The 144,179-nt window shown below is 37.3% G+C and overlaps 2 protein-coding genes and 1 pseudogene across 2 annotated transcripts; 2 read left to right on the top strand and 1 right to left on the bottom strand.

Annotated features, from left to right (window-relative positions):
* Positions 1-12,408: 12,408 nt before the first annotated feature.
* ZSWIM2 (zinc finger SWIM-type containing 2) lies at positions 12,409-42,716 on the top strand. The gene is made up of 9 exons (XM_045806116.1): positions 12,409-12,573; positions 13,774-13,850; positions 15,675-15,715; positions 20,885-21,092; positions 28,260-28,511; positions 31,227-31,311; positions 32,003-32,115; positions 40,831-40,984; positions 41,904-42,716. Exons 1-9 carry the CDS (start codon positions 12,409-12,411, stop codon positions 42,714-42,716), a joined length of 1,908 nt encoding a protein of 635 aa, XP_045662072.1.
* A 32,054-nt stretch (positions 42,717-74,770) lies between these two features.
* Positions 74,771-136,513, bottom strand: FAM171B (family with sequence similarity 171 member B). Its single transcript, XM_045806277.2, has 8 exons — positions 136,134-136,513; positions 99,927-100,160; positions 94,540-94,632; positions 91,518-91,676; positions 87,651-87,821; positions 84,217-84,333; positions 79,543-79,666; positions 74,771-79,290 (listed from the first exon to the last, which is right to left on the bottom strand). The coding sequence occupies exons 1-8, from the start codon at positions 136,351-136,353 to the stop codon at positions 77,946-77,948; spliced, it is 2,463 nt and encodes an 820-aa protein (XP_045662233.1). The 5' UTR covers positions 136,354-136,513; the 3' UTR covers positions 74,771-77,945.
* LOC123798308 (tRNA selenocysteine 1-associated protein 1 pseudogene) lies at positions 136,352-143,648 on the top strand (annotated as a pseudogene).
* Positions 143,649-144,179: the final 531 nt, after the last annotated feature.

Here is a 144,179-nt window from a genome sequence, read left to right as displayed (position 1 = left end):
ATCAGACTGTCTATGAACCCAGTGTCCAATCCTGTCCAAATAGCTGTAAACAGGGATTCAGTGGTGCATGCTGGCCTCCATTCATTGGATACTCTGGACAGGAGAATCACTGTGGGGTAGACATGGATGAGCAGTGAAGTCTTCCCTTTTTTTTTCTTTTTGCCTTACTTATGCTAATATTGCCTAGAGATATCTAGAACTACACAGTGGAGTTCAGGAAACAACTTTTGGGAATCAAAAGATGGGATAGTATTCACATGACTATTCACTCCAGGGCATCATCTCACATTGAGATTTTCCACATGGGTTAGGTCAAAGTACTTTTTTTTTTTTTGGCTGACTATGAAAACATACACATACACACACACACACAACACATTTTCATTCATTTTTCTTAGAAATGTAACATTTTTCTATTTATGATATTCTTACGGCTTTACCCTGAGAATGTTGGGTGTTGTCATTTGTTACAATGGCAATTTCCAATAATATAGTCAAACTATAAATCAGCTGAGTTCAGTTCCTGTTATGCAGTTAAGAATAGTGCCAAAATGACATCAGAAAAATTACCATCTGGAGGGTAAAGAGAAGAGACAGACTGAATGTATTTTCAAGTCAACAATGAAACAATTAAGACAAAAAAGACACTTTTAAAATGTTAATTTAATTTTTTTATTTACATAGACCCTAATGTCAAATATTTAGGCTGGTGATATTACAACCCATGCGGTCCACAAGAAATAGTCTTCAATGAATAAGATACTTCAAACATCGTAAAAGATCCATTACATTTTTGGACAGCTGTAATTGTCCAATATTCCTTCTTATAAGGAACCAGTCTGCCTCTCTAATACATCAAGCCCTCTAGAATGACATAGATCAAAGTGATACCTTTTTACATGTGTGCCTTTAAAAAGTATTCCTTCTTAGTGTTCTAAGAACCTCTCCTTAGATGTAGTGCCTAAAGACTTCCAGATGCAGTTAGTAACTAAAACAAAGGCATGTGACACTTTTTGACTCCTTTATAGCATAAAGATTAAATAAATGCAAAACAGTAAAAGAAAATCTGGAACACTGATCTGCACTATTTACTGAGAACTATACCAGAGGAACCAGGGAGATACACCATGTAGACTATATTGCTAACAGAGGAACTAGTCTGTAGAAATCAATGACTCTAACCCCAACTACATGAGCTGCCCCAACAGTAGGGAGAACAAAATGATTTCAAGAACAGCTGTTTCGGGAGACCAGAAATGAAACAAGCCACAAAATAAATTATTAGTGGCATTAACATGGAATTTCTCCCTTTAACATCAAGGTTCTTTGATGCCATGGCGAACAAACTTAGAAAGGAGCTTGGACCATACTGAGTAAAGCCTCTACAAATTGTTTCACAAAACATGAGGGAAAACCTCAGAGAGAAGTGCCCAAGTGGTTTTGACCACAGTCTTCGCTTCTTCCTTAGCTATTCCTGGATCAATGAACCACGAACCACCCCACTAGCCTAAAATGTTAACAGGAGGATTCTAACAAATCCAAATAGATATTGAGGCAAAACAAAAAGACTCCATTTGTCCCCTGCTAGAGGCAAATACTAAGACTATAAGAAATTACCTCTATCAAAGATGACTAGAAAGAAGAGGGCAACTTAGAAAAGATTCCGTAAGAACAATAAAAAAGGCACACCTTTCAAGAGGCAGACAAAAGACATGCGTTTAAAAAGGAAAGTGTAAATAGCAGCATCTGTTTTAATGCTTGGTAAAATTCACTAAAACATGTTCTCAAGGTTTTATAAAAGAAATTTTTTTAAAAAATTTTTATTTATTTATTTGACAGAGAGCCAGCCAGCGAGAGAGGAAACACAAACAGGGGGATTGGAAGAGGAAGAAGCAGGCTCCCAGTGGAACAGGGAGCCCGACATGGGGCTTGGGATCACGCCCTGAGCCGAAGGCAGACGCTTAGTGACTGAGCTATCCAGGATTTTCTTTAAAAAATCCAAGAAATTTTTTTAAGAGGGTGATAAGATGTCTGCAATCAAAGGAGAACTGGCTGAGACAAAAGGAGAACTGTATGAAAAATTGGCAGAAATAACAAATGAACTAGAATTTTCTAAACCATTGTGAAATAAACATTCAATGGCTTAATTTTTTTAAGCATTAGGATTAAGAGGGAAAATATGAAAAGTTCTCATAGACCAAGATGGCCACATAAGTTGTTCCTGACATCACTCCCCCTCACAAGAAATAAAGCTCACAACTCTTCAAGAACAAGACACCACTGAGAGAATCCTGGAACATGGGGATAAAGCTGAAGCACCCCCCTGCACCACAGGGACCGAGACAGATTGCATTAGAGGGATTAGAAAAGCAGCTACAGGTTGATCACATTACTTCTCCCTCAGGCCCGCACAGCACCACATGGAGAGGTCTCCACTAAGCCTCCATTCCCCTGGTGGGAAAAGAGAACCCAGCAACCCCCAGCATTGTGGGAGCTTCTACTCTGATTTCACACCATGGGGATTGCAGGAGAATCTGCTCAACCAATGGGAATCTGACTGTGACAGAGAAAGGGGGAAGGGCTTTGCAACCACCAGTCTGCAATCTTGGCAGACTGAGTTCATATCTGCATTGCCCAAGTACTGATCCCAACCAGAGGTATTGCTCATCTGCAGAACCAAGCTAGGCACACTGATCTGCCTGATTCAGAGGCAGTTTTGCTAGCCCTAGAGCCCAGTTTGCCCACACCCAGGCAAGAAGCAGAATCACAGCCCCACCCTCCATGGAGAGTGTCTTCCAGCCCCACCTGCCCAGAAAAGCTGTTGACAACTCCTGGAAGCAGTGCAGTGCAGCAATGCTTGAGCCAAGGGGCAGGCAGGCAAGCAGGCAAGCAGAGCTGATCACCCCTACAAGTAAAGCCAGTGCTGGGTGTGGAGCATTTCCATGCTATGCATAGGCAGGGGGATTAACTCATGGCCAAGGCTGAGGGTAGTTCTTGCCCCCCCCCCCCATCCCCCGTGCCTGGATAGCCTGTTTGAGAAATTAAGCAGCCTGGAGCAGTCTGTCCCCCTCCCACTCCCACCCAAACAAAGGAACTGAGACATAGCCCTACCTGCAGTGGAAAGTGTCTTCTGGCCCCATCTGACTAGAAAGGCTGGAGACAGCTCCTGGAGCTGAGAGGCATATAGGTAGAGCCAATAGTTTGGAAAATAAAGTCAGTGGCTCTGTTCAGTCAGGGAAGTTGTGGTGTAAGTTAGCTTGAGTTAAGACAACAAACAAAGAACCCTACTAGCTCTAGAGTTGCTTCTCCCATGGCACCTGGGCAGGGAATCTAATTTATAGCCCCAGTCATTACTGAACACAGCCTTCAGCCTGTTTGACCAGAGAACCTAGATCACAGGAAGCTGCAATGTCCATCCAACAGCACTAGATACAGTGGCACTTGAATGGACTGTACAGCCCCTGGTTTCTCCTGTCTGCAGAGCAGAACTAGTGGCCTCACCTGACCAGGGAATTCAGTGCACACTCCGGCCTAATTCAGACCCACAAACAATGATCTATATAGGCTTTGGGCCTTGTCCTGCTGCCCTGCCAGGCAGGGAAGATAATTCATAGCCAATCTACCACTGAATATAGTACCTAGTCCTGATCATGTAGTAAGCCTGATCAGAGAATCCAGGCAACCACAAAGCCCATCCTTCAGCCTCACTTAGGAAGGGAATCAAGCCAGCAGTCCTTCCCAACTGTTTTGAACCAGCGGCACACCTATCCCATTCCATGTTCTCAGAACTCAAATGGTTGCCTCACCCAAAACCAGACCATAATAGCGGCCCCACTTGCTCAAGGATGTTGTCAAGAAACATACCAAGAAACTCAAACTGAGATGACTGGTGAAGAAGTATCTCTGTCAAAACCTGTAAAGTTTGGAAGAAGAGCCTGATTACTCAAATGCAGATACTAACATAAGGAATCAAGGGTCACAAATAAATCAGGTAAATGTGGTACCACCAAAGGAAACTAATAAAGCTCCCACAACTGACCCTAAAGAAATGGAGACCTATGAACTGTCAGATGAAAAATTCGGAATAATGTTCCTAAAGAAGTTTACTGTACAAAAAAAAATATAGACAATTAAATGAATTTAAGAAAACAATGCATGAACAAAAAGAGAAATACAAGGAAATAGAAACCATTAAAAAAAATCAAACAAATCCTATAGTTGAAAAATAGTTGAAAAAAGAACTGAATTGAAGAATTCAATAGAGAGTTTAAAAAATAGATTTGATCATAAAGAAGAAAGAATCAACTATCTGGAGGACAGGACATTGGAAATTACATAGTCAGAGAAGCAAAAAAGGAATAAAAACAGTGAAGAAAGCTTGTGGAAATTATGGGACACAATAAAAGAAATAATATCTGCATTATTGGAATTCCAGAAGGAGAAGTGGGAAAGGGACAGAAACTATATTTAAAGTAATAATGGCTAAAAACTTTTTGAACCTAGAGAGAGAAATGGACATCCACATCCTTGAGGCCCAAAAGACCTCAAATAGATTGAATCAGATAGGGCTAACCTGAGACACATTATAATTAAATTGTCAAAAGTCAAAGAAAGAATTTTAAGAGCAGCAAGAAAAAAGAGAAAAGCTATATGCAAGAAGAATCCTCATAAGACTAGTGGATCTGAACAAGAAAATTTTCAGGGCAGGAGAGAATGGGATGACATATTAAAAATACTGGAAGAACATAACTGTCAACCAAGAATTCTAAACCTAGTAGAGCTATCCTTCAGAAACTGAGAGATAAATACTTGCTTGAACAAACAAAAACTGAGGGGGTTCATTACAACCAGACTGCCTTATAAGAAATGTTAAAGAGGTTCTCCCTTACAAGAAATCCTGAAGACAGTTCTTCAAGTGGTAAGTAAAAGAATTCTAATTAATATCATAAAAACTCAAAAACGTAGCATAAATTTATAATCTAATAGTAAATATATAATCATAGTTAGATTTTGCAATATGGTAATAGTGATGCATAATTCATTTACAACTCTAGTTTAAAAAGAAAACAAACCATAAATACAATAATCTGTTATTAGTTACACAATAAAAACATGTAAATTGTAACAGCAATAACCTAAAATGTGAGGAGGAGAAAAAGTAAAAGTTTACAAATTCTATTGAAGTTGTTATCAGTTTAAAAATAGGATGTTATAAGTTTAAGATATGTTCTGTAGGGCTTATCAACCACAAGCAAAAAATCCTATAGTAAGTACACAAAAGAACACAATAAAGAAGGCAAAGCATACTATAACAAAAGAAATCAAAACACACACAAAAAGAAAGCAGGATAAGAAACAGGAAAAAACAGATCTACAAAACAACCAGAAAACAATTAACAAAATGACAATAGTAAGTTCTTACCTATCAATAATTACTTTAAAGACAAATTAAATTCTTCAGTTAGAAGATATAGAATGGTTGAATGGATAAAAAGAAAATCCAACAATATGCTGCCTTTACAAGACTCATTTTAGGGGTGGGTGACTCATTCAGTTAAGCATCTGACTCTTGATCTCAGCTCAGGTCTTGATCTCAGAGTCATGACCTCAAGCCCCACATTTACTAATAAAAATAAAAGTAAAAATAAACATATAAATATAAAAGAAACTCGCTTTAACCTTAAAGACATATAAACTTGAGAGTGAAGGTTGGAAAAAGACACTTCAGGCAAATGGCAATTAAAAAAAAAAAAGCAGGGGTAGCTATGTTTATATCAGATAAAATAGACTTCAATCTAAAAATGATTAAAAAAAAGTCATTATATAATGATAAATGGGTGAATACATCCAAAAGGTATAACAATTGTAAATATTTATGCACCCAACATCAGAATACCTAAATATAGAAATCAAAAATCAACAGAGCTAAAAGGAGAAATAAATAATAATACAATAATAGTTGGGGACTCTAATACCCCACTCTCAGCGATGGATAGCTCATCCAGAGAATCAATAAGGAGATAATGGATTTGAACAACACCATAAACCAAATGGACCTAACTGACATATACAGAACATTCTATCCAACAGCATAATACATATTCTTCTCAAGCACACATGAAAGATATTCTAGGTTGTTAGTTAGGCCTGTTTTCTAGGATAGTAAGCCGTGTTTCTAGGATATGTTAGGCCACAAAACAATTCTCAGAAAATTCAAGAAGATTGAATCATACCAAGTATCTTCTCTGAACACAATGGTATGAAACTAGAAATCAATAAGAAGAGGATAACTAGAAAATTAATGAACAGATGGAAATGGAAAACTCATGAAATGATCCTGGTTGAAATCTTAAATTTGTTTTAAATATTACCAATACATAAAGAATAAAAAATTAGGCTGGTCTCAGAGTTATACCCTCTATATCACAGATCACCTGCAAAATATATAGCAATATTTTTAGGGTTAAAGGAGAAAGATTTTTATCCAAGTGTTTTATAGCCAGCCAAATTGTCATTCCCCTGTGAAAGCAGTTTTAAGACAATTTAGGTTACTCAAGATTACAAAGTATATAACACATTCTCTTCTTGCAAAAAGAATACAAGAGATTATTCAAACCAATCAAGGAATGAATCAACTAAATAAAGAAAACAGAGAAGCTATGTCATAAAAGGACAGGTGTTGATTAATAGGAACCATTTAAACATAAAATTAAACAAAAAATAATAATAAGCATAAAATCAAAATGACCCCGATTTTTCTGGTATATATACTCTAGTTCCGCACACATTAATCATGCATGGGAAATAAGCTTTCTGAGTCCTACTTAGATAAATATAAACACAAATTTAAAAGTTGATGTTTATCTAATTTTTGCTTCTTTGTACCTATTTTTTTTATTCTGTAAATGGGTTTTCTCATTCTCTTTAATGTTCTGAAATTGATTAATCACATATCTAAGTATGGTAGTAATTATAATTCATTCATCCTACGTAACACTTGAAAAGCTGTTTCCACTTGAAAGTAAATTCCCTCAGTGGTGGGATTTTTTTTTTTTTTTGACAATCATTTTTAAAACCAAAAAGCTCTTTCTGATTCCCTTATTTTTCCTTTTGGCTGGCCAAACTATTTTAACTTCCATCTCTTAGCCATTTTGTTACCTGTCCAGTTTTTTTAAAACCAACTTTCCATATTTCCCAGATTTTTTTTCTTTTGGCCTCTAGATTGTAACACATTGCTAGCTTCTGCCCAGACCTGAAAGGCAGCAGTAAAGCTCTTGAGACCATGAAGCCCAACTAGCAATTAGAGTTAAGAAGTTCTTTGGTTTTCTGCAACAATGGTGGAGGTACTGATGTCTGGTCCCTAGCTTCTTGAGTGACTCAGAGGTATTGCCATTGCAAAAAATCTCAGGGTATGAATGAACAATTTTCCTGAGTGCCTCACCTTAGTATATAATCAAAGTTAGATTTCTGTGGCCTTAGTAAACATTCTGCAAGCTAACTTATATCCTATAATAAATTTCTTTATACTTAGAACCAGCCAGAGTGATTCTCTTGTCCAACCCAATGCGGCAGATAACAAGGAGCAAACTGTTTTATGTTCACACCATCACTTAGTTCCCCCTGAGACAGTCAGTCAGCACTTCTCATTCATATTTGTCCCTCTAGCAGTTTGTTGAAATTTGCCAACGACCCCATATCCATTTGCCAATGGCCCCATATATTCATTTTCTATTGATATTTTAAAAATTACCACAAACAATGACTTAAAACAACACCCATTATTAGGTCAGTTCAGTAGGTCAGAAGCTGAGGCAGACCCAGCTGCATTTTCTGGTCAGAGACTGAAATCAAGGTGTCAGACCTGATTTCAACTGGCAATATCCAGAGACTAAAGTCAAGGTGTCAGACCTGATTTCATCTGGCAATATCCAGCTTCTTACTGCTATAGGTCTAAGTCCCCCATTTTGTTTCTGGCTCTCAGCCAGAGGCTACTTTTTTCTTCCAGAGGTCCCCAGCATTCTTTTCAGGTGGCCTCCTCCATCTTCAATGCCAGCAAGAAAACTATGCTTCCTTTCAGACCTCTCCTGCCACCAGCCAGAGAAAACTCTGTGCTATTAAAGGAGCTGTATGTTTAGATCAGGATGACCCAAATTATCTCCCATTTATCTCAACAGAGTCAACTGAGACCAACCTTTATTATATCAGCAAAATCTTTTGCCATGTAACATGACATATTCACAGGAGAGGGAACTATACAAGGGCAAAGGTCATTGGGGTCATTCTTAGAAGTCTACCTACCTCAGTCCTCTCTAGTTCTTTTCAGTACCAGAGGTTGCAACCTTTTTACTTTTTATTATTTTCATAGGCTCTTCAGATGGAAGAGAACTGACATTATCTACTCAGTCTGACATCTTAAACTAAAAGTCCCAATCATACTCACAGTAGGTTACAAATTTGTTACACTTGGATGTGCAAAAAATTGAACTATGTTTTCTCTATAAATGGTCCAATCATCTTTGCTAGCTACTACTCCCCTTGATAACAAGAAGAAAAAGAAACTTCAGTAAACTATAAGTTTAGTCTGATTTGATAGTATTTTTTAGATGAATGGTATCATTGCCAAAAAAAAATTGCACCGGACAGGGTTAAACACTCAAGGAAGACTTTATTCAAGATGATTGCAGTAGGAAAGAGAGAGATTGACTTCAAGTTCATTGAAACAAAAGGAACGTTTTGAAGCCTGCAGCAAGCTAGTGGAAAAGTACTGGAGGACATTAGGAAGAAGGTTGGTCAAAGTGATTAGGCCATTGGCAACTGCTTATTGGTTATCACCAAAGTTAGGTTCCACACTGCCACAAAGACTAGGAGATAGGGGCACTATTTTTCTTGATGATTCTATTTCAAAAAGAGTTGGTTTCCAGGTACTTCAGAAATACACTACTGTGTTTATAAAATTAGCAAGAGGCTGGGAGAAAATTTACATCTCAAAGGGACAGAAAACAATACAATTTAAAGTTTTTTGAAATTTTAAGATTTTTTTTTAAGATTTTATTTATTTGGCAGAGAGAGAGTGAGATGGCGAGAGAGGGAACGCAAACAAGTGGAGTGGGAGAGGGAGAAGCAGACATCCCACTGAGCAGGGAGCCCCATGCGGGGCTTGATCCCAGGACCCCAGGATCATGACCTGAGCCAAAGGCAGATGCCTAACGACTGAGCAACCCAGTCACGCTTAAAGTTTTCTAGAATAAATGCTCTAAGAAAATGGAGGTCAGGAAGAAACCTATCTAAGGTTTAGTCAAGATGAGGGGAATGTTAAGTCTGCCTTAGTCACTAGTAAAGATAAAATGCTTAGCATTTCAGATTTCCACCCATCCCCTATTTCTCTTCAAAAAGGTATGTGAGCTTATATAACCATATTTTTTTTTAAGATTTTTCATTTATTTATTAGACAGAGATAGAGACAGCCAGCGAGAGAGGGAACACAAGCAGGGGGAGTGGGAGAGGAAGAAGCAGGCTCATAGCAGAGGAGCCTGATGTGGGGCTCGATCCCATAACACCAGGATCACGCCCTGAGCCGAAGGCAGATGCTTAACCGCTGTGCCACCCAGGAGCCCCTATATAACCATATTTCTGATGACAACAGATGATGATCTTGAATCTGCACAATGTCCACTGGATTCTAGCTGGTCACTTCTGCAGGGGTCAGCCTGAGCTATTCCCTGTTGGTGATCACTGAGTTGTGACTCACTCTATTTGACTATATTTTTTTTTTTTTACAAAGGAGGTGTCATGTTGAAACCCCGCACTGGAGTCCTTGGTTCTATTTGCTTCTATTGTCTTGAAATTGTTGACTTCTGCATCACCTTAGTCAGACACTAGTATTCTGCCTTTTGTGCCCATTCTTTAGATGTAAGCACAAATTCCTATATTCATTGTATGTCTTTAATTCTTGAGAACAAGGACATTACAAGCAGTTGATTTACCTATATGTCTTCAACAGGCACCTCTGCATATTGCTCACTTCATGTTAGGGGACACTAAGCCAAAAGCTGAAGATTCCCAGCAATCAGCTCCTGTCTGACACTATTCCAGAAGTACACGTCCTGATGCCACACACCTACCCTAGATGTGTTCTCAGTCTCCCCAAGCCCATGTCAATGTTTCAATCCATCCCTCCACACACTCCCACTCTCACCCCAACACAAATGCACCCATGTGAGATTAGCAGCTGACTTCTTCCACTGACTTCTGTTAGTCTTCTTCCCACCCCCCAGGGGCATTCTCTTCCACAATCCCAAGGTCTAATACTATAGGCCCAATTTTTTCTATCTTAACCTGTATAGGTAAGATTGACTGATTGATAAAATTTATTAATTCCTGTCTTTTATGGCTAAATTGTATTGCTAAAACTTAATTCATGAAACTCAAAGCTTATCAATGAGTCATTTCTAGTACTAACCACTTCCTTCATCTCTGGGACAATATGCTCCAAAATGTAACTTGGAAGGGAACACAACAAACTTGAGAGAAATTTAATTCCTTTATTTAATATTTGCAAATATTACTCATGTCATACACTCTTAAGAGATGAAGCAAACATATGGGATAGTCACCTGGCTATAAAAATGTTTTAAAGTCTTAACTGACAGATATAAAAACAAATGTCTTACATCTAGACTGAAGTTCTGTCTAACAATCTGTGCTTTCTCTTTTTAACTTCCATGAAAGCATGAATATTCCTACTTTTATCAGCCCCCCAAAGTGGAATTTATGAACCTACATTTAGTTTACATAAAGATTATTGTGTCTTAAACACGTAACCTTTCTGAAAATGATGTTTATCACTTATGTATGGAGCAGCCATCATCTAATCACAATAAGTAAAACATAACATTTTTAACAATTATTTTTCTATTGTTCATTTCTTAAAGTTCTCTTCAAGGTAATTCTTAAATAACTGTATTACTTTATATTCACATAATATAGAGATATATATTATATGGAGACATATATTTTATGTATATTATACATGTACATATATATGGGGAGAGAGAGAGAGGGAATGACAGTGGAATAAAATGCCTTCACTCTGAACCCAACTCATCTTGTGCAGATTGTTAGTAATTTATTTTGAATTTTTTAATGATACGTATTAAAAAATAAACTGAGTGAATTCAATTTATAATTTCTTTTGGTTTCAATATGAAGTTTTTCCTTGATGTATAATGTTTTACTTTAACATCTAGTACCGTTAAGTTGACAGCAAAGTTGGGATTGTGGTTGTATGTATGTTAGCTGTTATTAGTCAGAATAGGAAAGTAGTAATAAAATTTAGTAAGTTAAAACCTTAGACCTAGGATTCAATGATGTTTATGTGCCTGTCTCACATGTGCAAGGTGCCATTTCCATCATCTTCTCTAATCGTGGCCTTTGCTATTTTCTGCTTTCTGCTCTTGACATAATCTAGTTGTGGCTTCCACCAACGATAAAATGGGACAAGTATCCTCCATCTTTGCTTATGGTACTGGGGCCCAAGTATCCATTTCCTGATTTCATTTTCTCAGAAACATTCTAGTAACATGCTTCTTTACTTGACTCAACTTTATTGCAGCTCTCCCACTAGCGTGTGGTAACAAAGCTCACAGACAATTTGAATTACTGAATCAATGTTGCATACTTCAAAAATCTTATTCCTTTGAACAGAGGTTGTAGATTTAGAGGACAGAATCAATGGATTCTGCACTACGCCCAACACCCATCCCTAACCAAATACGCAATTTAGAGATGGCTCCTCTTGCTTTGAAACCACACCCCTCCACACACACATCCCGATTTAAGGATCTAGCTTTTTAGGGATTAGATTCCTGTCTTCTGCATCTTAGATCTTCCCCCAGCAACTCACTCAGATTATGCACATAGTGAGCACTCGGGAAGTGTTGGTGGAATATTGTTGAACAAAAACAATCACTCTGGGCTTTCCGATAAAGACGATGAATCGTAACAGAATAATTTTAGCATGCAGAGCCCAAACAGTAACCAGGTTGTGCGATGTCCTAACACACGATTTCACCAGCCCCGCCTGCGAGGAACCAGCAAAAGGAACGCGAGAGATTTGACAGCTATGCCTTTGGCCGCCAGCTTTTAAATCAGCCAGTTGGGCATTAGAAACACTTCTCAGCCAGGAAGGTCGCTTCAGGAGGGTGTGGAGGCGGCTGAGAGCAGCGAAATCGACACCCTCCTCCCCTCGCACTTCTGTTGCCAGCTCTAGCTTGGCTCAAGGCACGCCGGGACACCAGGGAGCTCAACCACCATCACCAAGGCAACCGGCCGGCACGCGGTTGTCATGGAGACCGGCGGGCACCTCGAAGAGTCTCCCAGAGGGGCTGCCTTCGCCCGCATCCACGCAGGATGCTTCGCCGAGGCTATAAAGCCTCTGAAAGGCGGAGACACTTGAGCGACCACCTCAGCTGGCAACAAGACCAGGCGATGAGCAGCAGCATCTACCTCCTACGAGAGATGGGTCCCACTGGCTTCCTGCTGAGGGAGGAGGAGCCGGAAAACAGGGATTTCCGAGTAATTACCGCCCCCAACTTGCCTCTGCTCCAGCCTGGCCCACCCGCCTGGCCCACCCGCTTGGTCCTCCTGGGCCTGCCTGGTATCTAGCCACCCTCACACTCCCTGCGGATTCCCGCTGCCACACCCACCCCACCCGCGCGAGTTCCAGACCCTAAAGATGTGCAGATTGCAGAGGGAAATAGTGTTTGTGAGAAAAGTTTCGTTTTTGGAAGTCGGTACTCCAAATGCATCCAACTCTTGTAAGATAATGGCCTTGCTTGATCTTAAAATGTGAGACGTTTTGTTTAAATATAGGGTTTGCATTGCGTGCATTCTTGCATCCGTTGTTAGCACTGACTAGCCCTGCAACTCAGACGAAATGAAAATCCTATGACCTATTTACATACTGTAAATATTTACTAAATAAATAAAATTGGTTTTTCTTTACTCTTTAGTTACTTTAAAACTCCAAGAAGATCCTTTTAAAGTACTGTTTAGATGACGATGCCTTGAAATGGTCTTAATAAAAATTATAATTTTGCTGAAAGACAACAGATATTTTATACTTGCATATCCCACTCTTGCCACTCAAAGGTCAGCCACCATCCATCTCACTTCCCAGGTGTTGATTTGGAAAATTTTAATTTAGTGTCCAGCATTTTAAGTACTGAATACAAATTACTAGCCTGTGCTTATTTAAGACAGCCTTTTCTTTTTTCTTTTTTCTTTTTTTTTTTTACTTTGTCCCTTATATCACTTACTGTAGTATCCAATATAGGCTTGGTGAATAAAATCAGTCTTCTCAAGTAAAATTATATGTCAATTTAAATTTACAAAACAAACAAAAATCCAAGGTAAGCTAGTTTACAAAAGATCTTTAGCTCACTGCAAGGCAGAATGAATTTTCAGTAAGAAATGTATAGAATTTTTTTATAAAAAGCTTTTAAAATTTGATTTCTTTTCAACTGCTTGAGTGTAGGTCATCTAAAAACAGTCTTAACTGATAATGCAAGTTGTTGACCAGACAAAGAATATGAAGAGACTGGTGTCAAGAGTTAACATATCTCAATAGACTATATTCAACCTTTGTAGTCACCTAAACTAAATTACTTCTTGAAATGTCTTTTAATCCTATTATCTATTAAGTTAATTTTATCCTAACACTAAAAATTACCTGGAGTGTTTTTTTTTTTTTAAGTATGCATTTTTCTTTTAAAGGTTTTTTTAGGAAATCCTCATGTTTGTAACTGTTCCACATTTCTGAAAGGAGGGGAACTTTGTAAGCATATATGCTGGTAAGTAACTCTGTGATAAAGATCTGCCACAAAGGAACATCTTTGTATATTGCCTTTTTCATGATTTAAGTACTGCAAGATTAAAGAAATTTGGTGTTGGGAGAATATAAAGGTAAAATGGCTGTAGTTTTTCAGTATATTTTGGGGTATTTTATCTCATTCTGAAAATTAAGTAAGGTTTAACTTGAGAAACATATTACCACCTCTACAAGTTTTGAACGTTAATGTTTTTAATAAGAAAAAAATCACTTCCTAGGGTCTCATGATGTACAAATGTGAAATCTAGCTATAAAGAAAAAGAAAAACCTACCTGATTCGCATCACTAATGATAATTATGTTCTCACTACAGAATTTCTATTTGCTGTCAGTTAAAAATAAATCTCTGAATACATTTTTATTTTTATTCTTTCTAACAGATGCATTGTTTGTTTTCTCTGTAAATTCAGTACAACAAATTATTTAATAGCAAAAATTTCATTAGAATTTTTTCTCATTATGATATATTTTGTGTTATTTTTGTTTTCAATAAGCATTTTACTATGAATCTTTCAAGACAGTAGTAGGACTCCACTGAAGATTACTTCCAACAAATCTGAAATTTTTCCTCTAATGTCAGAACCTATTTGTAGGGGAAATCCCAGAAATGGAAATTTAAAAAGCGCTTTCCATTTAATGTTTGGAAGTAGTTTGGAATTCTTTCCATTTTTTCCATTTTTTTCATTCTTTCAACTCATTTTGTTTTATTCATCGATATTTATACAAACAAATCATGAATTATACTATTAGAGAAAGTTTGATATTTGAGAGTAAAATAAATGGAACAAAAAAATTGAGAGAAGAGTTTGTATCTCATATTTTGAATGCTTTTCTTCATAGGTTAAAAAAAAAAAAACAAAACAATATATATCTGTCATTTCCAAAGCTTTTATTTACCAAGTTTTTGTTGTTTTGTTTTGATCAGTTTTTATTCAGCATTGCTAACACAATTTGCTGTAGTTAGCATAGAAGATATAAAATATGTTCCTTTCAAAACTTACAGTTTGGTTTTATTATTAAAAATAATAAATTACATTTATTAAAATAGGTTTTTTCATTTTTTTTAGTGCTAGCTTCCTCAGGGCAAGGCTTTCTGTTCTCATTTTTATATAATATAACTCGTTTTTAAAAATACATATACCAAACTAAATGGGAATAAGACTCAAATATTTAATATACTAAAGTATATTTAATATATTTATGTAAGAATTTCATATGTATTTCTCACTTTTAAAGAACAATATTCCATTTTAATTGGTGCTTTTTCAAGTATTTTTATTGTCATGTATTAAAGTGGTATATGGAGGAAAACAGTCATTTGGTACTCTCCAGAAAATTACTCCATTTTCAGGAATAAGAAACTTCTAGGGAAGTTTAAAGAAAGTACTATGAATACCTCAATTCCCTCACTAACCTGTCTCTGTGAACAACTATATGTCCTAAAGAAATGCATGGACTCTCTCTGGCAAATTTCTTTATTATAAATGTCTTTTATTTTCATTTATCACACTTTTTTCACTTGCTTACTTTAAAACATATATTTTTCACTTGCTTACTTTAAAACATATATTTAACTATTTTTGTATGAGTTTTTTTATTTTAATTTCAGTATAGTTAACATATTTAACTAATATAACAGAAAACTGATGAGTGTTGTTTATTTATAACATTGTCAGCAGTATAAATTCTATAATGCTATTCCTACCTTAAAATTAAAACAAAATATATCTTTTTAAGTTATGTCAGAAATAAATGTTTTATTTTGGTTTTCTGTCTATGAATATTAGGGTCTTGTTGAAAAAATTCAAGCTTCCAAGAAATCATGAATGTAAGTTGTATTTTTTCTTTTATTATTTTGAAGTTAACAATTTTAGTAATTTTTTGTTTGGACATATTCTAAATTTAAAAAATTATTTTCCTAGACAATCTATTAACTAGCTATAGCTCAGTTTGTTACATTTAAGACAGTTGGAAAGTTTTTCTTCCTTAATAAAAAAAATGTAACTTTATATGTCGTTTCAAATTCAACGGCATTTAATTTAAAAAGGGGTGAAACAATGGCCAGTTATTCTGAAGGCAAAATTTCCCTCATGTGTCCTAAGCAAAGATTCACAGTGGTTTCTATATTTAAAATTATTTTAATTACAGGAAAAATAAGAAATGTAATTTTTTAGATCCCATCAATAGACAGTTGACATGGCACGTAATTTCATTCAAAAATGTCTACTAACTGAAATTCGCATGCAAATATGTATAAATATATTTAAATATGTATAAACATATTTTTAAGAATAAACTAGTTTTTATGTCAGTACTTAAATTGAGTTTAGAGTCAAGCATATAGTTGTGTAACTTTAAGTTCTGGAGTCCTCAAAATCCAGAGAAAGAAAAATAATTTTGTTATAGCTCATTTGGATTTGTAGATTTTATAAAAAAGATACTGTCATTATGGAATTGTTCCTGTAGTCATGTGGTTATTTGGCCTACAATAGACCCATCTAAGAATTGCAATGATATCTTAAAATTTATTAGTGTTTATTATGTTCATAAAGAAAGTAACAATCGGTTTTCAATTTTTTTTTTAGATCTAAGAGTATTGGTTTTACTAGCCAAGTTCAATTCCCCCCAACTATCATATAAGTACAATTATAATAAACATTTAAAAGTTGTACTTGTTAATAAATTAATTACTGTTTCACAGGCATTTTTCTTCTGTACTCTCTTCTCACTTTACACATTCTTTTAGAAATGTCTCCCATTTTCTATGTCAGCTGTTACCTCTATACCAGTGATTTCAACATCTTATCAACAGAGCAGTATTTCCAGCTGCCTTCAGGGCAGCTCAGTTTTGGAGGACCCAGAGGCATTTTAAATAAAAATTTCTCCCCATTAGTGCTCCCATCTAGTATTCCCTACCTCATATATTGGCTTTCCTTCTTTAGTTTCCAAAACTAGAAACCATGGGATTCTCCTTGATTTTTCCTCTCCTAATTTCTTCCCTCATATCTCTAGTCCTTCTACAAATCCTCTTTACGTTACATCCTATGTTCTTCTCAACAGTGTTCTCATCTCTCCATCCTCATTCTCACCTTCGTCCACCTTCACAAGCCCTAGTATTCTTTGTAGCCTCCTTCTTTTCAGTGCCTGCACTTTGTTGCTTTCTCCTTCACATTGTAGACAAAAGGTTCTTTCTGAAATGTCCTTAATTCTCTACTTCATCTTCTCTCCCAATCCCTTCATACACAATGATTAGGTTCTATGATATTATACATATTGTTTTCTTCTCTATTTCTTCATTTTATCCACCCAAAGTTAAATGTTCACATTTTCTCCAAGTCTTATTTGATCTCCCCACTGTTTTACATATCATTTTCACAATCCTCTATACTAGTGCTGTCCAATAGAAATATAATGTAAGCCACATATGTAATTGTCTAGTAGCTGTATTATAAAAAGCAAAAAGAGACAGGGGAAAAGATTTCTAATAATATGTTAATTTAATCCAATGCATCAAAATATTATCACATCAACATGTTATCAATATAAAAATTATGCAATTTTTAATACTGTCCTCAAAGTCTAGTGTGTATTTTATACTTACAGAGCATCTCATCTCAGATACTATGTTTTCACTGGAAATATTTTATCTGAATTTAGATTTCAAAAAGTAATCAGTTGGGAAAAAGATTCATGTAATACCTGAATTGTTACAAACATATTTATAAACTTTTCGGTAGCTATCAATTATCAGTTTTCAATTTAAATTTAAGTGAAACAAAATTAAAAATTCAGTTTTTCAGTCACATGAGCCACATTTCAAGTGCTCGGTAGCCACATGTGGCTAACGGCTGGCTACTCTATTAGATAGTACAGCTCCACACAACTGAACTCAGCAAATATTTATTGTACTGCGTATTAGCCAGGAGCCTCTGCTAGGTACTTTCTATAAATAAAAACATATGAATACTAACATTTGTGGATTTTTTCATTTACAAAAATAGCAATTTCATATGGGCCAATGTAATACTTAATATTGTGTTATTCTTTGTACTTCTTGAAGACAGAAACCATGTTTTTTCTTTTTATAAGTCTACAATAGGGAATTTTTAAAATGTTTAATCCTATACATTAATTTTGAAAAATGTATACTTCCTACTGAAATAAAAAATCTTGCATATCTCCTATATTTAAAAGAAGTTTTTGCCAACATTGAGAAAATCCTATTTGCACATCTTAAGATTTATCGTTTAAATGAAAGCTAAAACAAACATACATGAAAATTAAAGTAATTTAAAGAAAGCTATAAACAGTTATTCATTAAGATTATGCAAAGTATATACAAAATGAAGGAGATGGTTACTAGTAATGAGGGAAGAGTGTTTTGAATATCATTCCTGAATTCTTCTAAAACACATCAGGAAACAAATATTTGCACTCTAGTGCTGCATATCAAAAGCATGAGACTTATTTTTGAAGAGTTACAAAGATAATTACACAGGAATTTTATAATAAAGATACCAGTTTCTGAACACCGAACATTCTTTTTCTTATCACCCAACAAATGTTTTACGGCGAAACCTGCATTTATCACCTAATAGTTCCTTCTAAATACAATGTCTATTTTTTTTTGATAGTTTACTTTTTAATAGAGAGCTGAGGGACAAATAACTAAGAGTTGAAACTTATCCTTCTCTTCATTTTATAAATGTTGGCATTTGAGAAACTTTTAGTTTATCTGAGCCCCCTCTCTTCTTTTATAGGGGAGATTCTAAAAGGTCCAATGCTAACAGCAGACAGAATGCAAAGTATAAACTAGACTTTTTGAGCTCTTCTCTTCTTCTCCCTTCATTCTTCTATTGTTAGTCATTTAATTTATTTCTAACTACTTGTTACATTCTTTGTACATGAAACTTTCTCTTCTTTCAATTATTACTTTAGCCTGAAGTCTCAGTAACTGGATTTTAGAGTAAAAGTAATAATATTTTTATGTCTGCCACCCATATGTATTACCAAATTGGTCTTTAAAATACTTTTGCTGATTGCAATTTCAACAATGTATCAACTTTCTTTTAGTTTTGCTTTGGGATTCATGTTAGGTTATATTATTACTTAACCAAAATACTTAAGTCCGCAAAGAAAATAATTAAAAAATACATAGAAATACTTTGAAATGTTAATAATATTTCTATAGTTTTAGAAAAAAAGGCTATCATACAAAACATGAAACAACACCAGATACAAGGTTCATTATAATCTATTCATTCCTAGTAAACTTAAATAAGAAAAGTGTCCATTCTCACATGTGTCTAACATACCCCTAGAAGATCTAAAACGCCTTCATATAACTTTTCTTTTTTTTTTTTTTAAGATTTTATTTATTTATTTGACAGAGAGAGAGACAGTCAGCGAGAGAGGGAACACAAGCAGGGGGAGTGGGAGAGGAGGAAGCAGGCTCCCAGTGGAGGAGCCCAATATAGCGCTCGATCCCAGGACTCTGGGATCATGCCCTGAGCCGAAGGCAGACGCTTAACGACTGAGCCACCCAGGCGCCCCCTTCATATAACTTTTCTAAATGCAAAAAGAAATAGCATAAGGGAAACAACATTTCATTTATTTATCACTGCTTATTCAATAGCAATATTTATTCTGTGTCTGTGCCTCATTCCTATTTCAACACACTTTTCTTTGATGTTAATGAAATTGAACATCTTCCATTCCATATTCTTTCATAGTCTCATACATTAATTATTCCAAGTTATCTCAGAAGTTTGTTTCTCCCTTGCATTTTCCAATTCATATTACACCACATAGGACAGTTTATGACCAGATCCTCTTATGAAATTTTATGTTTCAGTAATTCTGCTGCCCTAGAAAATCTTTATTCCCAAAAGCACAATTTTTGTTCTTCATTTTCCTCCCCATTATTTTAGAGAGCAGATGTTTCTCTCTCTGTGACAAATAGCCCTCATCCTCCAAAGTAATAGTTAATTAAAGTATGTTAGCCTCTTACATTCCACCTGACACCCCACCTTATACAAGGAACAGAGATTTCTGTACTGAAATGTATCTATGATGTTTTCAGTATTTTTAGTGTTTAATTGCAAGACTTTCCAGAAAAATAAAGCTTTTTATTGTCTTGCAAATATTTTAAAAATTTATTTTAAAAATTACTAAATGTATTAAAGGATGTATAAAATGAATAGAATTCAGGGGTACCAATAACAGATGGCATTTAAATTATGGCATGTTAAGGAGAGAGAAAAGGAAAAGAGCCTGGGATGGGCCAGGGAATAAAAAATCTAGGATGCCCTGATCAAAACTATATGTATTAGAAAATAATTTCTTATAAAGACAGCAGGATGGAGAAAATTCATAATTCAAAAAATGTGTATACCAAGGTTGTAAGCAACATGGTTCATAATAGGTTGTCCTGAGGAATACTAACCAAATCTATGAAAGATGTGGCTACCAAGACACTCTTATACAAACATAAAACCAAGACAGGAGAGTAGGCACAATTAATTGAGTCTTGCTCTCCTCTTATCCATTCATTCACTATTCATTTAACAAATAATAATTTTACTAACGACTCAAATATCCCTGTTTCTCCTTTATGTTTTTGTCCATTTCTTCTGATTCTATGTTGATAAAATATTTGTTTATGGACAAGTTGAACAGTCAAAATGGAAGACATGATAATAACACCAATCCAAGGATGAGTGCTATCATATAATTAATGTAAAACCTTTATAAAATGCAATACTTGCACTGACTCTTTTCAGTTACAAGAAAAAAAGATAACTTCCATTCTTTTTCTAAATGACTCTTTCCTCACCTTTTAGCTGAAAAAAATACTAATAGTGGTAAATGTAGATGTAATAATTCAATCAAAACTATCTGATATTTGAAAGAAAATTCTAACTTTCAGCATAAGTTATTACATTTCTGTATCTCCAGTTTTGCCACTGAATTTTAATACTTTGGGATGTTTCACTAGCTGCTTTGCAGTTAGGTCTCGTGGAAGGAGAAATCAGTGACTTGCTCCGAGGGATACATCGAGTTCAAACTCCCCAACAAGGAACAAATGATGAAACTGTGCATATTGAAGATGGGTACATTCAACAGAAGGAAATTGGTTCAGATGATATCTGCTCAATTTGTCAAGAAGTACTTTTAGAGAAAAAACTTCCTGTCACATTTTGCAGGTGACATGCCTTTTCTTTCTCTTTTTTATTGAAGTATTATTAAAATATAGCATTATATTAGTTTCAGGTATACAATATAATGATTCAACAATTCTATAAATAACTTAGTACTCATCAAGGTAAGTGTACTCTTAATCCCCTTTATCTATTTCACCCATTCCCCCACTCACCTCCCCTCTGACAACATCCAGTTTCTTCTCTGTATTTAAGAGTCTGAAATTTTGGGTACCTGGTTGACTCAGTTGGTTGAGCATCTGCCTTCGGCTCAGGTCATGATCCCAGGGTCCTGGGTTTGAGTCCCATGTTGGGGTCCCTGCTCAGCAGGAAGTCTGCTTCTCCCTCTCCCTCTGCCCCTCCTCCCCACTTGTTCTCTCTCTCTCTCAAAAAAAAAATTAATAAAAATCTTTAAAAGAAAAAGAAAAAAAAGAGTGGTATTTTGCTGCTCTTTTTTTTTTCTTTGTTCATTTATTTTGTTTCTTAAATTCCACATATGAATGAGATCATATGGTATTTGTCTTTCTCTGACTGCTTTATTTCACTTAGGAATATACCCTCTACGTTAATCTATGGTGTTGTAAATGGCAAGGACTCATTCTTTTCTATGGTTGAGTAATATTCCATTCTGTGTGTGTTTGTGTGTACCATACCTTCTTTATCCATTCATCTATCGATGGACACTTGGGTTGCTTTCATAACTTGGCTATTGTAAATACGCTGCAATAAGCATAGAGGTACATTATCTTTTTGAATTCATGTGTTTGTTTTCCTTCAGTGATTTACCTTTAGTGAATTACTAAATCATGGTAATTCTATTTTTAATTTTTTGAAGAACCTCCATACTGCTTTCCACAGTGGATACACAAATTTGCATTTCCAATGGGGCATGAAGGATCCTTTTTCTCCACATCCTCACCAACACTTGTTATTTCTTGTGTTTTTCGTTTCAGCCATTCTGACAGGTATCAGGTAATATCTCATTGTGGTTTTGATATGCATTTCCCTGATGATTTGTGATCTTGAGCATCTTTTCGTGTGTCTGTCAACCATCTGTATTACTGCTTTAGAAAAATGTCTGTTCAGATCCTCTGCCCATTTTTAATCAGATTGTTTGGGGGTTTTTTGGTGTTGAGTTGTATAAGTTTTTTTATGTATTTTGGATAGTAACCCTTATCAAATATACCACTTGCAAATATCATCCCCCATTTGGTAGGTTGTCTTTTGATTTTGTTGATGGTTTCCTTTGCTGTGCAGAAAGCATTTAATTTTTATGTAGTCCCAATAGTTTAATTTTGCTTTTGCTTCCCTTGCCTGAGAAGACATCTCTAGGAAAATGACTCTATGGCTGATGTCAAAGAAGTTACTATCTATGTTTTCTTTGGGGATTTTTATGGTTTCAGATTTCACATTTAGGTCTTTAATCCATTTTGAGTTGATTTTTGCATATGGTGTAAGAACGGGGTCCAGTTTCATTCTTTTGCCTATAGCTGACTAGTTTTCCCAGCATCATTTGTTGAAGAAACTGTCTTTTCCTCATCGCATATTCTTGCCTCCTTTGTTGTAGATTAATTAACCATATATGTTTGGGTTTATTTTTGGGCTCTCTCTTCCGTTCTGTTGATCTGTGTGTCTATTTTTATGCCAGTATTATACTGTTTTGATTACTACAGCTTTGTTTATATCTTCAAATTTGGAGTTGTAATACCTCCAGCTTTGTTTTAGTTTCTCAAGTTTGTTTTGGCAATTTGGGGTCTTCTGTGGTTCCATACAAATTTCAGGATTATTTGTTCCAGTTCTGTGAAAAATGTTGTTTGTATTCTGATAGAAATTACATTGACTCTGTAGATTGCTTTGAGTAGTGTGGACATTTTAATAGTATTAATTCTTTCCGTCCTAGAATGTGGACTATCTTTCCATTTGTTGTGTCATCTTCAATTTCTTTTTTTTTTTTTAAAGATTTATTTATTTATTTATTTGACATAGAGACAGCCAGCGAGAGAGGGAACACAAGCAGTGGGAGTGGGAGAGGAAGAAGCAGGCTCCCAGCGGAAGAGCCTGATGTGGGGCTCGATCCCAGTGCTGGGATCACGCCCTGAGCCGAAGGCAGAAGCTTAACGACTGCGCTACCCAGGCGCCCTCCATTTTCAATTTCTTTCATCAGTGTTTTATAGTTTTCAGAGTACAGGTCTTTCACTTCCTTGGTTAAATTTATTCCTAAGTATTTTGTTCCTTTTGATGCAATTATAAATGGGATTGTTTTCTTAATTTCTCTTTCTGCTACTTCATTATTGGTGTAGAGAAATGCAACAGATTTCTATATATTGATTTTGTATCCTGTGACCTTACTGAATTTATTTATTAGTTCTAGTATTTTTTTGGTGGAGTCTATAAGGTTCTGTCTATATAGATTATGTCATCTGCAAATACTGAAAGTCTTACTTCTTCCTTACCAATTTGGATGTCATTTATTTATTTTTAGCCTGATTGCTATGACTAGGACTCTCAGTACTATGTTGAATAAAATGGTGAGAGTGGATATCCTTGTCTTTTTCTTGAGCTTAGAGGAAAAGCTCTTAGTTTTTCACTATTAAGTATGATTTTAGTGTGAGTTTTTCATATATGGCCTTTATTATGTTGAAAAATGTTCCCTCTAAACCTATTTTGTTGAGAGTTTTTATCATGAGTGGGTGTTGTACTTTGTCAAATCTTTTTCTGCATCTATTGAGATGATTTTTTTGTCCTAACTCTTGTTAATTGTAATATATCATGTTGATTGATTTATGAATATTGAACCACACTTATATCCCTGGAATAAACCCCATTTGATCGTGATGAATCATTTTTTAATGTATTGTATGATTTGGTTTTCTAATATTTTGATGAGATTTTTGCATCTATGTTCATCAGAGAGATTGGCCTATACTTCTCTTTTCTTTATAGTTTCTTTATCTGGTTTTGGTATCACGGTAATGCTGGCCTTGTTGAATGAATTTGGAAGCTTTCTTTCCTCTTCTATTTTCTGGAAAAGTTTGAGAATAGGTATTAACTCTTCTTTAAATGTTTGGTAGAATTCACCTGTGAAGCTATCTGGTCCTGGACTTTTTTGGGAGTTTTTTGATTACCAATTCATTTCCTTGCTAGTAGTTGGTCTGTTCAAATTTTCTATTTCTTATTGGAAACAGATTCAGTTTTGGAAGGTGTTATGTTTCTAGGAATTTATCCATTTCTTCTACATTGCCCAATTTGTTGGCATACAATTTTTCATAATATTCTCTTATAATTTTTTGTATTTCTGTGGCATTGGTTTTTTTTCCCTTCATTTCTGATTTTATTTACTTGAGTCCTCTCTCACTTTTTCTTGATAAGCCGATGAAAAGTTTATCAATTTTATTGATCTTTTCAGAGAACAAGCTCCTGGTTTCATCGATCTATTCTATCATTTAAGGAGTTTTTGTTTGTTTTGGGGGGGGGGGATTTGGTCTCTATCTCATTTATTTCTACTTTAATCTTTGCTATTTTCTTCGTTCTACTGGCTTTGGGATTTGTTCTTTTTCTAGCTCTTTTAGCAATAAGGTTAGGTTGTTTGTTAATGATCTTTCTTGCTTCTTGAGGTATGTCTGTATTGTTATAAATGTCCCTCTTTGATCAGCTTTTGCTGCATCCCAAAGATTTTGGACCACTGTGTTTTCATTTCCATTTGTCTCCATGCATTTTTATTTCCTCTTTTATATTTTGATTAGCCCACTCATTGTTTAGTAGCATGTTATTTAGCCTCCATTTATTTGTGTTCTTTCCAGATTTTTTCTTCTGTTTGATTTCTAATTTCATACTATTATGGTCAGAAAATATGCATGATATGATTTCAATCTTTTTGAATTTATTGAGGCTTGTTTGTGGCCTAACATGCAACCTATTCTGGAGATTGTTCCATGTGCACTTGAAAAGACTGTTTTCTATTGTTTTTGGATGGAATGTTCTGAATATCTGTTAGGTCCATCTGGCCCAATGTGTCATTGAAAGCCACTATTTCCTTGTCGATTTTCCATCTGGCTGATTTATCCATTGATGTAAGTGGGGTGTTACTATTATTGTATCACTGTCAATTTCTTTCTTTATGTCTGTTACTAGTTCCTTTATGTATTTAGGTGCTCCCATGTTGAGTGCATGAATATTTACAGTTGCTATCCTCTTGTTGGATTGTTCCCTTTATCATTATGTAATATCCTTTTATTTTTCACTGGTTACAGTCTTTGTTTTAAAGTCTATTTTGTCCGATATAAGTATTGCTACCCTGCCTTTCTTTTCACTTTCATTTGCATGGTAAGTGGTTTTTCATCTCTTCATTTTCAGTCTGCATATGTCTTTAAGTCTGAAGTCAGTCTCTTGAAGGTGTCATATAGATGAGTCTTTTTTTAAACCATTTACTCACCATCTTTTGATTGGAACATTTATTTCATTTACATTTAAAGTAATTATTGGTATGTATGTACTTATTACCATTTTGTTACTTGTTTTATGGTTGTTTTTGTAGTTCTTCTCTGTTCCTTTCTTCTTCTGTTGTTCTCTTCCGTTGTGGTTTGATGGCTTCCTTTTGTGTTATGCTTGGATTCCTTTCTCTTTATTTTTTCTATATCATTTATAGGTTTTTTTAATGTGTGGTTGCCATTATGTCCATATAGAATATCTTGTACATATAAAAGTCTATATAAAAGTATATATAAGTTGGTCACTTAAGTTTGAACCCATCTAAAAGCACTAGGCTTTTAGTTGGGCAGTATTAATAGTCACACTGGGTGCTTGCCTTCATCCTGTCTGTAGGGGCTGCAGGCACACTGAACTACAGGGCACTGTCTTGTGTTATCATCTGAGAGGCTTTCATTGGTAGATGGAGCCAGAAGCCAGACCACATGCTTACCTCCAGTCTCTGTTGGGGCCGTCATCACACTGATCTCTACATAGCCTACTCTTCCTGCCTTGTCTCCTGACAGGCTTCCATGGGTGGATCGGGCCAGAAGTCAGACCTCATGCGCCTCCAGTCTGTGTGCCAGTGCTATAGTTACACTGATTGGCAGGGCAGTCTCTGAGCAGCCAGCTCTAAGGTTTGGCTGCAGGGACTGTGGGTGCACTGGTGTATGTAGTTGTCTTCTCCTCTCCCCAGGGTAGGAATCATTTTGGAGTGGTGCCGGTCCCTGCCAGGACTGCTTGCAGAATGTGTTAGGACGGCAGCTACTTTCTAGGGACACCTCCTAAGTGGAGCAAGTTGGTTGACATGGCTCCACAGGATAATGTGGAGGCAGGAAGCACTGTGATAGCAAAATAGTGAAGAGTGTTTGTGCTGGTTCCTGCAAGCATCCAGCTATCTAGCCTATGGGATGGGGGAAAATAAAAATGGCACCCATTAGCTCTTTAGTTCTTGGAGAAGTTTCCTAATGATCCTTGCCCCTCTGGGGCACATGCTGAAATTAGTAAGTAAACCTCCTTCATGATACCCCAGGTGCTTTTCAAACTACTGCTTTTTTGCTGTATCTCAGCTCAGTTATATGTTATGCTGGCTCTTTAAGGGTAGGAACTCAGTTTCCTTTCACCTGGAGCTAAGCCCCACTGATTCTAAAAACTGGCAATGTTAAGCCCTACTGGTTTTCAAAGCCAAATGTTATGGGGACTTGTCTTCCCAATGCAGGTTCCCTGAGCCTTGGGTGCCTGGTGTGGGGCCTGATCCTTCCTCTTCTCCATGCTTGTGGTGTCCCTCCCATTTGTGGCTAGTCTCCCCATGGATTTAGTTCCTGACCATATCTCTGTTCCTCTTACACTTTTCAATGTTGCACTCACTCTATGATTAACTGTGAAAGGTCTGTTCTGCCAGTCTTCAGGTTGTTTCTGAGTTAATTGCACTGACGTGGCTATTATGTCAGGGTGTACGTCAGTATTGTGTCAGAACAAGATGAGCTCAGGATTCTCCTATTTTGCCATCTTCCCAGCCTTCTACATGTTTTTTTCTTTGGATATTTAAAGCTTATGAAAAAATTGTAATTTAATATGTTTGTAATTGATTGTTAAGAGACATATTCATAGAAAAACAACAAAAAGCTTTACCTATTGCTTAATTTGTATTTCATTGGCCTTTTGTTTCCTAACTTATCTGTGGTAAGAGGTCCTGTTCTTACTCTAAATACTTCTAGGCTACATTATAAAGGGTGAAAATTAAAACTTAATTGCAGTTTATTCCCCTCTCCACTTTAAGTTTTAAAGTAGAATAGTTTTCACGTTTTTGTTTTATACACATGAATAAATACTATCTCTTAGACCAGTTACAAAGAATTTTCTGAGAGTAAAGATAGTAATTTAATATTATAAAAATTCTTTTCAGTGTCTCAAAATTCTATCTTTAAACCTAAATAATTGAAATGCTTACCTATACACAAATATTTGTTGAAGAGTGTCATATTCATACTATTCTTTGAGGCCCTGCAAAGTTAGGCTTGAATATTTGGGCAACAATTTGTTATTGAATTTTTCATTTTCTTACTCCTGATTATTGGCCAAAATTTTCATCCATGTAGTTTTCCATATGGCTGCTTCTATTGCATATTTTTAAATTATTAACTATTTCCCAAAATATTTCTTTCCATAATATTTGTCAGGTACAATCACATATTGTGTGATTTCTAGAAAATGAGGTGATAGTCCTGCTCTCAGTGATGCTTTTTATTTAAGAACAATAATTCTTGTTATAATTTTCCTTTTGTTAAGGTTATATTTATTCTCACTTTTAAAATGAAAAATATTGGGGCACCTGGCTGGCTCAGTCAATGGAGCATGTAACTCTTGATCTCAGGGTTGTGGTTTCAAGCCCCACACTGGGTGTAGAGATTACTTAAAAATAAAATCTAAAAAAAAATGAAAAATATTTTAATGATGCAAAATTGTTTAAACCACCATTTCATTGGAATGAGGGAGAATTTGTTAGGAATTCTAATGTATTAAATTAAAGATGATAGATTAAGTAGGTGGATAAAATAGTGTTTATGTGTATAATCAAGCTATATCTGGAAAATCAGTTCAGAATCTATTTTTATGGGAAATAAAATGGTAGCACAGAAAGTTTTATTTATATAAATTTATATAACTTTGATATATATAAATGGTAAACTCAAATTTTATTTCTAACAGGTTTGGCTGTGGCAATAGCATTCATATAAAATGCATGAAGATCCTAGCTAATTATCAGGATATGATTTCAAACACTTCCATGTTGAAATGTCCTCTGTGTAGGAAAGAGTTTGCCCCATTAAAACTTATTTTAGAAGAATTCAAAAACTCTAGCAAACTTGTAACTGCAGCTGAAAAAGAGCGACTGGACAAACACCTTGGAATTCCCTGTAATAACTGCAAACAATTTCCAATTGAGGGGAAATGTTATAAGTAAGTGTCAACAGTAAAATTATAAACATGTATTCTAACTTTTTTTTTTTTTTTTTTTTTACTTTAGGAAACTTGGAGCATTAGGGTACTGGTCATTACTGCCTTCTTTCTTCTATATATAGTGTGTTTGCCTTAAGTGGTGTTTGCTTATTTAGGATTTCCAGACTGATGATTTATGTCTGCCCAGTACCTCAAAAATTCTGGTTGTTTTATTTTCTTCACTTACACAAACATATTGGCTTTGTACTAGATTGAGAGTCTGAAGTAGCATCTTGTCCTGGAAGCTCTGGACACAGGCTTAAATGAGTTTCCAAATTCAGAACTCTCAACTTCTAGACCTCTCAACTTCTATAACTTTCTTTGAACCATCAGTGAAATCATTGCCAAACACTCCTAGGATTGAGCTAGAGGGATATTTACTAGATTGACTGAATATTTAATTAGGTTTCCCAAACTTGAAATTACAATGAGTACATATTTTTTTCTTTAATCCTATACTTTAAAAACAAGATAAATGCTAGAGAAAACAATTTTTGTTACTTCTGTAAGTAATCCCTAAACTTTCCCACAATTGCCACACTAACACATCAGTTAATTGCTATGTTCGGGAAATTTGTGTTTTAACTAAAATTTTAGCTTAACTGTATGTTAAGAAAATATACTCTTTTTTCAGTCTTCCTAGAAATACATTATGATGAACCCAATTAATATATATTTTTAGAACCCTCTTATAAAACCATAAAACTTTTTTTTATCACTCCCATCAACAAATGATAACTTTTCTGCTTTGAAGTGTTTTAGTTCTTTGTTTTCTCTATGTGTCACATAGAATAAAATCAACTGGATCACTATAAGAGTCTTTACTGGAAAATAATTGGCCTGAGAAGGCTCCAAAGGAGCATTTTAAATTGAGGAAGAAGGGGAGACTTTTTGTAGAGTTTTAGCAGGTGTTCAGCTAGTGTTACGAATGTTGGTTAAATAGAATTAGAAAAAGGAAGGACTTGATCTTTGGTTTTAGTAGCCATTGTTTTCAAGAGGTATGGATCCAAACAGTAAGGAGCTAGGATAATGTGCGAAAGAGAGGATTGGGAGGAACAGCTGTGGGGAATGAGGACATGAAGCAGCCATGGTGTAAAATTCTCAGTCCTCGTTTTTGCCTATTCCTCAAATGATTAGTGTGTGGCTTTAGCAGACTACTTCAAATCTTTCTTTTAAGTATTTTGTTAATGGTAGTGCACGCCTCTATTATTCTGAGCTTTCTGACTGCTCTTTCTTTGTGGATGATTCTTCTTACTATCTTCTGCACAGGAGGAAAAAATTTTTTATACCTTTCTAGTTTCTTTTAGTTGGTCTATTAATTTAACTGACATAAGACAGATTAATAGCAGAAAAAGATTTAAATTTTTTCATGTGGGAGTCTCAAATTGACATGAGAGGTTCAAAGACAAGCAGTTGAGGCTTATAAGCCACGCTGAGCTACGAAGGGGATAGGGGTCTGGGGCTTCAAAGGGAAAGAAGACAATCTATGGGAAGATGGGAAGAGCAAATGTTTGTCATGCCATGCAGAAAAAATGGAACACAAAGAGGAATTTGAACAAACAGGCCCTGCTGAGCTCCCTCCAGCTTAGCAGACCTAGCCCATATTCTTTGTAGTTGTCTGTGGTGATAGCTCTCTTTCTGGACAAGGCCTCTACCTAAATTCCTTTTAGGCAGTTGAGGGGGAGATAAAAAGCTCTTCCTGAATCCTTTAGGGCTTGATTGACTTCAGCTCAAAATAATCTGCATGCCAAAGTGGCACTGGGGAGAATTTTTCCAAATATAGGCATTCTCCACTGTTTTGCTCCCTGCCCACTGCTCTACACTCTCCTTTGAGAATAATTTATGTTGCGAGGAAAGAGAGGGAATATAATTCCTATTTTCAAGAAGTATTCTGCTAAGTACAATTCTTTATGAAATAATTGGAAAACATTGTATAATCAAATGATAGAATATCTAATAGGCTATAAATCCTCTAGGAATTTAGAGAAAGAAATAAATGAAAGCTAAGGTACTGTGGGAACAAATCATGAAAGGGTTACATGGTAGACAAAATAATGCCCTCCCAGATATGTCTGCATTCTTTTGCTCAGAACCTATATATTAGGTTACACATCATAGAGAAATGAAGGTTGCAGATGTAATTAAGACTGCTAAATGCCTGACCTTGAAATAAGGAGATTATTTTTTATTGTCTGGACCCAGTGTGATCACGAAGGTTCTTAAAAGTGGACGGGGAGGCAAAAAGAGAGTCAGAGGGAAATGTGACTATGGAAGATAGGCCTAGCGAGACAAAGCACTGCCTGCTTTGAAGATGGACAGAAGGCCAAAAACTAAGCTAAGGAAGGTAGAGAGCCTCTAGAAAATGGAAAAGGCAAGGGAACAGATCCCCTCTAGGACCTCCAGAAACAAATACAATCCTGCCAACCCCTGGATTTTAGTTGAGACCCATATCAGACTTCTATCCTACAAAACTATAAAATAATAAAGTTGTGTTCTTTAAGCTGCTAAATTTGCTGTAATTTGTTACAGTAGCAGTAGGAAGCTAATATGGGTGAGATAATATGGGCCTTTGTCCTATTTGCCTAGTTCCCAGGAAATTTTGACAGGAATTATTCATCAAAACCATCAAAATAATTGAATTTTTTTCTTGTATGTCTTGGTCTTTTGTTTTTTTAGGTGTACCAAATGTATAGAATATCATTTATGCCAAGAATGTTTCGATAGCTGCTGCCATCATTCTCACCCATTCACATTTCGTGAGGTACCGTATCCATCTTGAATTTTATATGGAGTTTGTATTTGTCCTGTTATAAATCTAAGTAAAGTAAATCTAAGAATAATAAGAATAGATAACCCTTTGTAATAGAGCTGATTGTTTTTTAATAAAAACCTAAGAGCAAATTTTTATGAGAACTTATTTTCATAGGAATGTACAAGGCAACCAGTTATCACATTGGTAGTTTATAAAACTAACACAATAACAAATATCTGATGATATTATGCATAAATCTTAAGTATAGGAATTACAGTCACTAAACTTGAATATTCATTTTTTAAAAAAATTTCAGTGTTTCAAATTGATATAACTTATTGACAACCACTTATGGTTTTAAAATTTCTTACATCAGCAATAATAAAATGTTTTTGCAATCATTTGAACTGTACACTTAGAAGTGTCTCCTGTTGCTGAATAATAATGCTACCTTCTACTTAATACACAAGATAAAACATCCACAATTACATTATTGATTAATATTTTTACCTTAAAAAGTAATGTTATTATAGTAGCTGTGCAATAGTATGTTAGACTCACCAATAATTTGTAAATTTTTAATGTTAAAAAAGGTGTATTTTAAATGAGTCTTTGTCATTCACATTATGTTGTTGATACAAAACTAATTTTAATCCACGAAATTAAAATTTCCGTGATTTTCTTTTTTTACCTATTACAGATGAGAAATCAAAGATGGAGATCACTAGAAAAAGGATCAGATGAAATTGTAAAGTACATAGACATTAAAAATGAGATAAAAGAAAAAATGCCACATTTTCAAGGAAAGCAAGGGTGAGATTCTCAGTGACGCTTACATTTCTTTTATGACTTGGGACGTTTAAATAATATTTCAGTTCGAGTAAGTTTTCTTCATTCCTTTATTCAGTAAATATGAATCATATGTTAACATTATTATGCAAGTAAAGAGGAAGGCTCTAGAGTCAGACCGCCTGAATCCAATCCTTGTACAACTACAAGTTGGCTATGTGACTTTTGAGCTTTTTACTTTACTTCCCTTTGCCACATTTTTTTCATCTTTAAAATATGAATAATCATAAAACCAACCTCCTAGGAATTTTGTGAATATAAAATGAGTTAATACACACAGCAAATATTCAAATAATCTTGTCTATTATTATTAATTCCACCAGAGAGTCTACTTGTTGTTAGGGATATAGTAGTTCCCTCAGTAAATAAATGATATAAACTGATATAAGTTATAAAAAAAATGCAGGGGGATTTGATATTTGCTTTGAAGTGATTGACCTCTAGGGGAAGGAAATCTTTTCTTCTTCATTGCCCCACTATTTCACCCTCGTGGAGGAAGAATGATGAGTGGATTGGTTGTGTTTTATAACACTGTTTGGGCTTCTTTATTAGTGGCTAGGCTTCCAGATTTTTTGTCATATTCTTCATTAAAGAAAATTAAACATGCTGTGTATTATTAACATTTGAGGTACACTATAAAAGGTATACAAAAGAGGTCATTTTGAAAGGATGAGATAAAATTATTTTTTTTTAAAGATTTTATTTATTTATGTGACAGAGAGACAGCCAGCGAGAGAGGGAACACAAGCAGGGGGAGTGGGAGAGGAAGAAGCAGGCTCCCAGCGGAGGAGCCTGATGTGGGACTCGATCCGGGAACGCCAGGATCATGCCCTGAGCCGAAGGCAGCCACCTAACGACTGCGCTACCCAGGCGCCCCCAGAGATAAAATTAATTTTTAAAAAATAATTTCAGGGGAGCCTGGGTGGCTCAGTCATTAAGCGTCTGCCTTCGGCTCAGGTCATGATGCCAGCGTTCTGGGATAGAGCCCTGCATCGGGCTCCCTGCTCAGTGGGAAGCCTGCTTCTCCCTCTCCCACTCCCCCTGCTGGTGTTCCCTCTCCCACTGCCTCTCTCTCTGTCAAATAAATAAATAAAATCTTTAAAAAAATTATAATAATTTCAGTGAATTATCCAAATAAAAATTGTACTTGTTCTCAATAACACAAAAACACATTTCTGTCCAGCCCAATGGAAGTTTACCCATGTCCTATGGGCACTTCACACACTTTGTAGACCACAGCTCTTGCAGAGCATAAAATACCTTGTGGGTGTATAATAAGCCTATGCAAAGGCTCTCCATCTCCATTTCCTCTGGCTCTGGCTGGGTATCACACCAACCCATTAGAGTGACAAATTGTGTAACTAAAGGTTTTGAAGATATTGTAGGTAGAAGCAAAAGAGCATTAGGTAGAAAAGCATTCTAGGTAGAGAAAGCAGAATAAATAAAAGGAGATAATTTCAAGATAAAGTATGGTTACCTCCTTAAATAATAAAAATACACAGTTGTTTTTCTAATTGACAATTAGATGACCTTGGTAAAAGCAATTGTTGTAGTATGATGGAAGTATATCTGTAAAGCGATATGAAATATAAACTTTTCTGAAAAATATAGGCATGCCTTGTTTTATTGCACTTGACTTTATTATACTTTGCAGATATTGAATTTTTTACAACTGGAGGTTTGTGATAACCCATATCAAGCAAGTATACCAGTGCTATTTCCAACAGCATTTGCTCACTTCATGTCTTGTATCATATTTTGGTAATTCTTGCAATATTTCAAACTTTTTCAGATTGTTATTATATTTGTTACGGTGATCTGTGATCTTTGACGTTACTATTTAATATTGTTTTCATGCCTGCTAACACAATATCCATTCTGCAACCCATGAATTAATGAATAATTTTGACTTTCAAGTCTTATTAAGAAATAATTTTTTTAATTTTAATTCCAGGAGTTAAACACAGTTTAACTGTTAATACAGTGTTGTGTTAGTGTCAGATATACAATATAGTGATTCAACAATTCTATACATTACTCAGTGCTCATCATAAGTGTCCTCTTAATCCCCTTCACCTACTTCACCCATCCCACCACCTACCTCCCCTCTGATAACCACCATTTTGTTCTCTAGAGTTAAGAGTTTTTTGGTTTGTCTCTTTTTCTCTTTGTTCTTTGCTTTTCTTTGTTTTGTTTCTTAAATTCCACAAATGAGTGAAATCATATGGTATTTGTTTTTCTCTGACTTATTTCATTAACATTATAACCTCTACATCCCATGTTGTTGCAAATGACAAAGATTTCATTCTTTCTTATGGCTGAGTAATATTCCAGTGTGTCTGTGTGTGTGTGTGTGTGTGTGTGTGTGTGTGTGTGTGTCCTTTTTCTTTGTCCACTCATCTATCAATGGACATTTGAGTTGTTTCCATAATTTGGCTATTGTAAATAATGCTGCAGTAAACATGGGGATGCACATATGCTCTCAAATTAGTGTTCTCATATTCTTTGGGTCTATACCCAGTAGTGTGATTATTGGATCATAGGGTATTTCTATTTTTAATTTTTTGAGGAACATCCATACTGTCTTCCATAGTTGAGGCTGCACCAGTTTGCATTCCCACAAAAATACAAGATGGCTCCTTTTTCTCCACATCCTTTCCAACAGTTGTTGTTTCTTGTGTTTTTCATTTGGCCATTCTGACTGGTGTGAGGTTATATCCCATTGTGATTTTGATTTGCATTTCCCTGATGACAAGTGATGTTGAGCAACTTTTCATGTGCCTGTTGACCATCTGTAAGTCTTCTTTGGAGAAATGTCTGCTCATGTCTTCTTCTGCACATTGTTAATTTATTTTATTTTGTTTTTAAAAAGATTTTATTTATTTATTTAGGGAGCGGGGGGAGGGGCAGAAGGAGACAGAGAGACTCCCAAGCAAACTCCACACTGAGCATGGAGCCTGATGCAGGCCTGGATCTCAAGACCCTGAGATCATGACCTGAGTGGAAAACCAAGAGCCAGAGGCTTAACCAACTGAGCTACCCAGGTGCCCCCTTCCCATTTTTTAGTTAGATTATTTGATTCGTGTTGTGTTGTATAAGTTCTTTACATATTTTGGATACTAACCATTTATCAGATATGTTATTTGCAAATTTCTTCTTCCATTCAGTAGGTTATCTTTAGTTTTGTTAGTTGTTTACTTTGCTGTGCAGAAGCTTTTTATATTGATGTAATCCTAATAGTTTATTTTTGCTTTTGTTTCTCTTGCCTCAAAGAGACATATCTAGGGCACCTGGGTGGCTTAGTTGGTTAAGCATCAGATTCTTGATTTCAGCTCTGGTCATGATCTCAGGGTCATGAAATTGAGCCACACATCGGGCTCCATGCTCAACACATAGTACACTGCAGATTCTCTCTCTCCCTCTGCTCCTTCCCCCCACTGGTGTGTGCTCTCTCTCTCTCTCTTTAAAATAAATAAATATTTTTTTAAAAAGAGAAGAGACGTATCTAGAAAGATGTTGTTACAGCCAATGTCTGAGAAATTACTGCCTGTGCTCTCTTCTAGGATTTTTGTGGTTTCAGGTCTTACATTTAGGCCTTAAACCCACTTTGAGTTCACTTTTGTGTATGGTGTAAGAGTTTGGTCCAGTTTCATTCTTCTGCATGTAGCTGTCCAGTTATCCAGACACCATTTATCAAAGAGACTTTTTTCCAGTGCATATTCTTGCCTTCTTTGTTGAAGATTAGTTGGCCATATCACTGTGGGTTTATTTCCAGATTTTCTGTTCCTTTCCATTGTCTGTTTTTCTGCCAGAATCATACTGGTTCATTGATCTGTTCTGTTGTTTCTTTAGCTTCTATTTTGCTTATGCCTGTTCTGATCTTTATTATTACTTTTGTCTACAAGTTTGGGATTTTGTCTGTTCTTCTTTTTCTAGCTTCTTTAGATATAATGTTAGGTTGTTTACTTGAGGTGTTTCTTGTTTCTTGAGGTAGGACTGTATTGCTATAACTTTCCCTCTTGGAACAGCTTTTGCTGCATCCCAAAGATTTTGGACCATTGTGTTTTCATTTTTCTCCATGTATTTTTTTTTAATTTCCTCTTAGATTTCTTGGGTAACCCATTCCTTGTTTAATAGCATATTATGTAACCTCCATGTATTTGTGTTCTTTCCAGATTTTTTTTCTGTGGTTGATTTTTAGTTTCATAGTGTTGTGGTCAGAAAAGATGCATGGTAGACTTCAATCTTTTTTAATTTGTTGAGACCTGTTTTGTGGCCTAATATGTGATCTGTTCTGAAGAATTCCAGATGCACTTGGAAAACGTGTATTCTGCTGTTTAGATGAAATGTTCTGAATATACCTGTTAGATCCATCTGGCCCAATGTGTTATTCAAAGCTACTGTTTCCTTGTTGCTTTTCTGTTTGGATGATCTATCCATTGATGTAAGTGAGGTGTTAAAGTCCCCTAATATTATTGTATTACTACCAATTATTTCCTTTATGTTTGTTATTAGCTGCTCTATATATTTGGTTGCTCCCATGTTGGGTGTATAAATATTTATAATTGTTATATTTTCTTGTTGGATTGTTCCCTTTGTGATTATATAGTATCCTTTGTCTCTTATTACAGTCTTTGTTTTAAAGTCTATTTTGTCTGATATAATTGCTACTCTGGCTTTATTTTCACTTAGATTTGCATGGTAAATGCTTTTCTATCCCTTCACTTTCAATCTGCATGAGTCTTCAGGTCTGAAATGAATCTCTTGTAGGCAGCGTATAGTTCTTGCTTTATTATCCATTCCATCACCCTTGTCTTTTGATTGGAGCATTGTGTCCAAAGTAATTATTGAAGGTATGTATTGCCATTTTTTAACTTGTTTTATGTTTGTTTTGTAGTTCTTCTCTGTTCCTTTGTAATCATTCTCTCTTCTCTCATGGTGCTGGCTTTCTTTAGTGATATACTTGGATTCAATTCTCTTTATTGTTTGCATATCCATTACTAATTTTTGATTTGTGGTTACCATTAGGTTTATATAAAACATCTTATGCATATAGCAGTCTATATTAAGTTGATGGTCACTTAAGTTTCAACCCATTCTCAATGCACTAAATTTTTATTCCTCTCCCACATTTTAGGATATGCTGTCATAATTTGCATCCTTTTATTTTATGAATTTCTTGACTGATATTTATAGATATACTTAATTTTACTGCTTTTGTGTTTCCTACTTTTCTTAATCCTGCTATGGCCTTTCCTTTCTACTCAAGGAGTCCCTTTTAACATTTCATGTAGGCCTAGTTTAGTGGTAATGAAATCTTTTAACTTTTGTTTATGTGAGAAACTCTTTATCTCTCCTTCTATTCTGAATGGTACCTTGCTGGATCTAGTATTCTTGGCTGAAGGTTTTTTTCTTTCACCACTTTGAATATATTATGCCACTTACTTCTGGCCTGCAAAGTTTCTGCTAAAAAATGAGCTCATAGCCTTATGGGCCTCACCTTATATTGACTTCTTCCTTTTCTCTTGCTGCTTTTAAAATCATCTCTTTATCACTACTTTTTGCTATTTTAATTACTACGTGTCTTGATGTGGACCTCCTTCAGTTGATTTTGTTGGGGATTTTCTGTGCCTCCTGGATCTGGTTTTCTGTTTCATTCCCCAGATTCAGGAAGTTTTCAGCTATTATTTCTTCAAATAAATTTTCTGCCCTCTTTTCTCTCTCTTCTCCTTTTGGGATCCCTACAATGTGAATGTTATTACAATTGATGGTGTCATTGAGTTCTCTTTGTCTATTTTCATTTTTTATTATTATTTTTCTTTCTCCTGTTCAGCTTGATTGCTTTCTATTACTCTGTCCTCTGGGTCACTGACCTATTCTTCTGCTTCCTCTAGTCTATTCTCTCAAGTGTATTTTTAATTTCAATTATTGAATTCTTCATCTCTATTGGTTCTTTTTTATGCTTTCTATCTCTTTGTTGACAGTTCTCACTGAATTCCTTCACTCTTTTCTCAAGTCCAGTGGTATCTTTATGACCATTATTTTAAATTGTCTACCAGGCATATTGTTTATCTCCATTTCATCAAGCTCTCTTGCTATGATTTTGTGTTTTCATTTGGGGCATATTCCTTTATCTCCTCATTTTGTCTAACTCTATGTGTCTGTTTCTAAGTGTTAGGAAAGTCAGCTACATCTCCTATCTTGAAAGTAGTGGCCTTAAGAAAAAGAAGTCCTGTGGTTCCCTGTAGTGCATTGTCCCCTGTTCACCACAACCTGGCACTTCAGGGGTATCTCCCATGTGATTGTGTGTGCCCTATGCTGTGGCTGAGTTGCATTTGTTTTCAGTCCAGTCATCTGCAGTGGTTTGTCTGTTGTGGGCAGGGTTTGTCCCTGTTTTATTAGTGGGCTAGTCTGGGGCTGCCTTGGGCTTGAGTTGAGTGAGACCAGGCTTTTGCCAGAATTGCATAGCACTGAACTGCAAGGCATTTTCCCTGTGTTATCTCCTGGGAGGCTTTTGTTGCTGGGCATGGCCTGCAGTCAGATCACAGGTCTGCCCCAGCCCACTGCTGGGGCCCAGTAAAACTGGCGTGTATGGTTATTTTCCCCTCTCCCTGGAGCAGAAGTAACTTTGGAGTGGTGCCATCCCCTGCCAGAACTGCTTGTACCCTGCCAGGCTTGTGGCCCCTCTTTGGATGAACTCTCGCCAAGGGCTTGTTGGAAGGGGTGTATCCCCAGAGAACACAGGGGCAGGGTGCTGCTGTTAGCAAAGTAGGTGAAGAGTGTTGGTGCTGTACCAGTTCCAACACATGACTATGTATTTAGCTGGGAGGCAGGGGAGGGAAATGATGCCCACCAGCTATTTGGTTCTTGGAATAGTTTCCCAAAGATCCCTGCCTCTCCAGCACATGCTCTGAGATTAGTAAATACATCTTCTTCCTGTATATCCCAGTTTTTCAAACTGCTGTTTCTATGCTGATCTCAGTGGGACTGTTGTTCTGCTCTCCATTTTAGGGGGAGGACTCAGTTTCTTATCCCCTCTGCCTCTCCCAGACCTAAGCCTGCTGATTTTTCAAGTTCCAGTTGTTAAGCCTTACTGATTGTAAGGACTCATGTAGTTAGGCCCCTCTGCTTTTCAAAGCCAGATGTTATGGGGATTTGTCTTCCTAGTGCAGATCCCCCATGCCTGCAGTGACTGCTTTGGGGTCTGGTCTTTGCCCATCTCCACACTGTTGGCATCCTTCCTGCAGAGAGGTTCACAGGTCAGTTTGGCTCCCAACTTGCATCTCTGCCCTCCATACCCTCTTTGGTGTAGATTCTTCTCTAATTTAGCTGTTGAAAGTCTGTTTTGATAGGCTTCAGGTCATTTTCTTGGTTATTTAACCTGATGTGAGTGTTATCTAAATGTATCTAAATGTTATCTAAATGCCTAGGATACTCCTACTCTGCCATCTTCCCCAGAAGTGAAGAAATACATTTTGTAAGGCTATAGCTGTCATGGTGATTCCTCTGATGGATCTGGGCAAAGTAAATTGGAAACCTTCTGGAAAAAATTCACCACTCTAGATGCTATTAAGAACATTATTCATGGAAAGAGGTCATAATATTAACATTAGCAAGAGTTGTGAAGAAGTTGATTCCAATCCTCACAGATGACTTCAAGGGATTCAAGATTTCAGTGAAGGAAATAACTGCAGGTGTGGTGGAAATAACAAGAGAAATAGAATTAGAAGTAGAGCCTGAAGATGTGACTGAATTGCAGCAATTTCATGATAAAACATTAATGGATGAGGAGTTGCTTTTTATGAATGGGCAAAGAAAGTGGTTTCTTGAGATAGAATCTACTCCTGGTGAAGATGCTGTGAAGATTGTTGGAATGACAACAAAGGATTTAGAATATTACATAAACTTAGCTGATAAAGTAGCTGTAGGGTTTAAAGAGTTGACAAATTTGGGGGTGCATGGGTGGCTCCATTGCTGGAGCATTCAACTCTTGATTTTGCTCAGGTCATGATCACAAGATCCTGAGAGCAAGCCCTGTGTTGGGCTCCGTGCTCAGTAGGGAGTCTGCTTGAGATTCTCTCTCTCCCTCTCTCTCTCTTTGTACTTCTGTACAAAAATGGGGTTGGTACTTTTAGAATCACATTAACATAGACTAACAATACTAAAGTAGTAAGCATATACCCCAAGGGAAAATGAGTTTCCTCTTAGATTCTCATCTACCAATTTATCACAGTAGCCTGGAATATTTAATGTGGCTTACCGTGCACCTTCCTCCCTACCAGATGACATCATGAATTGGATTGTATTTTTCTAAACACAAGGAGTAAGTGTTGGCTTAGACTGAAATAATTTGAGTATGTGGTCTCATTAAAATTTTGTTCTTATGAAATGACATTAAAAAGTACAAATCAAAAAATTTTAGGTTAGTGTTTTTATTTGAAATGACTGATTAAATTTTGTTATTTATGATGTTGATGTTGAAATTGAGTCCATCTTGTTCAGCACCAGTATACTAGATTTATTCAACTTTATAATGTATGAGATTTCTTACCTTCAGTTCAAGAAAATATTGGATTCATTTATATTATTTATATGGTGGTTATTTACCTGTGCTATTGATTACTTCCTGATCTATAATCACATATAAATATTCATGTCTTTCTGCTCATTCTCATTCAGCCAAGTTTACACACCAAAACAAGTGGTGAAGTCACTGCCTCTCTTACTGATTACAAAGAATAGTAAGCTGCTTGCTCCAGGCTATCAGTGTCGACTTTGTTTGAAGGCATTTTGTCTGGGTCAACATATAAGATTGCTACCATGTACTCACAAGGTAGAAGTCACATCATTTTAATTTGACTTTCCTTATAGGGCTAGTTTTTACAAATGAATTGACAATTTAAGCCTCTCCTTTCGCTTTTTAGTTGTATTACGTGCAAAGATGTTCATATTGAGCAGTATGTATAGAAGAGCTGCAGCAGAGACTATTGAGAAGGCAGCTCTATCCCCTATGGATGGATTTCTATTGATTAGGACTCACTTCTGTATATGCTATCCAGGAAAGATAAAATGGCCCTTCAAATTAGATTATTTTATCTACCTTATCTACTTTTGTTACCCATATAAAGAAAAAGCTTATAGAATAATGTGTTTTTGTGATTCTTTGGAGGAAACAGAAATGTTTAATTTGACATGGTTTATTATTTCAAATGAATTCACTAGAATTAAAGTCTAATGTTGTTTGATCACGATATAGTTGGTAACCAGGATTTCTCTGAAATAAAGTTACTTTAAATAAATATTTATAGTTTTAGAGTCACCTTTACTTAAAATGTCTGATAGTTTGTTTTCTTCCCAAGAATGTGATTTGTTATTTTATAGTTTACCATCATCAGATCCATTTCCAACTCTAGTTGGTTATGACTGTTTTTATTATTTAATAAATTTTATTCATTAGATATCAACAGTGAAATTAATGACTTGAATAAGTAGTGGGATTTAATGAAATTACAAAAATGACATCCATAGAAGCCTTTCCATTTTAGTGTTGAAAATGGAGATCAATCCATAAGCCATTCCATTTTCCTCTTTGAAATATTTCCATAAAACTTGATAAATTATAATTATTTTCCATTCTTGCTAAATAGTTTTAATAGTAATACAATAATGAAACTGGGGGAAACTTACATAGATAGTAAACATTATAAACAAGATAATTATATCTCTGATTAATTTATAACCTTTTTTTTAAGTTTCATAGGAAATGTATTGACAGTTGGTTATTCCACACGTGCAATTCATGCCCTATTGATGGACAAGTTATATATAACCCTTTAATCTGGAAAGATACAGCAGTAAATGGACACACACATCAGTCTATTTCAAACACAAACATCACTCATCTGTCAAAACAGGAAGAACCAGAACTTTTTATTCCTGGTACTGGATTAGTCTTAAAACAAAACAGACTTGGAATTTTACCTAGCATACCTCAACGTAATTCTGAGAAGTTGAATACACCTGAAAGTCTAACAGATACCTATCAGAATATAACAATAGATGATCTACTCTCTATCAAGTTAGATGATTCAAACTCAAGAAAATTAATCTGTGAATATAAAATTAGCCAACATTTCCCCAGGTATCTTCAAGATTTACCAATTGGACCCTTTGGGAAAATGTCATCTCAAACATTTCTTCCTTCTATTGCTCACAAGAATATTATATGTCCCACTGGAATGGAAAGCCCACATATCAATGAAAAGTACCACACTGGTGAAAGCCAGAAGATGGCCAAAGACCAGAAACATATTAACCACAATCCAAAGAAGACTTTTGGTACTAGAATAAGAGAAGACAAGAAGAGATCAAATACTTTACTTCCAGAAGATTTAAATCTTATTGTCAATTGGGATACAAGTAAAATAAGCTTGTCTAAAAGATATAATAATTGTGTGGGAAAAATTAGACAAAAATATAGTAATCTGTCAAGAAGGCCTGAATCTCATCCTTTAAATACAAAAAGTCCTGAGCTATCTTTAGTATTGGAAGGAGTTCAGTTATGAAGATATATTTTTTATTAACATCAGAAAATATTTGAATATTGAACATAAAAATGTTTTATTTGTAGAACATAAACATTGTACACTCTTGACAAATGTATATAGAATTCTTTGTCGTCATTTTGCCTACTTGTCTATGACTAACTACTCTTAAAAGAAATCACCCCATTCTTTATAAGACTTAAAGCATTAGGTGTCTTGATGAGTATGTTCAGGATGTTGTTAATTATGAATAATTTTTAGAAATTCTAGTTCATAGTGATTAAAATAAGTATTTTTACTTAAATTAAGGAAATAGATTTTTCTTGCCTTGAGCCACTTTTTTTTAAACATTCCACTTTATGACATGTAACATGGAAGGATTCTTTCCAGGACCTTGCATATTTTTTGCATTTTCTTGCATTACTATTCACCACAAACCTATAGAGAAATCCTAATGGTAGCTGTCTTTTTCACTTTATTTTTTTAAGGTATTTCTTGTACATGAAATGAAAATTAAAAATACTTATTATCCTATAAGTCATACAACATTTTTAATGATTTCACTGATTTCAAGAAACTTATAAGTACTACCAAATTTCTATTATTTCTACTGTTTTTGAAGACTATATAAAATTACTTAAACCCCCCATTAAAATATAAGATATTTGGGGGCAAGGACCTTGTTGTTTTATTCACTGCTGTACACTTAACATGCAGTGCTTGACAAACATGGGTGTTCTGTAATATTTGTTGAACCACTGAATTATGAAGGCAAGTGGCCACATAAGAAGGAGGCCAAACAAAAAAAAATATGTGATATTAGAAAAACAAAGAAAGAAAATATAGTCCATTAGTAGCAATTGGTCAGGTAAGATCAAGACTGAATAATGCAATTTTGCTTTAGCAATAAGGAAAATATTAGTGACCATAGCTAGGAAAGTTTAGTGGAGCAGTGGGAGCCAAGTCTAGGTTGGATTGGGTTGAAGAGAAAATGGCAGGTGAGGACATGGAAACACGGAATATATACAACTCAGGAAGAGAGAGAGAGAAGAGACAAAAGTAACTGGAAGATGTTTGTTCAGGGTTTGGTTTGGTTTGGTTTTATTTTAAGCTGAGACTTGAACCTATTTAAATGTCATTAAAAATATAGCTGGTGTGTGTGATAATTGATACCAGACAGATACAGCTGGTATGTGTGATAATTGTTAATAACAGAAGGATCTAGAGCATAGGTGTCAGGATAGCCTATAGTAGGATGCAGGGACTTATCCACTATAACAGAAGGGAGGTGTGTATTATAGATTTAGATGCAATAGGTGGTGAAATTGCAGTCTATATCAGCAGAGAGTGAGTAAAGAAGATGTTTGAGGTCATTGGAAAAGGATAAAAAAACCTATTTTCTTGAGAGAAATGGAAAGTGAACTGACTGGTGAAGAATAATAGCATTTCAGGCAATTTTAAGGTCCTTTTAAGTTTATTAGCTATGAATTTATATAATGTTACCAATCTGACTCAGTTGGATGATGTTTAGCTGCACAACACAATCTATGTGCCACCATAGAGAAGATAGAGTGTTGAATTCATCATGGTTACAGCTTTGGTAGGTAGTTACAATTAAAGGAAAATGAGCAAGCAAGTTTGGGGCCTCAACAAGGGAGAGATCAAAGAGGTAGATTCAAAATCTGAACAAATTAGAAGTGATTATAGGAAAAGACTTACTCTAAGGCAAGATAAATGAGTAAATGAATTAGAAGACGAAGATTGGTCAAACAGGAGTACTAGGCAGGCATGCTGCAAAAAATAGGTTCAGATCAGAGAAAGTAATGCCTGAAGAAGAGATTTCAGAAGGGGGCAGGTTTCAGTGAGGTTCCAGGTATGGCCATATGTTGGTGGATGTGGCAGAGCGAAGCCTGCAAGAATGAAAATATGAAGGAAAATGAGAAATAATGGCAATAACCAGGTCAGCTTCATAGACATTAATACCCTTCTTCATAAAAGTAGTTAGGGAGGGAAGAAAGTTTGTAAATCTATTGCCAAAAATCCTCAGTTTGAGGTATCTAAAAGGTCTACAGAGGAGGGGGTCGAAAAGGAGAGGAATCAAGAAATGGTAAATCCTGAAGGGAACTGACATTTTTTATAAGAAAGTCTGGAGCTATGATCTGAAAACGTCAAGCAGTACAGAGAAATTGACCCCATCCCCTGATCCTGATGCAAGGATAGTATGAAAAAAATATCCTTTTCTGACAGGGCTGCAGGGAAGTGAAGTCTTTAGAAGAAATACAGGTTAAGGCAAGAGGGGAAGAAGGGTGGGAGGGACTGAAACATTTTATGAAAAGATCACAGGTGTAGGGAGCTCATGGTAGTGGAATTAGAAGTCCAGAGAAAAAATGCAGGGGCTTGGGTTGGGAAGGGGAGTGAGTTGTTAGGGAAGAAAGGAAACAGTATTATAGCGATAAAGTTGAGAATAAAGAAGATGGGACTTCACTTGAGAAGTGACCAACAAATGGAAATTTGAGGCAGAGTGAACAGATCATTTCAAAGACTGAGTTTTAGTTGCTACTTGGTTGTGGCCCAAGTCAGACACTCACAGGTGGATGTGACCTTCAGCACAGGATGCTCCTAACAATTTCTCAGTGGCAAATGTATAAGGACCAATCTTGTCGCCAGGTGTCGTGGCAACAAAGGCATGTAGTGAGGCAGCAGGAGTCTAAATCAACAGAAGGCTGTTGGGCAATGAGGCTGTGCACTGGCGGTAAAAGTAACCCAGAACCCAGGGCCAGGTGGGGGTGGGGGAACATGGCGGGAGACTTGAGTGAAAGGAGGCTGGCAGTTGGCTCAAACCCTTTTCTGTGTCTCTTAATCTTCCCTAACCCTTCAGTACAGTCACAGAGTGGAAGAGCTGAATGGATTTTTAGAGATCCTGGGGGTTTTCTAATGAGGAAAATAAAGTTTAAAGGGTTTTAATGTCTCACCCAAGTTGAAAAGCCAAAGCAAAAACAAAAATTCACATTTTCTTGCTCCTAGTCGGACACGAGAACACAGTGGTGTTCTTTCTCAGCTTTTCTCTCAGCCTCTCGCAGCTTTTAATTGAGGAAATATTATATTATCCCATTTTAAACAAATCTTTTTCTGATTCTGGATAGAGAATGTTTTCTGGAGCTTGTAAAGGCAGAATATTGTTCTTAACAGTGAAGTATAGTTATAGAATTCGTATTGTACTGAGGAAATACCTTCGTGAGTATTTTCATGATTAATTACTAAATATATAATGTGTTTCTTGTACATATGGTAATAAATATTTTATTCAAAGAAGCCATTATAATGAAATATTCAGAGGTACACATTTGCAGGAACATTTCCAAAAGCAATTAGAAGATTAAAAACTGATGGAACTGTTTTCTAAGTGTTGTCTACTGTGAAACAAGTTCTACTTTTAATATGTTCTTTGAAGAGTATAACCAATTTTCTTTAACTTAAAATGTCATTATGTTTGGATGAGTGAATGATCTCTTTGGGGCGGAGAGAGCATTTTTCAAGTTTGAATAGGAAACATTGATTTGTATAAGACAATTTGGCATATCATAGAAGGTAAAATCACTGGAGAGGCTCTAGTGTTTAAAGTTGGATTTCAGCTTGTGAATAAATTGTACTATTTTGTGGCCATCTGTTCCATACTGAAACACATTTGTCAGATGTATACTTGTTCAAATATTTGAAATCCTAAGAGAAAGGACTAGAAGATATAACACTAAAGATCAAATTGTGCTTCAGATGCAACTGTAATTTAGTAGTAATATGCTGGTATATTATTATTACAGTACAAAGGAGTAAGGTAGCAATATTTTAAGTAGTTGCTTTATTTGAAAATGTCAACAACGGACCAGAAATATGTTTCAGTGATATTTCAATAAGATCTGGATAAGACAATTAAGGTATAGTGACAAAATGTCTCTTTCAAAAAATGCCAAAGTTCATTTTCCAAAGTTTCACACACCCATGTCACTGATTATTTAAATTAAAAATAGCAATTTCCTCCTTATTAGTTATTCATAATTATGGATAATTAATGATTTTGAAATGCTAAAATTCTAGTGTTTGCTTCAGCAGCACATACATTAAATGCTAAAATTCTAGATGTTCATTACAGAAGAAAAAATAGAATATGAATCTAATGGTGGTGGTTTTCAACTGCAAAATTTTAAAAAATAAGTTATTTTGAAGAAAATCAAAATTACTAAAATACTTTGATCCTAATTATTTCAATAAACTTCATAGTACTAATTATATAGCTTAAAATAACATCATTAGGGGCACCTGGGTGGCACAGTTGGTTGAGTGCTGACTCCTGGTTTTGGCTCAGGTAGTGATCTCAGGGTCGTGGGATCAAGCCCCGGGTGGGGCTATAAGCCCAGCACAGAGTCTGCTTAAGACTCTTTCTCCCTCTCCCTCTGCCCCTCCCCCTCTGCATGCTAGCTCTCTATCTCTCAAATAAATAAATAAGTCTAAATAAAATAAAATAATGAAACCATGTTAAATCTGGCATAGATTTTGAAATTAAAATACAGTACCAGACTGATTCACATTATTTTTTTATAAAAATTTTTTCAGAGATATAATTTTAAAAATTCCAGTTCCTAATTTTACTGTAGACTCTAAAGGGCTAAGAAATTGTGTACAAAAAATAAAACAAGAATATGATCATGATAATTCTCAAATGTAATATTTTTAACCTTCAAACGATTATTTTGACAATAGGAAGCTTTAAAATATGTTACTTTATATTGTTACCAGGGTAAAATTCACCTGAATTCCTTCTGAATAACTAGTATTTTATATGATGTTAAAAGTATTTTAAAATTAAATCTGAAATGCATCATATCTACCTGTATTCTCTAGTTTTCCAAATACTTTCATTATTTCAAAGGATGATATACAAAAGACAGTACCCTATTTCCTAGAAACCAGAGAGTCATAGAATTTAATGAAAGAGTATTACATAATTTAATGAAAAGGAATATTTTCTAGAGAAAAAATTACCAAAAGAATATGAAAGAATATATCTTTAATGTTCTATATGAGAATTTAGCTATTACATTTCTTAGTAGTTCTCCACACAATGTACTAAAGATTAACTTTTTTCAGTTTTATTGAGGCATAATTAAATAAAATTGTAATTTATCATGTACATCATGATGATTTGATATATGTATACATTGTGAAAGGATTCCTCCTATCTAGTGTGTGTGTGTGTGTGTGTGTGTGTGTGTGTGTGTGTGTGTGTGTGTAGAGGTTCTTTCTACTCTTTTAGCAAATTTAAATTAAATTAGAAAAAATTTTTGAGAAGGGTTGATGTTAATTCTTTAAGTGTTTTATAAAATTCACCAGTGAAACCATCTGGTCCTGAGCTTTTCTTCATTGGGAGATTTTTGATTACTGGTTCAATCTTCTTACTAATAATTGGTATATTCAGATTTTCTATTCCTTCTTTATTCAGTCTTGGTAAGTTATCCTTTTCTAAGAATTTTTCCATTGATTCTAAGTTGTTCAATTCATTGCTGTATGGTTTTTCATAGTAACCTCTTGTGATGCTTTGTATTTCTTTGATATCAGTTGTAATGTCTCTTTTCAAAACAATATTTATTTATTTATTTATTTATTTATTTATTTATTTATTTATTTATTTTAGAGAGAAAGAGAGTACAGTGGGGAGGAGAAGAGGGAGAGCAAGAGAGAGTCCGAAACAGACTCCGTGTGGAGACTGATGGTGGGGCTTGATCTCACACCCCTGAGATCATGATTTGAGCCCAAACCAAGAGTCAAGATGCTTAACTGACTGCATCACCCAGGCACCCCATAATGTCACATTTCTTATTTATAATTTTTTAAATTGAGCCCTTTCTGGACTGTCAATTTTTTTTTATCTTTTCAAAATATCACATTATAGTTTTGTTTATGTTTTCTATTTTTTTCCTGTTCTCTATTTCCATTATTTCTGCTCTAACCTTTATTATTTTTTTTCTTTCTGCTAACTTTGTGTTTTTTTTTTCTTTTTCTAGTTTCTTATGCATTGAGTTAGGTTATTTACATGATATCTTTCTTATTTCTTAAGTAGGTATTTATTTCTATCAACTTGCTTCTTAGAACTGCTTTTACTGCGTTCCATAGTTTTGGATATTGTGTTTTTATTTTCATTTGTCTCAAGATATTTTTTTATTTCCCTTTTCATTTTTTCTCCATTGGTTATTCATGAAAGTGTTATTTAATTTACAAGTATTCATGAATTTTCCAGTTTTCCTCCCATTATTAATTTCTAGTTTCATGCCATTGTGGTCAGAGAGGAGATTAGGTATGATTTCAATCTTTTTTTCTAGTTTTACTGAGAGATTTTTGACATACATCACTGAATAAATTTAAGGCATACGGCATAATGATTTGCTTTACATATATTGTGAATGATAACCACAATAAGTTCAGCTAACATCCATTTTTATATAGATAAAATGAAAAGAAAAGGAAGAACAAAGGAAAATTTCTTCCCCTTGTAATGAGAACTCAGGTTTAGTCTCTTACCAACTTTCCTATATATCATACAGCAATGTTAGCTATAGTCATCATGTACATAGCATCACAAATACTTATTTATCATATAACTGGAAGTTTGTACTTTTGAGAACTTCCCTCCAATTCCCCCTTCCTCCACCCCCTTCCTCTGGCAACCACAAGTCTAATCTTTTTTCCTATGAGTTTGGGATGGGGTATTTTTTGGTTTTGGTTTTGGTTTGTTTTTAGATTCCACATATGAATGAGATCATACAGTATTTGTCTTTCTCTGTCTAACTTATTTCACTAAGCACAGTGCCCTCAGGATCCTTCTGTCTGGTTGCAAATGGTAGGAATTTTTCATTTTTATGGTTGAATAATAGTCCAGTGTGTGTGTGTGTGTGTGTGTGTGTGTGTGTGTGTGTGTGTATTATCCACTCATTCATCAAAGGAAGTTTAGGTTGTTTCCTTGTTTGGGCTATCGTAAATAATGCTTCTATGAACACCGAAGTGAAGATATCTTTTTAAGTTAGTGTTTTGTTACCTTTGCTTATATTCCCAGAAGTGGAATTGCTTGGATCATATGGTGGTTCTATTTTTAATTTTTTGAGGACCCTCCATATTGTTTTTCATAGTGGCTATACCAATATACATTTCTGCTAACAGAGCCCAAGTGTTCTTTTTTCCACAACCATGTCAGCATTTGCTATCTCTTGTCTTTTTGATCGTGTTCATTCTGACAGGCATAAGGTAATATTTCATTGTGGTTTTAATTTGCTTTTCCCTAACGACAACATATGTTCCTGTTGGCCTTTTGTATATCTTCTTTGAAGAAATGTCTACTCATTTACTATTGATTTATATGAGTTTTTTATATGTTTTTGATGTTAACCACTTTTCAGATATATGATTTACAAATATTTTTTCCTACTCCATAGGCTATGCTTTCACTTTATTGATTTTTTTTTGCTGTGTGGAAGTGTTTTAGTTTGATATGGTCTCGCTCATTTATTTCTGATTCTGTTGCTTGTGCTTCGGGTGTCATATCCAAAAAATTATTTCCAAGACCCACACCAAGGAGTTTCATTTCTTCTAGGAATTTTATGGCTTCAGGTCTTAATTTTAAGTCTTTAATCCATTTAAAGTTAATTTTTTGAGTGGTGTAAGATACAGATCCAGTTTCATTGTTTTAGATTTCAATCTTCTTGAATTTTCCAAGGAAATATCTTTTGCTATCCCTTTGCTCTCGGTCTTTAAGGCCAAAGTGAGTCTGTTGTAGGCAGCATGTAGTTGATCTTCCTTGTAATCCGTTCTGCCATTCTGTATCTTTTGACTAGAAAGTTAAATCTATTTAAGTATAAAGTAGTTACTGATATATATGGACTCACTATCACCATTTTGTTAACTGTTTTCTGGTTGTTTTGTATATCCATTGTTATTCTTTTGGTCCCGCCGTCTCTTCTAGGTTTGGTGTTTTTGCTGTGGTATGCTTTAGCTTCTTTATCATGTTCTTTTGTGTAGTTACCATAGGTTTATTCTTTGTGGTTTCTGCGAGGACTATATGAAATTGCTTAAAATTGTAACACCCTCTTTTAAACTGATAAGAATTTCAATACAATTCCTAAACTTTATACTTACTTCTCTGCCAGTTTGCATTTTAGGTTGTTGATGTTATAGTTTGCATATTTTTTATATTGTGTAACAATAGATTATTGTAGCTATGGTTATTTTTACTGCATTTTTCCTTCAATTTTAAAGTAGAGTTTTAAGTGATCTGCATACCACCATTACTATATTCTAGAATTAATTTTGATTATATATTTACCATTACCATAAGTTTTGCATTACTTTCTTAAGTTCTGGTGATGTGCCTTAGCACATACTTTTACTTCCACTCAAAGAAGTTCCATTTCTTATAAGGCAGGTCCAGTGATACAAACTTCCTCAGCTTTTTTTGTTCAAGAGAGTCTTTATCTCAGGGCACCTGGCTGGCTCAGTTAGAGGAGTGTGCAGCTCTTAATCTCAGGGTGGTGAGTTCAAGCCCCATGTTGGGTATAGAGATTACTAAAAAAATAAGTACATTTAAAAAAAAGAAAGTCTTTATCTCTTCTTCATTTCTGATGGATAGCTTTAATTGGTATAGAATCTATATTGATAGTTTTTTTCTTTCAAAATTTTGAATATGTCATCCCAATCTCTCCTGGACTGGAATATTTCTGTTGAGAAACCCACTGATTATCTTGTGTGGGTTTTCTTGTATGTAGTTACTTTTTTTCCTCTTCCTACTTTCAAAATTCTTTGTCTTTTACTTTTGATAATTTAATTATGTGTCTCAGTGTAGACTTATTTGAGTACAATGTATTTGGGGTCCTTTTTGCATCATGGATCTAGATGTCCATTTCTCATTAGGGAAATTTTCAGCTTTAAATATATTTCTATCCTTTTACCTTCTCCTGGAATTCCTGTAATATGGATATTGTTTCTTTTGTGTGCTATATGTCTTAGAGGCTTTCTTCACTCTTTATATTTTTTTCCTTTTGCTCTTCTGACTAGATAATTTCAAATATCTTCTAGATTATTGACTCTTTCTTTTGCATGGTGAGTCCTCATGTGAAGCTCTCTATTGAATTCTTCCCCTCAATCATTGTATTTTTCAGCTGTAGAGTTTTTTTGTTTCTTTGTTTTTGATCCTGTTCCTTTGTTGAAATCATTCTGTTCATGCATTGTTTTCCTAATTTTGTTTAGGTATCTAACTGTTCTTGTAGTTCAATAAACTTCTTTAAAAGAATTATTCTAAATCTTTTGACAGTTCACAGATCTTCATTTATTTAGCATCAGCTATTGAAGCTTTATTAGTTTCCTTTGGTGCTGTCATGTTTCCCAGATATTACATGACCCTTGATTCCTTATATTAGTATCTGCATATGTAAGTAAGAGGTCTTCTTATCTAGACTTTTCAAGTTCACCTTGGCAGAGACAGTCCTTCATCAGTCAGTTCGGTGTGGGTTTCTGGATAAGTCTGCCGATAATGTCCTTGGGCAGGTGGAGCTTGCTAATCTCTGTGTTTTGGGGGGCAAGTTAACTGCCCAAGTTCAGACACTGGAGGAGTGCCACTGGCCTCGAACAGTTGCATAGGATTTCTAGCTTGGTTCCAGCCTATGTGAGGCTATAGAATGGGTTCCGTGGTTGCCTGTGTTCTCTGATCAGGCTTACTAGATGGTTAGAATTTGGTACTATACTCAGCAGTAGGGTTTGGTTATGAATTAGCTTTCTTGCCATGGCTGGGCAGCAGGATGTACCTCAGGGCCTGCACAGCTCATTGTTTGGTGATCCAAATCTGGCAAGACTGTACACTGAACTCCCTGGCCATTTGGGGCCACCAATTTTTACTCAGAAAGGGAAGGCCATGGGCTGGGCTCCATTCAAGTACCACTGTAAATAGGGCTGTTGGTTAGACTAGATAGCTTCCTGTAGGCTCTGATTAGGTTCCCTGGCCTCATGTACAAATGGCTATTTTCAGCAATGGGGTGGTGATACGAATTATTTTCCCTGCCTGAGCACAGTGAAAGAACCAGCTCCAAAGCCAGTAAGGCTCTTTGTGGTCTTGACTCATGCCAAGCTGTGCCCTAAGTTCCCTGGCCAGAGTCACTGGCTTTGGTCTGCAGACTATCAGCTCTCCCTCCTGGCCTCTTTCAAGCATTGCTGGGTTCTGTAACTTTCCAGGCACTCTGGCCAGGCTTTTTGGTTGAGTGGGGCTGAAAATTTTCATTGAGCAATGGGTGAAACTATGAATTAGCTTCACCACCTGGGTGGGGTTGAGGAGTCCTCCATGCCTGCCACAGGCTTTGTTGGTGATCAGCTCTGCCTACTCTGCTTGAGGTTTGCTTGGCTATGCTGCTTCCAGATGTTCCTGACAGCCTTTCTGGTTGGTCAAGGCTACGAGCTTTACTCCATTTTATCCATTCACCTACAGAAGCCATGTAGAAATCTAGGTTACTTCCCAAACTTCCTCTTTATACAAGAAAATATTTCCAAGGATTATTTTAATTATGAAATGGGTTATTTGTGGTTACTTTGTTTTTTTTTAATTTTATAAGATTTTTGTTGTGGTTAGACCCCTACTAAAAATTCTGAAAGTTTAAAGAGTTTCTCTTCTACAAATATTATTCCATTAAAGATCTATTCTTTTTCTTTTGAAAAGGCACCTCATATCAGAAAAAATATTTCTTTTCAAAAAAATTTTCATTCAATATATCACACTGAGATTCTATGCTTTTGACAGAACCCAAGAGACCGTGTGTGTGTGTATATATATGTGTGTGTATGTGTACACAGGTATGTATATTTTGGAAACTTTACTTCAAGTTTTCAGGAAATTGTTTGAAGAGGTAAATGAATAACTACAGAAACAATTCAAATTTGATATAATTGTTCAGAAAACAAATTAACTACTCACCATATAATTGAATTTCTGTTCCAAGGGACAGAGAAGGTCCTCATCCTCCAGAAGCTTAATATCTACCAGGGAAGGGAGATCAGTAGACAACCTATGTAATTTTAAATATGAAAATGAATAAAAAATAAGGGCAGGATAATATGATAGGAAGTGTCTAGGGATTAGGTTCAGAAGACAACTTAGAATAGGGGTAGAGAAGGTCTAAGGAATTCAGCAGAGACTTTTTTTAAGATTTGTTTCAGAGAGAGCACGTGTGTGGGTGTGCATGTGGGCAGAGGGAGAGAGAGAGAATCCTCAAGCAGACTCCCCGCTGAGTGCAGAGCCTGAGGCAGGACTCAATCCCAGGACCCTGAGGTCATGACCTGAGCTGAAATCAAGAATCGGCCACTTAACTGACTGAGCCACCCAGGCACCCCTCAGCAGAGACTTTAACAACAATCAGAAACAGGCAGGAGCATTCCAAAGAGGGAAGGGCAGATGCAATATTCCAAGTCCAGAAACATCTTGGAAGTTTCAAGGAATTAGAAAGAACGACAACAACAAAAACACAGTGAATTTAAAATACACTGTTCCAGTGTGGGACCAAGGAAAGAATGGACCAGGGGATGCATATAGAAAGTCAGAGCCTTTTCCAGATAGGTAGTGAGGTTCCCATAACATGTAGTTCAGATCCCAAAAGATTTTACTTGGCAGAGATGAGTATTAGAGTTGTGCTTCTCAAACTGCATTGCTTACGCATCACCTGGGAGATCTTATTAAAATGTGAATGTGAAATGATAGTTGCCATTATTTTTGTTTTCTTACATATCATTTGAAGGCTATAACAGACATATTTGAGCCATGGTTCAGCTGTGCACTGCCCACTGTGGTAGCTACTAACCACATGTACCTATTAAGCACTTGCAATGTCGCTAGTCCAAATGATACAGGTCATAAATGTAAATGCACACAGGAATTTAAGACTTAGTATGAAAAAAAGGTAATATATCTAATTTTTATATATTGATTATTTGTTTAAGTGATGCTTTTTGGATATATGCTTAAATTAAAATATTTAAAAAATAAATAAAATGTGAATGTGTATTAAATCTGTCTGGGAGCAGCACTGACGAGTCTACATTTATAGCAAGCTCACAGGTGATGCTGATGTTGCTGGTCTAAGGACCACATTTACATTAGAAAAGTATTAGGTATTAGATTTACAAATCTTGCTCATCATCGAAATCACTGTCTTCTGGCAAATATATTTTGTTGTGGACTCACGCACTTGGAATTTCTGAAAATAGAACCCAAGAATGTTAAAATAAAAACAAAATTCCTTAGGTGGCACAGCTACCAAGCTTGAAGAGGACTGACAAAATACTACAGGCCAAGGAAATAAAATATGGTAAGTAGGAAGGTATTATCTATAAATATAAATATATAAATATAAGTTAGCTCCACCCTCTTGTTTATAAAGACGTTTTACTGTTGTGGTCTTCAGAAAATATTCTCTAGCTGGAATCAACCAAAGATTACTTTAAAATGGGATAATGTAACGATCTCTGGATTAAAAGATTAAAAGAGGGGGTGCCTGGGTGGCACAGCGGTTAAGCGTCTGCCTTGGGCTCAGGGCATGATCCCGGTGTTATGGGATCGAGCCCCACATCAGGCTCCTCCGCTAGGAGCCTGCTTCTTCCTCTCCCACTCCCCCTGCTTGTGTTCTCTCTCTCACTGGCTGTCTCTATCTCTGTCGAATAAATAAATAAAATCTTAAAAAAAAAAAAGATTAAGAGAGAAAGAGTTCAAGTTGCTGAGAGAAAGAATAAAGTGGCCTGGAAACTAAGGAAATTTGATTACTGTCAGATTTCAGCTTTTAATTGGCTTTGTGGCCTGGGGTGAGCCCTTGAAACTCTCTAACCCACACTTTGTCATAAATAAACTAAGCTCTCTGACGTTTCTTTTAGTGTTTAAACTCTAGGCCTCTCTCATAAAGACAAAATTCTTATTCCCACGTGCTGGGAATCACAATGCCACCTCCCCTAGTGCTTTTTTCCCTCTTGTACTGGGACAGGGCAGCAATCCTTTTGTACCAAACTAACCTGAGTTCACTCCTTGGAAAGTTACTGTCAGGGAGAATTCCTGTCCCCTCAAAGGTTCTTCTAGCTGAACTAAGAATCAAATTGACATGAGACAGATTAATAGGAGAAAATCAAATTTAATACCATATATATGGGGAATCTGCACAGACATGGAAATTCCAAAGACAGGCAAAATGAGGTATATATATCATCCTGAACTAAGGAGAAGGGGGTGGGGGTCTGGGACTTTAGAGGAAAGGAATGCATTTCACAGGGTGATAAGAGCAGATGTTTGGTAATTAGATGTTTGCTCTGCCATACAGATGGATCACTCAGATAAAATTTATCTCTGTTAATAGCCTGTATTCTGGGAAAGACCACCAATTTAGCTGCTTCTGTGTGGTTAAGGGAAGGACAGAAGTTGCTCTTGAGCCCTCAAGGGTTCAACTGCCTTCAGCTCAGAATAATCCACATACCAAAATGGCACTTTGAGGGTGGGAGGGACCTGTCCTGAATCCCTTCACTACAGATGGAGACCAGGTGGAGGTGTCAATCAAAGGACATTTTATTTGTAGCAAATATGAAGAGATGTTGGCCGGATAACTGAGAAATCTCTGTACTTAAGACACATGTTTTTGTTCTTCTGTGGATTTGAGTCTTCAGGCTAAAAGGAAAGCTCCTATGTTTTGGTACATTCTCTTAAAAGTTTAGAATATATTCAAAATATGAGTGAAGAGATCAATAAAAATTTTCTAGAAGCATTTTTTTCTGAAGAAAATTGTATAATTACTTTAAAATTTATAATTTATCTTGGGATTAATAAAAATTTAGAAAAAAATACTGGGGCGGGGATATCAAAAATACCCCAGGTTCCTTTGATTTATGAGTCACTGGATAACAGGCCCATTAAAACCCTCTTCTTAATGCCTTTTCAACAGTTATTGTTAAATCATTCTAGAGAGCTAAGCAATTATTACAGTTCTGTGAGACTTAATATGAAGTATGACAGGCAAACTATGCATGAGAGCAGCTGAGCTCCACTACCCCATCCTATTAAATCCCGTAAATAATGTTTATTGATTTATAATTTGTAATTTGTAAAGGCTGCTTTTAGGCAAACAAGGTTGAGCAATGGAATGCAGAAAGGGCCACAGTTACCAAGGCTGAATACAGGCAGGCCCATCAGGCGACTAACCTCAAAATATCCATAGACCCTAACTAACCAATGGGCTACTTACAATGAGGCACAGTTCCCAAAAAAGGAAAGATTCCATATGTAGTCATTTTTCCTTATCTTCTCCCTTTAAAAAGAGCCCCACCCACTGCCTTGTTACAGACAGCCTCTCCTCTGCTGTCCTGCCCACCGCTCCCTTGCAGGTGTATTCAGTAAACTTTCATCACCTTTGTTCTGCCTCAGGTGAATTCTTTAACTGCCTATACCACCGGCTTCCACCTGATGGTCACTCCACATGTGGGGGCCCCAATCTAATCAAGAGACACCCCATTTGGGCACCACATTTGGTGGCCTGTAGTGGAGACTTTGTGGCCCCCCACATTTGGGGGGAACCCCAAAAGAGGAGCTATGCTGTCAGCAATTCTCCCCAGAATTTACGGAATTTCTCGGGACTTCCCCTTGGTGGACCACCTGTAGCTCTCCCTGGAGACCTGACAACTTCCGGCAGAGGTTACTCAGTGAGGATCTGAAGCCTGGAGGGGGAGCCAGATGGACCGCTCTTGCCGGAGAGGATGAGGCGTTTCCCCTTCTGCCTTTCCGAGGGACGCTTCCCTCCCTCACTCTCCTTTCTCTTTTCTGCCTTTGGGCAGTCTGACCCTAGTACTCCTCAGACAATCAAAGGCCTCCGGCCAGAGCAGCTTCTGTGGTGGTCTGAAAGTCTAACGGTGAACAGGTCAGACTGTTCGGGCCTGTGAGGGCCTCTTCCTCTGCTTTCTCGGTCCATACCCCCAGGTCTGCTCCCAAAGCCCGTCACAATTGGCAGTTCACCCAGGGGAATTCACACACATTAGGGACTCAGTCGGGACCCTTTCCTGACCCTGGCTGACTCTCAGCCGCCTAGCTTCTTTCAACTTCCACCCCTTTGCCTTTGTTCCTGCGGATCCAGCCGCCATCTTGATCTGCGGACAACCGTGTTCCTGCGCGTGAGTGGTGAGTCGTGTTCTCTGGCCCTGTATAGACTGCGTATTTCCACTTTGGTGGAAAAAACCATGGTTCTGCTCCTCTATCCAAGCTGAGGGGATTTGAAATTGGGAATTCTCTTTCTCTACCTTCTGGCAGCACTTTGCCTCTTCTGCCTCCTCCCCCTCCTGTTTCTGCACCACCTTGGGTGCCACCTGTATAACTGGTTCCTATACCATCCTCGGTGTCTCAGAGACCACGGCTCCTCCTCCTACTCTTACTGTCCAGGAGCAAAGAGCACCCCTTTGGACTTAACAGTGCCCACTTAAGATTTCCCCACTGGTGCCCCAGGTAAAAATTGACAATAATAACAAATTGATTGACTTTTAAGTGGACCCAGGTGGAACAATATTTAAACTAATTGCAACGTATTCTACCAATGATTACTGAAGGTAAAATAAACTCATGTTATCTCTTTTGCAGTTTGTTAGCAAAAAGATGACTAAAAATGATGGTTAATTTTGTCTGTCTCAAAGTTTTATGTTAAAACAGCTTTTAAAGTCTTTAGTAACCTGAGATGTTAAAGCTTTGCTTAGATGATAAATGGGATTGAATTCTTTGGACATCTAGGTCTTTTCCAAATAGAGTAAAGTGCTAAAGCATTGATTACTGAATGTAGGTTTGTGCTTTTGACTTCTCATTGCAAAGAAACTAAGTATATTTTGGTCTGTTGGAAAAGATGCTTTGTGCTTAATTGATTCATAAATTTGTTGTCTGAAGAATTCTGGTGTGACAGTTCACAATTGGTTACTACTGAGTTTTCGCTGGAGACTAAGGTTTCTAAGAGTTAAAATTCTGCATGTAATTAGATGGAAATAAGGGAAGCAACTCTATATGTAATAAAGATATAAGGAATGGGAATACATTTTTGTTGAAGGAAAAGAAAAGTTGTAGGTTTGTGAAGGGAAATCTGGAAAGGAATTTTGTGTGCGGTCAAGATGGACTAAGGTTGAAATGAATGGAATTTAAAAGTACACTGGTATAAGATTGAAATTCTGCTTTCACTCTGTTAAAAAGACAAAGTTTTCTTGAATTGATGGTCTGCTCTAGAAAAGAAAATGTAGACCAAGTTGTTTTTTATTTGCCCAGAAAAACCAGTTTCCATGTTTTGTCTTTATCAAGTCTTTAATGATCCATAATCCTATTTAGGCAGGTGCTTTAAAACTTCCTAAGGTTTTAACAAACTTCTCCAAGATTTAAATCATAAACAAAGTCTCTTTGCCTAATTAGGCTTATTTGGTATGTTATGTTCTGATATATATACTGATTATTGAAGTGTTCTGTGTCACAGAAATAACCAAATTTCTTTGTCAGTTGCATCATAATGAACTCTCAGATTGTTACAATGTCCATTTCTGAGTTTTTGTCATTTATAATTTTTCTTGTTCTCTTGTAAAATGAGTTTTGTCTTAAAAAGAGATTCATAAAAAGGACTTTTAGAACAAATACAGGAATTCAGTATCTTTAAGATCATAAAACAAAATGGGTTTTCCAGAACTAACTAAAAGGCTGCGTTCAAACCAAACAAGAATCAGTAATATGGGACTAAATAGAGGAAAATGATTATAGTTTTTGTGACCCTTGTTTGAAACATTGCTGGTTCTGTTTGCTCTTCCAGATTAAGGAAACTTTCTCTTAAAATACCTATGACTTAAAGAAATGTGATAAAGTATTCATTTGTGAAAAAAATTGAAGCATTTAACTTTTCTCCCTTTCTCAACCCTGTGACATTCAAAAAGTCTCAGTAAGCTTTCTTTCATGGCAATCATAGTAATTTGCATAATTTTAATAAGAAACTGTTCTCCTTGTAACAGGACACCATTTGAAACATTGGTTTTCTATATGGCCAATTCTTGCTGAGTTTATGTAAGCAATTAGGCTGTTTGTTAAAATTGAACTTCTTTACAAACAAATTAGTCTTAATTTGGCTATCTCTGGAAATAATGGTGACTTTAGAGAGAAAAATTATGTTTCAATAACTTGCCTTTGTGGATGTTAAATTCTAGGTCTGATTGTCTTTGAATGCTGTTTGCCTAAGCTAGACAACTTGAGGTAAACCAGAGAAATTGCCACAATAGCTCATGTACAGACTATCTTCGTGCTTGTTGTTCTGTGGGGATAATAGGGGACCCCATGGGCTTATGATTATTTGAACAGCTGGAAAATGGGATCGATTCCCCAACAATTGTATAACTCAACTAGCACCTTGACCAGTTCTCTGTGACTGGAATGACAAAATCATTCCCTAAAAGCCAGGGGGTACCGCACTCCATGGAGTTAGCTATGGACTTGTAGAAATAATGGGTGGCCCCACTTTCCCTATGATTGGATTAGGTGATACACTTGAGGATGTCCTTATCTCCTGAGACAAGTCTTCTCCCATTTGCCAGTGACTCCTCATAATTAGGATGTTGTTACAGTTAAACATCAAACAAAGAGGGCTTCTTGATGGTTTTACCCCTTAGCCGTATTTGTCCTAGGAGCCACCTCTACTGATGTAAAGTTGCAAATAGAGGCTTTAGCCAAGCATACCACAGCTACCTTTAACTAGGCTTAACATGCAGTCATGCACAAATTCAAAAGATAGCCCTCCAAAACCGAATGGCCCTTGATATTCTGACTGCAGCTCAAGGAGGTACCTACGCTTTACTAAAACAGTGTTATGCATATACTCCAGATTACTACAAAAATGTGATACGGTTACTAGAAGACATGAATGCTCAAATTGGCGCTTTAACTGATCCCTCTCCTTTAGTGATTGGTCAAACTCCTGGACTGGAGGAAGAGTTTTGTCAACTATCAAAGGATATCCCTAGAGCAAACTCTCTCTGCCCTTAATGACCACCCAAACTAGTACAATCCAAAACCTGACCCCTCTTTCTTAGATAACATACATCCAAAACTGACATCCAGGGATTGGGTATACTTTAAGACTGTTTGCAGGACAAAGAGCCACTTGAATCTGTCCAGACCAGGCCCTATCAAGTTTTCTTGACCACCGTAACATCAGTAAAACTTAACGGCTTCTCTCTGTGGATCCGTCTTACCAAAATCAAGACTACTGCAGTCCCATCTGAGAAGCCCTCCACCAAGCACAGCTGCGAGTACAGCTGCAAGCTGGTGATCTGTGCCTGTTATTTAAAGGAGACTGCTGTGATACATACCCAAAAGCCTAGAGGCCCATGAATCTGGCCCATTGCCCATCCCTACTCTCATGTTCAGTCATTCTATGATATTATCTTAGAAAAACTCCCTGAATACTTTCCTCTCAAAACTCTCACAATTTCTCCTTCCTAATTTCACGATTGAATTCTCAATCTTTTCCTTCAGGGTGACCTCTCCGAATTTACTTGGTCAGAAATCACAACTTACCTGGAGCTGCCCCTTGATGTCCCGCTCTCACAATACCTTTATCACCCCTTTTTGGGCCAAGCTTTGTCTTTCTCATTGTAAACTTTTGGGATTGTGCAACACAAGAATGGTTTTCCTGGAAAGAAACCTGTTCATGGCTCTTCTGACTCCTTCCCTTCTTAGGACCTCTGGCATCCACATTCATACTCTTAATTATTGTCCCCCTCTCTTTAATCTCTTTGTTAAATTTGTCTCTTCTAGAATGAACAATTCCATATATGAGAGGATTTAACAAGGATTCCAGCCCATACCATCAGAGGGTCCCCTTCCCCAAATTCCATGGACCTGACCACTAAGGAATTTCACTCAAATCACCTATCAGCACATAAATATAATACCATGCTCTTATCTATAACTGCACAGAACCCCTAATGGACTGACAGGTTTAGGTGGGGACATCTCTATGCCCCTCATTCAGCAGGAGGAAGCTACTGAAGATGAGACCTCTTGCCCAAATGTGAAAGATTTGTCACTGTAGCTTTGTCAGTGGGGAATGAAGAGGCCATTTTTAGGCAAACAGGGTTGAGTAATGGATTGCAAAAATGACCACAGTGACCACCTGGCTGAATACAGGCAGGCCCATGAGGCGACTAACCTCAAAATGTCCATAGACCCTAACTAACCAATGGGCTACTTACAATGAGGCACAGTTCCCAAAAAAGGAAAGATTCCATATGTAGCCATTTTTCCTTATCTTCTCCCTTTAAAAAGAGTCCTTACCCATTGCCTTGTTGCAGACAGCCTCTCCTCTGCTGTCCTGCCCACCGCTCCCTTGCAGGTGTATTCAGTAAACTTTCATCACCTTTGTTCTGCCTCAGGTGAATTCTTTAACTGCCTATGCCACCAGCTTCCACCTGATGGTCACCCCACATTTGGGGGCCATCTGATCAAGAGACATCCCATTTGGGCACCACATAATTGACTTACAATATTGTATTGGTTTCAGATGTTTAACAGTGATTCGATATTTTTATACAGTATGAAATGATCATCTCCATAGGTCCAGTTTGTCACTATACAAAGTTATTAAAATATTATTGACTATATTCCCTATGTTGTACATTATATACCTGAAACTTATTTACTTTGGAAGTTCATATCTATGATCCCCTTCACCTATTTTGCCCATCCCCAACCCCTTCCCCTCTGGCAACATAAATTTATTCTCTGTATCTATGATCTGTTTCTGTTTTGTTTTACAGATTCCAAGTAAAAGTGAAATAATACAGTATTTGTCTTTTTCTGTCTGACTTATTTCACTTAGCATAATAACCGTTAGCTTCATTCATGCTACTTCAAATGGCAAGATTTCTATTTTATGACTGAGTAATATTATGTGTGTGTATATATACATCTTTATCCATTCATCTATCCATGGATACATTGCTTTCATATGGTGGCTTTTGGAAAAATGATACAAAGAACATGGGGTGCATATATCTTTTTCAATTAGTGTTTTCATTTTTGTTGAATAAACACCCAAAAGTAGAATTCCTGGATCATACAGTAGTTCTATTTTTAAATTTTTGAGGATCCTCCATACTATTTTCCACAGTGGCTGCACAATTTACATTCCCACCAACAGTGTATGAGGGTTCCCTTTTCCCCAAATCCTCATCAGCACTTGTTATTTCTTATCTTTTTGATAATACCCATTTTCACTGGTATGGGGTAATACCTTATTGTGGTTTTGATTTGCATTTGTCTGATGATTATTGATGTTGAGCATCTTTTCATGTGCCTGTTGGCCAGCCATATGTTGTTGGAAAAAAGTTTGTTCAGGTCCTCTGCCCATGTTTTAATTGTATTGCTTTTTTGTTATTGAAGTGTATGGGTTCTTTATATGTTTTGGATATCAGTCCTTTATTGGATATAACATTTGCAAATATTTTCTCTCATTCAGTAGGTTGCCTTTTGGGTTTGTTGATTGTTTTTTTTTTTCCACTGTGTAAATGCTTTTTATTTTTGTTGTAGTCCCATTTGTTTATCTTTGCTATTGTTGCCTTTGCCTGAGAAAACCTATCCAAAAAAATATTGCTAAGATCAATGCCATATAGATTATCCTCTATTTTTTCTTCTAGGTATTTTATGTCTTACATTTAGGTCTTTAACCCATTTTGAGGGTTTTTTGTGTGTGTATGGTATAAGAAAGTGGTCCAGTTTCATTCTTTTGCAAGTAGTTGTCCAGTTTTCCCAGCACCATTTGTTGAAGAGACTGTCTTTTCCCCAGTGCATATTCTTGCCTTAATTGTTGGAGATTAATTGATCATGTAAGTGGGGGTTTATTTCTAGCTCTCTATTCTGTTCCATTGAACTGTGTGTCTATTTTTTGTGCCAATACCATTATTAATACAGCTAACTTGATTAGTACAGCCTTGTGGTAAATCTTTAAACCTTTGATGGTGATACTTCCAGATTTGTTGTTTTTTCTCAAGATTGCTTTGACTATTTGGGGTCTTACATGGTTCCATATGAACTTTAGGATTATTTGTTCTAGTTCTATAAAAAATGTTGGTATTTTGATAGGCTTGCATTAAACCTGTAGGTTGCTTTGGGTAATACAGACATTTAAAAAATATTAATTTTTCCAATCTGTGAGCACAGAATATCGTTCCATTCATTTGTGTTATCTTCAAATTCATTCATCAATGCCTTATAGTTTTCAGAGTACAGGTCTTTCACTTCCTTGGTTAAATTTATTCCTAAGTATTTTATTCTTTATGAGGCAGTTGTAAATGGATTTGTTTTCTTAATTTTTCTTTCTGATAGTTGATTAGTGTATAGAAACATAACATATCTATGTATTATTTTTATATCCTGCAAGTTTTGTGACCTATTGATTCTAAGAGTTTTATGATGGAGTCTTTACGGTTTTCTATATATACTATCATTTTATCTGCAAATAGTGGAAGCTTTACTACTTTTTTCAATTTGGATGACTTGTTTTGTTTTGTTTTGTTTTTCGTTGTTTGGGCTTTTTGGGGTTTGGTTTGGTTTTAGTTTTGGTTTTTTTGCCTAATTGCTCTGCCTAGGATTTCCAATACTGTGTTGAATAAAAGTGGTAAGAGTGGGCATCCTTGTCTTGTTCTTGTTCTTAGAGGAAAAGCTTTCAGATTCTCACCATTGAATATGATTATTAGCTGTGGTTTTGTCCTATACAGACTTCGTTATGTTGAGGTATATTCTCTTTCAGTCCTCTTTGTTGAGTTTTTATCATAAGTGGACGTTGAATTTTGTCAAATGTTTTTTCTGCGTCTACGGAAATGATCATATGACTTTTATTCTTCAATGTGTTATGTGGTGTATTGTGTTGATTGATTTGTGATATTAAACCATCCTTGCATCCCTGAAATGAATCCCACTTCATCATGTTTTTAATGTTTTGTTGAGGATTTTGTATTTATGTTTATCAGAAATATTGGCCTGTCATTTTCTTTTTTTGTAATGTCTTTGGTTTTAATAACTGTGTAACAATGGCCTTGTAGAATGAATTTGGTAGCATTCCTTTCTCTTCAATTTTTAGAATAATTTAAGGAGTATAGGTATTAACTCTTCTTTAAATGTTTTATAGAATTCACCTGTGAAGTTGCCGGGACCTGGACATTTGTTTTGGGGAAGTTTTGATTACCGTTTCAATTCTGTTACTAGTAGTCAGTCTGTTCAGATTTTCTATTTCTTCATGATTCACTCTTTGAAGATTGTGTGTTTCTAGGAATTTATCCATTTCTTCTAGATTGTCTAATTTGTTAGCATATAATTATTTATAGTATTTCTCATTTGTATTTCTGTAGTATCAGTTGTAATTTCTCCTCATTAATTTGGGTCCTTTTGCATTTTTTCTTGATGAGACTAGCTAAAAGTTTGTCAGTTTTGTTTATCTTTTCAAAGAACCAGCTCTTGGTTTCATTGATTTTTCTTTTTTGTCTCTATTTCACTTATTTCTGCTCTGATATTTATTATTTTCTTCCCTCTACTCACCCTGGGTTTTGTTTGTTCTTCTTTTTCTAGTTCCTTTAGGTGTAAGGTTAGATTGTTTGAGATTTTTCTTTTTTTCTTAAGGTACACATATGTCACTGTAAATTTCCCTCTTAGAACTGCTTTCACTGCATTCTAAGGAGTTTGGACTATTTTCATTTTCATTCATTTCTATGTATTGTTTTAATTTCCTCTTTGATTTCTTCATTGACCCATTGGTTGTTTAGTAGCATGTTGTTTATCCTCCATGTGTTTGTGTTTTTGCCAGTCTTTTTTCTTATGAATGACTTCTGATTTCATAATGTTGCAGTTTAGGGGCGCCTGGGTAGTGCAGTCGTTAAGCGTCTGCCTTCGGCTCAGGGCGTGATCCCGGCGTTCCGGGATCGAGTCCCACATCGGGCTTCTCCTCTGGGAGCCTGCTTCTTCCTCTCCCACTCCCCTGCTATGTTCCCTCTCTCGCTGGCTGTCTCTCTGTCACATAAATAAATAAAATCTTTAAAAAAAAAAAATCTAAAAAAACATGTTGCAGTTTGAAAAGATATGTGATATGATTTCAGTTTTCTTAAATTTATTGAGAATTGTTTTTGTGGCCTGATGTGATCGGTGCTAGAGAATGTTTCATGTGCACTTGACAGGAATGTATATTCTGTTGTTTTTGAATGGAATGTTCAATATATATATGTTAAGTCCATCTAGTCTAATGGGGTGTTCAAAGACCCTGTTTTCTTGTTGATTTTCTTCCTGGATAATATCCATTGATGTAAGTGGGGTGTTAAAGTCCCCAATTATTGTATAACTGTCAATTTCTTCCTTTATGTCTGTTAATATTTGCTTTATGTGTGTAGGTGCTCCATTTGGGGTGCATAGATATTTATAATTATATCCTCTTGTTGAATTGATTCCTTTATCATTATGTAATGCCCTTCTTTTTCTCTTATTATAGTCTTTGCTTTAAAGTCTCATTTTTCATCCTTTTACTTTCAGTCTGAGTTTAAAGTGAGTTTCTTGTAGTCAGCATATAGATGGGTCTTCTTTATTTATTCATTCACCACCCTATGCCTTTTGATTGGAGTACTTGGATCGTTTACTGATTACTGATAGGTATATATTTATTGCCATTTTTAAATTTTGTTTTCTGGTTGTTTTTGTAGTTCACTGTTCCTTTCTTCTCTTGCTCCCTTTCCTTGTAATCTATGATTTTCTGTAGTGTTATGTTTGGCTTTTTTCTTTTCACTTTTTGTGTATTTATTATAGGTTTTGGGTTTGTGGTTACCGTGAAATTCATATGTAGCATCCTAAGTATATAATGGTCTATATTAAGTCTATATTATGACCACTTATGTTTGAGCACATTCTTTTTTCAAGTTTTATTTACCTATTTTAGAGAGAGAAAGAGAGAGAGAGAGAGTGCACACAAGCAGGGGGAGGGGCAGAGGGAGAGGAAGAGAATCTCAAACAGACTCCTCACTGAGCAGGAGCCTGACAGGGGGCTCACTCTCAAAACCCTGAGATTATGACTTGAGCTGAAACCAAGAGTCAGCCACTTAACCAACTGGGCCACCCAGGTGCCCCATTTGAGCACATTCTTAAACTTTTTTACTCCCTTCTCCATGTTTTATGTATATGTTGTCATATTTTACATCATTTTATTCATAATTTTCTTTGAATTATGGTTTTTTCTTCTCCACTTAAGGCAGTCCTTTTAACATTTCTTATAAGACTTGTTTGGTGGTGATGACCTCCTTTAAATTTTGTTTGTGAAATTATTTATCCTTCCATTTTGAATGACAATCTTGCTAGGTAGGATATTCTTGGTTGTAGGGTTTTTTTCTTTTAGCACTTTGAATGTATCATGCTACTCCCTTCTGGCCTGTAAAGTTTCTGCAGAAAAATCAGGTGATAGCCTTATAGGGTTTCCCCTAATACATAAAATTTTGCTTCTTTCTTGCTGCTTTTAAAGTTCTCTTTATCTTTAATCTTTGCTTTTTAATTATGTGTCATGGTGTGGACCTCCTTGGGTTCATCTTGTTTGGAACTCTGTTTGCTTCCTGAACCTGGATTTCTGTTTCCTTCCCCAGGTTAGAGAAGTTTTCAGTTATTATTTTTTCAAATAAGTTTTCTGCTTCTTTCTCTTTTTTTCTGAGACCATATAATGAGAATGTTTGTTTGCTTAATGTTGTCCAAGAGATCCCTTAACCTGTCCTCATTTTTAAAATCTCTTACTTTCTTTTTTTCTTTTTGCTATTCATCTTGAGTGCTTTCTATTATCCTGCTTTTCAGATAGCTGATCTATTTTTCTGCATCTGCTAATCTATTGTTGATTCCCTCTAGTGTTTTGTTTTCATTTCAGTTGTGTTCTTCAACTCTGATTGCTTCTTTTTTGTATTTTCTCTTTGTTGAAATTCTTAATGAATTCTTCCAGTCGTCTCTCCAGTCCAGTAAGCATAGTTATGATCATTACTTTAAACTATTTATCAGGCATATTTCTTATTTCCCTTTCATTTAGTTACTTTTATGACCTTTTATCTTATTCTTTCATTTGTAGCATATTCCTGTATCATTTTGCTTGACTCTCTATGTTGTTTCTATGAATTAAGTAAAACAGCTACTTCTAAACCTGAAGGAATGGTTTTCTGGATAGTCATCTCCTGTGCCTATTATGCGTGCCTGGTGATTTTGGCTGGCTGGCTGGAACTGTGGCTGGTGTGGACTGGGGTCTCAAAGCACTTCATGCTGGGGCTGCCCTGGTGGGATGGCTGGAGCTGAAGTAGACATGTCTCAGGTGGTCCTGGGGCTCTTCACATAGAGAATGCCCTGTCAGGACAGCTAAAGCTGAATTGGGTGCAAGCCAGAGGGTCTGGGGTGCTCCACACAGGGTATCCTGGCAGAGAGGCTGGAGCCAAGCTGGGGTGCAGGCTGGGGTGGGGTGGAACAGAGTGCTCTGTGCAGGGATTGCTCTAGTAGGGTAGCTGGAGCCTAGGTGAGGCACCAGCCAGGAGGTCCTTAGGTGCCCTGTGCAGGGAACACTCTGGCAAGACAGCTGTAGCTTAAGTTGGTAGGGCAAGACAGAGTATCCTAGGATGCTCTGTGCTGGGGGTGTGTTGGCACAGCAGCTAGAGCCAAAGTGGAGTGCAGACCAGGGTATCCCAAAGTGGTCCATACAGGGTGTGCCCTGGTGGGACAGTTGGAACAGAGGAGGGCCCTGGCTGTGGTTTCTGGGGTGATCGATGCAAGAAGCACCCTGGCAGGTAGCTAGATCTGAAGCAGGCATGAGCTAGGAGATCTCAGAGCACTCTGCTCTGGGAGTGCCCTAGGAGCCAAAGTGGGGTGGGCCTGGAGCATTCCAGGGTGCTTTGCCCCTGTATCATCTTGGCAAGATGGCTGGAACTGTAGTGAGCACTGACCAGCCAGAGCACCTGGACCCTGCTTCTTTCCATGCTATTAAGGAAGAGAAGGAATGTAAACTGTGGTGTTTGCCAGCCCTCCAACCTGGAAAGAGTTCCAGCAGCTCCCTTTCCTTTTGGGAAGGTTCTAGGGTTAGTTCCTTTATGTTCTAGTTGTTCTTTTAAACCATGGCTTTTGTTTTCCTGTAGCCCAGGGCATCAAGGTTGGAGTGGGCTGGGGGCACAGAGCTCACTGAGGCGGCAGGCCAGCTATGACTCTCATCTGTGCTATCAAGATGGAGGGGGAATGTAGGGACACCTGGGTGGCTCAGTCAGTTAAGCGTCTGCCTTCAGCTCAGGTCATGATCTCAGGGTCCTCGGATCGAGCCTCACGTTGGGCTCCCTGCTCAGCAGGGAGTCTGCTTGTCCCTCTGCCCCTCACTCTGCTTGTGCTCTTTCTCTCTCTCAAATAAATAATTCAAATCTTTAAAAAAAAAAAAAAAGATGAAGGGGGAATGTAAACCATGGCTCACCAACCCCTTGGACCTGGAACGTTCCAACAGTTTGAATTCTTTATTACATAGGTTACTTAGCTCCAATTCATTAAGGCCTTTTTCTGGGGATTTGTCATGTTCTTTGGTTTGGAACACATTCCTGTGTCTCCCCATTTTGCCTGTTTCTCTATCTATACATATTAGGCAAAATAGCTAACCTCCCTTAGCCTTTATTTATTTATTTAACTTATAATGTATTATTTGTTTCAGGAGTACAGGTCCATGATTCATCAGTCTTACACAACACCCAGCGCTCACCACAACACATACCCTCCCCAGTGTCTGTCACCAACCACCCCATCTCCCATCCCCCTCCCTGCTAGCAACCCTCATTTTGTTTCTCAAGATTAAGAGTCTCTTATGGTTTGTCTCACTCTCTGGTTTAATCTTGTTTCATTTTTTCCTCTCTTCCCCTATGATCCTCTGCCCTGTTTCTTAAATTCCACATATCAGTGAGATCACATGATAATTGTCTTTCTCTGACTTATTTCACTTAGCATAATACCCTCCAGTTCCATCCACGTGGTTGCAAATGGCAAGATTTCATTTCTTGATGGCTGCATAATATTCCATCGTGTATATATACCACAACTTCTTTATCCATTCATCTGTCCATTGGCATCCGGGCTCTTTTCATAGTTCGACTATTGTGGACATTGCTGCTATAAACATTGGGGTGCAGGTGCCTCTTTGGATCATTACATTTGTATCTTTGGGGTAGATACATAGTAGTGCAATTGCTAGGTTGTAGGGTAGCTCTATATTCACCTTTTTGGGGAACTTCCATACTGTTTTCCAGGGTGCCTGCACCAGCTTGTATTCCCACCAACAGCATAGGAGGGTTCCCCTTTCTCCGCATCCTCACCAACATCTGTCGTTTCCTGGTTTGTTAATTTTAGCCATTCTGACCTGTGCGAGGTGGTATCTCACTGTGGTTTCGATTTGTATTTCCCTGATGCCATGTGATGTTGAGCACTTTTTCATGTGTCTGTTGGCCATTTGAATGTCGTCTTTGGAGAAAAGTCTGTTCCTGTCTTCTGTCCATTTCTTGATGGGATTATTTGTTCTTTGGGTGTTTGATAAGTTCTTTATGGAGTTTAGATACTACCCTTTATCTGATATATCATTTGCAAGTATCTTCTCCCATTCTGTCAGTTGTCTTTTGGTTTTGTCGACTATTTCCTTTGCTGTGCAAAAAGCTTTTTATCTTGATCCCAATAGGTCATTTTTGCCTTTGTTTCCCTTGCCTTTGGAGACATGTCTAGCAAGAAGTTGCTGCAGCTGAGGTGACAGAGGTTGCTGCCTCTGTTCTCTAGGATTTTGATGGATTCCTGTCTCACATTTAGGTCTTTCATCCATTTGGAGTCTATTTTTGTGTATGGTGTAATGAAATGGTCCAGTTTCATTCTTCTGCATGTGGCTGTCCAATTTTCCCAACTAGTGATTTGTCCTGTCCCTGAATAAAGTCCCTGAAGGTTCCTGTCTTGCCAGTAACTGCTTTAAAATTAGTAAGTGGGTCTCCGTTGCTTATGGCTTAGATACTTTTCAATCTGTTGCTTTTGTGCTGGATCTCAGGGCAAAGGAGTTTGTGCACAAGCCCTATAATAGCGGGATTTCTGTACCCTATAGTTCTATGAGTCTCCTGGTTTTTATTGCCCAGATTTTCAATACCAGACATTTTGGGAGCTCATCTTTCCAGTGCCAGCTCAAAGGGTTGGGTTGCCTAGTGTGGGGAATAGTCCCTTCACTCCTCAAAAGAGAGTCTCATATTTTGGGAATCCTTCCCAATTGTGGGGTCACCACGTCAGCAGTGGGGTCCAGAGAAAGGTCATATCTTTGCTTTTTCTATTCTTCTCAGTGCATCTCTTGTCTTTTGTTGTTAATATATTAAATTGTTGTGAATACATTGTTCATCTAATTCTCTAGTTCCTCCCTTTCAGAGGAAAATTATTCTATATGTAGCTATAAGTCTGTTGTGTTCCTGGGAGGAGGTAAGTTCAGGGTCTTCGTACACCACCGTCTTGGATTCCCTTCCTCCCTAATTTTATAGGTCCTCTTTTTTTCCCAGTTCCTAATGATCCTGATGAAAAAGCACAACAATAATGGCTGTAAGAACTCAGTTGTCAAAATGTAGCCTTCAAATGCCAGTTAGTTTGCAGTGATGATCACGAGTTCTTAAATGGAGATAACCTTGGTTAACAAGGTTGAGCCATAAAAGCAACTCCTTATAATTTAAATTCATCAAATGTAGTGTCAAAAAACAGTAACTAATATTTGCCTAGCCTGTGTTTTTCCTCTATACCACCTTATTTAAGTTTTCCATCAGCCATGTAAGGGAGGTGCGTGAGAAATCTAGATGCCCCACCAATCCTTATAATTCAGAATATCTAAAAGAAAAAGACTGATCTCCCCCAGTCACCCAGTTACCCCAATAATCAATAATGAACACTAAGTGGAAAAATATAGTAACAATAAAATATCTGTAAAAGTACATGTTAATAATTAAATGTTTCTGTATCTAATGAACACAGATCTTTCAGAAGTTATCTAAGTTAGAAATCAGGGTTTTGAAATACTATTTATTACAGAAAGCTGGATATTAGGGGTAAATTTAAGCTAAATAAATATACTTTTTAAAAATACTTTCTATGTAAAACAAAAATCTGTTTTTCTAGACAGAAATATATAAAATAAAAATTATTTTGCACTATTTACTCCATGTTGCTTAATAGCCACAATTATGCTTTTCAGTATTGTATTTAGGAAAGGTTTTTAACTAAGCTGTTCAAGTGTGTAATAAGCCCTGAGACTCCTGGGAATGTAATTATCTGGTTTGTTTTGAATCAGACTGTCTGCAGTTAGTCTAGTGTTTTAATAAGGTCTATAAGGATTAGAATCAGTCAACATATGAATTATGAAACTTCTAGTCAACCTGAAGTACAGACCAAAAAAAAAAAAAAAAAAAGCTAAATCATGTGGGAAATTGGGTATCCCTACAGGACTGTGGTATATTATTTACAACCATAATAAGTATAGGTTTGAAAACTAGGAAATGTAAAATTCAATCAAGAAAGGTTTTGTCTTGAAGGGAGAAAAAATCATATAGTTCTCAACATGTAAACTTTCCCAACAGAAGCAGGTAGGTCTTTATCTACTACAGCTAACAAAGTGGAAGGAAGTGTGACTACAGTTTTGATAAATCCAGGCAATTTTAAAATGTGGTCTCTAGGCTTATCTAATTTAGAAAGAAAATGGTTTTCACAATTTTCTTCCTGAGAAATTTGCCATATATATATATTTTAATGAAAATGTTTTTCCATCATTTGCAATTGATTTTATTACCTTTTTGGTATTTAATATTATAAATTGATTATAATCAATGTGATTTTTTCTAGTCAAACTCTGAAAATGTTTTTATTTAAAAAAAAAATCCCAGTTGGCCAGAAGTCCACAGACTCCCCCCCCCAAAAAAAAGAGGCTCAAAATAAAGGAAAAGATAAGAAAGTCAAGGAAAGAATTTATTTATTTATTTATTTATTTATTTATTTATTTATTTTTTAAAGATTTTATTTTATTTATGTGACAGAGACAGCCAGTGAGAGAGGGAACACAAGCAGGGGGAGTGGGAGAGGAAGAAGCAGGCTCCCAGCGGAGGAGCCTGATGTGGGGCTCGATCCCAGAACGCCGGGATCACGCCCTGAGCTGAAGGCAGCCGCTTAACTACTGCGCCACCCAGGCGCCCCAGGAAAGAATTTATTTTGATAGAGCAAACAAATCCAAATCTAAGACAATAGAACAGAGTTCTCAAAAGAAATTAATCCCACAATTGCTTCAGAGAGAGCTTACTGATAGAATTAATCTATCTCCCTATAAACCATAATAGAAAATCTACCTATAAAAAGGCCACAAAGTGATTTTAAGAAGTCTAGTCAAAGTGACACTGTGGTATAGTTTTAACTGGTACCATATCAACGCATGTAGTTTAGGGAAAGATCCTTAATTAACTGTCACAAGTATCAAGTACTGATAGGTGAATCACTTATGATAAATTCATTAAAAAATCTAACTCCATCCAACTACCTTTTCTATAGTTCTTATATATTAGGCATCCCATATTAATTTCCCTTCTGAGATGAGAATGTGATGACTAGTTCATGAACATCATCTGTTTGGCAGCTATGCTTCTGATTGTGATTTATGAAATCTATTTTCTATTACAGTCAGTTCCGTGTGAGCTTAGCTTGGGTCCTGCATAACAACTCCAGAATATTTGTCAAGACTCTAGACTATCCCAGTGGGAGACCAGGCCCTGGAACAAAGATAGCCACAGCCTGGGTTACACTCTACAGGGATCCAAATGGGAGTGTCTATGTCAAACAGCAGTGCTGAGGTCATAATCTGCACTGTGTTTGTAAGTGGATTCAGAGCCCAATTCCCATTAAAACTAACCAAATGTATTTCTACTACTGTATTAATTTATATGTTACACAAAATGTCCGAAAACATGGCAGCCAAGGTAATGATTCTAAAAGATATTCTAGGGGTACCTGGCTGGCTCAGTCATTACAGCATGCAACTCTTGATCTCAGGGTTTTAAGTTAAAGCCTCATGTTGGGTGTGGAGATTACTTAAAAAAAAAACAGGGACACCTGGATGGCTCAGTCGGTTAAGCATCTGACTCTTGATCTCAGCTCAGGTCTTGATCTCAGGGTTGTGAGTTCAAGCCCCGTGTTGGGCTCCACACTGGGCATGGAGTCTACTTAAAGAATAATAAATAAATAAAATAAAATTTAAATAAATAAATAAAAGATATTCTAAAACCCCAAAATACAAACTGCCTGAACTTGAGTATGGTTCAGTTAGATGAGCAGAAGGGCTCTTGAGGGAGATCTAACACCCTAAGTGTGAATAGCCTTTGTGTCATTATATTGTCTTACGTTTAAAGTCCAAATAATTTTTTTAAGTGGAGAGGGAGGGGATGTTGTATCATTTTCTCACTTAGGTATTTTGGGTACTGCAATTTTATTTTACATTCTATCACATTATCTTAACAAGTCTTCTCATTGAATGGAAAAATAATTTGTACTCACCTTTAATAGTAAAAACATGAACTTTGGAGAACATGAAATACAAAGAATTCAAGTTCATTATATAAACAAAGGGTATTCAAATATATTTATTTTGCCACAGGGAGTATAATAATGGAAAAAGTAATAATTGAATATTTACTAGATTACATGACAGTTTAGGGAGGAATGTTTTGTAGCTTACCCAAAATTAAAGAATACATAAAGGGGATGCCTGGGTGGTGGAATTGGTTGAGCATCCAGCTCTTGGTTTCCGCTCAGGTTGTCATCTCAGGGTTGTGGCATTGAGACCTGGGTCAGGCTCCATGCTCAGCATGGAATCTGCCTGGGATTTTTCTCTCCTTCTCCCTGTGCCCCTCCCCCCTCTCTAAATTAAGTAAATTTTTTAAAAAAATGCATCAAGTACATTTTTAGATTTATTATCTTTAATGAACTATGTTTAACATTTTACAAATCTTCAGATTGTTACAGTTTTCAGCAGTAAATATACTAATAATGGCAATAAATACAGTGAAATGTGAGATTCCTCTGTTGAAATACAAAAGATAGAAATACTTAGAAACAAGAGGGCAATATGTCAACTTAAGGTCTGAGATGGAAATTAACATGGTCAAATTCTTTACAGTGCCAAATACATGGGTAAATGAGAAGCTCTTTCACTATAAATGAATACAGACTTTGAGCTTCACCTTTCTGGGAAGTTTTGAGGGACATTATTTGACCTACAGATTCCTAATACTCTATATGTATTGATATCAGAGGATTCAAACACAGAAAGTGATCTGAAAATGATTGCCAAAGCAAAGAAGTGCTTTTATTCCTCAACATTTGTGACCTTCGTGGTATACTGCATATTATAAAAGGGCATAAACCCTGTACAACTGCATAAATGTCATAAAAATTGACTTTATAAAGTCTCAAGATCATAATATGTATTCAAAAATACATACAGCTGTGCTTAGTAAACGAATCCATCAGTTAATTGAGGGATAATTTTGCTTTTAAGATATATCCAAAGTATATACAAAGGATCCACAAATGTTAACAATTTGTGATCAAAATTCTCAAGAGTTTCGTTTGCAAAAAACTGTTGGTTTTCAATTTAAAAATTTAAGAAAGTTGTGAATATTGTAGGGTAATTATTACTTGGGTTAAGAAAAAGTAGATGGCTTCATCTTTTTAACAGGAAATTTGTGAACTACTCACAAACGAGAAGTTACACATTTTTGATCATTAGAAAAGGTAAATTGCCTATACTTACCCCATTGAGAACAGAATGTGCAGTGTATAAAAAAAATATTTTATTCTGAAACCAAAAAAAAGTATTTCTAGAAAAGCCCCTGGGGATACATCTCATTTCCTTTACATAAGAATGAATAAGGGGCATATTTGAATGATATACCCTTACATCAACATGTGTATTCCATTACCAAGCTAAAAGATGAAACATTTTTATTTAAAGGTGGGGAAAATATAAACTTAAATATCGAAGTGCAACATTTTACTATATAGTCTCTAACTTCATTCCAACGTAATTTATCAATATAAACTGGATTCAAAAAAACACAAGAGAAATACTACTTGCATGCAAAATTCATTGTTCCAACGTGAAACACTAGGTCTATATTTTTTAATTAACAAAAACTGCACATCTGTTTAATTTGGCTAACGGAAAGAAAATCACATTAAAGAAAGATGTTAGCGTATCCTTCCAATAAAGCAAGTCTCTATCAAAGGCACTTCAGCAGAGCACTAACTCTGTAACCTTTTCCAAGTCATTTTCACTTATGCCACTTGTAATGCATCTTTCTGCAGACCAAGAAGAAACCTCCTACTCAAAAAACTAGACCTAGGTATTACCCCAAATATTTCTCTCTCCTATGGATTGGGTAAAATATGGCAAACTTTTGCCTAGCTTTTTAAGTTCTTTGGGTTAATACAGAAAGGCGTGTTATCGGACAGGTTAAGTGTTATAGGAAAAACTGAAGTAATTATAGGAAAAAATTGGCTGAAGTCTACGATCTTGGGGGGGATAAAATGGTTGTCTTTCACTGACTATCCATCTATAATTTGACTAAAGCTAATATGGCTAATTTTGCTTCTTTCAAATCGTTTATGTGCCTTGGGTCTCTATGTTGCTCCCATGTTGAATAGAAGAGGATGAGAAATAATTTAGTTTTACTTTGCCCCCAAGGGAAAGGGGAAGCTGCTTCAGACATTTGCCTTCATGGAAATTTTAAGAAAAATGGGATGAGTTGATTTTAATTAACTAAGAGCTTTATTTTTAGGACATATGAATGATAATTCAGAGTTGAAGACAATTATAATTAAAAACAGCTGTTGAATGCATTCATACTGAATTCTTTGCGATGATGGAAAAGCGCATGGATATATTACTTCCAAAACTAGAAAAAAATGTTGCAAATGCTATGAGTGATTTAAAAAAACTTTTATTTCTCCATTAAATTGAAACGTTTTCTACAACATCTTTTATGAATGTCAAGAGAAAAACATCTGGATATATACCCTAATATTCTGAAGGTATTTTTGAGTCTTGGGGAAATAGAATTTATCTTCCTGCTTATCAACATTTCAAAAAAAAATGAAATGTTTATTTCCTTTAGCTTCACATATTTTTTAATAAACTGAAAGTTTCTTATGAACACCTAAATATTAATTTTTAAATCAAATTTAAAGTGAATTAATTGGGGGGGGATAGAAAAAATATCTTAAAGCTGATTTTAGCCTACATGTATCAGTGAGTCTTAAACTAAAGATATGGGTTTTATTTTCAAATTGATAAAAGTTTTCCTTGACAGCTAAGCTCATTTCACTATAGAAGCAGGGAAAAGAGAAAATTTAAAATAAAAATGAAAGTATCAGAGCATTCATTTTTCAGATTGCTAAATAACAGGTTAACACCTTACCATTTATTCTGTGAAGTTATATCCAAAAGCAGCCAAAGAGCTGCTGTTTCCCTCTCTAACAACCAAGTAGCTTTTTGCCCATCTTAAATGAGTAAGATTTCTTTTGGGGTTGATACAGTACACATATCGTTTATTGCAAAAAAAGAAATATTGTTTGGCCTTTAAAATTCTAGAGCAACATCAATTGAAAACATTTATCGTTATTTTCACCTATAGGCAGAGAACATAATATTACTATTTCACAAGACTATGATGCCCAAAGAATACAGTTTCATTTCTAAATGTTTGACAAGGGCAGGCATCAAATCAGAGGCAAGATTTTTGAAAGCAACTTTAGGAGTACACATTTCACTGTTATTCTTAAGAGAGGGCTAAATTGGCTGATTGAGCAACATTTTCAGATAACTAACATCTGGAAGCTATTTTACATTTTGAGCTCTTGGATACATCACCTGAAAATAAATGAAAAGAATAGGCCAGAAAAAGCATTTCTTGGTATCTTTCTCTTTCGTTAGTGAATTGCCATTTTACTATTTACTCTGCTTGAGACATGTCCAGGGACCATGAGATTGCTCAGTCTCCACTTCTTAAAAAGTTCTTAAGCAATTTACAAGAAGCAAGAATAAACAGCACGAGACAGCAGAGACACAACCACCCTCAATGTTAATTTATGGGAATCAGGGGGCGTTCCTCTCGCTTCTTCCAGATATTAGTCTTGCTATCTTTTTTGGCTAGTGGTGGTCTGCCCCTTTTTTTAGTGGGGGATATATTGGCTTCAAAATCTTCAGCAGTGCTTTTTCTTCCTGGAGACTCTTCCCCAGGGTGTTCCATGATAGCTCCACTCCCTCCATCTAGGATGTGCCTTAAAGCTGGGTCCTCAGGGGAGCAGACAGTGGTTCCACTCTCACTACTGCTCAGGTCTAAATCTTCTAAGTAGAGGATCTTAGGTTGATGCATGCTTTTGATGAAAGTTTTCTCCCTCTCGAGTTTTCTGCTTGAGTGGTGCTCATTCATGTCTACCCCAGAGTCCAAACTCGTGTCATTGCTCTGGGCTCTCTTGCCCTTTTTCAGGTCTATAAAGGAATGTCTCACTTGTGCGACTGGTTTTCCATCAAGAGACACAAACCATGCTCTGGGATGGGGGGAAGGCTTTCCTTTGGACAGCTCCAGGAGTGTCTGCTCTGAAATTCCTTGAAGCTCTGATGAAAAGGGAGTCATTACAACAGCTTCATTTAGCGTTCCAGGAACAGAAACAGATTCTAGTAAGCTGTTTGAATACCGGCTCCAATCTGAAGTTTGGGATGGCAAGCTCTGTTGACCTTCAAGTGGGATATTCTCTTCTCTGGCATCTGGGGGCTGTGCATGAGAATGCACTGGCATTTTGGGCAGTGTCTGTGTAAAGTTCTCTCTACTTACTGGTTCCATCAATTGGCCATAGACTAACTGTCCCTTTCTTGGCAAAGTAGCTGACTTAGCAGTATGTAACTGCTCTGGAGTGGAGAAAAGGTCAGATGTTTGAAGGATGGCAATGGGTTGGCTGTAGATATGCATAAGCTGTTCAGGAATGTGGGAATGTCCATACACCTCTTCATTACCTGTGAGGTATCTCTTTTCCTCTTGTGCATCAGCTAGAGATGAAGATAGATTGTTGTTAATATGTTTAGGTTGTTTGGACCCTACATTGGTCTCCAAAGACTGTGTTGGGTTTCTTGAGTAATTGCTCTGATTGGCTGATAGAAATGGAACATCTTCATTGTAGATTTTAAAATTGTCCCGAGTTTTTACCATGGAAACTCTTTCTTCTGCTTCTGCCTTTGATGGCTCCTTTTTCTGAGGGCTATATGAGGAGTTTTTGGCATTAAATAACTGTGATTTGTCCTCAGCTTTTAATGCAACTTTGACTGAACTGATATGATTTATGTGTGTTGTTGAAGTTGTCTGGTCTCTCTTGAGGACTTCAAGTTTAGTGATATTTCTTTCTCTTTTCTGCGGAGTACCACACTTATCCCTAGAGTAGAAGAGATGGCAAAAAGTGTTTAAAACTTATGATCTAGAAGAGTCATAAAAAAAGAACTCTCCCATGATATATGTATTATATATGAAATTCTACTGTTAGAGTATATCCACTTTTATTTTACTCTACATATTGTAAAGATCAAATTACTTATTTTTATAAAGAAACTTTGTAACACCTAGAACACACTGACATGACACTATAATGATAGTTTTCTGTGTTTATACATATTAATATTTGTCTTACCTGCAATAACAAAGAAGTACGGCAAAAAATCCAATGACAATGACTATTGTGCCTCCTAATATGGCTGTGAGAAACACTGTGTGGTAGGCAGTTATGTCCCTTGAGTCTCCGTTTATACCTGAACCTAAATGGTTCAATATAAACAGAGAAAATACATTATTTTAGATCAAATTTTCAACCACGTCCTAGTCTGGGGAAGGCAGATTAAGTATGTGTACACAGTTGTATTTGGTCGTTCCCGTCTCAATGGCAGGCTTCCCAGGGGGTGCAGCATATGTTCCCTACACTTCGGGCTTTATCAGTTGACTTGTTCTGCTCAATGAAATGTGAACACCTTAAATGAGGCTGCATGATATGGCCCTGCCCTCTTGCTAAGATCCTCTAATATATGAACAGTGTATACCAAAGTGTTGCTCTTCCTTCAGCCTATATTCTGGAATGAGAACAAATGTTGAACTGAACCAAGCCAAGCCCAACAGTCATGACAGTGGCTTCCAGGCCAGACATTGAGGAAATTTGCTTCAGGAGGCAGTAAAACTGACCCAAGTTGTATGGTAGCAAAATATTTGATGGAATAAACTAGGAGAAAATATTTCTGTGCCCAGAGGTTTGGGGATAGAATGTTGGTAGTGAGGGTTGACTTGTTAGCTGTGTTCCATTTAAAAAAAAATTTTTTTAAAGATAAATTCAAAAAAGAGTTTGCCAAGGTAAGTAGGTATGACGGGTTTTCTAGAAAGAATCCAAAAATTGGGGGACTTGAAGGATTCAAAGTTGCAACTCTTTCAGCCTGACCTCTAGATTAAGAAGATGCCATGCAGAGGCACAAATGACCCACTATCTTCCTGTATGAGAACACATAGATACACTGCTGTTGTAAGCAGCTTAGCTGCAGTAAAAGTGGATTAATGCCCTGGGATGCTCGGTTATAGGCTATGGAGATTCTGCATGAAAATAAATGCAACTAATGTTGAGGTAACCTGTTTTACTATCACTAAGACTGCACTTTGTAACAAGTCTACTGATCATTATCAACTAGAGTCTAATATGTATTCGGGATGATAAGGGATGAGACAACTGGTTTTCTGGCAAACTCTACCATGAGAAATGTCCAGAATAAAAGACTGGGCATCACAGGGTCTTTAGATCCTTTAACTTTTGCATCATCTAATTTGATAAAAAAATAAAGTAATAATAATGATAGTAGTAAAGGTTTTGGAGAATCAGTACTCTGGTTATGCATACAAACTTCGGATCTAGTGTGCCTCAATTAGAATCCTAGTCTCACTATTTCTTTCTTAAGAGAAACTTGTTATTTAATTTTCTTTAAATACATACCTTTCTCCCACCCTCACCCATTTGGGGGAGGAACAGAAAACTCCCACCCCCTCCATTCAGGAGATTCCATGTAGAAAGCCTGATACAGTGAGGATGCAGTATAAAAACACTGTTTACAAAAGGGAAGAAGGTATCTGTTGCTACCTTAACCTTCAGACACCCCCACCCCCCATCACCACCTGACCCTTTTGCTCCTTTAGAAAAAGTCCCTGGGAATTCATTTGCGTGTAGAACAAGCCCTTCCTCTAGAGGCGTACTCAAACCCCAACATCACTGTTTACTTCTCTCATTTATTTCTTGGGCAAGTTTCATTACTTTGTCTTAGTTCGTATCTGTCGGATCTCACCTATGTGGGTTGTTACAAGGATTAAGTTAATACTTATTAAAACGCTTAGTGCTTAGCACATGAGCAGTCAGAAAGTGTTAGCTGTATGTCACCATTGTTGCTAAATGAAGCTGCATGGTTATAAAAGAGCGGGCACTCCAGTATTGGCCACACTTTCCCTACGTATGTGGTAAGTGATAATAAAGTGCTTATCATCTCTGATAGATGACCAGGTATAGCACTGCACAATCTGAACTTTCTTCAAACAGAAGTAAGAGTAACAGTTCAGTCTACAGATTCTTATTAAGGATCCAGAGCTGCAATGGAGGAAAGTTTGTTAACTGGGTGAAATTCAACTTCTAAGGATATATGAATATACGGTTCCACAGTAAAATAACGCTAACACTTTTTCATTACAAAGGATTCCAATGGAACACACTTTTGGAAATATGAGGCTGATACTGTTGGGTTTCCCCAAAATTCTATATGTATGACAATAGCAAAAAGTATGCGTGTGTGTGTGTGCGTGTGTGTGTGTGCGCGCGCACGCCTAAAAAGAGAAAGGGAGAAAATTATATTCTCACTTAAATGTATTTGAAAATGCATATTTAAAAACAGTCCTAAGTACTTGTTTATTAAACTCTACTATAGAAATCTATGAAAAACGACTTCAATTTCTTGCACTTATTTTCCAAGAAATTCTAGAATTCTATTTAAGATTTATTTTAAAAAGAGATATAGTTTGTTATTAACCAAATTGTAAGTAAAGTAGCTTCAGCACACCAGACACTAGTCCATCAGAGGACCAGCTTGGATTTTACAAAATGTGATTTGACTCACAATCTAAAATTGGGGGGGGGTGGATATTAGGGATCATCATATCCAACTTCTACAATTTAGAAATAAGAAAACTAATACTAAGGTGGGTAAGTACCTATTTCAGGCTCAGCCAGATATTTACTGGCAAAACCAGAGCTACAATCAAGCTAGCTATATTTCTCGTATAGTGTTCTTTTGACTGTGATATGCTTGCGGGTGGATTTTTGGAAGCATCACTAGAAGCTATCTAATTCAAACTAAATGGGAATCCCACACTTCTATTTTAGTGCTCTGATTCACCCCAGATCTTTTCTGACATACAAGCTAAAACAAAACTTCCACCTACTCTAGAAAATTATTTGACTTTTGTAATCCATAGTCGTATAAATTGGTTTCAAGTATATTTTTGTGTAAAGCACATTTCTCTATAAAACTCAAGTGTTCTTTAGGTTATTTTTATTAGAAATGAAATAACTTGGATTTAGTTGAAGTATTCAGTATTGTTATTTTTCATTAATATTTCATTATAGCTGCAAATCAAGAATGAAATAAGGCCAGACAGCTGGTAAGACTGCAGGATATTTTACATCATGAAGAACAAAAGTAACCACCCTCTGGTTTCTGAATAAATAATCTCGTAAGCACTAAAGTTCAAACAAAAACAGGGAGAACATCTCCCTTGATCATAATGGTTAATGGCTCATATTTCTTCTCTTGGAATACTAAATTTGGGTTTCATTGGGAAAAAAGTCTTGTTACCTTGTATGGTTTAAAATTCAAAGGTTAGCAATATAAAATGAAAAAAATTAAACTATTAAAAAAGACATTTTCAGAAAGAACAGAGCCTTCAAATTACTAATAGACAGCAATATAGGTGATTGAATGCTGCAGAGAAATATATGTAAAATGTCACCCACATCCTGGATCACGGTGTTCTTGGGACTGTTCCCAACTAGCACGAAATAGCCAGGTTGCAACCACCTCTCAGCTGGGAGCCGAGACCCTCAATAAACCAAAAGAATTCTCTGAAACATGATTAAAGATGTAGGAATGACATATGTATTCAACCTGCACACTCCCCCAAAACGTTACTAAAGTGACACTGAAAGTTTTGCTTTGTTTTGTTTTTATAAATAAACCACCCACAGGTTAAAGGAGAAAAGATAAAAGAGCAAGAAGATGCCGAAGGCTGGAAAGTTGACTTAGCAAAGCTGGCAACAGGGAAAGCCAAGAAGCAACTGAGTTGATACTGGTGAGCACCCAAAAGGCCCACAAAGTGGGAGCAGGCCCATGGTGCAAGCAGCCTATACAACCACAGGTTAGAAGACTTTAAGAAACATTGCATGTTTTATCCATTAAATCTTGAGTATTTTGAGAGATTTACACGACTCAAGATGCATGTGTGATTTCCTTACTAAAAATCATATATAATCTGATAGCATGTTAAATCTAGGAAAAATAAAATATTCATTTGTCCTCAAATATGAAAGATGGTTCCTAGTGGACAAGTCTGCTTTTGTCCACCTTCAGTTCCTATGTCAGGCCAACCTTTATTTGGGGTATCACATATCTTATCTTGGAAACTGTATGGGGACACTGTTTTTCAACAGCCCTTACCCCAGGAGTGTGCTCATGACCCAAGTCTGGGCCAGCCAAATTCCTCATCCCTAGAATGAAGGAATAGTGTGAGGAAAAGATTGCAAAGGGTTGGAGTCAGCCATATATGCAGCAACAATCTTGCAAAGACAGTCAAATAGGCCTGCTCGCTGAGTTCCCTAGGATTCCTGCCTTTTAGAATTTAGTTCTTTAGCCTTTCCTGGGATCCTGTGAACTCCTTATATCCTAATACATTTTGTGTAATTATCCAAGATCTGTTCCTGTTGCTCACAACCCAAGGCTCTGACTGATGTGGGTGGAATTTATTCTTGAAAAGTAAACATTTGATTTGAACAAACTTTTATACTTCACAGATTTATCAGACATCATAGCTATAAAGGACCTTAGAGTTCACTGAGCTTAATCTTTTCTTATACACATGAGAAAATATTAAAGCTGAGATCAAGAGACCAGAAGCTTTTTCCAGCATTATACAGTTGGTAAGTGGCAATGTTTAGAATAAAATCAGGACCCAGCAATATCAATTCCAGTTTGACTATGAATTTTTTCAAATTACTTTTGTTTCATTTTTACAATACCTCTAGTTCCTGGAAGTGGAGCTGCTATCCAGTAGCCCAAATGTGGTGCATCATATGTCCAGATTAAGTGATTATTATATGCCTTGACTGTTCCCCGGCCATGATTTACCCAAGCACCTAAAAAGGCAAGTAAAAAACACCAGTTAGTTTATATGTCTTTAATGGGGATAGGAGTTTGCTGATAGTCATGTATAAAATACTTTGCAGGACTCTTTCAAAGATTATGAAAATTCTTGCAATATAGTATCATGAGATAATATATATCACAATACAGCGCACATTGGGGCGCCTGGGTAGCTCAGTCGGTTGAGTGTCCGACTCTTGGTTTTGGCTCAGGATATGATCTCAGGGTCATGAGATTCTCTCTTTCCCTCTCCTTCTACCTCTCCCCCCATTCACATGTGTTCTCTCTCTCTAAATAAAGAAGTAAAATCTTTAAAATACATTTAATAGTGTATATTATAATATGTACAATAGAATGATTTGAATGCTTGTTATGACTAAAGGAAATAAAGTCATAAATAAGAAAGTACACATTTAGGAAAATCATGACTCTCCAAATGTTGTTTAAGTTGTGCGTATTGAGATAGGTCTTAAGGATGTGAATAGTGAAATCCAAATTTATCAGGTGGTTATTTGTCACCTGTTCTGGAATGCTGATTAAACACTTTTATGGCCTCATTAATTTTTTTATTAAATGATGTTTTGGTCTTAATATTACTGTTGGCATGGCTCTTTTAAGAACCAAATTTTAAAAATATTTTTTAAAATGCTATCTGCCCTCTGGTGCCTAGGTGGCTGGGTCAGTCAAGCATCCTACTCTTGATCTCAGGGTCGTGGGTTCAAGGCCTGTATTGGGCCAGCGTGGAGCCTACTTTAAAAAAAATAAATGCTATCTGATCTAATAAAATGCTATCCATAGAGCAAAGAATTCAGTAAAACCCAGATCTTTTAAAGAGTTCAGCATAACAAAGCTTTTTATAAAATTCAGTGTATATTTGTAATTGATTTGTTAACTCACTGTAATGATAGATCTATAACATGTAAAACTGTTTTTAATAAGGTAGACAAATGTGATGGAAATGGATGAACTTACTGTTTTGAAATAGTCACATTAAAATTAAACATTATATATCTGATACATGCATTCAAAAATTTTGTTACCTGAAGGTACATTAGAGACAAAGGCCTTTGTCAGGATGAACAGAAATCAGAACTCAACACAGATATTCTTTGAAATGTTTTAAAACAACTCTTTTATTCAACAAATTAGGAAATCCAGGCCCAAATAAGTGACTTGTTCAAAATCACACTGCTGGTAAATGGACTAGACTCCAAGGCTTAGAGCTTTTAATCCAATGATTACAATATGTTGTACTCAGTCTTAGTCCCCAGTCCTGGCACAGAGCTTCTAAAATCTTTGGAGTTTCCTATATGATAAAAGGTGTAAAGAGAGCTGCTTGTTGTTCATAACAAGCCACTTTCAACCACACCTGACTTTATGTTAATGAGGTGATTTTTGGAAAGTCCAATGGGGGGCTGGTTGCCAGGAAAACCCACGTGATTAGATTAGAACTTTCAGCTCCACCCTACACACACCTCCGGAGAGGGGCGATGGGCTGAAGAATAAGTTCAGTCACCAATGATCAATGACAGTAAATCTTGGCTACATAATGAAGCCTCCATAAAAATCCCTGAACTACAGGGTTTAGAAGGCAGAGTTGGTAAACACATGGAGGTGTTAGGAGGGTGATGCACCCAGAGGAGAGGATATCCTTTTATAAAAACTGATAACGTAGTAAGTAGACTGTTTTCCTGTGAGCTGTTCTAGCAAATAATCGGAGTTGAGGAGATGGTCATGGGAACCTCCAGTTTATAGCTAGTTGGTCAGAAGCATGGATGACAAACTGGACTTGCAGCTGGCCTCTGACGTGGGAGCTAGGGGGCAGTCTTGTGGGACTAAATCCTTAACCTGTGGGATCTGATGCTAATTCCAGGTAGACAGTGTCTGAATAGAACAGAATTTTAGGACACCCAGCTGGTGGAGAACTGCTTGGTGTGAGAAAAACAACCCCCCCCCACACACATTTGGTGACCAGAAGTGAAGTAGTGAGTGTAGAATTGCATTGAGAGGAGACTTCTTTCCCTTACAACTATCTTTTTTACTTAATATATACATGGTTTTAAGAAAGAGTGGAAACTATTTACTTTTTATAGTGACATTTGTTTGGATTTTTTTTTTCCACCTAACTACCCTTCTAATTACAGTGAAATCTCATTCCAAATCTCCTTTGAAGGTTGATGGCTCCCTATTTTCAATCCACATGATTAGTTTGGGACTCCAACACAGAACCTTAAGCCTAAAAAAAAAAAGTACAGATTTTTTAAAAATAAATCTGTACATTCTGTTTGCAGACCACAAAGGTTGGTTCTGAGATGGGCACAAAAACTCCATTCTATAATTGCAGTTAATCCAAGAGCTTGTGCAATTGCTACTAGGAAAAAAATCTTTCCTTCCATTTAGACTTTAACCTGGGTAGGTATGAAGTTTGAGCACTTGCCTTCAGATTGGCAGAAGCATGTAAATCTATCCCAGAAAGGTATTAACACAGAGGAAACAGATGAGAGTCCTGTGAAACTGTCTAGGCTCTGTATCCTGACTCACCCAAAACAATTATGGATCATATCCCTTTTTTTGTTTTTTGGCAACTTAAAGACTCCCGTCTTATTTTATAGAAACACAAGAACAAAACCAAGGGAAGCAGAGGAAGCAAGCATGCATCCATTTAGGAGGCTAACCTCACGGACCAAAATTGGTATCTGAGTTTTTTTGTTTTGGGATTTTTTCGAAAATACTCACTCTGTACCTTAATAACACAATGTTATTCTTATGAAATTAACATACATTTCTCAATTGCCTCAACCAACCTTTTAGATACAAGTTCATACTGCCTATCAAAACAAAAGCCTGTAAGAATAGAAATAATTTTTTTTTAATGTATTTCTACTTTTCTATTCAAGATCTTGGGGGATATAAAAAAGGCATCGGAAGGGCGCCTAGCTGGCTCAGTCAGTAGAGCACACAACTCTTTTTTCAGAAAGCCCCATGCGGGACTCAACACTTCACTGACTGAGCCACCCAGGCTCCCAAGCACATGACTCTTGATCTTGGGGTTGTGAGTTTAAGCCCCATGTTGGGCATAGAGCTTTAAAAAAAAGCGTGGGAATGTGAGTAAGTAATGCTATTTTTTAATGTAATATATTGACATCATTTTCCCCACAGTTGTATTATACTAATCAAAGTGGGGCCAATCTAGTCATTTTAAAGTGCTTAAAATAGTAACGTTACTGACTGAATGTTTTCTCTTTAGTAGAGCACTAAAACAAACATTCAGAGGGGAAGTATTAAAAGTATTTTCACGTAGCTCACATACCTATGTTCATATCAAATGTCCAGGCAGGTATGTGATCCCCTGCACGTACATCATTTGTATGCAGAAGGGGGAGAGAAACTTGAATAGAGCCATCCACCTTTAACTCTTTTCCTCCAGAATAGATTTTCACACATACTGCAGCAAGAGGAGTCAATTCAAGACTTTCAAAACCTAAAAAAGATAGTTTATTAAAATATTATAAAATACAGGGTTGTAGTTACATATTAATAAAAGCAGTATGGGCCTAAAATATTTAATTCCTTTGTTCACCTAGCGTTATCCATTTTAATATCAAATAGATACTGGATCCTCATTAAAGAATTTTAAAATATAAATACAGGTTATACTTCTATAACTTGACAAATCAGTATGAGCCTAAAGATCTAATTCTTTCAGAGTCATGTGATTTAAGGTCACTGGGATCTAATTCAGTGTTTTAGAAACCTAAAAACAACAAAAATAATCTCACTAGTGTCCAACCCAAATAAAGGTTCTACCATATCACATCATCAATGCAGATATGGGTCTAAAACTCAGTCTCTCCTGTTCCCAAGAGCATCTGTTTCAAGTACTAGGACCAACAGACTCAGTTATACTCCTTAAAGTTAACTTTGTAAGAAACATTGACTCAAAATGCAAATTTTGATAGGTTTGACAAACATGAAACAAAATTGGCAATAATGTTAGCTGATAAAAGTAATAAGCTTTGATATACATTTCATTAATAGCATAATTGAAAGAATATAAACAGACTAAATATTAGTATTAAAATATTCCTTAGATTTCACAGCTTGAAAAGTAGGGAAAGTGAGATTAGTAGAATCGGTTACAGTGTTTTGCCTTAGGTTTTAAAGTATGATTATACATATAATTTATAACATGCCTTCTTAAATATCAGGAGCTACCTCTACATCTCTATCACTGATACGAAAAGAGTAGAAAATACATTTGTTTTGTTTTTAAATATTAGCAATGCCAACGTAAAATGTACTAGAATATTTATAATGAATAAAGTAATATGGTTAAAGATGTTACAATTTAATATGAATTTTCTACAAATTTGATAATTTTAGATTTCCCAAGGAAATTTACTAATAATTAGAAAGAGTTAACTAAAGTATATTACATCTTATTTGCTCTTCATGGATAAATTTGACTCTTCAGCTTAAAATCTAGAGTTTTGTTCATTCATTTAATAAATATTTATAACAGAGCCCCTACTGGCACCAAATACCCATCTCGGTTCCAGAGATACAGTGGATACATGATCTCTCACACTGGCTTGCAATATTTTTTTCACAATCCTCATTTCTATCAAAAATGCTTTTTTCCATTTCTTTGTCCATTGTCAGTTTTTCCCCCCATTCGAATGTAAGTGCGTGGTAGAAGTTACCTTACCAGGGCTTTGAGGAAATTCTGGAAAGGCAATGTAATTGCAGGGTCGTAAAAGCTGCCTCTCTGAGGAGGGGATGTATGAGCTGTGGCCAAATGATAAGGGGCCATCCATGCAAAGACCTCAAAAAGTGAAAAGCCCCCAAATCAGAAGTGATCTTGGTATGTGCAAGAATGAAAGAAGGCTGAAGGGCAGAGAGGTTGAAATAGCAGAAGGCCTTTGAGTCCGTGGGAAGGAATTGTCATTATCACTTCTATACCTGATGTTTATCTTCAGTTATCAGAGCAACTATTGGCTTAATGAAAAACTTCCATTAAATATAAGAGAATTAGCCTTTGTAAACTTCCTGAAACACTAATCATAAGATGAGCAAAATAATGCCATACATATTTTATAGACTATTACAGTAGTAAAAATCTAATGTAAGCCCAAGGAAATTATCATGTAATCTGTTAGTAATTATAATTTCTCCTATCAAGCTATTTGGTAAAGCCCGCTGGCTTTCTGAGGTGGCTGCTTTTAACTCTGCCCCCAACCCCCGGGGTCTATGCAGTCAGTGGCCTCACATACTAAATGCATCTGAGGCTGATGAGATCAACCCCACACCATGACTTGGGATAAGGCCAGCCTAAAGAAGGAAAAGAGAATAGTACAGGGAAAAAGACTAAAAGGCAATGAGAAGGAGGCAACTTTAAAAAACACTTTCAAACTCACAGAACTCTAGAACTAAACAGTCCAATACAGTAGCCACCAGCAACATGTGGCAACTTAAATTTAAAGGAAATTAGTGCTTTAGTTCTTCAATGCACTAGTCACACTTCAGGAACTCAACAGGCACATGCCGCTAGTAGCTACCATATTGGATAGAGCAGAACATTCCCATTTGACAGCACTGCTCTAGAACTTTTAAAATGTTAGCAGCATTCTTAGGATAATGGAAACATTAAATGAATAATCTCAAAGCAGGTGGTAGAGGAATGCTGGGAGAGTATATTATGTGTTCTTCTCACTGAGCCTAATGAGTCTCATCCATAAAAACTCTCCAGTGCAACTTTAGCTTCATTTGTGATATGGTATACTGGTACTGTTCTTGTAAATGTTTTTATTTTGAGCATCCTATAACTTACATCTGAAAAATCTGGCAGGTGTCCTAGATTGGCTTCTTCAAGAAGCTGACCTTGAGATAACAATTGGGAAGGAAGTACCCACCACTGAGGGAGTGGAGGAGTATAGAGAAGAAGGAAGAAGGCAAAAAAGGATATATTAAGGAACAGATATGTACTTTTTTTGTACTCCTGTTAGTGGAGAGCTTGCCCTCATGAGGGCCCACCCTGCATGCTGGACTAGGGAATGCCCTTAGGCCGAGTCGCAGGTGTGTGCAGTAGGAAACAGGCCTGTAACAGAACAGTAAGCGGCATCTTGCTGGAGCATCGCTATAGCAGGTAAGAAAAAAAAACCTAACTGAAACATCTAAATATTTATTACTCTAATTTCTGGCTGTTCTCCAAATGAAATTAACCAAAATTTGACACAGCTGAGGTCATCAAAATTACAGATTGTCTGAGGTGATTTTTAAAAACAGTGGCTCAGTTATATGTTGCAACAAGTAGCTGAAGTGGTGGAACAAATGTGGGTGTACAGAGGAAAGAATTTCAGGGGTTTATTCATGGGTGTATTAAATAAAATGTAAAATTCCATCATCCTCTTACCTTTTAGGTCACGACAGTCCTGTGTACATATAGGCTGTTGAATCTGGGATACAGTTGACCCTTGAGCAACATGGATTTGAACTGAGCAGGCCCACTTATGTGGACAGTTTTTGATACAGCACTATGAATGTATTTTCTCTTATGATTTTCTTAACATTTTCCTTTCTCTAGCTTAATGTAAGAATAGAGTATATAACACATATACAAAATATGTTTTAACGGACTGTTACTGGTAAGGCTTCTGGTCAACAGTAGGCTATTAATAGTTAAGTTTTTGGAGAATCAAAAGTTATACAAGTTTTAACAGTTGGGAGGGACAACCCCTGCATTTTTCAAGGGTCAACAGTATATATTTTTAAAATATTTACTAATAATTTTACTCATAGGGAATATCAAGTATATTTGATAAGAAAAACTTCCATAAACTTTATGTCTATAACAATTATTGATAATTAATTTGATAAGATTGAATAGAAGGTCAAATTATAAAAATATGTATAAACTTCTTTAAATCAAGTTTTCATTTTTCAATATATTTAACTTGCAAAGTTATACAACATATTACTATTTCCTATACCTTGTTTACCTCCTTTGGATAGATATGTCCTGCAAAATAAATTTTCCATTAACTTGATATAATGTATGCAGAATATTCTGGTATAACCTTTCTTTCATTGGATAAAAGAGAATTTCCTATAAATATTTTAATAACTAGCTTTATGTACTATTTCTTATAAATATGATTATGTAAAAATTAGATAATACCTGATTTATTGAGAGTAATTCCAGTTGTATACAGGAAATTGTCCACTTTCAAAAATTGTTGTAGAACTGTAAGATAGCCTGTTACATTGCTAATGTGATGGTTGTCGGGTAGTTTAATTAAGGCTTTTGAAAACTGAACACTTGGTTGAGATTTGGCATCTGGAAAAGGGAAACCTCATTAACAAATAGACAAAACAAATGCATATTAAGCAGAGCATCATTGCTTAGGACACTTTAACATCTCATAATTACTATTTTAAATTCAAAACTGAAATAAATAAGAAATCTTTCTTTCTTTAGGTCACACAATGCACCTTTACCCTAGAAACTGCTTGATTCTTCTGTCCAGAATTTCTTTACCCTTTTTTCACTCCAGGGAACCACATACTGACCATTTTAGTCCATATGGTTCACTTGGGGTTTCATTTCTGTAACAGGAGTAGAGTTAATGACGCATGCCAGAATGGCCCGGAACCAATACAAATGTCAGGCATTCAATTTGTAAATATTATCCTCATGTTAATAATTTTTAATTGACTCTTCTTTAACTTAGGGAATAAGAATACAGAATATTGATACTTCTTTAATTAATGCATTCTTAATAATCCAAGGGTCAATTCTTAAATCATTAAAACTTATCAAAAACATCAACTATTGCTTTGACTTTAAAGCCACTGATAAAGACAGAAGCAGTCAGTTAAATTATTAGAATTTTAAAAGTCCTGTTACATGACAGTACATAATAATAGAATTTTAAAAGTCCTGTTACATGACAGTACATAATAAAATGTAATAGTTTTCAAAATCAGTGTATAGTTTACATATGAAGCTAGAAAAATAATACCTGGAGAATAAGGGATATAAATAAAAACAACACATTTCTATTATTGTTTAAGTTGTTAAATTTAATCATTAATCGTTTAAATAATCTTATACCTTCTGTCTGATCACTTTACAGATACTGTCTACATCTTACTCTTTTGTGTCTTGAATTTCAGATTAATGGAGGCTGAGACATGAAAACTGAATGTAATACCTGACCCTAAAATGGAGTGGAAAAAAAAATGTGTCAGTAGACAAAAAGGGAATTTGGGTGGTAAGTTATTCTATCAAAATAATTTTGCTGAACTGTGCCATGGCCATTTAATATCCCTTTTCTTAGGAATTGCATGCTTAAGTATTTAGAGGTAAAAGGCCATGATACGTGTAACTTACCTTCAGGTGGTTCAGGGGGAAAAAAAAGCACACCCACAGCGTAAATACACATAGTAAAGCAAACGGAATCGTGTTATTTGTCTCATTCTTCCAACTTTTCTGTATCTTGAAATTACTTCTGTATTTGAAGCTATTTCCAAAGTTAAAAACTTTTGCTTTAATTATGTTGAAGCCCCAAATTTCTTACAATTGAAAACATGTACACTAAGTAAAATGTCTGGCTGGGCTTCTCTAAGGTTTTGTACATTCCTAAAGTTTCTAATTTCTCCTGCTCCCTTTGCCACAAATACACGCAGACCCAACACATTTTCATTGTACAAACCATACACCATTCTGATCAAATCCTAGAAGAAAAAATCTAAACGTTTTATGGACATTGAGAAGTGAGGATGGGCATTTTCTAAGGAAGGATTTAACATCTGCAGAAACATCCATCCCTTCCTCATTAGCCCTGTCAGTGGCTCAACTCTTACGGAAATGAGGCAGTAAAAGGAAGTGAGACCTCAAGAGAGCTCTGTGTTCTCCTGGAGATGCCCCAAGACAGTATTTTCCAGACAAATGAGCATTCACTATTGCTTGGTAAAACACAAAGGAGTGGCACATGGATGCGTCCGCGCTAATCCACTTCATATATTCTGGAGGAAATGACAATTTGTAATGGGGTTTGAAGAGGACAGTAAGGAGTAGGAAGGTGTCAAAACCAAAACAAATTGCTGAAGAGGGATTGTTTTTATTAAGGTCCCAGCAGCATAAAATGTAGCCTCTCTCCGCAGTCAGTAGTTCCTATTTATTTGTCATCCGTCTGCGCACAATGCCACGTGCGCCCCTTTGGCCATGCACAGCAAACTCAGCAGCCCACGATTCTGTTAAATGCATTCGATTTCAAGAGTAAGAGATTTTGCTACTTTCCTCGGTAAATGACTCCAAAATGAATCATGCCCGAGTTTAATTTTTTTTCCAAATAATATTTTTAATACTTTAGAAATAAGATAGCTTCTGAAAACGAACTTCCACAATTTCTTTCACCATGACTCTTGTTAGACTCTACTTTGAAGATTTTCTGCTTCTACCAGTCATTCCTATTACGCTTCAGTCCTAAACACTAATTCCTTGATACAAAGCAAACAAGTTGTTGTCAACTAGAGGTTTTGTACAGTACGCAGTAAGAGCGCGACAAAATGCTGGGGTTTCTCCTAAGGACTATTAAGGAAGATGGGGGGAAAGAAGTAAGGCTGAAACTGTCTTTCTCATGGTTGGTAAAGTGAAACTGGAGGCCACGGCTTGAATCAGACCTAAAATAAGTCTTCCTGTGTTCTTCCCGATGGGATATGCGAGTGGGGTAAATCCCATCTGCTGAGGAAAGACCTTACCCAGTCTCAGGCCTTTCCTGCTCCGGCAGCAGGGTTGATGCCAGAGGCAGGGAGGAAGGTGCCTGCAAATTAGAGAGTCCTAACGTTTTCCCAATTTCACCAACCACTAAAGCCCAGGGAGAGACGGTGTTTGGAAAGAAGTTGAGAATCTCTATGCAACATTTCCAAAAGTCAAATGTTCCTACTCGGGCAGGGGTGGGAGGTGGTGGTGGTGCTAAAAAGGTAAAGAATGATTCCCACTCCACAGAACCCCATACTGTGCTCTGACAGTGAAGTGAGAATCAGTTAAGATCAACTAAGAGCAGCAGTAATCGTCCGTGATCAATTTAGGGTTTTTTTCCAAGTGATAACCAACATTGATTCATTAGTGAAGTACAGTTACATAATTAAAGTGATTATTATCACTAAGTTTTTATTTTGAGAAGTGGTGTACTTACCAGCTAATTTTCCGGTAATTAAAACAGTGTCTTCAAACAGCCATATATTTGCTTGGCTTTGCGGGAACAGTGAAAGTGTAACTGATGAATATACTGTGAAATATAGCACAATTAAAATACTTTATTAAATGTGGGGAAAAACTAGGTAAATAGTCTGTTCCAGCAGTCCCTAAAAAGTGGGGGCGGGCGGAACTGTAATAACAAGGAAAAATAAACATAAAATATGATGGAGGGGGAGAAAAGAGGATACAATAAAGTGAGAAAAAAGGTCAGGCATCACTATTTTATTTTACTAATCCTATTTCCAGTAGTTTGTACCAAAGTGACTAATGATGTTCTCTAACCCCAGTTATATATGGTCAGGTTAAATGCTTGAATAATCCTGAAGAATCTTCCGCTATTTTCTCTATACAATGGTTACTTGTTATTTTTTTAGATCATTAGAAAGAAATATCTTGGCTCCACAGTAGAAGGTTCTCTGAGCTAGAGACTACATCCACTGCCTGCTCGTTCTCTCAACTTCCTGCATAAGGGTGCCATGCTCTTCCTCACACAGGATGGTTTGCCAGACGCTGAGCTGGCAGAGCAGGAAACAGCTGGACACATAATGGAACAACTGATCACAGGCAGCCACGGGCAGTAATACAGGAGCCAGACCTGCCTACACGAGAAAGGCGCCTTCAGCACCTGGTGGCGTAAGTGCAGATGACCTGAAAGATAACTACATTATTTCCAGATCAGAAGAAGCAGGAACAAAAGACCATTTTATAAGCAAGAACAGATCAAATAAACTTACTAAAAGTGAGTTCTCATTTGATAGCTCTCCTCTATCCAGTGTAAGTATTTGAAATTAATAGAAATAATATAATATCCCTAAATCACTTAGGACAGGATAAAAACAGATTTGCATGTTTTAAGATATTTCAAAGAGCTGTAAAGGAAATAGAGAATAAAACACAAAAACACAAAAAGATATGAATGGATATAAAATGAAATATACCTTTTTCCTACACTAGGAAAAGTAAACTACCAGACTAAAGTGGAATTTCAGTTCAGAATACCTTAACAGACTAATTAATGGCTTTATTAGATTGGGGAGAAAGTGTTGGGGTAGCAGCTTAGACCTTGAGATGGTAATAATTAGGGCACTTTCCCATATTTGGTTACTCTCTCAGTCACAGGTAGCTTAAAACCGGGACAGCCCTGACAGCTTAAGGTTATAAAACCTGAGGAGAATCTTCTGAACTTCACTAAAACTTATATGTACATTTCCTTTCACTGACAACATACTTCTCATTATAAAAGGGATGAATATCCACTCTGGAAAAGTGGAGAAATAAAAGAAGAACAAGAAAGTGATGGTCATTGCAATCCTACCACAAAGACAATAACTATTAATATGTCAGTACACTCTTCCTGGACTTTTTCCTGTGATTTTTTTAAATAGTATAATATATACAGAATATTTTTACCCTGCTTTTTCATTTAAGGTAATATCATAAGCATTTCTGTCCCTCAACAGAAACTTTTCCTGGCATTTTCAAGGCTACATATTTCATTTATTGAAGTATCAAGACTTACTGAACCACTGTACTAACAGATACTTAGATTGTTTTCATTTTCACTGTTATTGCAAAAAATATTTGAATCAACATCCTTGTATATGAATATCTGTCAACTTCAGTTATTTGTCTATTTTTAGGACAGATTCCTAGCAGTGGAATACTGGTCAAAGGTTATGAAGATTTTGAAGACTTCTAACACACATATTTCAAAATTGTTACCCAGATCATTTCACGGACTTGTACTCCCACCAGCCACGGTCGAGAGTGCTCAGCATACCTCACTTTGTCAACACTGACTATGCACTTTAAAAACTTTTCTAAGGTGAAGAATTTAAAAAATGTGTATGTCTTTGGTGTACAAATCAGACTATTAAGAAGATAAAACATTTTGTCACATTTAGTGACAAATCATTAGTTTTTCTTGTTTTGAAAATTGCTAAGTCATAATTTTGTCCATTTACCTTATTTAGGCAGGGCCTTGGTGTTTTCTTACTAATTTGTATGAATTATTTGCATATTAAGAATATTCCTCCTGGGCACCTGGGTGGTTCAGTCGGTTAAGCATCCAACTCTTGGTTTTAGCTCAGGTCATGATCTCAGGGTCGTGAGATCGAGCCCCGCGTTAGGCTCTGTGCTCAGTGCAGTCTGCTTGAGATTCTCTACCTCTCCCTCTCCCCCTCCTTGTGTGCTCTCTCGCTCGCTCGCTCTCAAATCTTTAAAAAATATATTACTTCTTATTGTCTCATGTTTTTCCTTAGGCCTATTTCTTGAAATATAATTGACATATAGTTTATTAGCTTCAGGTTATAACATGATTCAATATTTGTATATATTGCAAAATAATCACCACATAAGTCTAGTTAATATCCACCACCGTACATAGTTACATTTTTCCCTGTGATAAGAACTTTTAAGATCTCCTCTCTTAGCAGCTTTCAAATATGCAATACCGTATTATTAACTATAGTCACCATATGGTATATTTTTTTTAAATAGTGAAATCTACTTTTTATGACCTCTTTCATTACTTTTAAGTTTAAGCAGACTATCCTAATAAAAAAAATTAGATAGTTTTTTAAATTTTCTTGTATTTAATAGGATTTGATTTTCCACATTTGAACTCTATGAGCAATGTATCTGTAATATGAATCCAAATTCATTTACGCCAGATAGTTAACCAACACATCCGAACACTGCTTATGAATACTCAGCCTTTTCTCGCTGATTCATAATGCTGCCTTAGCATAGATTACAGTTTCTTATACATGCTAGTATCTGATTTGTACCAGGGTATCACACAGTTTTAATTGAGGAGCTATACAATATTTTGGTTACTTAAAATGGCAAATTGCCTTTTCATACCTGGAAAGTGATTTCCAGGTATTTTTACATTTATTCTCTGAGGATTATTCTGCCAGGTTATTTTTAATGGATTAAATCTATAAATTAGAAGAATTGAAATCTTCACAATATTCAGGCTTTCTAAAGAAATATAATGTTTTGCCATTTATCCAGGGTTTTAGTTTTTAGGTTTTTTTAAGGTCTATAAGTAACATTTGGTAGTTTTATTTCCCCCAACACATGGTTAGTTCACACTTTTTTTTTTTTTTTTTTTTTAGGTTTCCCTGCATATTTTGCTTGTCCTTGTTGTTCTGAGAGGGATTTCATTATTTTCTGTAACCACTGGCTACTTCTGTTTTACAAGAATATGTATTGATTTGTACCAACACTTATTCCACACTCAGTAATTCTGCCAAATTCCATTAATTTTGAGCATTTTAAGATTCATGCTTTGTAATTTTCCAGGGATATGATAACTGGAAATACTAAATGTTTTGATTCTTTCTAATAGCTATTCCCCTTTTTTGGTCTGTTGATACATTTTTGCTCTGATAAGAACTTCTATAATGTAAAATAATATGGACATCTGTGTTCAGTTTCTTACTTTAATAGGATCACCTCTAATATTTTATAGTTAGTATGATTTTAAGATATTTACCATGTTAAGGAGATCTTTGTGGTCCTCGTTTTTATGGAGCTTGTTCTTAGTTAGGCACAGATGGTGAGCTTATAAAATGCATTTCAGACAGTCGTCAATGTTATCTGGTAGTTCTAATATGTTCTAATAAAATATGTAAAATTAATAGAGTGACACATTTGACATCCTTATAATCCTGCAAAGAAGAAAAACCCTACTTGGTCTTAAGTGACATTTAAATAATGGTGAAATTCTTTTTTACTGTTCTGCTTAGGATCTTTGTATTTAGAGTTATAAGTAAGGTTGGTCTATAGAGGAGTACTTGCATGAGAGAGCGCACATAGGACAGCAGGTAACTTTGCATCATTTTGCTAGGTCTCAGAATCAAGGCTGCACTGGTTTTATAAAATGATTCGGAGTACCTTTTTTAAATAGCCTTTGAATCAAGCTATTTTTACCCAGAACGTTTTATCCACGGCTATTAGTCTATCTCATCTAAAATCAACAGTCATTTATAGTATCACAAAATTGTTTATTAGGCTTTAAAAGATTATTGCCATCAAATTTGATATAGAACATTTTTATGATTTTTAAGATTTTATATATTTTTTCATTTTCTCCTTTTACTTGCCTATTTAGATTAGCCAGATGCTGGTGTAATTTTATTTCAAAGAACTAGCATTTTGTCAATTATCTCTTGTTTTCTAATTAACATTCATCTACTTTCATCTTTATTTCCTTTTTCCCATCTTACTTTTGGTTTCTTTCATGATTCTTCTAATTTTTATTTAGTGAATAATTGTGCTTTATTTCTGTCTTTAAAAAAAAAAAAAAACCTAAAGCATGTAAGACCATGAATTCACCTCGGACATACCCCATTCAGATTTTTGAGTCATGATTTCATTAAATCTCATTCACATGAATCTTAGTTTATCTAATTAATTTTTCATTTTCTTTCTCATTCTAAACTTGAACAGTGGTTCAAGAATTCAAATGTTTAATGCAAAACCAAAGGAAGTATCTAAATTCTAATAAGAACCACCACAATTTAAAAAAAAAGACAAAGACTGACTACCTCATGTATCACACTTGTAATCAGGCAGACTTGCATTCTAGTATCTGGTAGGGCCTGTCCTTCCCAATATCCAGTCACAGTAAGTCCTATCATTATTTTTTTTCCTCAGATTTATTGAGATGTAACTGACATGACGGTGTAAGCTTAAGGTATGCGTGATGATTTGATATGTGTATATATTGTGAAATGATTACAGTAACTACCGACTGGTTCCTCAGTATGCCTCTGGTACTCACCTTCTTTTCATCCCCTCTCTTGCATCAGGCTGCTGTTACCACCACCAGGAACACAACCACAGCTTTTTAGCGAGGCTCCCTGAATCTATTTTAGCCCTGCTTTTGGCCTAAACGTCATACACTGTTAAGTAAACTCAGTTTCCAAACAACTTACAGTTATTGTACTCAAGAATCTGTAATAACTGCCTTATTATTCAGCACATAAATCTAAACTTTTTGTCTCCTCTTTTGAGAGCATCCTTTCCTCATCTGGCCGCCCTGCTTCGGGCTGACCCTCTGGGCAGGCCAAGCCCCCTCCGCCACCTGTAGACAAGCTTTGTACCTGAGCAGAGCCCAAGAGCTCAGGATTCCTTCAAACCTCTGTAGGAAAAATAAATAAATAAAAACCTGTTTTCTCAAACTGGCGCTCCTTCTAACCTCTCTGTATTGACTTCACATAGGTTTTCTCATTTTCAGTTTACCAGAACAAAAGAAGAAAAAAACAAACAAAAATCATTTACATTTAGTAAAGGCAAAACACTGTAAGTGCTTACTTGGCATTTTTCCAGTCTTCCAAGGCAGAGGTGTCAGCACGTAGCCATCCTTGTGAGCAATAATGGTTAAGCTGAGCCCCAGTTTATAGGGTACTTTTATCAACACTGCTCCATTGTTTTTAGTTACTGTGGAGTTTGTTTTCGTGTAGTTTACAAACACTTCTACAACTGCTTGACTCAGGTACTGGCGACTGATGATGTCATTCACCTGCACTTTCAGCATAAATACAGACACTGGAGGAGAAAAAAAGCCAGAAATGGCAGCATGTTAGATCCTAGAATGCATGTCACTGTACCTTAAAATGTCATTCAAGACATCTGAATAACAGTACAAAACTGCCGATAAAATCTGGAAATATATCATGTATGGATGGGTTGATAGAAAGAGGTACAAAAACATTCCAACAAGTTCATTATTCTTTCTAAAACTGAATACATTTGAATTTATTATTAAGACAGTATTATTCTAATTTTTTCTGCCAATAGAGAAGGGAAAAAGAAGCAGTGAATAAGGGGAAGACAGGTTCTCTCTTCAGAAAAACACATTTTTACTTGGCCTAATTCTAATGCTATCAATTAACTACTTCAAAATATAGTCAAAAGTCCTAGAATAAAATGCAATCTCGCCAAACCTAGTGCATGGCTACTCCTTTATTTTGTTCTGTCTGGAAAGCAAGGGATGTGTTTCAGATTACAAAATATCAAACAATATCCTTAAAATATCAAAGAATTATCTGTTAGATATATAACAAAGCATAGTAAGATAATAAATTGAGGAAAATCAAAAAATACCTCAAGAGGGGTATAACAATAATTTGGTAGCCGATATTGCAGCTCAATTGGTGTTGATTAGGATTTTTTACCTGACATGCTGTTCTTGCTAAAAATTTTGAGTAAAACAGGTTTTTATAAATGTATACCACAAAATAAGTCCTCATGAGGTGTTTTTTAAAGATATATTTACTTATTTTAGAGAGCATGTGCATGGCGGGGGGAAGAGCAGAGAGAGAGAGAGAATCTCAAGCTCAGTGAGGAGCGGGGAGCCCGATGCGGGGCTCCATCTCGGGGCGCTGAGATCATGACCTGAGTGGAAACCAAGAGTCAGACACTTAACTGACTGTATTCTAACTTTATTAATATAAACTAGATTTTAAATTGCTTTTGGACCATAACAAAGACATTTTAAATACAAATAGAACTACAGCAATAATCACCCAGTCCTAGGAAAGATCTATCTAGCAATCTAGAAGAGGGCTCTGATCCCTTCAAGAATCTAAAATTGAAGTCAGATGTTATCCAAACACCATACTATATATATTCACCATTCTATATATGCATTTTTTAGTATATTTCCTCTCATGTATAATAATATATATAACAATTATAACCACAAGAACTAAAATATGTTGAGGATTAATGAGCCAGGCATTGTGTTAATTTTTAAGTGCATCATTCCATTTACTCTTCAAAACCCTCATTACAGAAATGTTACTGTCCTCTTCGGTGTTTAAATTGGTAACTGTGTGTTAAAGAGGTTTGTTAATCAGCCGTGGCCAGCCCACAGCAGATGGAGGAAACAGGACACGAACTTGGGACCTTGTGCTCTTAAGCCACTGCACTGCAGCTGCCTGATGAAACACTTACACAACTCTAGCCAGAGTGTAGACTGCAGAGATGGGAAGAATGAACTGGGAAAAGAAAAGGGAGGATTATATCCTGGACAGTCATACCTTAAAATGAGGTTCCATTAGTCTGTCTAAAAAACTGTTAATTTCCAGGACAACGATCTCATATATATTCATATATATATATAGAGAGAGAGAGAGAGAGAGAATAGATAACAAGGCACCACTTCCCATCATTTTGTAAGTTCATCCCATTACTCTAAAGTAAAAAAAAAAAAAAAATCATGTTTGTAACATTTAAAATCAAAATACGAAGAAGGGCTGGGGATAAACATATTCCTAATGCCAAGCCTCACATGTATATTATCATAAAAATCTCAGTATACCTTCGTAACATATGTGATATCAAGTCCACTTTACCAGTGAAAAAATGGGGATTCAGACAGGTAATGGGGACTGTCCCCAAGGCTCACTTATATTAAGAGGCCTTGTCAGCCTTCAGTGTCCCCACGAATGACTCTAAAGCCATCGTTAACACCATATAACAGGGAGTCTTGGGGTCATACTACTAAAATTAATTCAAGGAATATAGTGTTGCAGTTTCTGAGAAATGCTTATATAACATCAATTCAAAAGAAAAAAAAGAGTGTTCCCCGGCACACACACACACGCTAAACTATGTCCTCAAACTCAAGTGGGAAATAAAACTGGGGTAAAAAAATAAAAGGTTGCAATATATGTGACATGATGGCCACCTAAACCAAACATCCTTGCATAGGTCCGCCTAGTACAAGCAGCTGTCCCATTCAAAATCAGTCCCCCAGCCTCTAGCTCCTAACCCCCTCGATGAAATTTACTGAGCCACTGGCACAAAGCACCTAACTAATGGGGGCCAGAAAGATTGTCAGGACCTCGAAGCGTGGCTGAAGATACACAGAGGCTAATGGTTGCTGGCACTGAAACATCATAGAAAGTCTATGAGTGCCTACCCACTGTGCCTCCCCAAGTCTCCCTGCCCCTTCTCCTTCTGAAGGCTCGTCCTCCAGCCCTTCCTGCTGATCTGTGAGCTGTACCATAATCCTTCCCCAAAGGCCCCTTATTCCTTATAGCCAGAATTAGACATGGTTGCTTGCTTCCAAAGCTGTAAGCACAGGATGTGTTATTTAATGGGCTACTCTAACTTTTGTAAGAGAAGGTGAAGGCGGGGCACCTGGTGGCTCAGTCATTAAGTGTCTGCCTTCGGCTCGGGGCCTGATCCCAGGGTCCTGGGATCGAGCCCTGCATCGGGCTCCCTGCTCCACTGGGAGCCTGCTTCTTCCTCTCCCACTCCCCCTGCTTGTGTTCCCTCTCTCGCTGGCTGTCTCTATCCTGTCAAATAAATAAATAAAATCTTAAAAAAAAAAAAAAAAGGTGAAGGAAGGAAGGATAATGTACCAAAAATAGGATAAAGCATATGAGAAGGAGACTGCACGTAATTAAAAGGCCATTAAGATTCTCTCATAAAATTTGATAATGGGTCTTATTCCAACCAAACGTACTTACAACGGCTCCCTCGACCACCTATTTAGGAATGGGAATTTTGACTGATTTATTTTCTCCAAAGATTAATTTCAGAAATTCTCAGAGCCTTTCATTTATAGACAAATTGCAATGTGTAGTAAGATCTTGAGCTAAATTCATTAAAAAAAAATTCTGTGTATTCCATCTGTTTCATCCTGTAAAAATATGGTTGCCAAAATAAGACACACTAAAGCCTCCTGACATTCTGAAGCTGGGTTTGATTAATAAATGTTTTCTAAAACACTTTCTAACCAGAATGGAGGATTTTACCTCTCCACACATAATTGTTATGTTAAAGACTAAATTTGATGAGAAAATGAATATCAAATTCAGGGGGAAAAAATGACTTGCAAAGGTCAAACCCTGGCTATGTGCCTTAGCTCTCGTAGCCTCAGGACAGGATGTAACCCGGCCAGCAGAGCCCTCCCTAGCTCAGGCTGGAAAACACTAATGATGTTTGTGACACGCACACATACACCAAGCCCAGTGCTAGAAACTTCATACGTTGTCCAATTTCATCCTATAATTCAAACCTGCAAGACCTTCCCCCTGATCTAAGGCAAGGAAACTAAGGATAAAATTGCACAAATTAAGAAGGGTAGAGACAGGATTCACAGAGGTTCATCTGACTCCAAGCCCCATGCATTCTACTCCCCACATCTCTCACTGAAAAACCTTAGATTGGGTTTTCAGCATATTCCGTAGCTTCCTTATTTCCTTCCAGCCAGTGCAGAGAAGGAAGTGCTTGATTTGCTTACCCTTTGAACCTCTCACCCCAGCCCTCCGCCTGGCTTGTCACCCCAGCATAAGCAACAGCAAAACCAGCATTGAAAAAAAAAAAAAAAAAGTCTCAGCTGGAGGCCTGCTCACTGCAATTAAAGAAGCATGAACAATTCTTTTTCCTCCAAATAAAAGGAAAAGTTGTAAAGAATTGCTTGCTTGTGACTTAAATAGGACCCTTCTGACTTCCCTGATGTCAACAGCTCATCAGGCCAACAGGCCTGGCAACTAGAAGTTCCATATATATATATATATATATGGAACAATCCCCCTTACTAGCTCTCTCCTCCAACAAAAATACTTTGGCATTTAGTTGGGGCAGATTCTGTGACTAAATATATAATTTTCAACTACAGGGGCTTTTGTCTCCATAATCTATCTACACTTCTCCGCTGCATTTTTCAGCTTTCCGTGCACTTGGTATTTTCTCTGTCACTTAATTATAATCATTATGTCTTGCCCACATAATCTTCTTTTCAATATGTCACCATTAGTTTAAAAATGGTTCAATATCAAATGATTTCAACTGAACCCTTAGAAAACACATAATCTAGATGTTGAGAGAAACAAAAACAAAATACACATCAATGAGCCTGGTCCTGAGGTTGCTGGGGAAATTTTTAACCATCACATGATTAAAAGCATTGTTCGGTAGTGAGAATCACTAAAATTCAAAAGACGAATCTATACGTAAAGAGGTGCTCCTGAAAAAGCATGTTAGAACCAACACTAAGAACTAAACTAAAAATGAAGAGCATAAAAATAAAGTGGAATGAAATGGTTGGGAACAACTAGAAATATTCACCTACAGGGGCGACGGGGTGGCTTAGTCAGTTAAACGTCTGCCTTCGGCTCAGGTCATGATCTCAGGGTCCTGGGAACAAGCCCCATGGCAGGCTCCCCTCTCAGCAGGGAGTCTGCTTCTCCCTCTCTCTCTGTTCTTTCCCCACCCCGCTTGCATGTTCTCTTTCTCTCAAATAATCTTTTTTTTTTAAGAAATATTCACCTATATTACTTCACCCATCAAATGTTTATTGACTGCCCACTTTGGCCCAGATCTGCTCTAGCAGGTATTGGGAATACAAACATTAAGAACACACAGTCTTGGATGCCTGGGTGGCACAGCGGTTAAGCGTCTGCCTTCGGCTCAGGGCGTGATCCTGGCGTTCTGGGATCGAGCCCCACATCAGGCTCCTCCGCTAGGAGCCTGCTTCTTCCTCTCCCACTCCCCCTGCTTGTGTTCCCTCTCTCGCTGGCTGTCTCTATCTCTGTCGAATAAATAAAATCTTAAAAAAAAAAAAAAAAAAAAGAACACACAGTCTTGCCGTGAGGATTAATGTAGAATCTATGTATATAACAATTCCTATGATAAGTATCCATCTCGAAGAGAGATACCTGCACCCCCAGATTCCCTGCAGCATTATTCACGGTAGCCAAGATATGGCAACAACCTAAATGCACAACAGTGGATGAATGGATAAAGAAAATGTATATACATACAGTGGACTATTACTCAACTTTAAAATGAGAAGGAAATCCTGCCATTTGCTACAATATGGATGGACCTGCAGGACAGTATGCTAAGTGAAATAAGCCTGACACAGAAAGATACATAATGTTACGATCTCACTTATATGTGGCATCCAGAATAATCAAAATTAATAGAAGCAGAGAGTAGAATGGTGACTGCCAGGGCGAGGGGAGAGGGAATTGATGGTCAAAGTGTACTAAGTTTCAGTGACAGAAGATAAATAAGTTCTGAAGATCTACACAGCATAGTGCCTATTGCTAATAATACTCTATTACATATTTAAAATTTGCTAAAGGGTAAATCTTTAAGTGTTCTTATCACAAAAAAGAACTGATAATAGTAATAGGTGTGGGAAGAAACTTTGCAAGGTGATGAATATGCCTATGGCCTTGATGGTGGTGGTTTCACGGGTTTAACTCCAAACTTACGGAATATATACATTAAATATATATAGCTTTTTACATGTCAAACATACCTTGATAAAGTAGTTTTTAAAAATATCAAAAAACGTGAACTTAATATTTACTTCAGAATCAATTCCCACTATCATTTTTTGAACAGGAAGAATGTCAGCATTTTTAGTTCACATCTCCAAAGTGCCTGCCCATTTATTCTCTCCTGTTTTCCATCATCTGACTTTATTGGTCCATTATAGTACAGACTTTGTGGTAGAACCCAAAAGATGACAAACTTCTGGCTACGACCCAAATCAGGCTTTATTCATTCTTCACCATTTTCATACAAGATATCTAGTCACAGAAATCGTAATTTAGAGCTAACTATACAAATATCTTGCAATGTAAACATACAAAAATCTTGTAAACAGATAACATCTGGTCCCAAATTTAAATGTCTGTGTATTTAAAACCTTCAGGAGAGACACAACAACCATGGTTTCACTAAAGAGAATGTAAGTTAATTCCCAGCTCTGCAGCCTGGCATTCAAAATCTAAGCTCTGGCCACCACCTTCCTGTCTAGCCCTAGCTCTTCAGGGGTTGACAAAGTCCAGCCTATAGCCAACTCCGACCCACCACTACCGCTGTAAAGTTTTATGGTCATACTGCCACGGTACGCATTTATGTATGGCCTCTGGCTGCTTCTGCTACGACAGCAGAGTTGATAGTTGCATCAGCCATATGGCCTACAAAGATAAACAGTTACTATCCGGCACTTCCCAGAAAAAGTTTGCAGACTTCTGCTCTATACTGTCACATAAATGGGTCAAAGGTCACTATCCGAGATTGACCCACTTGCCTGTTACATTATTCATTTCTTTCTTTTATCTGAAAATCCACCCCTTTTTTTTTTTTCATCTCTACCTGTCAAAATCCTACTGCATTCTTCAAAGTTTAGCTCAAATAAGTTTGCTCTTATTTTAGCCAAATGGGACCTTTCCTTCTGTATCTACTAGTCTAATGGCACAGGATACATTCTGGTCTATGCTTTGCTGTTTGTCTTTTCTGTGAGAGTAAGTTTCTTTACAGCCAATATTGTTTCAAACTCAGCCTTGTGTTTTGCCAGAGTTTAATAAAGGGCTCAGAATATGTATTCCAGGTGAATAGAACAGGGTCAGGAAGAAGAGCAGGAGAAAGAGGAGCAATGAAGGGAGAGAGGAAGAGAAAGGAAGACACAGAAAATCAGAAGTGGCCAAAGAATGGTAACTGTAGGATTTCCACAGAGGCTACCTGAAGTTACAGCCAGCTTTCCAGCTCCAGCATTGGGTAAAATTTCGAGTTTAATCCCACAGTTACCAGTGAGAAATATATTATTGCAACAATCACAACAAATAAATATTAAGTTTCCTCTTCCTTTTGGAAAATAATACTTTCCCTTCTTTTTCATAAGAGTATTTAACTTGGAAATTTTCACTAGAGATTAATAAGTAGCAAAACTTGCTAAATAAATATAATACAACTGTATTATAGCAAAGATTAAATTTAAAATTTTTACTTCTACTATGACAAAACAATACCAATATAGTTTTACAAATCTTTCCCCTAGGGTACCAGCACAATTTCCCTATTTTAATTGGAAGGAGGGTTGAAAGTTTAGGGAAAAAAGCAAGGACAACAAAGAAGCTTGTAAAGAGAAAGAACCACATTATTCACATTCTATAAAGCAGAGTGAAAAGGGCTGCAACAGTGTAATCTTTACAGCATTTCAAATATGGACACATAGCCTTCTTCTTTTAAAGGAACAGAAGACTGTTGAATTAAACACAAAAAACAACCAAACCTCACTAAAGTAGAAAAGTCGCCTTTTCAATTGCTTAAGTACCAGATTGGATCCAAAATTCTTATTGGCTCTGGAATTTAACAAAACAAAAACAAAAAAAACAAAAAAAACAAAAAACAAAAACAAGCAAAAAAACCTGTTCCTGTTTGAAACAAATTTATTTGCAGTAAATTCATATTACAGAGAAAACGTCAAATCTAAGAAGAAACAAAAGGAATAGAATAAGGACATTATCTCCAAAGGTGAAACATGTTACGAAGCTAGTAAAATACATATTTTTCTCCATTACGACCAGAGGCTTAAATGAGTATGATTCTTCAAAACTAATGACATGGATAACATAAAAAGAGTCCTCAAAGCTTAAGAATAAGCACATCGTAGGAGCGCCTGGGTGGCTCAGTCAGTTAAGCGTCTGGCTCTTGATACCGGCTCAGGTCTTAATCCTAGGGTTGTGAGTTCAAGCCCACGTTGGGCTCCATGCTGTGAAGCCTACTTTAAAAATAAAAACAAGCACATTGCAAACGACTCAATAGGGAACAAATGAGAGGGCTGGGCCATTAGCACGTGGATGCAGTTGCTTCTTGCCTACCTACCCAAAAGGCCTTTCCTGAATGGAAATAAATCAGTCTGACTCTAGCTCCTAAAATATATGGTCCAAGCTCACTCCAGAGTCATTTCGCATTCTTTTATCTTTTCTTCCCAATTTTTCATCCTGCCTCATAATCACTGAAAATTACTCCTTCGCTCACTCACAGATTCACTCAACATTCATTTACAAACTATGCTATACACGGAGGCACTAAATGTAGGGCCACAGAAGATCCTAGAGCCCAGAGAAGAAAAGTTAAGGATCAGTTCTTCACTTGTTTGCAAAAGCATTGGTCATGGCTGCTGCAGAAGTACCGGGCATCTAGCTCAGAAGGAGGTGGAGGAAAGGGCTTGACGAGCTCAAACAGCACGCCCTACTGCTCCAGGCGTATCAAACAGCATTCATCAGTAACAAACACATTCCAAGGGCCACATTCCCAGGGTCGAGCCAAGAAGAAGTCACAGGTCCAGGCCCCACTGGACACATGCAAGGACTGAGCAACCAAATCTTCTGTGCTAACACTCTTCCCACACCGTACTTTGCCATAATCCCTTCTTAACATACTATATAATTTACTCATTATGTTCACTTTCTGTTTCCCCTACTAGTATGTTAGCTCTGTGACGTCATGGACTTTTTTGTCTTATTCACTCCTGTATCCTCAAATAACAATCCTGAATTTTGAATGAATGACTGAATTAGAGGATGAATACCTTATTCTGATACCAGTAAGACCACCGGCTCAGGGGACTTCATTGCAAGGGAGGATGCACAAGTGAGAAATGAGGTAGAGGAGCCTCAAGGGAGAGGGTGGGGCAAGGAGATGCTTGAGCTACGCCTCTGTGCACAGACTATGTGTAAGTTACGTACTTCAGGCTAAGCACACATCCTGCGACTCTTTACCACCTCTTCCTTCAGTTACTGCTTTCAACAGATATATTCATTCTTGTAATATTGAGAAAGAACTTCAAGAAACAAGATTAGGGCAACCATTGTTGCTTTTCTTTAGAAAAAGCAATTATAAAGGCACCTGGGTGGCTCCATTGGTTAAGCATCTGACTCTTGATTTCAGCTCAGGTTATGACCTCTGGGTCCTGAGATCAAGCCCTACCTTGGGCTCCACACTGCGGGGGAGTCTACTTTGAGAATTCTCTCTGCCTCTCCCTGCCCCCCCCTCCCGGCTCACACACACACACACACACACACACACACACACACACACTCTCTCTCTCTCTCTCTCTCTCTCTCTCTCTCAAATAAGTAAATCTTAAAAAAGAAAAAGAAAAGCAATTATATGAAGATTAGGTTCCACCAACTATTACTCAACTTTAAGCAATTTGTTGGATAATACTCCAGTGTAGCACCAAGAAGCCAAAATGAAGTTGGAAATAAAAATGGAAACAAGTAATATAGGTGAAAACAAAAAGACTGCCATAATGTAAAAAGCCCCATTTGGGAAAACAACCAAAGAATATTTTTAATATAAAGTTTTTATAAAATCTATTTCACAAAGACTTAATGTTTCTTAATAAATTGTTATTAAAAGGAATAACCATTAGGAATCTTTGACTAGTTGGTGTTTTCCTCTGAGTGTTTCAAATACATTGATGATGGTATATGGGAGAAACAAGAACTTTGGAGACCCATCACTGTTCCCTCTCATGAATGTCACAATGGAAATCGGGTTAGATGTGTTAGCTAGGGAACAATACCCCTAGCATGTTGGGGATGATTTCAGCATGTTACCTCATTCGGACACAGACTACTATAGCCTCCTTCTCAATTTAATGACTCAGTGTTAAGAATTCCCAATTAGTAGAATTTATGAAGTCTAAAGAGGACTATGTCATCCAGGCCAAAAAAGAGAATCAAGTTATTGCTATTTATATACCATCCTAAAAAGGATTTAGCATACCAAGCCAAAAATATCCCCTCAAAATTATCCCCCAGAAATATTTCCCACCAAGTGTCTAGAAAGGACGTAAAATCTCCAAACTGCAAATAACTGTAGAGTGTGATTACTATTTTGCAAAATCCTAAGCCAGGGGGCCTGAAGCAAGAGAGGACTACTGCTGAAGTCCACGTTAACACATTTCTCTAGTCTGGGCTTTAAGGTAGGTCACCTGTCTGTGCCAACTGGGATGGCCAGCAGCCTCCCCCACCTGCCGGAACTATCTAGCACCAGCCAAACACCGGTATCTCTAAATGCCACGTATCAGGACAGCCTGCTCTTTATCCTGCAGCAGGAAATTCTTCTTTACCATTGTTTATGAGACAAAGTCAAATTTTAAAGACAACTTGGAATCACAGAATACGGTACTGTAAAGTACTTGTTAGTACAGCACCTTGAGTTTAATTAAGCACTTTTTCTTCAGTACCTATTTTTACCATATCTTAATGCTGCAAAGAAATAGCGTGACTCATCTCCTCTCTTGGAATGTATCCCCAGGCTTAGCAGTTGAATATCTAAAGCCAATGAGGTAATCAATGAATATTTAGTAAACAAATCTTCTGTAATACCTAAAATAGAAAAACATCAAAAGCCTGAGATTTGGGGCCACAGTTCCCACACTGTGCTCAAAGCCATCAAAGGGGACATAAATTCACAGGGGTAAATTTTCATGCAGGCACAATGATAACATCTGTTGGACATCACACAAGCCGGGGTGAGTCCATAATTCAAGGTACTACCCTCAAATCAATGACATTACATCATTGTAAAGTGGGGTGTTCGGTGATTGCTCTGATAAAAAGCAAATATTGCATGAAAATGAATGTCGAACAGGAAAGGAAGACAGCAGTGTTCAATCTCATTCTGAGGGCTGAGAAGTCATGCCCTGTCTAAAAAATAACAGCCCATTAAGTAATTAGCAAGTATGTATTATTTTTTTCAAATGACTACTAAGTTGTTAAGTTGTTAAATCACACACACAAAAAAATTACTGAGACACTAAAGGGTCTGTGAGCCAAGAAAGTTTAGGAGCCTCTGTATCTGTTTGCTACACAATTTCGTTAAGTACCTACTATATGTAAGGTCTGTACTAGTCACTGTGAGAGACGCAAAGATGTCAGTTGCCTTCAAATATGTACACAAAAGAGTCAAATGGAAGGAGAGATGGTACCAAGACGAGAGCATGTAAAGTGCTTGTAGGATTAAACTACTCTGGTTAACAGTGTTAAGCAAGAAATGAGTAACATGTGAATTCTGAATGTACATCTTTCTACAATGTGCCTGTTCACTTTATTGTCTTAGTATAAACATTCCAGGAAACAACTGTTTTTTGAAAACACGTGTTGTAAACACATATGTGTCTACGTAACCCTTTTCTGAATGCATGACTAATTGTTTGAATGAACAAAAAAGTGAAATATTCAATGAACCTCTTACAAAACCTCAAGATTATCAGTTAGTATAATGTGTTACTATTGCTACCTTTTCCAGTACACTCAACTCCCTTGGCCTAGGACAGTGGTCCTCAACCCTGTGTAAACATTAAAATCATCTCGGGGATCCTTTGCTAAATTCCCAGCCCCCACTCCAGTCCAATTAAGGCACGATCACTGCAGATGGGGTCCAGGGAATCAGATTTTTAAAAGGTCCCAGATGATTCTAATGCACAGCCAAGGTTGAGAACCACTGACCTACGATAAAAAATAAGCATATCCCAAAGGGAGAGGGATATGACCTAATGCCATCCTCTTCAGTTCAATTGTTCTGTTTCTTTTAATATAAAAGGATTTAAATTACTTCTCTTGGATTGCAATGGGCGTGCCCATTTACTCTGTGGCTTGCTGGCAGCCCCTCTGTTGCACAGCCCCCAGAGAATGGGAGCTGTAGGATACTGACGCGAAAGAAACCTGACCTTAGTGGCTACATCTCCTCATAGTTACTGCTAGTCCTTATCTCTGTGTCCTCATATTTAGAAGGGTTTGGCTTCACTCAATATTTTTCATTAGTTTTTTTTTTAAATGTATATAGAAAATTTAGAAAATACAGAAAAAATAGAGAATAAAAGTTACTTCCTAATACAATTTCTCAAATTGTTAGATTCCATCCAGTACTTTGAAAAGCATACTGAAAAAAAAAACCAGATTTACAAGATTATATTGTGTATATGTGTATAACTGTGTATGTGGTTATATAAGCGTGAAGTAAGGTGTTAAGGAAACTCACCAAATTACTATTGACTATATCAGTTGGGTCATGGCTGGGGGAGCAGGATCCCATTTCACTTGCTACAATGTGTGATGTGACCTACTACAGTGAGCTTGCATGGTAAGTAGGAAGGAATAAAGGAAGCCAATAAAGAATGTTATGAGCTGTGTTCTTTGGTTAAGGCTGTATTGTGAACATGTATCTATGGTATTAAATCTTTTTTTAAATTACCACATTTTACTATTGAAGAACATTCTATGGGTTACTATTCATTTAACTTTCTCCTCTTAGTGTATGTTTAGTCATTTCTATGTATCACATTTGCAAACAATGCTTTAATTAAAAATCCATGTACATAAATGTTCCTCTGAATTCTCAACTATTTCCTTGGGAAGAGAAATAATAAGTCAAAAGTATAAACTGTTCAAAGCTTCTTAATTTGTATTACTGACATGCTTTCCAGAGAGTGGTACAAGTTTGCACTATAAACAGGAGAGCATTCATATTTTATTTTACTGCAGTCAATACATCAACATGACTGCTCCCATTTCCCCAGGGAGTTAACATGAAAAACAATATTCAGTAAAGTTTCAAAATCATTCTATTTTCCTTTAAGTTTACATTTTACTCCCAACATTATTAGTTGCTTTGTTTTTTCTTCATACCTCTTGATAGGGTGAGAGCATCTCCTATGAAGAAAATTAAATAGACAACAGCCTAACAAAGAGAAAAAGAGCCTAGCATATACACTCTTTGGTTGTTTTGGGACTGCACTGGTGAATTCACAGTAATATCAAGTGGAAAGAATTTAATAAAACATCCATTTTCTCTTTTATAGAGGTTTTCTTCCCTTTTTCTTTCTACGTGCAAAGTATGTTTAAATCAATAAAGAGAAAATGGAATTTATTTAGAACCTGCCAGACACATGCTTCAGCATGTCTTTTAGAAAGGGTTTGAAACCCACGGTCAGCATTTCATTAGAGCAGATGAGACCCACCCTGCTGGGAGAGTGGTTAAATTTAAACAGAACGAGTCCCAGCATTTTCTCCAATGCTTCTTGCTACCTTAGTACAATGTAGCCTTTTCCCTGTCATTAGACATCTGAAAGGAATACTGGCCAGTAAATAGAAATCCAAGTGCTACAAGAGAGAACATCAAGCGCCAAAAGCATTAGCACAGCATCAATTCCATGACACATACAAGAGGCAGCTAGTATTCGTAGATAACCAGTATATTGCCAGACCAGGAAATTGCAAGCAAAATGAATCATTCATTATTTTGGGGGTGGAAAAAGTAACATGAAATTGAAAGATCTTAAAAGACAGAACAGATATGACAATGCATATGAAGTATGCATTTTGTATGAAAGTCCATAGGTAGCAATGCAATGTTTTCAAAACTTCAGGTATCAATTAAATTCACTGAAGCAAACATTCACTGAATACTGATCAGGCATCAGGTAACGTGCCAGGTCCAGAGGGATCATGTGCAGAAACTGTGCTAAATGTTTATGTACGTTATTGTGTTTAATATTATCCCGTTTCAAGTCTGAAGTAGTTGAAAATCCAGTAGGAAAGGCGTACAAAAATAATATGAACGAAGTATTATGGGTATACAGAAAAGGGAAATATGAATTCTAAACGAGGGATGTTTTCAAGTAAGAATTAACTAAGGCTGAACTTGAAGGAAGGGATAAATTACGGAGTTGAAGTATGGACATGTAAGGAAGAAGGAAGAGATGAGAAAGGGCACCAAAGTTGCAGAAACAACAGGTATATAAACGCAATGTTAAGGGAATGACAGTCAGTTGTAGCAAGCAAGAGAAATGGAGTCTGAGAAAAATGGGAGATGACTGGATCTCATCCCATTGTTTATGCAGTGAAATGCTGAGCAGTGTGGCAAGACCTTTCTTGAGAGGCGTGGACCATCTCACTGGGAGCTTTTTGTAAAATGGACTTGGATAGTAAGAAATTGAAGGTAGCTACTGAAATAGTGTACGATCAAGAAAGTCAAAATTAGAGCAGAGGCAGTGTAAAGAAGGACCAGAAGTGAAAACATCATGTGGCAACTGACACGATATTGAAATTGAGGCCAACTTAAAACCATAGGAAATTTTTGAGCCTCAATGATTAAGAGAACAGAAATAATATCCTTTTATTTAACAATTACTGAGTACCTGATCCTTGTTGACAAAGGCAGTAAGCACTGATGTTTAGCCAAACAGAGCAAGATCTTGACAGGGGGCCGGGAAGTCTAGCGGGAGGCTGTAGACAAGTCGATAGGCCATTTCAACTGAGGGCCTGAAGTGCTCCAATACGTCAAATGCTATGGAAACAAAGAGCTGGGACACCAAGCAGACCTCGAGGGTCCAGAATGGATCCTGACAGAGGTGAAAGTCAAGCTGATACTGGAAAGCTCCTCTCACCTTAACAACAGAAGCTATGCAGACAAAAAAGAAAATTCTAGGCAGACTGAGCCAGAATGCTGAATCCTAAAGCCAGCAGAGGGTAGGAACGCAGACAAGAGAGCATAGAATGGAAGGGAAAAGAAGACAGAGAAAAAGAGTGGCATTTGAACAGAAGTACTCATTATACTAGACTCATCTACTGTGCTTCTGGAAAGAAATATAAATTAAATGAACTTTCAAAATTTGCCCATCCTTGTCATTAGGATAAAACTCCACTTAAGAGATTTCCCCTCTTTATACCAGAGCCAGTGATCTTTTTTTTTTTTTTATCCCTTTGACAATCTGATGGGTTTATGATTTCTCTTCACTTCCGCCCCCTCCACACACACATATACAAATGCACATACCCAAAAATACGCAAACATTTTGCTGCAATTTCACCGAGCTCAAGGACTCCCATAAACTAAGTTTCTAAATATTGCTAAGGACATCAGCATGTTCCCAGTTTCACATTTTTTAAAAACAAGAATGACTGTTGTAGGGGCGCCTGGGTGACTCAGTTGGTTGAGCATCTGGCTCTTGTTTGGGGCTCAGGTCATGATCTCGGCGTTTGAGGTCAAGTTCTGAGTTGGGCTCTGGGCTCAGCAGGGAGTCTGTCTGAGATTCTCTCTCCCCCTCTCACTGCCCCTCCCTCTCTAAAATAAATGAATCTTTAAAAAGAAAAAAAAAAAAGGAAGACTGTTATAACTATACTGATAATTTCAAAACTGTTTTGGGTATACATCGGTCATCTTCCCCCAGAGAGACGGTACGATCTATTTTAAAAGCCAAAAAAGCCAGAGTTCCAATCCCAGCTCCATCTCTCACTATTTATATGATTGTGACAAGCTACACAGCCAATCTGTGCCTCAATTTCACCTATGAAATGACAACAGTAACAGCACCTGACTTAAGAGATATGCCTCATTGGGTTTATTGGGGGATTAAATGAAATAATACATAGTCCTTAAAGTAGCACATGGCCATGAACATGGTGTTCAGTATTATTTCTCCATACTTGTAAATATTTTTTAGCTTCTGAAAATAAGTCTCTTCTGATAATTTTTGAAGAAATGCTCTGACTTCACCAAAACCTCCCCCAGAAAAGTTAGCACATATTTTTATACATGTCTTAACTTGTATAATTTGGCCTTTATGGAAATTTTTCTCTTACCTTAAGAAGTTTATAAGAAGGCTGTTTATTTCTATGAAACTAAACAACCTCAATAAGATACTTTTACATGAAAGACAAATTATATACATGTAATGGAACAGAATAATATTTACTAAAAAGTCTTGGAGCGAATTTTGATACGCGATCCACATTTGTGACTTGCCAATTAGGAAAAAGACTTTGTTTTTATTACTTCTGTTAGGCAAAGATATTAATCATACATTTTAACCTTCATATAAAATCTAGAATGAACTGGATAGAAAAGGAAGTCTAGTTCAAATAAGAGATTTTATGTATTCAATAAACATTTACTAAGCAAAAGAGGTTAACAGTAGGTGCCCATTGAGTTACATTGTTCTAAGTTTCTTGTATCTACTAACTCAAGTCTCACAAACCCATCTTAAGTACTACTCTTCCCATTTGAAAAACGAGAAAACAGTCTTCAAAAAGGAAACTACTCGAAGTCTCAGTGCGAGAAAGTAGTGAAGATAGTGCGGTGCTCAGTTAAAGATCCTATTCTTTCTCAAGCAGAAAACTGAGGCATCCAAGATGTGATATCAGCCGTTATGGAAGATTCTACAACAGTGGATGAACTTGTGTATAATTCCTCTCCCTATCTCAAGCAATGCCAAAGTTGTACAGAGGCAAATTTATTACCAAACCGGATACACTGCTTTTTTCCACTCCCAAATCTGAATACAAGCTTCTCTAAAGAGACACTTATATAACCCAACTTCTGAAGCAGTCAACTCTAAAAACAAATTACACATGCAAGAATAAAATAATGTTCCACTCCTGACAGACTGTTCTGTAACCATGGTAATAGGCAGGCACAAGAACAAACATTAATAAACGTGCTTAATCAATATATAGTTCTATAGCCTTGGAACCACAGAACTGGCTTGAGCCTCCTTTAACCAATAAATCATTGACACCTTGCCTCTTTGAACTCATCTCTGTAAGGCAACCAATCAGCGACAGTCTCGAACATCAGCCAATCAGGAGTGGATTCACCCCGATAACAGCAAGCCAACCAAACAGCAAAAATCTCAGAGAACCCAGCTTCTACGGCTGCTGTCATCCCATCACCACCTCTGAAAGTTCCCCAGTCTCAGAACGCATACTTGCCCCCAGTAGCTCTAAGTTCAGTTTCTTGCTCTGCTGAGAGTATCTGTGCCTGGCCAGCACGGCTCTCCCTATCATTAAGCACTAAATTCAGCATTTTGTTTTTTGTTTCAGTTATCAAACGGTAGTCTCATCCCTTGATACGGAGCAGCTGTTTCAGCCTTGGCACATACTGAACACAGTATTTCTCACATAAAAAATAATTCACTAACATTCTTTTAGGCCAAGTACCACTGCAGCCTTCACACCAGTACCGCGTCCGCAAGAATTGTTTTCATTTTAAAAGCTTTGAAAGCAATATTACTCCATAAATAAATTCAGGAGAAAAGAATACACACTTAGATAAATATTATGTATCAAATACAAATAACTGTACATCTTGCATAAAAGTATAGCTACTTTTTAAATGTTCTAATATTTCTTGAAGCTCACTGAGAACAGAAAAAATATATACAGGTTTTGAAGGACTTTTGAAAGATCTAAATTATTTCTTCTATGTCTGTACTTCATTCCTTACACAAAAATAAATTCCAGATGGATTAAACACTTAAATACGAACAGAAAAACTTTTAGAATTAAATACAGAGGGTTTTTAAAATTACACCAGATTAGGGAAAGAACTCTTAAGCTGGATACATAAATGTAAAGATTAAGAAATTTTGCTACATCAAAATATTTAAAACTTTCCACGAAAGACTCTACAAAACATTGTTAAAAGACAAGCTAGAGACTGGAAAAAGGAATCTGCAAAAAATACAAACTACAAAGATTGCTATTCAAAAGATATGGAAAACTACCAAATCAATAAGAAAAAAGAAAAGAAAAACAGACAACACATACAAAAAAGACAGCTCACAGAGAAGAAAAGTAGAAGACAATTTTGAAAAAATGTTGGTCACCTATCTGTAACCAGGAAAATGCAAATTGTACAGCTACTTTTGAGAGCCACTTGGACAGAGCTAGAAACATTAAAAATGCACATACCATATAATATGGCGATTCCATTTCTCTGTATGAACACTGTATAAATTCTTAGACTCTTCTAAAAGGAGACACGTGCTAGATTGACCACTATATGCTGCAGAACAGCAAATTGCTAGATAAAACCTAATTGTACATCAGTGTGCCTTATTTATATAATGGAATATTATGCAGCAATTAAACCAAATTAATGAAGTGTGAATGTATCAAGAATTCCCCCAAACACGCTGTTGAACAAAAAAAAAATCAAACTGCAAGAGGATATGTATAATATGTACATAACATCTATTATAGTTTTTCAAACAAAAAGATGGATACCCACTTCAGAATAATTATTGCATAATTTATAATAATACAATAATAATTCTGGATAATGTGGGTAAAAGGATGAAAGTGGAGCTTGATTCATCTTCAATTTTTATTCCTTAAAGAGGGAAAGAGAAATCTGAATCAAATACAGCAAAAAGCTAATATCTGATTAATTTCAGGGATGAGTGCATGGATATCCATTATATTTAGATTATATATCTATGTTTGAAATATTTCATAATTAAGATGAAAATGTCTTAAATAAAAACAGAATGGAAGTAGGGGAATTTATTTCTACAGTAAAGATATGAGTAATTATAAAAATACAAAACAAAATCTTAGTTTCTATTTCCTGCCTTAAGTTCTACCAGCTAACCACTCCTTTTAGACGCAAGAGGGAGGGGAGGGGAGGGGAGGGGAGGAGAGGGGGCAGGGGAGGGGGCAGGGGAGGGGGGAGGGGAGAGGGGAGGGGAAGGGGAGGGGAGGAGAGGAGAAAGACATTGATTCCTTTCCAAACACCCCCTCTTATGTAAGTTCTAAAACTGTGGTGTTCAAAAAGCAGGTAATTAAGCTGTAAACAATCAGAAAATCAGCCCCTTAATAATTAAAAGTCTGTCTCACCTTACCTCCTGTTCCCACAGCACTTTAGAACTCTAATGGGCATATTGTAACATCCTGCCTTGTATTATATTTATATGCTCATGTCCTCTCCACCTACAAACTATAGGTATATTGAGAGTAGAAAATCTGCTCTTCCAAGTCTTTGCAAAAAGTCAGAGACTGCAGAGTGAATGATCAGCTGCACTTGCTATGTTCAATTTGAGTGTTATACTATATGCCCATCTCTATTTGACTGTTTGAATAATTTTCCATCTTAGAATCTCCGTATATCATATTTAATTTTTAATTATTGGACTTTATAGACGAAGAAATTACTGTCTCTAAAGTTTTCTAATTCTTCTCTTATGACAAAGCCTGAGAGAACAGCATTAGCTGCTTTATTTAGGTTAAAAACCAAGCGACAGTGTGCCTGGGGGGTGACCCCTGGGTCCTCGGATGGAGCCCCATGTCCCTGCTCTACGGGGAGCCTGCCTCTGCCTCTACCTTCCCATGTAAATAAGTAAAATCTTAAAAAAAGATTTTAAAAAACTGAGTGATAGAGGTCAAATCTATTTAGCTAACCATCAATTTAGACATAGCTGTCTTATTAGCCTTTGCCACACCGGTCAATTTCACCGAACCGATCAAGAAGCAAACATTTATCCATGGACCCAACCATTCAGGAAGCTATTACTGTCAACGCAGCACAAGTCCAGGGTTCACACTGCGTTCCTACCATTTGCCAAGCTCTGGGAGTCTGGAGGAAAAAGATCAGTTTGACATGGCTCATTCCTTTGTTTTTGGTTATACTCAAAGAGGACAAAAAATAATTCCCAAACTACTCGCTCTGATTTATTTTTCTCCTACCAACTTTCCAAACTTCATCTGGTTTATTATTTTAATTTGGACACAACCCATATCATGACTAGAAATTTTTAATAAATTCCTGATGAATTCTATTTGGCCTTTATAATTCATGACTTTCTCCTGCTTCCTACTTAGAGAAATAAGAATGGCAAATCATTTCTGAACACCTTTCTCTTAATGCGTAGTTTATAATTCCATTCCATTCTTTCATCCCGTCTTTTAATGAAAACTGCTTAAAATTGTATTGTGAATACTGTCAACATTAGAAAATTCGGAACTGGTTAGGTGCAGCTGCCAGACCAATTTGAGAATTCAATAGGCCTCAAATTTCACAGAACGCAATCTTCTAGATCTAATCAATACGTTAATCAATCAGCTGCCTCCATTAGGATGTGAATGCCCCCCTCTGCTGGGGAGCAGTAACTGGTATACTAGAGAGAAACACGATTTACCACTCCTCTGAGGTGTCTTCACAAACAGTTAAGATTTCATCTGCTTTGCAGAAGAATTCTTTTCTAAGGAGGGTGTTTCAAGACACACCGTTTTAATGGACATATAATACTCCCCACCACAAGGCCAAGGCTAGCAAAGAGAAAGGAGAACTGCAAAACATTCTTGTTTTTTCCATAAAGAAAAAACACTATCCTTTGAGTACAAAGTTTTCCAAAGGGCCAGAGCCAGTATTCATTGGCTTATTTGCATGCCGAGAATATTCTAGCTCATGTTAAGATTTTCCGGACATGAAAAAAGAATAATAAAAACTACTGTCTGAATTCAGTCTTTCTTAAAAGCCAATTTGTCTTCTCAGTGAAACAAAAGGAAGCAAGAGAATAGTGAAAACTTGAAGTTCACAGATGAATACCTCACTCTGATTTTTGGCTTTCAAATATGTTTTGCTTGCTTGCTTTAGGTAACGTTCCAAAGACAATGTTGTTTCTAGGTTGCTTTAAAAGAAAAACAGTAATTTTATTCCACGATATACTTCAATATGTCTTACTTACAGAAACACATATGCACTTTTAGAGTCTAATTTACGAAGAAACATAATAAAACAACAAAAACAAATCCAGCTTCATTTACGAGAAAGTTGTAAAACTGGCATTTTTACCTTTCCTGTGTACCTATTCAACCCTTATGAACATACTACCAAGAATATAAATCAAGACGGAGTATTTGTAACAGTAATTGGTAAGTATCTGTTAAGTCCAGGTGTTTCACATGTATCAACTTTAATACTTAACAATTGTGCAAGGCTCCCTACTCCCAAGAGCACACCTACGAAGGCGGAGCAGCTCTGTGAGCTCCAGTTGCCGGAACCCCTAAGCCCACGTTCTGACCACAAACCACACCGCCCTACAATGATGCCTCTCTGGGTAAAGCCATCCACCACAGAAACACGTGGGAGTGCACAGAAGCGACGTTCTGCCCTAACCAACCACACCTAAACCCTGCCTGTCTCACGCTCTGCAAGGGGGCCATCCTGGCCTTCGTTTAGGTCTCAAATTCACCAAGGCCATTCCTCTCCAACATTAGGATCTCGAGAATACTCAGCTAGTCACCCAGTTTTTTAAAGTGCCAATAAAAAAGTTTAATGACTGCTCTAATGTATCACACTTTGTTACAAAGAGGACTTTTGTTTGATAATTATTGAAGACTGATTAATTAAACGTACTTGTTTGCAATGTAGATTTAGAAACTTGTTTTTATAATTCAGAGGCCCTAGGGCAGTATTTTGAGGAGATAAAAAGGTTCTTTCTGCAATCCTACATCTAAATTAGCACCGGGAAGTGAGGGAAAATGAAGGTGGGAAAAGGAGGGGAGCAGGAGTGAGAGGCATGAGGTTATCATCATGGACCAAAAAGTGACAAAACTAAGTGTTAATGAGAGACAAAAAATAAAAATAAAAATGGAAGGAAACAAAAATATAGGGCAGGGAAAGGAAGGGAGTCTAAAAAGTGCTCCTGGTTTAAGCATTATACTTTGTATATTAATATCATGATGGACTGGGGCGCCTGGGTGGCACAGCGGTTAAGCGTCTGCCTTCGGCTCAGGGCGTGATCCCGGCGTTACGGGATCGAGCCCTACATCAGGCTCCTCCGCTATGAGCCTGCTTCTTCCTCTCCCACTCCCCCTGCTTGTGTTCCCTCTCTCGCTGGCTGTCTCTCTCTCTGTCAAATAAATAAATAAAATCTTTAATAAAAAAAAATCATGATGGACTGATGGTTGTCAATCTTAAAGCATCACGTAGTATTATTCATCATCTCCAAATTCATTTTAATACCAATAGCATTTGCCCCAAACTCATAAGTCTAAGGATAAACACATTTTTTCATTACCATGAATCTGGGAGTACCAACTCTGCGTCCAGCACCGCGATAGGCATGAGGAACAGATACATAAATAACAAAAGGCACTTAGAGTTCCTTAGATATTTCTCTTAATATATACAGTCAAAACGTTACGAATCAGCGTGCTTTCATCGAGCGCTTACTGAGTGTTAGGCATTCTGGGATGTAAAATGGGTGAATTAAGATATCTATGCTCTGAAGGAATTCAGAAGCTCAAGAGAAAGATAAAACAAACACACCGGAAACAATGGCAGACTAATTTAAAACATCATGTTATCAAATACTGAATCACCAAATAGAGATTGTAAGTGACCTAGTAAAAGAAAAATTCTTATGGACTGGAAAAGCGTCACGGACAAAGTAGAGCTGAGTTGGGTTTTGGGGGAGTTGCGGATAAGACAGCGGTAGGGCAGAGCCACTGGGGAGAGAAAATGGCACCAAATTTAAAATTTGCTTGGAGTTAGGACTTAGTGCAGGCAATAACATTTTGAGCCTGCTATGGCTTTTTAATTAACAGAAATCTGACCGAAATTTGCTCAAAGATGGGAATTGATCAACTCATACAAGGAAAGGCTGTAGGAGCAGAACATGAGGATAACCGTTATCTGGCCGGATCCTGGGAATGACTGAAACCAGGAGCTCCATCTCGGGGTCACTGGCTTCTCCCTTTCCGTTCACAGGATACTGGCTCTGTCCACACAGATGAGAACTCGTAGGTTTTACATCTTACCATTTGCACCATCAAGCATGGATGGATGAGGGCGGCAAAAGAAAGGGGAAAAGAGGTACCAGACAATTGTATATATGACCGCATAGAAGTTACACATAAACAATTGAACTTGAATGGTAAGAAATGACCAAGGAACAAAATACATTAGAAGCCGGCAGAGGCCCCCCCCCCCCCCCCGTTTCGGAGAGTCCTGTAACGGACTACAACGCCGCCGCTATAAAGCGCAGTCCTACCACAATGCACAGCGCGTGCAGTATAAACATTATGTGCACAAACGTAACAAACCCATCAGAGTGAACCCTTAAAAATTTGTCACAATCTCTAAGGCTTATTTATTCATTTGTTACTTGAAGCTCTACCTTTTCCTCATTTTTATATAGTTCACTAAAAAGTTGTTCGTTATTTTACCAATTCAAAAGAATTATTACTTGCCCACCAAAAGTTACCTAGATGTTAAGAGAAGCATGCTGACATTTTCAGGGATGAAAGTCAGGACGCAAACGACCGAGTTTCAGTTCGTTCCTCAATACCGTGTGTGTGTGTGTGTGTGTGTGTGTGTGTGCGCGCGTGCGCACACACATGCATAGAGATAAAGCAAATTGTAATAGAGATAAAGCAAATATGACAAAATTTTGACAACTGTAGCATCCTGGTGAAGGATATATGGATATTCATCATACTATTCCAATTTTTCAGTATATCTCAAAATATTAATTATAGAAAGTTGGAGGAAGACTTCAAATTTTAATGATGATATAATGAAAGCTTAAGGAAGTAATGTTGCAGAAACATGCATCAGTGCAGGTATGGTCTGACTTCGAGGGAGGAAAAGAATGGGGAGACCTACTAGTTTATTGTAACAGAGCCAACCAATGGAGCAGGGGTGTGGACAGAGCAAGTGGCTGCGGGAATAAAACAGACAGGATGGACTCTACAGACACTGTGATGGGTACTTAAAAGAACTCATGGAGTGACAGGTGAGCGTATAAGAAGGAGAAGACTGAATCAATGGTGATGCCAGGTTCTCCACATCAGAGAAAGAAACTGGAATAGATACAGTGGGTGGGCAGGGGTGAGGCAGATCTGCTGCGTTAAGTCAATGTCTTCCACTAAATAGGTTTACATATTGCCTCTCTCATGTAAATACAGTTCACATTTCGAATGGTGGGGCCCGTGGCACAATGGGTAGGTGAAGCCCTGAAAGACAACGCACCACAGGAGCAGCCTGAGAGGCGAACGCACCGGGGCTGGAGCCTAAGGGAGAACAGCCCATATGCTCCCCCTGGTAAGCCACCTGTTTCAGTGTCTCAATCCCCCTAGCCTGGAAGATTTACAACATTTCAGGAGTTTAAAAAAATTCAAAAACTGCATGATAAAATGCTTTAAGTGGCAAGAGCAAACTTCAATTACCTCCACAAAAATACATCAGTGTATCTTGCTTCAGTAAATGTGACGCCATTTCTCTTGCTTTAGCGATTTTTCAGCTAAACGGCCTCTTGTATGAGTCCATCTCTAGCTTAACCTTAATGGAAAAAATTCTATGAATACATAAATTTCCTATCTATTAGGTGTCAAACTTTCTGATTTAGCAAAAAAACAAGCAACTGCTTTGTGTAATTATATTTTTTAAAAGTCTCAATTCCGGTGGTCACCCACAGTCATAAACAGGATATATTTTAAGTCACTCACTTCTTTTGGTGAGGTGTGGAAATGGAATTTGGGGCCACTGAAGGGGAAAGAAGAGGAGCCAAGTGGTTTTCATGACAGATTTGGGAAATGGCCACCAGCCCGGCACAGGTGGGAGAGAAAGAGGTGCTAGGAGACATAGAGACACAACTGGTCTGCCGCGTTCATGTTGAGGACTGACACATGAAGAGAATAGCACAATGTGGTCAAGGTGATGACACGCCAACTGTCTTCAAGGCAAAGTATTTCTGCCGTAGATCAATGTAAAAGCGAAAAGCACTGATTGCTAGGTCACAGCAGGTCTACACTCAAAGAAATGGGCTTATGCTTGAATTCTAGATTCAATTCCTTTAAGAGAGGAGTGCACATCATCAGTCTGTCCTCAAGAAGTTTGCGGGCACTGTGAAAGAAGTTACATTATTTTTTTTTTCCTTTTCTAAGAATCTCAAAATGATGAGCCATAGAAGTAGGAAATAAAATTCTAGAGAATAGCAAAGATAAAGGGGACTAGAATTATCACACTGTTGTCACAGAAAGAAATGGGGGAAAAAATCTAAATCAAAAATAATAATTTCCTTCTTTTGCTTTTTTGCATCACTTTGAAACTCACTTCAAGTGTGCTTTCTTCCAGGAAAGAGGCCAAGTGATTTTCCCCAAACCCATGTCTCCACAGTATCCTCTACACTCCTGCAGCATAGCACTTACCACACTCTATTATCATTTGTGGTCTCTTTATCTACAGCCCCACTGGGTGTTCCCTGCAATCCGTGGTGATGGAGGGCCTAGCAAATAGTAGGTACTCAGTTTTGTTTAAAAACAGAAAAAGAAGATGAGTGAAATCAGTCACTGTAGGAATCTTGTATATTATCTCTGGCCCCATATATAAATCAACATATGGTGTATTGAATTTGAGTAAATACATTCTTCTTCCCAGATTTTTTTTTTTTTTTAAACCAGGCATTCTCTTGATCCCAAATATATATACTTTGGCCACTTCATTCTGAAAGTCCTATAGCCTTTCCCCTACATAATATCCTTTTCCTATATATGCTCTCTAGAGAAGCCAACTCAAGCATGGGAATGAAAGAAAGTATTCAATTAAATATTTCTCTATTCATTCACTGATTCAATAAATATTTATACAGGAATACAACCCAAACAAAACAATTATTGCACCTGGCCTCATCTGACTTCTAATCTAGAGAAGACAAATATGGAAATGCAGAATGGGTTTCTAGCTACGAATCAACTACATACGTTGAACAAGTAGGAGGTGCTTGTGAGAGCACAGAACAGAGGAACCTAGCTCAGTTTGGAAAGTCAAAGAAATCCTGTTTAAAAGAAGGAGCATTTGGGGCGCCTGGGTGGCACAGCGGTTAAGCGTCTGCCTTTGGCTCAGGGCATGATCCCGGCATTATGGGATTGAGCCCCACATCAGGCTCCTCCGCTATGAGCCTGCTTCTTCCTCTCCCACTCCCCCTGCTTGTGTTCCCTCTCTCGCTGGCTGTCTCTATCTCTGTCGAATAAATAAATAAAATCTTTAAAAAAAAAAAAAAAAAAAGAAGGAGCATTTAAGCGAACATCAGAAGTTTGAATGCAATTAGCCAGGTGACCTGTGTGTGTGTATCAAAGGCCCTGAGGCACAAAGCCTGTCACACTCAAGGCACAGAGAACTGGAATGGAGACTGCAACAGTAAATCCTACAAAGCCTTGTAGGTCACGTTAAGACCTTTGACTTGGTTCTCAATGTCATGGGAAGCTCAATCAGATTTGTATTTAAAAATAAAATAACCACTATGGGGGTGGGGAGCAGATGATCCCCATGGTTGCTTTGGGGAAAATGGAGCTTAGAGCATCAAGAATGGACGTAAGGAGGCCATTAGCATGCTAACCTGTACAGCATAAGAATAACCAGAGCTGGGGCAGGGAAGAGGGAGATATTAACAGATGAGGAACACTTGGGATAGACTCGGGATTTGGCGACTGACTAGATGAAGGGGAAGGTGGAGGACATGGCAGGACAGTACCCTCAACTTCCCTTTGTTGGCCAGTGAGGCACTGCATTGGTTTTTAATAACAATAAGGAAGGAAGGAAGGTTGGAGAAGGTGGTCAAAGTTAAAAACTTCCAGTTATAAGATACACAAATTCTGGGGATTATAGTTAAAGAAAAAAAAAATAAAGAAGGAGACTTTTCTATTCTGGAAGGAGTGGTGGGGAAAAAAATCAAGGGTTTCATTTTAGACATGCTTAAACTGAAATACCTGTGATACAGCCACATAAAGATGTCAGAATAATTGGTGGATATACTCAGGAGTGAGCTCTGGGGAGTCTTAGCATATAGAGGGTATTTAAAGCAACTTAAGTGGATGAGATCACCTCGTGAGAGGGAAGAGTGAGAAGAGAGTCAGAGAACGTTAAATAAAATGAAAAAAATACACTATGTTTTCCATTTTTATGTTTTAGAATATAAAGATAGTTTAATTAACCTATATATTACAGTATCAAACACTTTATGGTTATAATATTAATACTTAAGCATAACTTTTTAAAAAATAATATAATTATTGCATAGCCAATTATTCAAAGCTATAGACCTGACATTGTATTATTGATAAGAAATGCTGATAGGGAGGAAAGGGGAGTAAAGTGGGTTGGCTGATTCTCATGTGTCTTTGTTAGAGCTATTTTCAAGCTGCTGGATCCATGATGGGCCCCGCATACAGTCCCTGCCAAGAGTTCTGGCCCGTGAGCCCGTGCTTATGTACACAGGGCACAGTGGCCACACTTGGATTCCACAGGGGTGCCTCCTTTTCTGCCTCCATGTCTGTGCCCCATGCTGTTCTCTGAAGCTGCAACTTTCCAAGTTGCAACACATGCTGTTATTTATCTTTGGAACATCAGAACGTGTTGAACTACAAATCTCTCCATTTGGATTTTCAAAGGAAAGAAAAATTCTGCAATATAAAGTTGTTCCTCAAAACAAAGAAAATTCTTCACTCTGCTATGCACTCTTGGTAGCGTCTAACTTTTCCAAGGTAATCAGTTATTAGTGAAACCAGGAAAGGCATGAATCAAAAAAGCGAGTAGAAAAATATAGGTTTCAGTGAATTTAGGAACAATATTAATTTTGAAAGCCCAGAACAGCACCAGTAATGAAAGCAGCAAGTTCAACTCCTGGCAGACTTAAACCGCCATAAGCCAAAATGACTATTTTGACCCCAAACTGGTTAAAGACCAAAGATTAATACATGTTTCAGTAGGTGGGGAAAGGCTTAGGTTTTTATAAAAGGCTTCTCGGGGAATTAATAACAACCAGGGTAGGTCCTCATCTGCTAAAAATGATGAGGTTTATAATCAGACCTAGAGGGATTAGATGACTCACAAAAATCATCAGAGCCCTTGTTAAGATTATTAACTTAATCTCAGCGACGCTATCCTTCCGTGGAATGGCCAAAAGCCAAGATACAGAGAGTTTCTGAGTTAACTGTCAAAGAATTCTGAACAGAGGGTTTTTTCAAGGTGTAAGGTATCCCAACAGTTTATTATACAACGACACCTTGATATAAGGCAATCCAGAGTCACGTGATTTACCAAAAGACATCTGCTGCATATTGGTAGCCATTCTGCAGATGGGACGGAAAGCCAAAGGGTGCAGGACTGACCAAGGCACATGTGTCCTAAGCAGCCAGTTCTCTTAAGAGTTAAAGCCTTCTGGTGAGATTAGTTGTGCTGCTTGCACACTTACTAATTTTACCCATCACATGTGCACAATAACAGAGAAACTTCACATGTTAAGAACATACAAAACTATGATTTGAGTCTGAATGTTACCTTTGTCCTCTTCTGAGTCCTCTCACAAAGGCCTAATTAACCACAGCTGGTTTTCTTAACATTCCTGGGGTCAAGGATTTTTTTGAAAATCTTACAGATACTCTGAATACTAGATAATTGCAGATTGCATCATTAATTTCAGGCTATGCATGAACCCCCTACACCCTTCCACTAGCTGCTTAGAACCTCTGTCTAATAAGGTATAAAGGACAGTGAGTCCCTTATACACACGGCGGGCGGGGGGGGGGGGGGGGAGACACAATCGCAACTTGTAAGTACTTTCCACTCCCATGAACTTACTTACCTGACCCCCTCTCATACTCCTCACAGTGAGTTATATAACTTCTGCCTCCTTTCTCTTCAGATTCCAAAGTCTTCACCTCCTACATTTTCACATCCCACACTTCACCGAGCTTTATTAATTCACAAGACCTTCCCTCTTTGAAATACTATGGTACAGAAGGAATTTTAAAATACACATTCTTTTGATTCTTCTCATTCACAAACTTGAATCAGTCGATAGGGAAAGTTAAGATGAGAAAAACACTCACTCATCTTAGTCATATTTACTATGAGGGAAATCATCAGATTACCCTTAACTCTCAGCTTTATCAGACATTGGAACTGCCAGGAGCCACCAGAACGTCTTCTCAGATACGGATGTGTTCTAGCTTAGATCATAGACTTTTCAAACACTGCCAGGGCAAAGCACTTAGGGGAAGGCCATTTCTACCTCATTCTAGTTCCAAGAGCGTAGGATTTCAAGAAGGCTGACTATAATCTGCAAAGTGAAAAATTTGTACTTTTAGTAATTACATATTTTCATTGCTATTAGACACTGCTCCACTATAAATTGCATTGGAAGATCAGATTAGTTGTTTCATACGCTACTAAAATATATTCTTCTTGCTTATGATTATTAATGAGAGTTAAACTCTGATTAATTTAGAAAGTATTCATTCATAGCTTTTCTGCTAAAAATCCAAAATCTAATAGCACAAATATATTAGAAACTATACTTTGGGAAGTACTTATTTTACAAAGAGAAGTTAGCGGTCTTTAAATGCAAATATTTGGAATATACCAATCCATTTAAATATAAATAAGTAGATAGATTTTTTCCTAATTTCAGATATACAAATTGAATCATAATTTATGTTTTGTGACATCACTGATTCATGCATGGTTCATTTTACTCAGTGAGATATTTAAATAAATCCTACTATTCCCATTACTTTTGGTGACATTTTTTCCCCTTACATAAAAAGCATGGCCTCCGTTTTCATTTTTACAATAAATAGATATTCTTTCGGTATCTTTAGTAATCTTGTGTCAGTCACCCAGACATTTATAAATAAACTCTATTCATACAAATATGAAAGAACATGTTCAAAGTTTTGGAGAAACATAATTCATTTCACTATATTGAGCATATTTTGACAACTTAATTTCCATCCTTCCCAAAAAGAGGGACGCAAGCAAGGGTGGAACGGGTCACAAAATCCAGTAAGTCAGAAACTCCAAGACACTTCCAACTTCTATTCAGCTCCTGGTTATAGTTAATCCATCACGAAAAACAAATCATCCATCTATCCATCCTGTTTCTCTTTCTGTTACAATAAAGCAGAGGAGTAGTTAGGTGGGAATAAAACCATGGATGCTGGATTTATTTTATTTTAGAAAGGCCAAAGGATGTGGAATTATATTATATCCCTACAGTACTTACCCCAGAGATAAGCCAGGGTCCTCACAACATGAGCTCTGGCTTGAGACTGGACATTTCCACCAGCTTCCAACTAACTAGTCACCTTAAACCAACCAGCATTTAGGGCCATAGATATGAATTGGTATTGCCTTAGCCATGTAAATGTTCTAAACCTCAGCAGAGCTAACAAGCGAATTAAAACTATATAGATTTTAAACAATATTTCTTTCCTGAACAGAAACAAAACTGAACTAAGTACAATAACTACTAATGCTAATGAATGTTTACTTTTCAATTATTTTCTAAATTATTATGATATAGAAACCTCTTTCAGAAAAAAAAAGCACTAATAGAAATCAAGATCTCACTCACATATAAAAAATTCATTTTAAATCTTAATTTCTGTGCAAGACACAGAACCTTAACATGGAGATCTTAAGAGGCATTATCAACTAAAGGTTTCAGAGAAGTGTGATATGGTACTGGGGCATGTTACAGTCTGGGTTCACCAGATCCCAGTGGCAGACTGACATGTAGTAAGGACGGAAAATGATTACCATTTCCTTGACACACTCTACCCGACATGAAATGAACTACCCTACTCAGAACTACTCATTTTAGGCCCAAGTGAACTGGCCTTTATAGTCACAGACCTCATCAACAAGTACTTAAGAATACTGCCTGGTCCTGATGACACAGACAGCCGTAAGAGAATTTAAAAGGCACAGAATCTGGTATGTTTCAGACATATGGATTGTGCTTACACAAAAGGCGAACTAAAGAGACATCTCCAAACAATCTTCAAAGCAAACAGAAGCTGTTTCCTAAGCTTATGCAGTACCGCATCAGAACACATAGCTTTCGAAGTTTTAGAATTTGCCAGGTAAATATTACAAAGTATACTTTTTACCAACAGCAGATGGAAAACATTGTTTCCATGTCCTCGCTAAGGCTATTTTGTCAGAAGGAAATTAAGACACATTACACCAAGCCAAGTGAATGAATGAAAACGCTGCAGCTAACCGAGTCAGAACGCTGAAAGAGAATCGAGTTCAATATTTATATACTTGACTGTGGGGGGAGAGGGGAGTTTTGTTTCAAAAAAATATTTGGTCGTTTCTGTTCGGTCACATTAAAAACATTACAAAACCACCACCAAAACAAACTGAACTCAAATTCAACACAATGGCATGTGTTTTTCAACCAGTAATCAACATCAAGAAATAGCTCCCTTTGGTTACTAAAATCCTGGAAAGAAATCATAATTACCCCACTGGGGAAAATGGCCTTTAAAGCATGAGTACTTCAGATAGAACAGTCCATTTCTAAGCCCACTTCTCCTATTGATTTTCAAATTCATTGAAATAGAAAAAAAGTAAATAAATGCTTTCATGGATGGGAGATTTCAATCAGGTTTGTTTAAAATCAAGAAGTTTAAATCAAGTTATTTGAATTTAATAGAAAGCATGCAGTAATATTCTATATCAAATTTCATAATTTTTAAATTAAATGTTATTAAGTATGGTGGGTTCCAGCTATATAGAATAGGGAAAAAATGTTCTAACTTCACAAGCGTACCACTTGGCCCAGCAATTCCACTCCTGGGCATTTACTGAGGAGATATGAAGGTGTGTGCACCCAATGATTTGTCCAGCAACATAGCAGCTTCATTTACAATAGTCAAAACTGACAATAACCCAAATAGCCGTCAATAGAAGGAAGCGACAAACCAAACTGGAGTAATTCCTACGATGGCTCAGCAATAAAAAGAGAGAAACTACTGAACATGCAACAACATGGATGAAACCTATGAAAATTAGACTGAGCTAAAGAAGCCAGACACAAAAGAGTACAGGCTATAGGATTCTATTTTTATGAGGCTCTAGAAAATGCAGAATTAATCTGTGATAAAAATAATCAGAACTGAAGTTGTCTCTTGATAAGGGACAGGGATTGCCTGGGAAGGGGGCAGGAGGGAACCTTCGACCGTGATGTAAATGTTCTGCATCTTCATAGGGGTGATGGTCATATAAACCTCTCCATTTGTCAAAAATACAAAATAGTATACCTAAGGTATATGTATTTCAATGTACGTACATTCTCCCGCCCCCAAAAAATCCCACACAGTGGAAATGGGTGGCTGTGTGGGTGAAACAATTGCAGCAGAATTCAGCCACTATTAAAGCTGGGAGACCGGTATGGGCTTTTTAAATGCTGTTCTGTTTATTTTCCATATATTTGACATTTTCCAAAATAAAAAGGCTAAAAATACATATATAAGTGATATGTACAATAAAAAATTTTATACCATGAATATATATCTTTCAAGAAGCTTTTTCTGTATGCAGAAGACATTTATAAAAATGCATGGAGGTGCCCTGTATCTGTGCTTCACGTGGAGAATTTGAAATGGAGCTCATTATTTTCTCCAGCTCCCCTCGCCCCACCCCCAGCAGGCCTCCCATCTAATGGGCCGTCGGAGTGAATAGGATATGGTTTCTCAGCTACCACCAGCCCCCAAATTAATTCTCCCCTGGTCTCTCAAATATTTATTTCGAACAAATACGGGTGCAGATGGAGAAATCCGAGCTGCTGCATACACTGGAGAAAACAATTGATTTGACAGATCTCAACCTTAGTCTTTATTCTCACTGCTCTCTAAAGATGGTGTTTTATAAGTTCATGAGAAAATGAAAATTCACTTTTTTTTACATCCTGATTATTTCAATCTCATATTCAATTTCTTTACCTTCACTTTCTAATTCCTCAGGAATACAAAGAGAGATAAATTTTCAGAGTAGTAATACCCAGAGAATATGAACCAAGGTCAATGCTCAATTTCTCTACTATGGATTGACAAGGCTCTGTCACGTACCAGTCACTAAATATGCCGAATTAGTTTTTGAAGTTTTGCCTATGACAAGTACTATAGTTTTTCACATAATGTGTCCAAAGAATCAGAAGTACCAAACAGAGTCAAAGAACTCAAGATCTATAACCACTATTTAAAGGCATATTAATACCTCCTAGGTCATAAGAGGATTATAAGTGCTTCACTTGGGTGAAGAATCTTGATAGGATGTAATAAGTGGACTCAAGTATTGGCATCAGTCAGTTCTCTAGAGTCGGAATAGGATAAACACTGAAATTAGCTAAAACTAAAGATCTGAACTTCATAACCTCTACTTACAAATAGTTCTACCTAACATTTCTTTATTTTTACATATCCCTACTAAATTACGGTGCAGAATTTCACAAGATAATGAAATGGCAAACACTCAGAAAGATCCTTGATGCCAGCATTTTTGTTTATTCATTTATTCATTCATTCACTCATTCGACAAATTTATCCATGCCTATGTGCAACAGATGCTCTTCTAGGTCCTCAGAATCTACAGAATAATTTAACGTAACAGTGAACAGAACAAAGTTCATGTCCTCACGCAGCTTACATTCTAGGAGGAGGCGGCAGGCTTATAGGAAGGGCTGAGGGTAGTAAGTGCCACAGAGAAGAAGCAATGCAAAAGGACATGCAGATTACTATTTAGTTGAGCTGGTCAGGAAAGGCTTCTTTGTGACAGGGACACTGAGCAAACCTGAGGAAAGCGAAGTTCCAGAATTCCAGGCAGAGAAAATGGCAAGTGCAAAGGCCCCATGCCGGAGCCCACTTGCCAAACGAAGACCGGGAGAGCCAGTGTGGTGTGGCTGTACAGGCGCGAGTCAGGGTCAGAGAAGGGAGAGTAGGAGGGGGACGGGCACAGAGGATCTAAGCCTCCGTGGGCCATTTTCAGCGTCTGGGCATCTAGTGTGAAAGACACTAGATGCAGCCACCGGAGGACTGTGGGCAGAAATGATCCTATGGAATGTTTTTCTAAAGATCACTAGCTGTGAGAGGAGAACAGACACTAAAGGAACAAAGGTTGAAACAGGAAGACCAGTTCAATCCAGAGATCACAATGTGCTCGGAGGAATATTTTAACTCGTTTGTTTATTGGTTGTATGTCGTTATACGACACAATATTCCAGTAACCAAAACCGCAATCAACTGAATTGCTCTCTTGTTTGCCACTGGCTTTAGGGAGTTAGTTTTTGAGGGAAAAGCAAGAGTCATAATAGGTTACTTTTCAGGCTCTAGTTTGATCTGCTAGATAGTGATTCCTTTATTTTGATTACTCTAATACGTACATAAGACAAAAACTGCGAGTTTCCCAAACAATAACCTTTCTCAAATATTTTCACAAATATCAGAAAACAAGCATTTTAATTTGCAGCTTGACACAAAAATTTTCCTATGATTGCTGTTTCTCATAACCTTCATCATGACATATACCATAGTCAAAACCCGTTAACTAATTAATATTCCTGAAAGAAGACACATCAAAATAAAAATACATTGCAAACCAGACTCCAACACTCTCTCAGAATTGTTTCGTCATTAATATCTGAAATCCCTCTCATAATGAAGACAGGCTCTCAACTGCTCTTCTATCTCTAATTTCCTTAAGTTTAGCAAATAGCACATCTAGCAGCAGCCTCGCCCAAACATGCTGGTAGCGCTTTCAATTATAAAAAGCTAGCTCGGAAAACCATCACATACTGCGTATCTTTCAGGGCTTCTAACCACGCTTGAGTGTTATGAATTGGTTTAAGAGGGTGTCAGGAACACATGCTTTCCTGCACACTGGTGATTTCATCCTATGCTCAGAGCACTCTGATAAATTAAATCATCCCGTCTGTCAGGAATCGCAGCTGGCGTGCCTGGGTATTGCTGTTTGATGACGAGCAAGCAGGACAAAATAAGATGCTGATTCCACTCTTTAAAATCTCATTTTCAACATCTTGTATGTTACCAGGAAGGATTTTAAAACAAAAACAAATGTTAAAATAGAATTCACTTTGGTTTTGTAGGAAACTAAGCCCACTTGCCAAAAAAACTGATGGCTTTTTTTTCTTTCTAAATAGCAGGCAGCCTCTATAGCAGGGAAGGGAACTGGGCTGGGGATGGGGAGAGGCTATTAAAATGGATAGTCCAGCTTTCTGTTTACCCATCGAGCTTTAAGGGGGTGGGGGGGCAGGAGGAGGCAGGAACTGAGGGACCGTTACAGCCACATATTCTATATGTATTTCCTCATCCTCACTGAATAACGTCAAGAATCTGCCTCATTAAGTTCCACTAACAAGTAAGGAGATTCCTTCTCTGGAGGCAGGTTTGCTGTACTAACATCACTACAGACTTTATCTTATCTGTCCACCTCTCCTTTTCCCTTTTCCTTCAATTACAAATCCTGTTCCATTTTGGTTTATTTCATTTTATCATATTGAAGGAATTCTTGCAAACCGACTTAAACCCTTCCTGGGATAAGAGAAGCCAGAAATGAAAAATAAAATAAATCAAGATTTCTTTCTCCGGATCTAAATTTAAATATAGCAGGCGGGGCGAGATGATGAAAAGGCGTGTGGGTGTCTATTGCAAGATTTTTTCCGTCTCTAGGAAAGAAAAGGATAAAGAACAGAATGCTAAAGGGATTTGAGAAGTGTGTGTGTGTGCGCGCGCTCGCTCGCGCGCGCGCGCGTGTGTGTGTGTGCGTGTGTGTGTGCAGTCATTCCCAGGTCAGAGGGATGAATTCAGGAAGAAGGAAACGAAAAAGATCAATCGAGGCAGTCACTCACCCCTACTCCTCTCGACCCCTCCCCACCCTACTGCAGAGCTCTGCGCTTCCCAGAAAGCTCACCACCCAAAGAGCAGTTTCCCGAAACCAGAGCATTGCCCGAGTCCTGGGCAGACAGTCTGGGGAGATCGGGGAGACGAGAATGGGTCGGGACAAGCGATGGGAAGCGAGCTGGCTAAGGAAGAGGCGAGAAGGCCAGCGACGCCAGCTGAGATCCATCGCGGTGATGGGAAGGCAGGCCGGGCTGCCGGGACCTACCTGGAACAGTAGCGGTGGAGGATGCCGCCGGCACCTCCGGCCTCTCCTCCTCCGCCTCCTCCCGCTGCCGTTGTTGCTGCTGCTGCTGTTGCTGGATGAGACTGAGGTCGGAGCGGCTGAGCTCGGCTCGAGCGGCCGCGGGGACCAGCCGCGCCTTCAGCAGCACCGCGGCCAGGCCGAGCAGCAGGGTACAAGGGACGCGCCGGCTGAGCCTCGCCATGGCCGAGAGCCAGAGGGCCGCGGCGGCATATTGCGGGGCTCCCGGCGGCCGCGGACGCCCGGGCTGCTGGCTCCGGCAGCGCCCGCTCGCTCCTCGCTCCCTCGCCCCGCTCGCGCGGTCTGCTTCGCACGCTCTCACCAGGAGAGGGAGGCCGGCGAGGCCGCGGAGGGGAAGGGGGAGGGGGAGGAGGGGGAAGTTAGCATCCTGGCGCACGTGACGCGCGGGGCGGGGCGGGGCGAGCACCGAGCCTCGGGCCGTGGCTCAGCTGTCACCCCCGGCGGAGCTGCTCCGAGGGCGCCGGCTCCGCGCAGTGCCGGGGGGGGGGGGGGGGGGGGGGGGCAATGCCGGGGGGGCGGCATCCGAAGGTAAATGAGAAAGAAGAACCTTTCTGGGGGCTGGTCGGCGTTCAGATCCTCCAGGCCTACGGAGACACCAGGAAGTTTTGCAGAAATGTGAATAAAATTCCCACCACCTGACCCCCAAGTAAAGGAGAAGGTGGTGTGTTGATCACGCTCCTAAAACACTTAACGCGCACCCACCGATCAATTAGTCGGGACCTTTTAGCCGCACAGGCTTCGCTGCATCACAGCCATGATTGGTTAACAATTAAACTGCAGTTGTACCGATTTGAACTAAACTTCCTCTTTCTGCTCAAATGGGAATTTCTGCGTTCTCAAATATTCTTAATTACATTTGTCTGATTGTAGCATACACTCTTCATTTGTTCAAAAAACATTTCCTAAATGAGTACCAGCTGTTTACTATGTGCTGGCGTTTACTCAGGGGCTTCAAATAAGCAAGATAAATCCCTGCATTCTGGGAGCTCCTACCTGTTAGGGCAGAGAAATATATAAGCAAATTACCATCCAGTGTGGTGGTTGCCACTGGAAACATACTATGAATTGCACTGAATTTGGAAGAAATTATATGGTGTATGGAAGCGCACTATGAAACACCGGGGGAGGTGGGGTTATATAGAATGAGAGTTCCACACATACATGGGTGCAACCAGGTGGTCTAAAACTGGAGCAGCATGTGTGTGTGTGTGCGCGCGCGTGTGTGTGTGTGAAGCCCAGAGGTGTGTAATAGCACCATGTGCTTGGAAAATTGTGAGCAATGATTACGACAGAGTGACAGTGTTTTAGATTGAAAAGGAGAATGAAAATGAGGTCATTAAAAAAAAAATTAATAGCAGACACTTCTATAGAAGTTACTGTGTCCAGGCACTATTTAAGCACTTCATTTAGGTTAACTCCTGTACTAACTCCGCTGGCTACATAAGGAAATTGAAATTTACATTGCAAGTGATTATGAAGTGGAAGAAACCAATCAGGGGAAGGGACTTGGTACCAGTCAGCCTAGCAGGATCACTTTGCTCTCAGTATGGAAGATGGATTACGGAAGGAGAAATTGGAGGAGAGGAGACCAGTTTAGAGGTGTTCCCAAAAGCGGTGAGGATATGCTGAAGTGACACTCGAAAGGAGAGGAAAGGCATGGGAGATTCAGTATTTAGGGCTAGAATCAGCAGAGATGGTTGATTGGGTGGGGAAGGAATAAGGAGAAAGATGGGTGGGTCCAGTAAGACACCCACATTGTCAGACTGAGATCTTGGGTAGCTACTTATGGCATCATCAAGATTAACTGGTCATATGGATTGCAGAATAGATGAGAGGACCTGCGTGTTCACTTGTGGACTCTTTGCATTCGGAGTGGCTGTGGACACTCGGGACATCTCCTAGTATATTGTAAATGTGATCTGATTGTGACATCACATCATTTATCATCACAGTTGATTTAGCTGATTTGGCTGATTGTATCGTCCATTTCTACACTCACCATTTTTTTTTACTTTTTTTTTTTTTAAGATTTTATTTATTTATTTGACAGAGAGAGAAAGAGAGCAAGCGCAAGCAGGGGGAACAGCAGAGAGAGAGGGAGAAGCATACTCCCCACTGAACATGGAGCCTTTCGCAAGGCTTTGATCCTAGGACCATAGGATCATGACCTGAGCCGAAGGCAGCTGCTTACCCGACTAAGCCACCCAGGCACCCCCACACTCACCATTTTTCTGCATGTTCCTCCAGGTGTTTCCAACTTCCTGGAAAAAAAACGAACTTCGCAGCAGTGGAAATTTATTCTTTGCTCAAGGATATGAAAATAGTATTTATATAACCACAAAGAAAATAATAATTAATAATAATAGGCACTTTATATAAATTATCTCACTGTATCCTCAGAGCAATCCTACAAAAGAGCTTTCATTATCCTGTTTAGCAAATGGAAACACTGAGGACCAGAGAGGCTACTGTCTTGCCCAAGGCAGCCCTAGTAACGTGTGACTTCATCTTTCTGCACCTTTGGAAACTTTTACATGAGTTTGCATTGTTTTTTAGTGATTTTTAGACAAAAAAGAACTATGTGAGCTACATAAGTTTTGGAAAATAGATGCCAGCGTGAGGCCCCTCACACTAAACACCATTGTTCCATCACGGCTTCGCCTCGCCTATACGAGCAGGAGCTACTGGGTGGGAGGCTGAATGCAGAGAGCCTTTAGTAGCCTCATCAAGCTGTTTTTGTTGCATTTTCTTCCAAGTTACCTCCGCTCCTGGAGAGAGGAAAGGAGAAAATGGAAACAGCTCCAAAAACCTGATTGGCAGATCAGAAGGAAAGGAACATGGCCAGGATTTCTGTCATCTGCCTTATGGTGGCCAAGTCTTCTTTAATATGTTACAAACCGACCTTCCAGGGGCAAAGCCACTGATTTCATTGCCCCAGTAGAGGGCGGACATCAAATCCTTCAATAATATGGACTGTTTAAAGAAATAAGCTTTGTCTATCAAGATGGCTTTTAGATGATTTTTAATGCTCCAATACTCATATAGCTTATGCCTAATTTCTGTGCAATATACAGAAGCCATATTATCTGACACAACCAAGGCTAGTAGGGAATCAAAAAACATTGGTCAAGAGACAAAAAAATATCAGTATATCTTAAATACGCTTTAACCGGCTTATTTTATCTTAAAATTTATTTTAAGATTTTATTTATCTTAAAATATATATTATATATGTATATTTATTTACCCATTTTCTGATGTAGGACCAAGATTGTTTTTAAGTATCTAACCACATTCTAGGGTTTGAAGTCATAAACCACAATTACAATACAACTCTATTATTTGCAGTTTAAGTGGAAGGAGTTCTTAAACACTCTTGACAAGCAATCTGAGTGCCAAATCTTTCTATTTAAATTTTTTTCCCAAATTTTACAATTTTTTCACCCATTTAGTATTAAACTTTGTTTTCATAGAAAAATACACTTTGTTTAGATTTATATTTCATTCATGTATTCTTTAAAATACATAGAACTGGCAAAAACAAGTTTAGGAACAAACATAACTGACATTTGGCACACACACAAACCAACTGGGGGAGCCGAGCCAAGCAAACATTCAGGAACGTGTATCCTGCTAACTGCGTGTGTGTTACCTGTCAGTGTGTTTTACAAAGCAATGGAAGATGCCAGTGCCATCAGAAAGCAAAGTATACTACCATATACATATTAGAGATCTGCCTAAGATCTGCTGGTACCTCCCAATTGCTCTTAACATGAGGTCCACAATCCCTAACAGAATTAAAAAGCAATTTACAACCTATCCTCCAATGACCCAGGCTCATCTTTTAATATTTGCTACGTAAACACACACACACACACACACACACACACACACACACACACAGCACTGCAGAGAGGGAGAGAACCAGAGAGAGAGAAAAGGGATTTCTTGTATTACATTGAACTAGACTTATTTGGGTTGCCCCTAGACCTTCACATATTGATTTCCTCTACCTGGAGCTCTATTCCCTCACCTCTTGAACTGGTAAGCTTCCATAGAGCATGAAGAGTTAGTTTAGACATTACTTCCTCCAGAATACACTTCCTGACACCCTTAGCTTTGATTAAGTGCCCCTTCCATGAGCTTTCACATCACCTCGTATTTCCCCTTTTCTAAACAATAGAACTCTATTACTTAAAATGGATAGTAACTTGCCTATATCCTCTCTAGTGTATGTGAGGCTAGGACAGGCCACAGGACCAGGGCCATCATGTTCACTCCATCTCCAGCTCCTCCCCAATGCATAACACTGGTTGTTGTTTGCTTTCTTAATCAAATCAATACATCAATGTTAAGAAGCAGAACTGTTGGTTAATGGAGGAAGGCCCTGAAATCAGACTTCTCTGGTGTCCCCCACACAGGTATGGGATTTACCAATATTCTAGGCCTCAATTTCTCAGCTGTATAATGGGAGAAATAATAGAGCCTCAAGGAGACAACAAAATGAAATCATATATAAAAATACTTAATTTCTTGCTATAGAAACTGTTTAGTAAATGTCAGACACTTCTTTTGTTAATATTAAGTATGGTCTGTTTTATTTATATGTATTTTATAATGCATATAAAATTTCATGTTATATGTTTTATAAAGTGACTGCAAATACTAAATTAACAACTGCTGAACCATAGCTCCTAAGAGGAATTCAGAGTTAGGTTCCTGTGAGTCTCTGGTCACAACATTTTCATCAACTAATCAATGCATAACTTGTTTTATGTGTGTTTCTGTTTAAAGACACCTTATTTATTGTGTATTGTTAGTTTATTAACATTGAGCTCACAGCAAATAGCACTATACCTCATGCCTGAAAGAAACTATGTCACACATATACTTTCTCTGTAAGGAACATCACAGCCTTCTTGGGCGTAGGAACACGACAGAGCATTCAGCATGGTAACCAGGGGCCATTTGAAACAACAAAATAACTAATGGAAAGTACAAAGCTGAAAAAAAAATGGCACTAAGTAGATGGCCAAAAGGACACTTACTATGAGAACTGAAAGAAGGAAGAGCATCACCTTGTTTGACTTCAGCTGGGAATGTGAATGTTGTATAACTCAAATTTTTCACTGCTCTGCACGTTTCCATGAATAACCATGAAAGTACTGATGTGGGGGTTACAAATACATTTCAGCAAATAGGCTAATTCAGAAAGATGCAGTCATGAATAATGAGGAGCTACTGCATATGTGTGTGTAATCTGTATCTAATACATTGCTTTTGATGTAAGAAAGATTGGATAAGAGAAAATATAAGAAAGCCAAATAATTCTGGGGGGGGGGGGGAGGAGGGGAATACTATCAATGGAAAGAATCTACCCGTGTAGTCCCAGAACCCAGGCTTGTGCTAGTGCAAGGCTAGCCCCCCGGGCACCAGGCCAGCACCTTCAGATGCAGCCTCCAGTTTAGACCCCATGTCCCCAGAACTCCAGGCCTGCTCCAGTGCCAGACTGGTCCCTGCGACCCCAGTCTCTAGGGCCACCACAGCACTAGGCCAGCACCCATGCACTCAGGCTCGAGTGGACCCAGGGTCCAGGACCGGCTCCTTGGACTCATGCACCAGGCTTCCTACCACCAAATCCATCACCATCCACAAATCAGTCATCATGATCTACCACATTAACAAAACGAAGGATAAAAATCATATGAGCCTCTGAATAGATGCAGAAATAGCATTTCACAAAATTTAACACCCTTTCACAAAAAAACAAAAACTCTCAATGAATCAGATATGGAAGAAATATACCTCAATATGATAAAGGCATATATGACAAGCCCACAGCTAACATCATACTCAATAGTGAAAGCTGAAAACTTTTCCTCCAAGATTAGGAACAAAACAAAGATGCCCACTCTTACCACGTCTAATAAACACAGTACTGGAAGTAAGTGTTCTTCAGTGGACGAATGGACAAAGAAAATGTGTTACACACGCACAATATAATACTATTTAGCCATAAGAAAGAATGAAATCTTGCCATTAGTGACAACATGGGTGGATCTCGAGGGTGTTATGCTAAATGAAATAAGTCAGACAGAGAAAGAAATACCTTATGATCTCACTTATATGTGGAATTAAATAAAAACAAACCAAGCTTATAGATACAGAGAATGGATTGGTGGTTGCCAGAGGTATGGGGTGGAGGGGGGAGAAATGGGTGAAGAGGGTCAAAAGTTACATATTCCAGTTATAAAATAAATAAGTTATGGGGGTATAATGTACAGCATGGTGACTATAGTGAAATACTGTATTGCATGATTAAAAGTTGCTAAGAGAATAATCTTAAAAGTCATTAAAAATATATATTTATAAAAATTTATAAAAATATATATTATAAAATATATAGTAACTATGCATGCTGGCAGATGCCAACTAGACTTAGTGTGATGATCATTTTGCAATACATACAAATATCTAGTCATTATGTTGTACACCTGGAACTAATATAATGTTAAATGTCAATTATACCTCAATTTTTTAAAAAAAGCGAAAAAGAAAAAAAAAGAAGAAAGAAAACCACAGAACTCTCCACATTGCTCTATAAAATCAACACAATCCTCATCAGAATCTGAGATGACAAACTGCAGAAGTTGACAAACTGATTCTAAAATTCACATGGAGTTGCATGGGACCCCCAGAGAGCCAAAACAGTCCTGAAAACCAAGACTAAAGTACGGAGCTAGCCTCGCCGGCATCCCAGCTGACTACTGCTCTGTGGGAAGGCACAGATTTGGCCACAGCTGAAAAGAGTCTCCATAAAATTAATGGGAAACATCTTTCAGGAGCCACACCTGCAAAACATTTTAAACTAAACTATGCCACTTATGGGAAATAACCAGATAATAGCCCTGTGTACTCCCTTTCTTTTTTTGGGGGGGGAGCAGCTGACTCCAGATGTGGATGGTGGTGTGTTGTATGGTTGATTGTCCGCGTCCACCTCTCCTGTTGGGGAGACAAGGTGGTCTGGGATCAGACAGTATGTCTAAGGGTTTTGGTTTTATGGAATTCATGGACGAACTGCAACAGAAGCAAAGTCTGACAGAATGCCAGGGCACAGCAGGACTGGGGGCCACACCAGCACTTCTGAGCATGGCAATCACTAAGGTGAGCCATATGAAGCTGGTGGAATACAATCAGATGTGCATTGATAGCTATAACGAGTGTTAGCAGCAGCACCAGAACTACCGTGTCTGGTGGAGGTAGGACTAGAACACAGGCAACAACAGCTGTAGTTACCCCCAAAATGGCTCTCCCCGGAGCACCACACAGACACGTGAAGAAGTTGGAGACAATGCACCTAATGACCCCAGGCCATAGCCGGGTGTGGCCGAGGCCACCGAGGAGTTGACGGAGCAGAGTAAGGAGCTGTACGATGCACCCAGGGACTGTCACTGGTAGTCCCTGTACATTGTGTCTTTAGAGACCCCACCATGACATCGCCAGGACAAAGGACTACCCAGAATGAACGATGTGAGGGAGAAGACAGAATCCTTTTTAAACAAATGATTGCAAGAACTTTTACCTTTTTGGAAATAAAATTTTTAAGGTATCAGTAATCAACTGTTCCTTAAATTATGACTATTCCTGCAATACTGCTGTCTTCATTTAATAATGAACCATTTCATTTGAGTTTGAAAACCAAGGGACCAACTATTGAAGAGGGTTGAACAAGGCTGGCATTTGTATTTCTTGGAACAAGAATCATTTACTCAGGTAGGGCTACCCACACTCCTGGGGATAAAGACAGTTTAGGATTATTAACCAAAGTGGATCATATGATTCAACAGTTACTAAAGCTCAGGTGTAGAGGCCTTCTCAGGTGACAGGCAGGTAAGTCAGTAACAGTACCGTCAGAATACCTGGCTTACCGGCCGTATGTCAGAGTGGGCAATTTCCTCCGTGGCATTTCAGGTAACCATCGATGTGCAA

Source organism: Ursus americanus, chromosome 1 (genome assembly GCF_024610735.1).
Source record: "Ursus americanus isolate L20-20 chromosome 1, mUrsAme1.1.p, whole genome shotgun sequence".
Classification (NCBI taxonomy): Eukaryota; Metazoa; Chordata; class Mammalia; order Carnivora; family Ursidae; genus Ursus; species Ursus americanus.
The sequence above is the reverse complement of the archived record's forward strand: the minus strand, read 5'-3'. Positions and strand labels throughout refer to the sequence as shown.

Excerpts from the sequence above, each read along its gene's own strand:
- ZSWIM2 (XM_045806116.1), top strand. The coding sequence starts at position 12,409 with ATGCTTCGCCGAGGCTATAAAGCCTCTGAAAGGCGGAGACACTTGAGC. Across the intron at positions 31,312-32,002 it reads ACCCATTCACATTTCGTGAG|ATGAGAAATCAAAGATGGAG; the intron begins GTACCGTATCCA and ends TACCTATTACAG. Across the intron at positions 32,116-40,830 it reads CATTTTCAAGGAAAGCAAGG|CCAAGTTTACACACCAAAAC; the intron begins GTGAGATTCTCA and ends ATTCTCATTCAG.
- FAM171B (XM_045806277.2), bottom strand. The coding sequence starts at position 136,353 with ATGGCGAGGCTCAGCCGGCGCGTCCCTTGTACCCTGCTGCTCGGCCTG. Across the intron at positions 100,161-136,133 it reads CTCCACCGCTACTGTTCCAG|TGTCTGTATTTATGCTGAAA; the intron begins GTAGGTCCCGGC and ends TTTCTCCTCCAG. Across the intron at positions 87,822-91,517 it reads AATTACTCTCAATAAATCAG|GTTTTGAAAGTCTTGAATTG; the intron begins GTATTATCTAAT and ends TATCTTTTTTAG.